This window comes from Labrus mixtus, chromosome 3 (genome assembly GCF_963584025.1).
Source record: "Labrus mixtus chromosome 3, fLabMix1.1, whole genome shotgun sequence".
In the NCBI taxonomy this organism is placed as follows: Eukaryota; Metazoa; Chordata; class Actinopteri; order Labriformes; family Labridae; genus Labrus; species Labrus mixtus.
The window spans coordinates 5,103,240-5,247,418 of record NC_083614.1 but is presented as its reverse complement, the minus strand read 5'-3'; the positions used below and the strand labels follow the sequence as shown (position 1 = coordinate 5,247,418).

At 40.9% G+C, this 144,179-nt stretch overlaps 1 protein-coding gene across 2 annotated transcripts; it reads right to left on the bottom strand.

Moving 5' to 3' along the window:
* Window positions 1–23,554: 23,554 nt before the first annotated feature.
* Window positions 23,555–76,255, bottom strand: lnx1 (ligand of numb-protein X 1). Of its 2 annotated transcripts, XM_061028976.1 has the most exons (11): window positions 75,960–76,255; window positions 67,582–68,090; window positions 44,204–44,451; window positions 40,021–40,176; window positions 36,601–36,809; window positions 34,380–34,814; window positions 32,248–32,382; window positions 28,124–28,301; window positions 26,792–27,038; window positions 26,012–26,170; window positions 23,555–24,600 (listed from the first exon to the last, which is right to left on the bottom strand). In XM_061028976.1, exons 2-11 carry the CDS (start codon window positions 68,031–68,033, stop codon window positions 24,465–24,467), a joined length of 2,355 nt encoding a protein of 784 aa, XP_060884959.1. In that variant the 5' UTR covers window positions 68,034–68,090; window positions 75,960–76,255; the 3' UTR covers window positions 23,555–24,464. The 2 variants fall into 2 exon arrangements, with proteins under 2 accessions (XP_060884959.1, XP_060884967.1); XM_061028984.1 differs by lacking the exons at window positions 67,582–68,090; window positions 75,960–76,255 and adding an exon at window positions 59,898–60,586.
* Between the last annotated feature and the right edge of the window lie 67,924 nt (window positions 76,256–144,179).

The following is a 144,179-nucleotide window of genomic DNA, read 5'->3' as shown; positions in this document are numbered from 1 at the left end:
TTTGTCTAATGTTGATTAAATCCTAGTGACAGAAAGGGGTTAGTGTCCCATCCAAGTGTGTGTGTGTGTGTGTGTGTGTGTGTGTGTGTGTGTGTGTGTGTGTGTGTGTGTGTGTGTGTGTGTATGTGTCACTCATTGGGGGTGGGTTGGGGGTATTTAGGGCTGTGAGGGGCCTATTTTTTGATGAAGGCGTGATGGCCCAGATAAGGAGGTTTAAATGCGTTGATGGACCTGCAGGGAGGTGAAGTCAGATAAGGACAAATAAATGTCCTGTTTTTGAAAATGTTTACCACGTGTAGGCATCATGTAAGGTGCATATGATAAAAGACACATCTATTAGAAAGGCTCACCTGTTTATTTTTTAACTGTCTGGATTTGATGTAGTCATCATAGAATGTGTTTATCATCTCAACAACAGGCAGTCGAGGTGTACCACTGATGTGATTGGAGGAAAACCTGGGCACAGAAGACGGGAGGAGCAGGGATGGATCACTGATGAAGGAGACAAGACTCAGGTAAACGTGTGTTTCTGTGTGGTTGTAACACAGAGGTACTGATACTGAAGCTCATCATTCTCTGTGTTTACATTGCAGAGGGTAAACAGGATGTCGCCCGAGGAGGAGACAATGAACTCATATAATCTCTCCTCTTCATCCAGCATCAGTTCAGGCTATGATTTTATCCTTCCACAACGTAAGTCAACAAACCTTCTTATATACACACGTTAGCCTGAGCATGAGCGAACGTGTTACTCAAAAAGATTTGAGTGACAGCCTGCTAGAAATGTTCAGGAGTGCTTGTGTGAAAATGGCTTGGGTGCAGTGAAACTTCCACTCACGGCAGAGAGAGTGACAGGTGGCTTACAGCTGAAACACAGATAGTTTATACCCATCAGTAAAAAAAAAAAAGCAGAGCCAAGCCTGACCACACAAACAGGTCTTCAAAAGGGGCTTCAGTAAACCTCTATACCTTGAAGAAGAACTCGATTAGATCCTAACACATAAAAAGTGGTGTTATTAATGGATGTGTTTGTGCTGTGGGTGATTTTATGACACAGACATGAATATCTGAAACGATGAGCGTATGTAGGTTATGTTAAATCAATGCAAATTAGAGCGAGTCATCCTGCAGCCAAACGCTCATGAGTAATGCAAGGAAAATCTGCTGCTCTTTGGTGTGAATACAGCTTCAGACCCACTGAAACAATGTTGTCCTCATCAGACCTCCTGTGGGTCACACACACCATGCATCATGCAGCTGCACAAATGACTTATAGTACAATGGGTGTGTGTGTGTGTGTGTGTATGTGTGTGTGTTGATGAAGCTGCAACACGTGTCATAATAAATAATCCTGTCGAGTTCAAGGACATAGGTGAACATGTGAGTGTGTACAGATGTTGTGTGTGTGTGTGTGTGTGTGTGTGTGTGTGTGTGTGTTTGTATGGATATATGTGTGTGTGTCAGATGTGTGTGTGCCATCCAGCTGCTGTCAGTCTTCAGACTTCCTCTTGGTCTTTATAGTAAATCAGATAGAGATCCAGGAAGGATCCCTGACCTGAGCCCACAGCTGGGCACATGCCATATCTTCGTATCTTCAAAGGTTTCAAAAATAGATTCCTCCGGTTTAGGACCCCTTCTTACCCCTTGGTACCCCCCATGTGAGCCCCATACAGCCGGACGAAACCCGTGCCAGAGCCAGCTAATACAACCAAAATATCAAACATCCTGCCGACTGCAGCTTTGAACCATCTTCTCCAGCTTTGAAGTGTATCTGTGGTGTCTCTCGTCCAAGCCCCTCCCCTTTTCTTCTATAAGTTACAGGCCCGGCCTCCTTTTGTGATGCAAATGTGTAACATGATAAAAATAGCCCCCGGTGAAGAAATGCAGGGCCAGCATATTGTGACATGAGAAATGTGCTGAACAGACGGAGCATCGGGAGTATAGAGCAAAGGGAAAGAAGGGGCTTGTTTTTTTTTGTTGTTTCATTTTTTGTTTGCCTTTGATTCAGGTCACATTAGATGCTGTGTGTGTGTGTGTGTTTGAGACATGCAGCTTTGAGAGAGGAACTGTGTCAGTGCAGGTTGTTTTCTTGTGACATCTAATAGTGCAGCACAGTCAAGGTGAGGCTGTCTGCTGCTCTGTGCTGCAGCTAACATGTCCTACAGCCGGGTAGTGGGTCACTAAGTGAGTGTAAGTGAGCGGTCTTCATTTTAGAACCAACACATTTACTAAAGATCTGAGCAGATGTGCAGCCCTCTCTGAACTGACCAAACAATTTTGACCTTTAAATGATGGATGGGATGATTTAGAATGAAAAGAGGATGATCAGCACTTATGTTTCATTTTTAAACATCTTTGAGGTTTTGAAGACAAAAAAATATATTCTGCAGGGCGACCTTGTAGCTCACCTGATGAAGCTGTGTGTTTTATGTGCGGAGGTTGAGTCCTTGCTGCAATGGACCTGGGTTTGATCACAATTCTAAGCCTTTTGCTGCACATCATTCCCTTTCTCTTCCATGCATTTCCCGCCTTCCCGTCTAAATTTCACCGGTTAAATAAAGGCAAGAATGGCTGAAAAAAATCTTTAAAAAACAGCTGCACTAAGGTTCCTGGCTTTGCTGTCGTTTCCTAGAAAACAAAAGTTGCAAGCAGTAATTACTCTCTTTGATCGATTACAAAGAAGGTCTGCTCCCAGTATTGATTTTCTTGAGGTCTATACTCGAAATTGAAGCTCTCTTTTTTTTAGTAGCTGATGCTCTGCTGCTCTCACAGCAGGACAGCGGCGAGTGTCACTTCAGGAGGAATTGTTCACATCTGTCCACGCAGATTGCTACAATCTTAGAGTGCAGGACACAAGAACATTTACCTAGAAGCAAATATTCCAAAAGCTCTACTGTAGTGCATGCAGTGAATGTCGGCCTGTGAAATATCAGCTCCATCTTAAAGCCTGCGGCCTGCAGCTCTGTGAAACATTAGCATGAGACAGAAAGCCACGCAAGCACAATTAGCCCTCAGCCATTAGCTTCTCTCATACGCTGCCAAGCATGAAGCTCCAGCCCTCATCAAACACTCAGCTGAGATCTCCACAGGTACAAACAATTACTCACTCACGCTAACATTGATGGCATCTGTGTGTGTGTGTGTGTGTGTGTGTGTATGGTCAAGCTGCTGTTTACTCAGAATGCATGTGTGTCGGTTTGTGTGGGAACGAGATGCTTAATTACTTTTAGGTACATCTAGTATTCTATACATGCTGATTTGTTTTATGAATGCTCCTTGTGTTCTCTCATGCAAAACCTTAAACTATGTTTTTAAATGATGTTTTGTGTTTGCATGCAGCAACCTCTACGTTCTCTGGTGAAAACAGCTTTTGTCTTTTGGTTTACATCCTTGAAAGAAAAAGCCTGAGGTCGCCTCATAGCACATCACCTCAGGCCTTTCTTTGTAGGTTTTGTGTGTGTATGCGTGTTAGTGTTCTCTCGAGGGGTTGGAATTCAGGTATCAAAGACCGCATAGGAGGGTCAGTCTTTCACAGTGAGCAGGTCAGGAACTCTGGACTCTGTGTAGACCAGAGTATCTTAAAGGGAAGGAAGATGTTCTACATTTCATGTACAAAGAGCCCCGTGCTCCTTTTTCATATCCAAGTATCCAACTTCCAGCAGCTCTTGTTATTCCTCCTCCTCCTGTTTCAAACATTTTTTTGTGTTCTTTATGAAGCTGAAACAGCTCAGAGCCGCTCTCACGTCAGGGGTCTTTATGGTAGAAAGAGGGGGGATGGCATCCAGATGTGAAAGTGTGTTTTTTGCCCTGACTCTTCAAAGGAATCTGTGTGTGTGTGTGTGTGTGTGTGTGTGTGTGTGTGTGTGTGTGTGTGTGTGTGTGTGTGTACTGTGTGTGTGTGCATTTGAATGTGTACCAAGTCTATCTGTGTGATTTAGAACTGATTGTGTTGCTCGGTCACGTAGAATTTGAGCATTATAACAAGAGGGGCCATTAAGTGTGCAGTCAGCCGTTTGACTCCTTCTCTTTATTGATGCAGGAAAATGTGTGTTTCACTTTTTCTGTAGTTCGGTTCCATTTTTTTCTACTAAATCATGAATATTAGGCTACATTGCAGGTTATGGTGATGTTTTTGATTTTGTGGCTGTTCTCATTATTTCTTCTACATATTAATGCGGGCACATTGCATCTTCCCTTTGATATGCAGTCCTGATATTTCATTATTACCTATACTATACTAACAAGGCGCTGGTGGTGCAGTGGTTAGTGTGCGCGCCCCGTGAATGGAGGCTGTACTCCTCAAAGTGGGCGGCCTAGGTTTGAATCCAACCTGTGGCTACTTTCCCGCATGTCATTCTCCACTCTCTCTCTCTCCCTGATTTCCAACTCTATCCACTGTCCTATCCCTCCATTAAAGGCACAAAATAAATCTTAAAAAATAAAATAAAAAAAACTATAGTATACTAACTATGTCAGCTATAACGTTTTCTCTGAGAAAAGAAAAACACAGACTTTTACAACAGTCTCTGTATTTTCTTTGTTGTCAAGCAGCTGTCGTCTTAAAGTACTTGGTTTGGATTGTTTCACTTCTCTAAGGCAAACATTTAAAACTGTTCTTAGAGAAGCTTGTTTTATGTCATTTTGAATATGTGTATATGCCTCATCAGCTAAGTTTTTCTTTGATTATCGTTCCCTCCAACACCACTGTCCTGTGGCATCACTGTCACATACTGAAAAAACACAACCTACTCAGTTTTGAGAGCTTTATGCACTTATGTTTCCTCAAACTTGTTTTAAAATGTATCAACAATCTGAACCTCTCTCCAGATATGTTCAAAAACAGGACGGAAACAGGGTAACAAGAAGCACTGTGAATGGAAACTGTAGCATACAACATGGTAGATCTACGTTTGGTCAATCAGCCTTCTCCATCAAAAGCTGTAAACTCTGGAACACATTACCACCTGAAATAAAATTAATCTCAGACTTAAAATCTTTTACAAAACAGGTGAAATGCTCAAAGCAAACCAGAGCTGTTCCCACTTTTAATTAGTATCTTAAAACTTTATTTTAAACTTGTTTATAGCGTTTGTATTGTTGTACATGTATTTTAATGTTTCCTCATATAGTGTTATGGGGTTTTATGTAACCGAATGTTATACATTTTAATCTGTTTGTTTACACAAAATTAGCAATATACTCTTTATGCAGCACATCAGTTTATGTTAAATTGCATTGTCCCTATTAAAATAAATAAATTCAATTCAAGTTAGCCTGGTATTTCCTGACTAATGAAATTTGGCTGCAACTGAAAAATAGCCAGGGACTGGTCAGATTGTTTTCAGCTGCTATAAGGAGCGTTCTCAGAGGCATTAGTTTAGACGTCACTGATGAGCAGCCAAACGTGACGTACTGTAAGGCTACCTTGCTGCCATAATTTAAAAATCCAATTCCTATCAATTCCACTTCAACATTAAACACAGACATATACCTTGATTTAGGGCATGAGTCCTCTAACACAGTCATGTTTTTTTTTTTCTGGCAGCACTGATTCTCAATACAAACCAAAGCAGTTCTTTGTCTGTGTTGTCGCTGCACTCACATCACTCTCAGTTGGTAATTGTTCAACTTGTTTGCATGTCACTGTCACATCTACTTCATCCACTAATCAAAATCAAGAAGAGGCGGGAGTTCTGATATCAGTTTTGTCAACAACAATGGCAGGGGAGAAACTTATCTGACTTGTTTTTCTAAAAATAACCAGAGCTGCTGCTGCCAGCACACGGTCCATTTACATTGTTTTCATGGGGTTTTTTTTTCTGGGTAATGATTCCTTGATTAAAGGAAAGCACACAGAGCTTAAAACAAAACTTACAGTCACTACAGAGGGAGCGCCTGGTTGGTTTATGAAATGCCAAACTGCACATTACCTGTGCATAACCTGACCTTTGTCAGGGAACAGTTTGTGATTAGCTTGAGCCGAAGCAGGTCAGGGAAATATCTGTGTGAACTGGACAGGGAACAAGACACATCTCCAGAGCAACTAAAGTATGAGCTCACAGATTTTAAAGGTTCCCAGACTGATGTCAAGAGTTCTCCTTTCTTCTTAGCTGAAAATGACCAATGACATTTCTCTAATGATACCATAAATGATGCTGTTTGTTGTTACGGGTTGACCTCATTGTCAGGCTAAAGTTAGAATCAGTGTAAATAAGTGCATTGCATTGTGAATTGATCTTTCAAAATGAAGGAGAAAATAATGGAGGGGAAAACTGCAAAAACAATTGATATTGGAAACAAGGCATACATTGTATTATTGTGTTTTCATAGCACACAAGCTAGAATTTATACAGCAAAAAATTACCTTCTTATCGAGACAGAAGACAGAAATGTATATGGATTCATGCTTCTTTTAGGGAATGTAATCTCAGCTCTTTTATCAGGTTTAAAGTTCATGCTGGCTGTAATCACATCATTACAATCAAAGATTTATTTCATGTTATATTCTGGTCAGTCATGTCCTCCTGTTTTACCTCACACAGGTGTCCTTTCCCGACCCAGACCACCTCCTCTCTGCCAACCCATCACAGACAGGTGGGTCCATACATTTGTCATGGTGTATACGTGCTTGTATGAGACATGTAGGCTGCAGTATTGTTGCAGGAGAAACAGCAGGTGGGACGGAGTTCACTGATCTCTAGTCCTGCAGGTTTGACTGCAGGTGCAGATGCAGGTAAGAGACAAACTCAGCAGAAATGTGGGAAGTATAAAGAAAACATTACTCAGAGGCTTGACTACAGATCATTAATAAAAGGTGCATTAGTGCTGAAAATGTAAAAAAAAGGGAATAATTGCAGTTTGAAGCAGTTTTGTAATTTCTGGGGAGGTCTTGTGTTTTTTTTTTTTTTTTTCATTGACACTAAACTTAAGAACAAAATGTATTCGTTTTCGGACATTCCTGTTTATCATTCTGAGCTGGATCAGTGTAATCTCCGCACACCGAGCTGTTCCTGCAGCTGGACTTTTTGGCCAAATAAGGTAGAAAAGCAGGACAGCAACCTTGTTTGTGCTTATTTATCAGCAGCCAAGACGTTCCTCCACTCCCCCTCTTCCGATCTGTGTCACAAACTGTTTACAGACTCCCACATTTCAGCTCTAATTTACACTGTTTAGATCACAAGTGGGCCACACTGTACCCTAGGCTCGGCTGCATATTTTCTTGCAGGAACCTTAAACGCAGCTCCAGCCCAGATTTGAGCTTGTTTCTCTTGGATGTTGTGTGTATCCAGCCTGTCCCACTCCATCAGTCTGTTTGTCATGTCTCTCCAGCTTCCTGTCCCTTCATATTTTCTCTATTTTCTCCACCCTACTCTCTCCTTTTTCTCTTAATTTGCTGTCTAAGTGTGCCTGAATTCACTCCGTCCTGAAAGAAGGTTTTTTTTTTCTTCTCTCAGTCCATCTGCCAAATCCTCACATCCTTCAGGGACTGACTGTTCCTCTGAACTCTGCCAACCATCTCCAGTGCGCTTTATGAATCATTTCCTTTTTAACTTTCCTCCAACACACACATGTTGTAGAGACTACACACGGTCCCTGCCTCTCTGTTGGTGCTCTGCCTCTCCCTCGGGGATATTAGGAACAGCAGGTATTTCTGGCAGGATGTGGCACCTGGCTGCTTTCTCGTGCTGAGTGGAGGGCCAGGGAACCCATCGGCCTCCAAATGTCCATATTTAGTTTTGAACAAAGGTTGAGTTAATCGCCTAAAGATGTGCTGTCATAGGGAGATTTGTCCTTTTATTCTGAATATTTATAGTTTTTAATCATTCACATTCGTCCATTCAATCTGCATGTAGATATAATGTTTTTGTATTGTGTAAAGAAAAAGTTGAGCACTGTCTTATGCAGGTGAGCGGAGAAAGCAGTCAATGTAAATGTGCTGTTTGATCAAAACCCAACATAATTCTACCAATACATGATTAATAGAAAATATAACAAGTGTGACATTACTATGATATAGAAATATTGATTATTAATCACTCTTTTCTTTGATTAGTTTAACACCACATCGCTGGTTTAATGAAGAGGTCCATATATAAAGATGATTTATTAGAGAGATGGATTTTGGTGATTGTTGTGCCTTTATTGTAGAGATAGGACAGTTGATAGTCAGATTTAAGGGAGAGAGAGAGCAGGGAATGACAACTGGGAAAAGAGCCACAGATCGGATTTGAGCCCAGGCCGCCTGCTCGGGGGACCACAGCATCCGTACATAGGTCATGCGCAGTGTTCATAGAAATGTTGGAAAGCGGATGATAAAAGAAACACAAACTCAAATGAAGCAGCTCGTATTTTAAAGTCAAACATGTTTTTCCAGAACGTAGACTAAAACAGAAGCTAATTCAACAGTCTAATATGACAGCACTATATAAGACAAGAAACTTCATTTAAAATTCATCTCGAGCTGACTTTAATAACTCTGCTCTTTTTTAACATGATTTGACTTTTTTTTGTTTTTCTTGTTTGAAATCTCTTTCTTGCTTTTGCAGGTTTAAAGTCTTTAAACCTTCTAAATTGGTCCAAACTGAGTCTTCTAATGATCTCAATTTGAATGTATTTTTCTGACAGGTAGACCCCAATAACATCCAGATCAATAGAGATGAGTGGATTGTGATGTTGCCAAAAGAAAACATTTCATTTGAATAATCATGCACCTTTAATTTTTCATCTCATATTTATGATTTCTTGCTCTCGGTGTATAGTATTGACCTTTAGAGGATTCTGTGTGTTGCATAGAAGATGAGGTCGGACTCATCTGTGCTAATGTTGATCTCAGACTGAGAGGTGTGAGCGGTGTGCAGAGCAGAGAGCTTTGATGAAGCGTTACACACACACAGTTATTATCCGCCTGTTAGCGTCCTGCCAGCAGCCACATGCTCACTCAGCCGGACTCACTCCTCCATTCACTCCCTCTGCCTCCATTCACAAAGCAGCCTCCGCACCTCTCTCCACGGCTCCGTTACAACACTATCAAAAACTCTAGAGAGAGGAAACTGGCCCGCTTGGTGCTGACGTAGCTGATGGAGCTGCTGACTGTAGATTTATGGATTTGTGTTTGGACTCACACCTGGTGGTGGTGGTGGTGGGGGGGGGGGGGGGGTGCCTTCAGACCAGCTCCACATAAACCTTCAGCACACTCGGAAGTTTTCCATTAACGAGGGTGTAAGGTCCAGAAGAGTCCACGTGGACGGGCTGAAGATCAGATCGTACCATTAACATGTCCTCCATCCACTCCCACTCGTGTTGGCGAGCGCACACACACACACACACACACACACACACACACACACACACACACACACACACTGCATCCTGACAATGAGCCAGGCACTTCAAACAGTCGGTAAAACCCAGCTGTGCATTCAGAGAGGAGCTTTGATCCGTCCACTTGTTGTCTTTGATTCACTGATTCATCTGTAAACCTGTTCGCCCTCTGTTTCCTTTTTGCAATTACAGAATGAATTACCTGAAACATTACCTCAAGGTTTATGTTACTTGGCAGAAGGTATCTGCCAGAAATAGACAACAAGTGATAGAAACTGTTGACTTCAGATGTCACCAACAATAACATTTGTTGAAGACGGTACAGGTTGCATGATTGTTTTTTTTAGAGATTTCTGGTGTCACTATAACACTGCTGCTGTGGCGGCTGCGGCGGCTGTGGCTCAGTTGGTAGACCGTTCTCAAGCGGAATGTCAAGGGTTCGATCCCCAGCTGAGCAACATGTCCGATGTGTCCTTGGGCAAGACACTTAACCCCACATTGCTCCCGCTGCTTCGGTGGCGGTGTATGAATGGATTAGTGTTGTACTTACTCTCTGATGTACGTCACTTTGGTCTGCTAAGTGAATTGTAACATTGTAACAATTGTAACTATAAAGCACGTTCACTTCTTTCCTTTTCAGTGTCCTTTCTAAACGCCTTGATGTCCCGTCAGCCTCACCGAACCAAGGCTCGTCAGGTACGTTTCAATTTCTAAAAGAAATCAAGAATCTAAAACTTTTTACAATCATGACTCCATGAGGGATTGCACATAATATGCCATGTTACATACAGCCAATGACAAAGATCCAAAGTGAGTGTTGCTTTCTTGTATTTTGGCTTTACAGATGAAGCCTTTACTTGTGAAATGTTCAACTGAGATGTACTAATTGATTCAGATAAAGAAATCTCATTTAAAAAACTTTTAGTACCTGCTCTTTATGAACTTTTAGAGCGTGATTCTCCTGAGTTTGAGTATTTAAAGACTGTCCCTCTGATAAGAAACGTTTATTATATTAAAGTGTGATGAATCAGAAATGTACTGTAAAGGTTTGACTGGTGCTGCTCTGAATGAAGTGACTTCTGCATACAGTGATTTTGTGAACTCTTAGTTATTCCTGAAACTTCAGTCAATGAAAAACCACGGCCAGCTCCTTCTGTTTACGCTCCTCTTCAGTCAGCTGTCTGGCACGCTTCTGTTCTTCCTTTTTAGGTGTGACATCCTTAATCCTGAAGAATACGGCCCGCAGCGCTGGAGTGATGGACACCGCCGGGGCCTGGGAGTACTTACTACAGGATACGTGTGAGGAAGACAGAAACAGAGAGTACAGATATGACAGAGACAGAGAGAGAGAGAGAGACAGAGACAGAGAGAGAGACAGAGAGAGGGACAGAGAAAGCTGTTCCTCTGCACACAGCAGGTAAGTCTTCACCTTATTCATGTTCACAGTCACATTACACTTTCTGCACTGTGTGTCATTCTCAAACTTGTACGCATATCATGTGGCTCAAGCAAAGGACACATTGCACAACCTTCCTTCATGTCCCTCTCTCTCTTGTCTCTGTGGTTCCTCTGCAGAGGATTAATGCAAATGTCTGCTGAGCAGCTGTGATCCTCTGGATTAGGAAATATATAGTGCATTGATTCTGGTCCAGATATCCACTCTGTTTTTAGGCTACTTCAATATGTGAGGATTTGAGGCCGGGTCTGTCTCTCTGACACACACACACACACACACACACACACACACACACACACACACACACACACACACACAGAAGCATGATTTGCTGTAGAACGATTGGAAACTTCAGAGGAAAAGAAAAACAGAACAAAGAAGTAGGAGGAGGAGGAAACGGTCTGTTTGCCAGGTGAGACAGGAGATGAGGGCAGAGCGCTGTGCTGGCATCAGTGCAGAGTTATATTTCAGCAGGATTTAACTATATGGTTGTATATAATGATGGCAGGTACTGTATGGAGTCTATACCACCTGCCTCAAGGGGCAGAGAACCAGATGACACGTGGAAGGAAAACATTGTCTTTTGTGTTTTTTCTCTTACTGTACAGTTTATAAAGTGATGTTTATTTTGTGAAATGTTATCGTTGCGTGTTAAAGCCAGTGATAATTCAATGAAAGCTGTGACTGGAATCACACTGTGAGTCTGGGAGTGGTTCCTGTCTCCTCTCTCCTGCTGAAAAAGCTTGAGTATAAACAGCTTTGACTTAAAAAAGCAGAGCTATTGTGAAGAAATGCAGACCATTGCAAAAAAATAATAATAGTATTTTGACGAAAAATCCGGTGACTATTGCAAGGCCAGGAGAAATTGTTGCCAGCATATGCAAAACAACTTTTACTTCCTTGTTCTGGAGCAGTAAGACGGGCCGGGTGCAGTCTGCAGGAGGGGAATATTTTTTGCTGTATTTTCCAGCTTCTTCCAGGAAATAATCGAGTGTTCACCGCTCTGCATTGAGCCTTAGCCCCTCTCCCTGTGGCTCACAGACGATAATAGCCAATCGGATTTCCACTCCAAATTTTTGCATAGTGGCCTACTACCCTACAGTCACGCTCAAACTGCAACACTCACATGCATGTAGGAGCCAAATCCTGCCCTACTTTCCCTCTGCACACTCAGTGTTGACCAGTGGCCAGATGTCTATTTAATTATGATCAACTCTGGCAGCTGCCGACTGTAATACACACACACACACACACACACACACACACATACACACACATCTTTTTTTCCTCCTCTCAGACTCTTCTGCTGACCTGAGGCTCAAACTGAGTGAAACGTGAGTGTGACATTTTGCTGTGACAGAGCTTTCCTCGCTGAAACGTGAACATGTTAGTGTCAGGGATGCTGCGTTCATTGGGCTTGACCGAAACACACAGGATCCAGTTATTAGACTGTGACCACCTTTAAATACGTAAAATACCTGCGTTATTACAGCTGACATTTGTTCTGTTGTTTTTCAGTCTGTGTCTGTAGCTGTAAAAGTTATAATGCTATTGAAAGAAGGGTTGAAACCAGAATTTTAAGTTTTGATATGATTCAAGCTAAATCAATACCTGTTTACCACGGAAACAAAAAAATAAGTCCTAGACACAAATATTAGTTTATAAGTTTATAAGTTAAACAGAGGCTTCACTCTGGCTCACTTCAGCGGTATGAGCCCGAAACAGAAAACATATTTCTTGCGATTTACTTGCAATTACTACAACAGGGACTAAGTTTGCCAGCAATATCATGATGCAGAGTTGTCGTTTCTCAAGAGGAGAAGAAAATGTCTTTTAAAATGTTTGTTGAATGGAGGTTGCATCGATCACTACTGATTCTTTTCAGGTAGTCTGGAAATCTAAGCGCTAATTAGCTTTTTGCGACACAGCGTCAAAAAGATTTGTGGCTAAAGTTGAACTGCTTGATCTGCAATTTATTGTTATATATCTGTTTACAGAGATAAATAACTCATAGTTCCAATGTCGTTGATTGGAGCTGGTATAGGCCTATGTCATCAGGATTACCTTCTGCCGGCTTTTTGCTGTCTATTGCTGTTTTTCATCTATGCACCGAACCTGCTGCTGTGATTGGCCAGTATAACTCAGACTACAAATGTACTACAAACTAAAACCAGAACACTGCATGCTGAAAATCCAGACAAAGGTCAAGTGAGGGAAGTGGGACATGAGGACAGCTGGGACGCTGAGAGCTCGCTGATGAGGATAGAAAACACAGGAATCACATGTGTGTGACAGACGCTGAGAGAATGAATGCACAGGAGATTTGGGTTCACATCATAGATTTATTGTAATGCCACAGTCACATTGTGTCCTCCTGTCCATGCTCTCCAGGCTCCTCTGATGTATTTGCCCTACATTCTGGTCACATGATCAGGCTACACACGATGCGTGTCACATACACACACACACACACACACACACACACACACACACACACACACACACGCTCATACGTACAGGTTATGTGTTTTCTCTTACAGTGATTTATGACCGTGCTAGGAGCTATTTTTAGACCTGAGCTGGAGGGATTCATGGTTAATGTGTGTGAAACAGATGGAGCCTTCCTTCGCGTTGTTTCAGGCCACCCGTCTTCATGTGTGAGGTCACTGTGAGGGTTGCTTTGTGCTTTTTGGGCTGCTGCAGCCACATGTCCTGTGCTGAATCACACACACAGGAAGAGTGTGGCACGCCATCAGCTACTGGTTATCAGCTGTGGTTGTAACCGCATGCCTCAGATTTACCACAACTAATCCATTCCATGAGCTAACACTTCCAGTCTTCACGTTATCCAAGTGAGTGATATACTCTGTGATCGCCTCCAACAGCTTCACCTTTTCATGAGGCAGCTTCTCCAGGGCTGAAAAAATTAACCTGTGCCATAAAGTGCCAAACACTGCAGCTCCTCAAGTGTCCACATGAGGATACATAGGTGAGTCACCATAGAGCTCAATGTCAAAACGGCAGAATGGCAGACAGGTAGAAAAAAAAGAATTTCAGAATTTTCAATTCCACGTTTCAGTTCAGAATTGTTGCCAATGTTTTTGTGCAATTTGGTGTGCAGGGGTTTGCCTGCAATTTTGGAAACAAGAAATGACCCAACATGGGGTGTCTTGGAATTCTAATTTTGTCGCTGTGGTATCCAGGCAGGTATTGATATGGTTTGATTTTGAAGTATCGTATCAAAGTTTAAAATTCTATCATTGTGAAAAAAATTGCAAATTTCTTTATTCTTGACAAATTTGGATGGCTACTATGGACGACATCATGGCTACTATGGATGAACCCAAATCTGAATATGGAAAGGCATAGATAATGAGATGGACATGTTTTTTTTAACATTTGAATATTTGTTATTATCCAGTCATTGACTTTTTTATGTTATGCGCTTCATTGATGCAGCATGCACCACTTGAGTCCCTGCAGCTCCAGTCATCTCCCTCTACCCCTCCCTGCTGTTAAATTCATTCACTGAGGGAACAGGTAGTGTTTCTGCATTTAAGACCAATTAACGAGAAGGTGATCAGTCTCCCTCGCTGTACCCCTCACAAACATGTCATAGTTCATATACTCTGCAGGTGACCGGAGAGAGACAACCATGCTTTAAAGTCTCTCTGAATGCCTTTGTTGCAGGGCAAGTTCAATGTCTGAAACACAAAAATTAAAATGACGTTTTTTAATGCAGCTGCTTGCCGCCGATGTGATTCTGCTCTCTCTTTTTGTTGAATGTATTCTTAAAGACTAAAAGAAAAATATATTTGCATGCATAAAAAGTGACCAGAATGCATTAATACATTTTGTTTTTGGTGCATTGCCAGAATTAATATGACTTCCTTTAATCCAATAATATTTGTAATTTGATATTTAATGATGATTGTTGCAAGAAAGTTAAAATACCAAAAAACACGTCTGGTATTAGCCACACACACTTAGAGATACAGATCAGGATGCACACCTCTAGTGGCTACATGACTTATTTTTACAGACCTTACCAGGTCCGAGGAACTGATTGGACGTTTGTTGCAATTTTACTTCAAGTCTAATCTCTGGACGATAAATATATCTCCCATTTTTCCAGCTGGCACATCTTCAGACTCTGACATTGTCTCTTTCATGTGCTCATATAGTAACTCAAACAAGGAGAAAGGAAATTCACTGTGTCCACTTTCAGTGTTGGTCCAATCAGATTCACATTTTCAAAGAGTCGTGAACCTCGTTTAAATTTCCTGTAGCTGAAAATCTGGCATACGTCAGTTCATGGGATAATAAGTGAGCAGAGAATTCTCGCTGTGATGAAAGAAATTAAAATGATAATTGTGTCCCTGCTTAAACTTTGACTAAAAGCTTTCATTAGAGAGTGCTGTGAGGCTGGTTCAGTGTTAGGAGAGACGACGGCTCACTGTGAGTATGGAACAGAAACCGATAATTGAAAAAAGGCAGCTGTAATACAACGCAGAGGAACCACTGCTAATTCACAACAGCAGAAGCCCGGTAATAACACTTTACAGCTCTGAAACAAATTAGCACCATGCCTTCGATAACAGCCTCATTCCTTTTGCATCAATGCACAACGGAGTGATTTCTCTCCTCATCTGAAAAACAGTCTCAGAGGTTTCATGAGTCCATCCTGTAGTTTTGAAAAAGAATCCTCAGAGCAGCTTTGAAGGCAGCATTGTGTTTTTGGATGAACAGTATATGTCTCAGTTTAGGAAGCATTGTCAGATCCAGACTGCCTCTTTCCTCCCACCGTAGGCAGAGCTGGATAAAGTCAAACCTGGATTTTCCTCGGCTGCTTTGTACCTGATGCAGCTTTTATCCTGGCTGCAGGGTCCGTCTTGGAGCTTTTATTTTTCTTCCACCTACATCTGTTTTTATTCTCCTCCTATACCAAAAAAAAACCCGACTGAGCCCTCAGTGTGGTATACTTTCTGTCTTTGTGTCTCCACATCATGCATGAAACCCATTTCTCTCCAGAGCTAGTCACAGGGTCTGTACCTAATCGATTTGAATGTTTCCTCTACGCTGCCTGGTTTTCTGAACATTTAACCCTACAGTCTGTCTTTTCATATTAAACACACAACCTCACTTATTAGTGTCAGAGCTTTTCACATCAAGCTGCCACACATTCCTCTGCATTTACTTTTATACTTTATACCCGGCATACCCCTTTGTTTGGGTTAAAACTCTCTTCCACAGATACTTCACAGGCGTCTTTTGCAAAGTGCTGTAGGTTCAAGTTCTCTAATCATCAATCAAGCAATCAATCTTTATTGTATAGCGTCAACTCAGTGTTATCTCGAGACACTTTACAAAAAGCAGGTAAAATACCTTACGTATTGCTATGTTACAAAGACTTAATCCCTCATGAACACTTTAGAAAAGCAACTTAATGATTATGTTGGTTGAGACCCATATTGAACCCAGGATGCTCCGCTTTGAGGACTATAGCCCCTGTACATGGGGCCCGACCTGACCACTAAGCCATCTGCACCCCAGAGACCCACATATTCTTGGATTGTACACCCGTTCCCTTCTAATGAGCATCTTTGTTATGTCTGAAACAAACGGATTAGCATTCCTGTCTGCACACAAACATGGTGCCCTCAATAACCTCATCGCAGTAATGCTGCTTCTTTTGGCCAAATGAAATGATTTCACAAGAGAAATAAAACACTGTATGAAATAGTTACAGTAATCACTTACCTGGTTTGTTCTTCTAAAACCTGAACTAGTTACATGTTTACTAGGGATGCAGCGATATCATATCAATACGATAATATAATGATAACAAGTCCACGGTTCAATATTTATCACAAAAAGAAAAGAAAATGATGACTTGGAATTTTTTTTTTATTTCTTAAACAATGATTGGACATTGAAACTGAGAATGAGATGGTTCAAAAGACCCAAAAAGTTAAAAAAAGGTGGAAGCTTATCACCGGTCCCTACTGTTCGTAGGTTACAAAAGTTGTCTTACAACACTTGTGACCATTAAGTCTGTTTTAAAAAAGCTCTGTATGCTTAATATTTGCTTTCATTCAAGACAATTTAACAGAGAAAACATAAAAACAATGTAATGGAGTCGTGTCCTGAAATAAACAGACGCTATAAAAAGTCTGGGTGCATGAGATAAACCACAGGGATATTTTTGTCGTCTGCCAAATGTTATTGTCAAAGTAGATATTGGAAGCCCCGCCCCTTGGTGATTTTGATTGGTTGGTGAGGGAGTAACTACATTGATGAGCGTTCCAGTGTACCAAAAGTTGAACTATTTTCATGTGAGAGCGCAGTGACAAAAAACTAGCGTTCTTACCCCGACTCCCTGTTTCTATTTTCCTCTTTGTTGCGCGCGTAGACGGACGAGGAACGAGGGCGCTCTACAAGGCACTGACACTCGCTTTTCTCACTCAACAGAGCTTGTTAGCTTGTTGATGAGAATCCGTGATTAAAATATTGAGCTTTGACTTGTGTCAACAACACAATCTATCTTCAATACAAAAGCACTAGATATCATATATGTTTGCGAGGGGAAACTGAAATTCACAGTGCAAAGAATTCAATATTTAACAGATGCAGTGTACACAGCCAGCGTGCGATCATGCGCGGTGAGACGAGATATATAAATAACGCTTGTGTGCTGTTAGGACACGGTGAAACACTGAGGGCGTTTTTGGGCCTACAACAGTGAGCACTGAAATGTAAATACAGGCAAATATAGGTGCTGCCAGCGGACTCTGTGCTGTTAGAGTTGTGTTTGATTGGGATTGGAGTCAGCAATGTCACTGACCAATCAGCTCACTACAAAAATCTGACTTTGACATAAATCATCATAAGTGATGAGTTAAAAATAATTTATAATAATTTTTTATAGCTCAGAGGAGTCGTTTTAGGTGTCCACTCTGAAGCCTCTGACAAACAGAGGGACGGTCTCCAGCTCTATAAATAGATCATGACAGATGTATTTTAATTGTCTTCACACTCTCGGTCCATCAGTGCTGCTCAGAATAACATGAAGTGACTTTGTGATTACATTTGGAAAACAAAGCTCACTCGATGCTTTTATTCTTCTCTCCTCTTTTCTTTGGAAACAGAAACAATCTTACATAACTCTGAATGCTTTTATGTGCATCATTTATTCATCATAGTTTATTAATCATCAAAATGAATTATTTATAGCCTGACTTTGAATGTTGTCAATTATTTCTAGACCTTCTTTTTAAAGGCTTTTTCATCTTTTGTTGTTTTGTGTTATTTACATTCAACCCAGAGACTTTATATGAACATGGATGAAGCCTCAGGGACATCACCAATGGTTACTAAAGGGGGGGCGTTTGAAGCCTGTTCTTGGAAGTCCCCATATTTGAAATGCTGACCCTAACAAGTTATTCTGGTCAACATAACTACAGGCTAAGAGCTGGAGCTGAGGCGTTGATTCATCTCCTTTCATATTCAGTTTTACATCTGCGGCTCTGATGATGATGCTTTTAGATTACATTTCCATTTTTTTATAAAAATCCCTCATAGCCCGATATCAGTTATTCAGAATCATAAATGTTAAGATGAGTGGAGCAGGAAAGCTAAAGAGAATCAGGCTCACTTTAACTTGCTGCTCCTGATCATTTCATTAGTCACAGTTTATAAAGCCCTCTGTTCCCTCTCCTCATATATCAGAGTCATTTCATTGTTTGTGATCTTCAGTTTTGACTCTTGCATGTTTTACTGGATTTGTGCTCATTCCTTCATTGGCTTTGTTTTGCTGTTGAACTGACTTTGTGTTAGTGACGACCTTTCTGTCTTGTGTCCTGAATGTGTCTGCCTCTGAGTCTCAGAGTGTGTGGTACCTGAATATATTCTCAAGTACTGCACTGATGACAAATCTGTAAATCACCTGAATGAAGTTCTCAAACAAAAAGTGCTGGGATGGATCATGTAAAAAAAATAAAATGAGGCCCAGGTTCTCAAAGTGATCTGAAAGTGTTCCCATCAGTGTGATCTTGTCTGTAACATTTAAAGAAAAAGTGTCAGTGACAAGTCCTTGTATTTAGTCTTTTCTATATTTGGCTTCTGACACATGTTTAGAGGAGTACAGGTGTTTACTGTGCACTTCCTGTTAGACACATGGCACCATGGGATTTGTCAGAGTAAACAATGAGGTCACATTAGCAGAATCTACATATTAATTGGCTGTAATGTGATGAATGTGAGGGGTGATTCATGCCTGTGGATCTGAACGGTGATTATCAGAGAGTGAAATATGACATGTGAACAGGTGAGGGGAGGGAAAGGGGAGACAGAAAAAAATAAATTAGGTTGTGTTATTACAGGAGATGAAAAATGTTGTTGTTAACTTTGGATACTAAAGACTATATAAAGAGAATCTAACACACACTGTAAGATTAAGGTAGAATATGCCTTAATATGCCTCAACATTTTAGGATTTATTACTGGGCATTGTGTGCCTTTATTGGACAGATAGAACAGTGGATAGAGTCAGAAATCAGGGAGAGAGAGAGAGTGGGGAATGACATGTGGGTAAGGAGCCACAGGTCGGGCCCGAAGCTGGTCTGCCCGCCCGCCCGGAGGTCCACAGCCTCCATACATGGGGCTCAAACCACTGTGCCACCAGCGTCCCCATATGCCTCAAAATATGTTTTTTAAAAACATTGACTTGTAAAATAAACATCCTACAATTTGCCTTGGATGATTTTGGAGGGACGGTTGCATTTTACATTACTGATCAAGTTTACTTTTTCACCGTTCAATAACTCCTTCACAAGATTAATTCAGGTTGCATTTTTTTGCCTGAAAAAAATCCTATTAAAATTCTTTGAGAGGACGGAGACTTATGTTTACAGACATTGGACTTATTAATGAGTATGACCATCCACTGGGCACAGTTGTGTTTCTTTTAGAGACCACTTTTTTCCACCACGCTGGAGCTGAAGTTACAGCATCTCTGCTCCACAAGTCATTACACCTTGAATTGTATCCCTCCACTCACAGCGGCTATTTATTTATTTATGTGGATATTACTCTCATGTTAATTGTGTCAATCACAGACTGTGTTTCATATCCGCAGTGTGGCTGCTGGGTGTTTGAGCAAAACGACTGCAGAGAGGGACTGGACATAATTACACTGCGCTCAGGCTCATGGCATCTTATGAATCGTGTGACTGTGCCGCCCTGACAGGCCCCGACTATACTGATGAATAAAACCATAGACTAAAATATGAAAACAAATCCTGAGGCTGCCGTGTTATAATTTATTTTCTCTCTAACACTGTCTCCTCGGGAACTATTCGTCTGTGTTCCTGGTGTTATATGAGCTGGTTGTTTCTGTGTTGAAGCTAATGGCTCTTAGCGATGAACAAATGTGGGCCCTGGGTCCTAATCCCAGCTGCTAACCGAGGAGCTGTCTCCAAATATTGAATATATTTAGCTTCTTTGTACTTGCAACATCTCTGCCCCTTAAGGCTCTCTCTCTCTCTGTGTTCTGTGGAGCGAGTCAATGGTTGTAATTACTGCAGCCATGTGTGAGCTGTTTGTGGAGCAGCTCAGTATCTGCACTTTTCCTGTGAACTATTTTCTTTTTGAAGCAACAGAAACTGAACTGGGATGTATCTTAAAGGTCAGGTTGATTATTCTAAACCTGCAAATCTGCAAGATGTGCCAAGTTCAGGGGGTGTTAGAGACAGCTGAAGATTTGATGTACCAAACATCCTACAGCATCTGTTTTACCTGTTTTCTGTTGGGCCTTAGTTTTCATGTACCTGGAGATCGAGTTTTTTTTTTGTGTAGTTCTGTTTATTGAGAAGCGGCAAAATGTTCAAGTTTCTTTATAAAACAAGTTCAGGAGCAAGAACCAACAATGTTGTTTTCTCTTGGAAAAGCGAGAAAAAAATCCACATCAATTATGTAACATTATTTAGATGTTCCGGCGACAGGGGAGAGTTACTTCTATTATCCACAAGAAGCAGGAGGAGCAGAGGTGACAAGGTCGAGTTTGTTTTTGCCGAGAAGTTTACCTAACTTATGAACTAAAGCAGGGTTCATCATATTCAGCAACTCACAAAGAAGTGAAAGTTGCTGCTGGGTTTTCAATTCAGAAATGTCTTGTTTTTTCTTTTGCTGCAAATAAACAACTTGTTTCTGCCACTTGTATGCCTCTGAGCGATTACGGTGATGTTTTATAGATGCATGCATCTCCTCAAAGCCTTTAATCTTTGGATGTGGTGTATCATGGAGCAATGAGGTTTATAACAAACCTTTTTCTTGTTATCTGTCCCCAAAGGGTGCGTCTTGAAACAGTTAAAAAGGTAGTGTGAGGTACGCTGCTCCTGCAACTTGAAATATGCTGCAGGAGGATTTGATTGATGACTTTCTGCTCTGTGACTCAGTATATGTTGATCTGTGTAATTGCTCTGAATGAAGTCCGGTGGACTCAGGTGCGATTCAGGAGTGGAGTTGTAGCATTTCTGCACAGACACCCACCACCCACCAATAGGCTGTAGCTCCGGTCAGTGGCTACTGCCATCCAGCCTAATGCTGCATTGTGATTGGAAAGTACAATAAGACCGTGGTAATGGCCTCCCTTACCGCGGGACAGTTTGTCAAAATAGCGATAAAGTAAAATGTAAGCTGTGTCAGGTTAAACTGTAACCATACTTAGCACAGGCATGTGAATGTTAACATGCAACGAGGACCGAAACCCGGTGATGTTAGCAATGCTAACGTTAGCCTTGCTTTGCAAACCTATTTCACATTGTTAACATATTCCACCCACAATGCACTGCATATTGATTCACTTCCCTTGTTTGGTCAGAATGTGTTCTCACCTACGGCAAAACGAACTTTAGTGCACTTGGAGGTGAACTGAGATCCCTGTTTTTAAGCGGAGCATGCAGAGTTCGGTTCTTTGGTCGGCACCAGAGTTCATTTGAGTATTCACTCCACCCAAAACCAAACACACTATCCAACAAAGCACGTTAGAGTTTGGTGTGAATGCACCCTATGTCCTTCTAAAGATGCTACCACTGAAATGAGACACAGAGTGACTCATAATAGTGGGTGATTTCAGAAACAGCTAATGTTATATGCAACCAGCTTTGAAGGTCACCCTCTAATAGACTACATCCTTCAAAGATGGCAGCCACTGAAATGAGTTACAGTGCATCTTAAACTTTTAAACATGGACTCGTTTAAATAGAGGATTTCTTTGCACTTTCCTGTGACACCTTTAGTTAGTTGAATATAAAATTAGCTTTCTTTTGTTCCTAATATTTAATTGTTCAATGTAGTTTTGGCATGTCCACTGTCTGATAGGTAACTTTCCCTCTGTTTGTCGAGGACAGCAGCTTTCTCTGTAAAGCCTTTCTGTCCTCTCAGGGTCAGTCAGTCTGAGTGGAAGGGTTTGAGATGTCCTCGAGCTTTACATCCACTGAGAAATATTTGCAATATTTTTCTCTGATAGTGGCTTTGTACACCAGAGAAACCTTCACCAGGTTACTTTGACAACAGGCGATCTGGAGGTGCTGTCACTTTCTTTTTTGTAGTTTGGTTACCTAATATTAAATGTGGTGACTGTAGATGTGGCCTTGTGCTTTCATTCAGGGAAATGTTATTGAAACTGTACAGTCAAATGTTAGTAATATATATTTTGTTAACTTTGGTCTGTCCTTCAACTCATCAGTGTGCAGCAGCTTCAGTTGGAACTATATTTCTTCGTAGGTGTTTTGTGATTCTCTAATGTGGTATATCGTGTGTGTGTGTGTGTGTGTGTGTGTGTGTGTGTGTGTGTGTGTGTGTGTGTGTGTGTGTGTGTGTGTGTGTGTGTGTGTGTAGAGGTGTTATGAGGTGAGAGATGTTTGAAGAGCTCTGGTCTGGATAGTAGATGTCTTTAGCTCGGAGGATGCTGCAGCATGACTGCTTGGCTTTAATGTAAAGGTCTCTCTGTGCCACTGGTGTTGGACTCTTTGTTACTCAGAGTCCGGGCCTTGAGGGGGGTCTGCAGAGGCTCAGCAGGCAAACAGAAGGCCCTGTGGTCCTGACTTATCTCAGTCCCAGCGGAGGGAAAAGAAAAAGGCAGCAGTATCATTCCTGTGGGAGCCAATGCACACTCTGCCTCCTTCTGTATTAACTTTGAATTAAAAATTCATCCAGTTTCAAGACACACACACAATGCATTTTGGGTATTTTTCAGCAGGATGGAGAGACACAGGGAGGCAGCAAAGCGAGGACACAAGCACCGCAGTTTAGAGAGAAACAGTGAAGGGAAAGAAGACAGGGAGAGGAGGAGGCACGGAGACGAGCAGGCAGCATCATCACACAGGTCTCACACACACACACACACACACACTAATAATGAAAAGGATTAAAAGACGACGACAGAGGTATCATTTCAGTGTGATCTATGTTTTAGCAGCAGCAGCAGGAGCAGGAGCAGGAAGGAGGAGGAGGAGAAGAGAAGCCACAAACACAAAAAGTCCCAAAAAAAAAAAAAAAAAGGACAAGGAGACAGCAAGACGATCTGTGCTGACCGAGGGAGGAAATTAAAGTCTGACTGACTCTGATCCACTTAATGAGCAGCACTGCCCTGTGGCATCTCACTGAAATGTGGCTTTATGAGAGACGCTTAAAATGATTTTGATGTTTTTATTGCATCAGACATGTTTCAGCAGCTTTAATCTGTGTTTTTTAAAAACAGGAGTGTTCTCACACAAGTCTCTTTTTTTCCAATGACTTTATTGATCATTTAACCAAATGTACCATCAGGTATACTACACAGGCCGAAGCGTGACAGACAGAACCAGACCGCCCACACACAAACCAAGTCAGTTTTTTTTTTCTTCTTAAAAGTAAGAAAATGAGTAAGGCCTCCACAATTTCACCTAATTAAATATTCTTTTTTTTTTAACATCTTATGAACACACTGATCTCTTATTTTCTTTTAAATATAATTTTTATTGCCAGTGGTTTGATAATTTAGTCATAGCCTCTGAAATCAGAGAAAAAAAAAAAACCTCAACACAGGACTACTACTTGGCAACGTGTCGTCAGGTTAACAGATGAAGATGACAACCACTGTCAGTACAAACAGGATGGAAGCCTATGTTTGAAGGCCGAACCACAAACAAACAGAAGAAACGTATCACAAGTGCTTGGATCAGAACTTTTTTTTTTTTAGACACCCAACATTTACAATAAAGAAATGTGAGTCCAACTTAATGCATACCATAATATTTAACTACTGGTAATTGGCAACGTGTTGTGTCTCCTCTCGATCCGCCCACCCCCACCTCTGGGTGCTGTGCCAGAGAATGAAGTGTCCTCTAGACATCTGAGTTTTGAAGTGGCTCAGTCCTGGATCCTCCCTGTTTCTGTGTTCATTCTCGGAGGGGCGGGGTTAATTTCTGGTTTAAAAAAAAATCCAGTCTCAAGTTTGTCCCTCTCCAAACTCAGCAAAAAGTCTCGGCTGTCCATCAGAAGGGAGAAATCCAAACATGTACAGCTCTAATCTTAAGCTCCTCCCACACAGCAGGGCTGAGGGGGGGTCAGCCAGTCTGAAGCTCCACCTCCCACATTTGTTGGTCCATGCTGTGAAAAAAAAAAGCAGCGCTGGAGGGTTTCAGAGCTACATCAAGCTGCCCGGCCACGACACGACGGTGAGAGTGATTCTGCCCCGCAGCTCCTTCAGGAGGCGGACCAGCGCTGTGTGGGTCATCCCCCATGTGCTCTTCCCATTCACCTCCAGTAAAATGTCCCCACACCTGCAGAGTGAAATCACAAAATATGCTTAAAACAGGAGAATATTTGACAGCGTTACATTTTGGTATTCAGAGTCCAAAGAAAGGACGTTTGAAACTACCATAAAATTCACAATTTAAGAACTAGTGGTGTTTAAAACACAGTCTGTGAAGCTCTTTCAGTACCATCTGTTTTCACCATGTGGAGTTACGGTTGTTGACCTCTCAACCTAAAGTGATTGATACCATACAGATTTGCTATTACATTTATTTATGAAAAGTAAGAAAGGTGGGTCGAGCCCCCCAATGTGCAGAAACTTTAGACTTTGCTGCAGCAGCTCTGGCCATTTTCTGTATGTCGACCCCGACTCTCCAACGAAAAATCAGGATTGTTATTGGCAAACAGCCAATACAAGGAATTTGTCTTTGTGTTTTGGTACAAAAACGATGAACACAGAAAAAATTGGAAAGCCTGTCTCTCTTCAGCTGGCCTGACCAATCTCTCAATCCAAAATTAACATAAGTGAAGACCGAGAGTGACAAGAAGTGAAGGCTGAAACTAATGGTCACTTAATGCCATCAATAAGTTCCACTGAATATTTTTAGTTATTAGATCAATCATTCAGTTTATGAAATGTCAGAAAGCTGCAAAACATGTTTATCACAATTTTTGCAGTGGAGGACAAAAAAGTGGTTTCTATTTTTTTGTCAAATCATGAATTTTAAAATACTTTTTATAAACAAAATGACAAAATCCACAAACCCTTTCATTTCAGAAACTTTAACCACCGAGTGTTTGTCATAATTACATAAAAAGATGAATTGTCTTTCTTAATTAAATCATTTAAAGATTATGAAAAAAAAAGGCAGCCACTGAAATGGGAAACAGTTACAGTGGATCCCAACCTTTAAACACGCCCCCCTTCATAGTGATTCTGTCACTTAAACATGACATCTTTGGTTAAAGTGACTTAGAGTTAAACGTTTTTTTATCCTCATATCCATTGTCCTTTGCATCTAACAGAAAACTTCCCGTCTGCATTTGCCAAGGACAATATCTTTCATTTCAGGTCCCACTGTAGCTCTTCCTGTCTGCACAGGGTCAGCTCAGCTGTTTAAAAAGGACTGAGATGTCCTCGAGCTTTAATTCCTGTGAGAAATACTCACATTTTTTTAGTCTGATAGTCACTTTGCGCATCATAAAAATACAATCGTTTAAAATCAGCCTTTTCTATACAACACAACATGATCAGCAGATCATTTGATTTCAGAAACTTTAACCAGCAAATGTTTGTCATCACAAACATATCAAATAAGAAATTTTACTCCTGTCCTTGCAGCACTTAAATAAATTATTTTAGGATATTAAAAACGGATCTTTCTGCCTCACATCTCTCTCCTCTGCAGCATTCAGAGATAAACACAGTCTGTATACCTTATCCTGCCGTCGTTGTAGGCCGGCGTCCCCTCCACGATGGAGCGGATAAAGAAGGATTGATTGCAGTTGACCTCCTCTTGACCTCCCACGATGCTGAAGCCCAGGCTGCCCGAGGTGCTCCGCCGCAGGACGATGTCTTTGCAACAGTACAGATGCCTGCATGAGCCAAAAAAAGAGAGAGATTAGAAACGCTAATCTCTCCACTGCAACTCTTAAGTTATATATATACACTGTGCTGTACTGAAAGCAGCCACCGCTCTGGAGACAATGGCCGAGCTAATCTTTTGAACGAAGGGGTGACTTTCCCTCCCAGGAGGTAAAGAAACAAAGAGAGTCTGACTTCCATATCGCTCTCAGAGATAGCCCAGAGTGAGAATTATATTCAAATCCTTTATGTTGGACTGGACTGCATTCCCATGGTGGATCAGGACTCAGTTTAGACTTCTAATCAATTCTACTTTTTTTTTATTTCACTTTAAGCATTCATTGTTTCCTGACTTCATGACAATTCATAAATATAATATATATTTTTTTTATCTGAAGGAAAGTTTCTCACTCTCAGAAGTTCCACTGATACAACAGCAGTGAATATTTAAGCAGAAAAGTAAGTTTGAAAGTATAATGAGCTCTCTCTCTCCAGCTGGCTCTGTCATCATTTCAGTTGGCACCAGCTGGCACGGGTCAAAGGGACCAGTGTGGGGGGCTTAGATTATGATAGGCTCAGAAAAAGTGAAATTGAGGAGGTAGAAAGAAGGTAGAGGAGGCGTGGGGATTCACCTGGGGAGCTGCAGCCATGACACCCACAGCGGGGAGTAGTCGTCGTTGGGCACGGGGCTCTTGGTGCTGTCTGTGGGTGAGGGCGCGAGGCAGGGGGGCAGCGCGCAGTCCTGCAGGCTCTCCTCTGGAGGACGCATCTCCAGGACCTTGAGCACGACAGGAGACGAGGTGTTCTTCAGGTTTGCCACGGCCTCGCCCCGCGTCACCCCCGTCAGGTCCACCCCGTTCACGTTTAGCAAGATGTCACCTGCGGAGGGGGGGAGGAAGGGGACAGCCTCAGCCTCAGAGCAGGGTTTCTTGCCCTCATTAAATCTTTTTTCAAAAGACCTCACAGGGCAGGGACTCATCATCTGCCTGATAAATATTCAAAAACCTCCCTGCTCCAACACAAAGGATGGAAACCAGGAGCCACCTGCGCTTTAAAAAGCCTCCTAATGATGAAAGTGGTGCAAAGAAAAACAGACAGCAACGGTCCAGCCTGCTAGAGAGCAGCTCAAAGGACACATTTGCTCGGCACAGATATGCAAATGAACAGTCAATCACAATGCAGAAAACGTGGTTCATAAGCACACAAACAGAGGCAGCTGCTGCTGCTGTGTCCCACATGAACACAGTCATGTGCACCTTGAACTGTGCACAGGACAGACTCTGTTTATTTCTGTTTTTAAGTCTTTTTTCTGCCGTTTGCTCCAAATAGCTTTCCTCTCATAAACAGATCCTGAAAGAGGGGGGCATTGAGTTTAATAACAGGCCTTAATATGGTAATGTTAAATGATGGATATGCTGGAATCAGCAGTTAGGAAGAAAATGTCTCCCCCCCTTCAGTCAGCTGCATTACAGACTACAGAGGCTGCCGCTATTGCAAGCAGGTTACTTGTGTGCAGCTCTGTGATTTGCTCTATTTCAGAGCCGACTGATTCCATAGAGCAGAATAATTAAGCGCTCCACAATAAGTCCTGAGTTCTGCACCGCTCGTGTTTGTTTGCGGTTTTTGTTTAAGTCTTTTAGAGCCAATTTGTGGAGCGCTGAACCGCGGCGGCACCGCTGAGTTTTTTCTGCTGCTTCAATAAACTTCATAATGAAACATGAATCTTAAGTGTTCATCAATCATCCTCTTCTTTATATACAAAGTATTCATCATCAAAGCTGAAATCCCCCGACAGTCTGCCAGCCTCACAGAACAAATACCCCGTCCTATAAATGAGTAATTATCTGCAACAAAGCACTGAACATGACATTGTGATAAACTACATGAGTAATGTTCAAATAATTAAAAGGATTGAGTGTGCAGGTGAGTAATGGATGGAGACATCAGTCGTAGCTCATTAATACCTTTACGGATGGAGCCCTCCTGTCCCACCACTCCGTCAGAGTCCACGTTTGTGACATAAATTGGGAGGTCCCACCCTCGACTGGACATCCCTCCGGCTACTGTCATACCCAGCGAGTCATACGGCTCCTTAGTCAGAGTTACTGTCTTCTCGTAGCATGCAGGCTTCTGACAGGCGTCCTGAAGGAAACACAGAGAGTTGCTGCGGATAAGTTTCAGAACACGTATGGGAAATCTAAAAGCAACAGAGATGTTTTTGTGTCCCAACATCAAGATTTTAAGATTCTAAAATACATGTCAGGACAATGAAACATTCAAGTTCTTTGTTAAAATGGTAAACTTTAAATATTTTACTCAGTCTGTCTCGACGCATCGACCTCTCAAGCAGAAGAAACAGAGGAATTGGTAAGTCAGTTTGCAGTTTTTAGATTGAATATGAAGGAGTGCAGGAGGACATGCCCACTTCCTACTGCAGAGACTTGTAAGAGGTGCGGGTGAAGATGGTGGTTGTCTTCTTGACAGTTAAACTCAATGAAATGATAATTTCCTCAATTGAAATTGATCTCCTGCTAAAGGTGAGCAGCTCAGCTAGCAGCCCCTTTACCAGACATCCTCTGTCTTCCTAAGAGCATTTGACAGAGACTAAAGATTCCTCTATGTTGTGTTTCTACTGTTTCTCAATTCCTAGTTCAACCTTGTACAAGGTTAAATACAGCAGGAGATTTTTCACAAAAATAAGCTAAGCTAATGTTAGCTGCAGAGGGATGGAAAGGCAGAGATTATTCATGTTAAATTGTATTTTCCTTTTTTTTTTCCCGGTTGATTTAATTTAGAAAGAAGGAAATAGGCTTCATCAAAAACCCCTGTGATAGATGAATGTGTTTGGCTTTGTGAACCTGAAAAGACTTTATTTAGTGTTTGCCCTGCCAGCCCCCCTAGTTTTTTCGGCATTAAATCCAAATGAGCTGATGTGAGAACGCAGCAGGATATAATCAGGAGAATTCATCTCGAGGAGTGGGAAGGATTGGTAACGTTTATTCCCTGTGATCTGTGCACGACCATACACTGTCTACATGTGACCAGTACTATCTCCATGCACGTCATTAAAATGTTCTTCTATGCTCTTTTGTTGATGTTGTGATTCTGTTGAACTGCACATTGCATTTATACATATGAAAATATTCTCATACTAGTGTTGTATAGCGGTGTCTGTTGCTTCAGCTGCAATAAAAGCATGTAAATCACTGTAACTTAATTTAAAGTTAAGCTAATGAAACACTGGTTTCTTCAAGCAGCCACTATTATCAGGGTACTCTAAAAAGTGAAAGCACATTAAAATGACATATGATCAATATAGACATAAAGTTATTGTGATTATATATACAGCCATAGTGGATATAAAAGGTCACATGTAATCACATTGTCTGGTCTTGGCTGTCTCTGATTGCGTATCCACACTTTAATAAACACAATCACTCAGGACCCAACATGATATGAACTTAATTGTTGCACCAAGGGCACCTCATATACGCTACATAATCAAATTAGATTTGGAGGAGTACATTTGCATATTAATAAAGTCTGTTTTCTCAGGGATGTGTGATAGTTGGCTTGATAACAGGAGGATTCACATGAACACCAGCCCTGCTGAGCTGAGGGAGCAACAGTCCACCGACACAGACATAGGTGGTAATTAATAAATGACCTCATTAGCATAAAGTGTGAATTATAATATACGATGGTGATTAGGACAGCGGGCAGCTCAAAGTGCCTCTTCATTGCATGTGCATGTTGGGATATTGAGAGATGATTTATTCATGGACGTCATGATGTGTGATTTGGTCGGCTGAGCGAGTCTGTGTGTGGGATAAAGCGAATCGGATTATATTTATGGCGGGTGTGTTTGTGTGTCAGATGGGGGGGGACAGCGACGCAGAGTAGAGTAGTAATGAATAACACATGGACACATTGAGGTTGATGGGATGTAGCTTTTACTGCGTCGCTAATGTGCTGCATTCACACATTTCTGCTGCGCTCACACGAGCAGATCGCCTGGACGTCATGTGACTGACCCCGGGGGCACAGCACGGACTACAGCTGCATAAACACTGTTTACACACACACTGCCGACCTACACAACACACTGGAGGCTGAGGGAGAAGTGGACTGTATAATAATGCTGTGGGTGCAGTGTGCTGAAATAAACATATATGATATACTGTCATAAAGAGCAAAGGATATCACAGGGGACTATGAGGAATCTGCATCTCATCCAACACCATGAATCTATAAAGTGTCTCTTTGACGTCATGCCAGCTCTCTTTTATAACAATTAACTAGACCAGTATAAACAACATAACACATTTATTTAAATATATTTTATTTTAATAAACAATTATTTTTTATTTGGGTTTTTTTATTTATTCCTTGCTTGTTTAGGATTGGGGGGGAGGTTACCACCACTTCCATAAGGTGGGAAACACAGGGTAACTCAGGATACGATATATATGTATACGATTTACGATACACAATATGATATGATATGATATACGATACGATTTATAATACGCTATATGATACACTATACGATATGTGGCACACAATAACAATTATTATAAACACTATAAAAATAGTGGACATCATGTCTGACTGAATGTTTTTTAAGTAGAAAATCTTTTTGTAGCTGTAGAGACATACTGGTGTTCCCTGTTGTTCAAAAGTAAACGGATTGTAATGAAAACAAACTTCAATCTTTAGCAAACATGAAGACATGCCATTTGTGTAAAATAAAGTCTTGTACTACAGCAGTAGCATAACTTCTCATTGTTTTGCCACACAGCTTTAAATGAATAATAATCACTTTAATTATATAGCACCTTTGAAAACAGATGTTTACAAAGGGCTCTGACTGACAAAGCAAAGGCATAAACTCAGGACAATAACAGCATAAACACCTACAGTCCGGCCAAAGAGAGAGAAGTCCATAAAGATAACACAAACACAAATACAAGAGTGAAGAAAGACACAACGGGCAGGTCTCAAAAGACAGGTCAAGTTATAAAAATGCCTTAAGAAACTTAAAACTCTGTTAGTCCAGCCCAAGGTTCTGATTGGCTTAAAAATAGATTTTGTAATCATACTTAAATAATCTCAAATCATAAAAAAATACATTTGTAACTTAACATAAAGTGAAAATGTTATCAAATGGATCTCTGTTAAGTAGATATGTAGCAGTCTGTTGCCTGAAATATGAGTTTGATTCAGCTTCTTAATAGTAAATGAGGCTATCTGCACTTCTCTTGTTTGATGTCTTCATTACATCATCAGCACATGAGCATTTGGTTCTGAATAAAGCTCTGCCGTAGAGCACACACACCAGCTGGCCCACTTGCAGTATATTTGGAAACTATTTTAGCATTTTTCTATTTATACATATGATTGACATTAGCTATCAATAAACTGCTGCATGGTCTTATTCTCTCCTTAGCCTAGCTTCCCCACACTTGCTTTTCTACAGTGGCCAGTAGGTGCAAAGGCTCCGCAAAAACTGAAACGACGATCATTAAGCGATATGGGCAGAATATAAAGAAACGCTTTGCAGTCAAAAAGGAATATAAAAGCATTAAAAAAATTAGTTTCATGAGGCAATCTTTTCTCTATAGCTTGAACATTCACTAGGCTACTTACAACCTCTCAAAAATCATAAAATAGTTATATCATGAGCCCATCATGGTTTCATACTGTGAGCTGAGTACATCATTACATCCCTACTTTTAAGAACAGGATATGTCTACAGATTCCGTTAAGGAAATGAGAAAATCTTTCAGCAAAGGATGGAGTAGGATAATCTTAATCCTGTGAGGTGAGCGCCTGTTTTCTATGTGGTAAAAAAAAAAAAATCATGGCTGATTTGGATGCAGTGTGTCTCTGAGAGAGAGAAAACTTCCCCTCCAGCTGTACTGCCAGAATGACACGCTCAGCTTTGATGGGGGAATAATACCTCCACGGATCATTTGCACCTGAAAGGGAATATTTATCACGGGGATGGGGAGACAGAGGAATAAAGCTCGTCTGTGTGTCGGTGCTGTTTGTGTCTCATGTGTATGCATCTGTATTTGCTGCTCACCAGGAGTGTTTGCTCTATATCCACAGGGGAGTACGGCGGGGGACCGTCCATGCCCCATGGATCTTCTTGTAGGATGTCCGGGGTGGGCAGGCAGATCTGACGAGACACGATGAAGTGTACACGCTCCTCACTCGCCTGGAAAACATGAAAACATGACGGAAAGTTTAGATACCCGCATCATGTTATTTTTTTTTATAGTTTTATTAAGAAGTTGTAAACACCTGTCATGTTTGTCTGTTATATTCATGACTACAAAAAAGCTAACTGGTTAGCGTAGCTTAGCGGGACAAACTGAAAACAGGAGGAAACAGTTAGCATGGACATGATGAATGGTAACAACATTCAACTAAAGAGCACCTTCAAATAACACAGGCAATGAAAGAAAAGGGACTCAGCTAGTGTGTACACTGCAAGCTACTTTTAGAATATTACATTAGTTGTTATGGAAAAGATGATCATTTAGCATCTTAGCAAGCTAGCACATGCTAACCGCCGGTTTTTAGCACCTGCCTGTCCAACAGAAAGCAGGCCAAATCCTCGTCTGGGGCAGCACAAGTGGTTGCTTTGCAAAACGTGCTGGGATAAATAGTATTGGAGACCAGGCTTTTCTAATCCTAAAACATTGGTTTACTGTTGTGTTCAGTAAACAAACCTTGTGGAGTGCAGGTCTGATTCAAAAGTTTTCTCTATGAAAGACAACGAGTGACCAGAGGAGAGACTCGCGGGCTGTGGGGTCTATACTTCATAACTTTCCCTATAGGCTGTCACTTAGCTAACGTACAGGAAGCTAGCATAATTACAAACTCCACATGCTGAAAACAGATGGTACTGAACGAACTACACAAAATTGAAACTGTTTTTCTTTGCTATACAGATGAAAGTCACTATATTGTATAAATAAATTATGATCTATATCTATTGGGGGGGTGGGCAGGTAGCCTAGTGGTTAGTGTGTGCCCCATGTAAGGATGCTATAGTCCTCCATGCGGGCATCCCGGGTTCAAATCTGACCTGTGGCTCCTTTCCCACATGTCATTCCTCACTCTCTCTCTCTCTCTCTCTGATTTCTGACTCTATCCACTGTCCTGTCTTAAAATAAAGGCATAAAAGCCTGAAAAGTAAAACTTATGATCTATTCCTTTAAAACCGGTCATAAAGTAAGTCTTGCTAAAAATCTGTTCCATTCACATCCTGAAACTTATTTCGACATATTTATTCTCAAAGCATCAAAACGTTACTATTAAGAAGTTCTCTGTTCATTCTACAAGCATCAGAGATGAGATTTCAGTCACCTCCAGAGTTTAGTTTGAAGGCAAAATATATTAATGTTTTTATTTGTACTTTTGAATTCATTAAAAAGTCATTCAGGGAGAAATTCATCAAGCATCTGATCTATTTGAGAAGGCAGGAGACCTCCAGGGTCTGGCTGCAAACCTCAACCTTGATCTATTTTGTAAGTCTACTCTTCCTCTGCTGCAAACTCTCCTCCTAAACTGCCAGTCCTCTCACTCTCATTCACAGATTCATATGCAAAATAGTCCATCAGACACACAGACTGGCTGGCTGCTTCTCCCCCCCCCCCCCCCCCCCGAGAGTTCTGCAGGTCTCTGCTGCACAGAGCTGACTCCTGAATTAGCCAGTCCGGCCCATTATTGCCTTAATTGGACTAATTTAATTTCTACCCTCTGCCAGTTCTTAATCTCTGACAGAGAGTGGCCATGCTGGCTCCACAGAGACCCTCGAGAGCCGCTCAGACAGGAACTCGGGTCCAAGAGACCCTGCACAGTCAGCCGCAAAAAATACTGCAATTAACCACAATTAACCACAAACACACCACCATAGACTGGCATCAACCAGGAACCAGAGGCCCGCCACATGCTGTCCATCAGGGAATCACCACAATTAGATACTATTAACTGCAGCGAGAGCAGACACGACAACACAACACAATTAGCCTGAATCACCACAATTATCTTTAAAACCTCAGGGAGACAATCAGACCAGAACACAGTCGTTTATGGTCTGCATCAACATGTTGACTCATTAGACTCCCAAAGCTCTGAAAGTTCTCCAAACAAATAAACTGTGCTATCTTAGTTTAATATATTGAAGGAAAGATCTCTAAAACTGACCTGGATGAGCAGAGCCGCATGTTCTGGAGCTCCATAACGTAGATCGTGCCCATTGATGGCGAGCACGCGGTCCCCGATACAAAGCTGTCCGTCCCGCGCCGCCAGGCCGCCCTCCAGCAGGTGAAAGATGAAGACGCCGTGCTCGTCCGGCCGCCTCACCAGCTTGATCCCCAGCTGCTCGTCCGGGGCGGTTTTATTCAGGACCACGTGGATGCTGTCGTCCCTCAGGGGGAGGTGGGGCAGGCCGTGGGACAGGTGGCCCCCGGGGACGTCGTGGCCGTGCAAGTGGCCGTGACCGTGCGGGTGGCTGTGCGAGTGTGAGCGGTAGCGGTGGTGCTGTTCTCTGAGCACGGTCAGTCGGAGGAGTTGGCAGGGCTGCTTGAGGGTTGCCACGGCGAAGCAGTGCGGTACATTACTGATGTCGATGCCGTTCACCTGAGAGAGAGCGAGAGGGGAGCAGTTTAAAATCTGTAGAAACAGGGACTGAAATATTAAATGTACATAAATTGAGTCTCATTTAGCAACCACAAAACCTGAATGGAAATAAGTTTCATAACTATAAGAAAAAACCTACTGTTAGTACGTATTTTCATGGATTCATTCATCTTGATCATTTTGTGGATATATCTTTGAATTGTGTAAATCTAAGAGTAATTCTTCTTTTAGGTTTGTGAAGCTGTAATACATATGTGTTAGAGACCTCATAGCAGCAGAGTTATATTTGGATTGAAGTGTCTGTTGTGAGCAGAGAAGGAAATGTGACTCTGAGACTGAAGAAATGTAAATGTCTGATATTTAAGAGTCAAGCTGATGTCTTCTTTCTAGCCTTTTAGAGATGAACCGAAGCAGCCAGGAATTTGTAGGATGTACCTTTTAGCAGAATATAATCAACACTGTGAAGATGAAGACTTTGCCACTTTGCCCATAACTGTCAATGATTGCAAACGATTGTGAGATCTTGGTCAGCATGGGTCAGCGATGGTCTGCACTTTGTTAGCCATGTGTGTTGTGTTTCTGTGTTGTCTGACCATGGCTGAATAAATCTAAGGTGATCCATAGTCTGTTTCACGATTTCATCATTGTCCATTTAATACAGAAACAACCCCCACCTAACACCTACTTTGAAACAGCTTTTTTGCGCATTACAAGACTGTGGCAGTGTGGGTGATGGGCTGATTTGCATCTGCCTGGCTCTGCACACAATGGTGCATGGGACATTTCAGTTCTGAAATGTTACCGAAGTGCAATGGACTTGATGGAGTCATTCCTATCCTACACATCTTTCTTATGAAACAGGTGTAGTTCTGTTAAAGGCTTTATATGTGATTTTTTGATCCAGTAGATGTCGCCCTTGAGCACCAGCATGAAACCAAAACAACTCGCGCTGCATTGTTGTGTTAGCATGCTAATGCTAGCGATCTTTATTATGCTCGTATCTTCACACTGCATGTAAATTTACCTGAAATGAGCGTGATCTAGAAACACAGTTAAGCAGTGAGTACAGTATGTTATTCTTCTTTTCTCTAGTCCCTCAATTAAACAACTTTTATACACGAGGGGAGGAGTCAGCCGGCCGTCCGGGCGATGTAAACAAACTGAAGCTAGGACTCTGAAAACTCTGAAAACATCACAGACAGTGGGACTCGGGTGTTACACCCATTGTAGACAGTCATGACTCACAGAGTTATTTTCAGAGGATATACTTGATTTATATTATATTTAAGTGTGAACAATCACATATAAAGACTTTAAGTTTCTGCTCTTGTGTACATTATTGTTCATAAAAATGGTTTAAATACACATGCTATCTAAAGGTATTTCAGTATTTAGTTTTAAATAGCTTTGGTAATTTTTGGACACTATTAAACATTAGAATAACATTGTATTGTTTTAAAACATGTGGTTTTAAAAAGTATGGAAGTATTAGAACATTTTGACAATCATACTCTCAACAGCCTCATCTGTCAACAGTCAGTCATTTGTGGAGTAATGCCAATCATGGATGAAAAGTTGTGTGACCACAAGTTGACTCATAAGATATGGTGCAATATGATATATAAGAAATATTTGCACATAATAACATCAAATTCTGGGAATCTTTCAGAAACCTAAAAAGAAGTTGGGAGGCTTTCATGGAATTGTGTCTCGTGCTGTTTTACATGGAGACGTCCAGCTTTGATTTCTTCTAACTGATTAGTGAAACCACTCTGCTCTGTGATACCTTCAGGATCATGTCTCCAGGCAGCAGGCGACCGTCCCGAGCGATGATGCCTTCCCTGTAGATATCCTGGATGAGGATGCGAACCAAAGGGGTCTCATTGCCACCGACGATGCTGATGGCGAGCGGGTCTGAGGGATCGCCCCGTGTGATCTTAATACTGGTGAGTTCACCATCGGGGATCAGGTGATGCAGCTGAGGGAGAGTCAGCACTGAGGGAGAAGAAATAAGGTCTGAGTTTAGCTCTTAATTTAGTACAACGAGAAAAATCAAACAAGGTGCCAAATAAAAAAGGAGAGGAAGTGAGAGAGAGAGAGAGAGAGAGAGAGAGAGAGAGGTAGACGTGGTGGAGAGGGCGAGCAGTGAAACCAGCTGTCTCTACTCCCTCAGGTTACTAAAACAAACTTGTACAAGCCAAAAGGGAAAATTCACTTGGCTGATCATCCCACTCAATGTTTGTATCATTAGTCACTTACATCTGTAGCAAGTATGCTTGGGAAAACCCTCGATTTCAAGATTTCCACAAGGTTATTACTCCGGTTGGGATGCAAGAACAGTTTCAATGTTTCAACAAACTTAGCTTTGATGACAAAATGGAAAACAATTTTTTTTTTCTTGTGAGAACTAAAATCATTTTTCGCCATCGTACCCAAGGAAATAAATGGGCATCATAAAAGTATGATTTCTAAAAAATAATAAATGCATTTGATGCACATTGTCGATCGTTTCCACACCTACAAAACAACTTTTTGAAGCTTATTTTCCAACAATAAATATATCCAAATCATAGGACTGTTATGCACACAATAAATCTAATTCAGAGATATGGTCTTATCTGCTGTTTTTTATCTCATTCTATTTGTACAAACTCCCCTCCCTTCATTGCCTGGTTGTGAATTACACTTCACAGCAGAATGACATATCCTGGATTGGACCATTTGGCGGTGGGTGGGGATCTTTTTGTGGCCATTTTGGCCAACAGCCCTGGCCAATAAATGACAGAGAAGATGTATTCCTCCTCCTTATTTTTTTCTTCTTCTTCTTTTCTCTCTTTCTCCCTTTCCCCTCAGCCGGCTGTCTCGGCTCCGTTGGTTCTACTCACGCTGCACTTTCTCCTTTGCAAAGTCAATATTTTGTCGTTATCGCAGCAGATTGCTTCCAGGGTGGAGACCACATTAACACAGGGACCTGCAGCCGTTATGCAACCCTTATTTCTCTCCCATCACACTCTCTTTCAACCTGCCTGTCATTGGTCTCTCTTTTTCATCCTCTCCCTCAATCCATGGGGACTTCACTACTCATTTATTTGTTTCCTTATCTCTATTGTCTTTCTCTGTATCCACTCCTCCCTGCGTTTGTTCTTCATCCTCTCCCTCCATCTTTGTCTCTCCAGTGGCAGCCAATGAATATTTAATCTATTCTGTCAGTCAGTGTCTAATCTAGTCCCTGATCATTCATCATCCTTCATTCTTACGCAATAACAGCATTCCTTCTCTTCTCCCATCACTCTGCAATTCTGCAACAGCAACAACAGGCCGGCTGTAGATTTTTTACATTAAACACCTCTTTCCTTACTTCACAACGTCTTAAAGGTCTAGCACTTCTGCTCTCCCTGGGGGACTTCTCCATCAAGTTGGTGCAAACCCTGATGACCCCCAGCTGCAGAGCCGGCCCTAACCATTTTGGTGCCCCAGGCAAGATTTCAGCGGTTGCCCCTTAAATTGCAGGCAGTTTGACCACTAATATATTATATTCATCCACTTAAAGAAAACTGGCATACAGTTTTATATTTAACATCATTTATTTATTTTAAAATAAAAAATACTTATAAATAAACATGAATAAAATGGTAATAACTCTAATATTTCTTATAAACAAATACAAATAACTAGTGTAACAGAACAAACAATATCAAACAGTGCAGGGAGCAGAAGTGGTCACACACAGACGGCCCAGGGACAGCAGGGGATGGATTTAAATGTTTTGATTGCATCTGGAGAGAGATGAGCATTTGTGAAACGATCGGCATTTTATAATATAGTGTGAACACAAAATATTATTTTCTGTTCAGAGCAGTACAGAAACCTCAGCATAGTTTTTCAGGTGAGCCCAAACGTTTCCATAACAACCAGACCTACAGGATGCACAAATATCTATACAGTGAGGACTATCACAAAATGCATTCATGCTCTTAGACATTAATACTCTAAATGCAAGAGCTTAAAACTATTAATGACAACAGGAGGAGGAAAATAAACATTTTAATCGACTAGGGTGAAAGCTAAACTTAGTACACAAAGATGTCAATAAATATAAAAGTAGGTTTTGTGTCCCAAACCACATTAGAACAAAAGAAAAGGTGTATTACTTACACTGTTTATTTTCTTAACATGAATAATCTTAACCTAATAAAAGTACAGTGGAAATAACTGATGTTAACTGGAGCTAGGAAACACTGACTTTACTGTCATCCATCAATAACAAGCTATCTTCACTACAACAGATAATTGATCTGTGCAGCACGTTACCTCTGTGTCTTTTTCACATTTTTCCCCCTCTTCTTCTGTTTCGTCCCTGGGCTCCGGAGGGCTTTGTTGTTTTTTACATTACGGTCATTTATAAACGTGATATTAATCCGTATGGTCAGTGTCATTCACTTCTAATAAGTCACCTGGCCTCCTCCACAACGAGCAGGTAACGAGCAGCTGTGTTGTGATGAGCCGCCTCAAGCAGGAGGCAAGAAAATAGAGCCTTTTTAAATATGATAGTTGTGTTTTCATGGCTTCTTTTGTATCATTACTAAATGATAGCATGAAAATTATATTAGATAAATAATATTTAATGGTATTTAAACGCATTTTTCCTTCTATTTCTTCTTCTTATCTTCAACTTTTCTGCCGCACTCATTTGGGGTGCCAGTGGCGCCCCCTATGGAGGCTGGCGCCCCTAGCATTTGCCTATACTGCCTATGCCACGGGCCGGCCCTGCCCAGCTGTGTTGGAGGACGACAAGAGGACGGGATAAAGACATGGAGGAGGAGGAGGAGAACTGGAGGTGGAAGAGAGATGAAGGATGTCATCAACCACATCTCCTGTGACCTCTCGTATCCCTGCCTCTCTCTCTCCTCGATCCATCTCCAGTGGTGCACCGGTGGACTTATGCAATCAGCAGCTGAATTATTAAAAGCAACATATGCTTCTGTTACACCGTGTGCTCCCAGTTGTGTCACCCTCCTCACACAGCTGAGGGAACATCACACATGCTCACATTGTTGGTCACACGCACACACTCTGAGCCCTCTCTCTGGACCCTCCTCAGGGGAGCAGGATATGCAAAGGCAAGCAGTGGCATCACGCCACAGAATGCACAAAATATATACCCACTTTAGGAAACAAGACAAGTCATGCATGCTCTGATGCATACCTTCCGGTGGAACACTTGAATTCCTTGCATTGTCCCTCTCCTCAGACGTCTCGTTGCTGACCGCGTTGCCGCTCTTGGTCCGCCGCAGCACGCTGAACGCCCGGTTCAACCTCCTGAAGGATCGGCTCCTCACTGAAGATCTGTCAAAGTTCCTGACTGTAAAGAAGACAAGGGGAAAAGGAGAGGTCCTTTTATAGTATACTTTCACCCTCAACATGCCCAGACATGTCTGAATCTGCCCCTCTCACAGCCAATCAGAGGCCTCTGCCTCCTCATGGCCTCCTCAGTGACTGTTTGAGATCTGTGTTGATGTTTTGATGTGTTGCTATAGGTGCTGGTGAGAAGATGAAACCCCTGTTTGGTCCATCAGATTTATTTTGAATAATACACACGAGTTTCAAGGTTTACCAGATGTCACAACAAAGCAAAAAAAATGCTTCAGTGGAGTATTGAGCAGTGCCAAAGAGCTTTTGTTTTTAGAACTGGGTCCTTTTTGTGTTTGTATAATGCCCAAGGTCATGCATTTGCTACAAAATGAAGGACATTTAGCTGTTTTACCTTATCTCTGTCTGTCACAGCTGGGTATTTTGTTCGAAAATGCCCTTGGTTTTTCTGTGCAGCCCATTTTGACAGGGTGTTAAAAGCTGGACTGTTGCACTGTCATTCAGTTTCCTCATTCTGTATACAAGGTAAGAAGATAGAATGGGGGGCAATATCGCTCCTCCAATATCAGGAAAAGAATGGCAGAATCCACGCCTGGGTAAATTGTTGTGCCAGGCAGGAACAACATCGAGACAAAATGTTGAAGCTTCTGTAAAGTGATATTATAGGATCTCTGTATAAAATGCGCTTTAAATCCCTTGGGTGCAGCTTTGTGCAAAAGCTGAACTTGTTCTCCGTCATTTTAAATCGTGGAAGAACAACAACACGCTCCTTTTAGCTTGGATTGCTCATCTCCACCTTACCTTGGATTCGCTATGCCACTACCACAAATGTGAGTGCAGAATATTTTTTATGGAAGAGGAAACATTTTGGGTCGTGTTTACATGAAAATGCTCCACTGAAAACTGAATCATTTCTTAGTTTTCAAAAAAGTTCAGCGTTCAGATGACATTTTGACAACAACCACCTTCCACACTGATCCACAGATACGACTTTGAACGCTGTAGTATACATGCCAAGTCAGTAGTTTGGGGTATGTGTGAAACAATGTGTGAATGAGCACATATTTTTTCTTCAACAGAGCCGCGAGGTGTGAACATACAAAAATGGAGAACACACAAACGCTTGTTTGGACGCACCATGAGGTTGGGTGGCTAAGAGACCTTAAACTAACAAGAGAGTACTTTTCAAGACTCCCAGGCGACATTTTTCACAAACAGAACTCTGCGTTGTTGTTGTAAAGTAGTCCAGCTGCTCGCTCATGGACTAGAAGCATAATGTGAGTGAAAAGTTTCAGTTTGTCAGAGGAACTGCATTTTGCCACAACAACAGAGATGGCGCTGCTTTTCAAAAGTTTGCACTCTGGAGCCCGTTTAAAAAACTTTGAGTTTTCATGAACCAGAAATGCCATCGTCAAATTAACGAACAGCCATAACACAACAAACTGTTGCCGTTTTTAACTCTTGTCGATGCTGACACGACATTTAGATGTTTTTATTCAAGTAGAAATTTTGAGTGAGGTCGGAGCTGTGGCTCCTTTCTCAGGATGCATCATGGTACAAACATTTAGGGACAGGATCTTACCAACCAGCCTACCAATGTCTACATTTTAGGGAATCTGCAGAGCAACTGAACCAATTTTCCTTTTTTTACCAAGGTAATAGCTGCTGTTTTGAGCACATTGGAATAACTTCATGTAAGGGTTCATGAGCCAACAGCCTTCTGTGGCTTAATAAATGTAACTGTAATTGATTGTGGAAACACTGGACTTCACTTTGACATTAAAAAAGATGAGGCACTTAATGTGGTTTGGTCATGTTATGGCTGCAGTATGGACAGTATGGATCCAGTGTCCTGGATTAGATCCTTGGAAACATTAGTGTAAACATTGTGCTGTTAACAAAACAACCGAGCAAAAGTTTTATGTGGACAGTATTTCTTTTGTTAGAACTTAGAAACACAGAAGGAAAATGTTGAACCATGTTTTTAGTGTTTTTGCTTGACAACTTTGTTCAGTCATTTTCTGCAGCGCTCTGCACTGTATCACAACTCTCTTTATGTCAACACAGTGGGAAGGAAGGAGGAGACTGTTTTTCCTTTTACGCCCGTACATCCTATTTTTGCAAAGTTTATTTGTAGAGTAACTTAAAGTAAGCTCAAATAAAGCTTTTTTTTGTGGGTGGAGGAGCTTTCAACTTTAATTAATAACTCCCGTCCTTGCTGAGTAAAGTTACACGGTTGCATAACGACAGCAGTGATGTAACACACCATGGAGTCTAAAAGAGAGAGACCCTCCCGCGACGGTTTCTGCTACTTTACTTAGAAGAAGACGGACAGGTTTCAGGAGGCTGCAGAGGAGAAGCATCAGCCTTAAAGCCCGGCTGCACGGTGCAGGGCGCAGAGAGGCCTCTGCAGCACACCTCCCTCCCCCCTCCCTCTCTTCCTCCCTCCCTCCCTCTGCGGGCTGGAGGAGATGCAAGGCCTCCTGACAGCCACATTATTCTTTAAAAGCGCCAGCCGCTTCTGGAGCTGACAGCTTGTTCAGCAGTAGTGGTGCTTGTGGTGGTGGTGGTGGGCGCTTAGCCGGCTGGGCCCAAAGTGCTGGTGCAGCGTCATTTGGTGTCCCCACTGCCTGCATGCTCACGCTATGGGGGGGGGGGGGGGGGGTAAAGAGAGGGAGGGGACACTCGTGACTGCTTTCTGGTTACACAGGTGGGAGAAAAGGATGGAGAAGGAGGGGCATACCAGCATGGGCTATATTTAACCTCCCTCTCCTTCCGTTTCTCCTTGACTGTATAATGTCCCCCGCTCGCTCGCTGACTTTCTCTCTCTGTTTTTTTCTGCTGTTTCCACACACAGGGTTTATGGATTTGTGTAAAAACAAGGTAATACAGTTGATTTGCTAAGAGGATTTCTATCAGAGACCATTAGGGATAACAAAGACTGCATTAAAGGTTGAATTAGCTCCTGGTTATATGTTGCTAGTCAGCAGGTGTAACGTATGTTTGGACAGAGATCACTGATCAGAGGTGATCACTGATCAGAGGTGTGGAGTAGTGAAGAAATACTCAGATAGAGTTTTCAGGCATCTGTTTACTGAGAACTTTGAACTTTTACCCCTTCATGTTATCATGTATCTGTTCTTCCTCCACACAAAGACGTTTGTTGCTTTAGCTTTATTTTACTTTTGTTTGCATTTTTGCACACCACCTTCCAAACATAAAGACCAAGTTCAACATTAATGGACCTACGGAAGCCCAAAGCAGGTTTACATCCATTTTATTCTACACCCTTTGCTAATGCAAACAACTACACATGTTAATTAATTTCAGTCGTTCTCTCGATAAAACAACCAAAACGTTATCAAAGGGAAAACAGAGCCAAATAAAATGTATGGATGCGTTTTCCTCTTAGCGCTTTCATAATGAACAACAATAGAAATGACCATTGTTTTGCATATTCATTATCTATATCTATATATATTATATTTGTGCTTATCACACAGGAAGTGAAGAAAGTAAAGCGGCCAACACGGCTGATAACGAGGAGCAGATTCAGAGCAGAGAGACATCCCCCATCCAAGTGATCGACACTTTGGAGTAAAGTAAGTGTTCACTATGTCCAGTATACAGTTTAATAACTTTATCAAATATGCCATGATATTCAGTAAGCTTTGCACAGAAACAGCCAGTAGAGATGACTTTCAGAGGGACAATTTAATACCATGAGGACATCTCTGTGACCCAACTTTACATTTGTGCTTCAGTAAAAGTAAAAACAGAACTTCTAACATACTTTAACTCTCACTAGAGATTTTGTGTACACAAATTTGAACCTGTACTCGAGCAGATTGGTAAAGAATGTGTGTGTGTGTGTGTGTGTGTGTGTGTGTGTGTGTGTGTGTGTGTGTGTGTGTGTGTGTGTGTGTGTGTCTCTCTCTCCTTCTCTGGAGGGGGAGAGAGAGACACCACATGACCACAGGACTGAACACACAACCACAAACAATCCGTTTCACACTCACTCTTTTTGGAGCTGCTGCGGGCAGCCAGGCTGGTCGTGCTGCCCGACTGGCTGTTGTCCTCCATGCTGGGGTCGAAGGCGGGGTTGACCAGGCCGGGCTCGTCCGACAGGAGGGCCACGGCGGCGGATGTGGGGCCATCGTTGGGCAGCGTGGCGATGGTGAGTTCTGACGTGCTGTCGGTGCACTCGCCCTCCTGCGAGCGTCGCTTCCTGTCCGCTGAGAGCCCATAGTGAGACGCTCCTTTACACCTGCACACACAGAGGGCGACATACACTCAGATTTAAATGCTGCAGTTTGTTCTGGAAATGTCGATGAAATGATGACATTGATAATGTGATGAATTTGTAATAAACGACACAATCGAGCAGGAATTATGAGGAGAATAAATGTCAACAAGTTCATGTTGATGCTGAATGAAAAGGTCACATTTTAAAGACTGATGCGAGCAGATTTCAGCCTGAGGCTCTCTGCTCACCGACCTTGATATCCCGCCTCACACAAAGGCTGCTTATCTGACCTTAACACTCACACAGGTCCCACACAGCTGCCGCTGCTGCTACAATAACAACAAAAGCGGTGGCAGAATCTATTTTCCCCGAGCGCTTACTTTGAATTCATGCAGCACCTCTCTCTGAGACAGCACAAGAAATGTCATATTTACTCTCATAATGAAAAAAAGAAAATACAATTTCGGAAGCTTGCACACCTCCTTTGTGTGCGTGTCTTTAATCACATGTAGGGAGGGTTCATGTGTGTGTGAGCAGCCTGACAGATGATTGAACACAAATGTAAGAAAACACTCATTAGAGGGGAGAGGGAGGGGAGCTGACACCACTTTTGAATATAAAACAGAGATGTTCTTTTCCCTAAAAACAAATCTAATTCCTAAGTTCCAGATGTCGTCTTCCTGTCAACAACACCAAACAAAAACAGTGTCTCTCTCATACACACACACACACCCGGGTACACACTCATCCTCATAATATTATTCTGCATGCAATAAAAAGGCTTTCCACTCTGACATTATTAAATTGGGAATGTTTGTGTGTGTGAATTAAAGATATCCCTACAGAGTGGGGCGTCGTATTGTTGGAGAATTTTTCCTCTTTATCTGTGAGCCATGAAGGCTTTTGAGCTGACGTTCCATCAGAGGCAGAATAACACGGCCGTGTCTGTCGGGCTGTCTCTGTGGAGCCATCAGCACAAACATTAACTGGGTTTTAATGAGCTGGATCGAGACCACGCTCCACTTCAGCATCAGCTCAGGAAAACAAAAGGAAGCAGCATCTATTCTCCTCCGCTGTGAGATATGCTGCTATACTGCTGCATCTTACATGGAGGATATTAGGGACAAGAAGGAAGGGTTGAAAGGTAAAAGTGTTCATTTAAAATCATGGGCTCTACATTTAAATATATCTTATTTATTAAGTGGTACAAAATGTTTTGGAAGTGCTCCTGCAGATTGCATCAACCAGCAGCTGTGAAACAGGCTGTCTGCAAAAAAGTATGTCCACTAAACTCTCTCAGATTGTAATTCTAAATGTCTGATAACATACAGGTTCCCTAAAGACGTAGACCTTTAATAAATAATATAGACCAGAACCAGCTGCAACAGCTCTCTCTCTCTAAAGCCTCCAGACTCAATTGACAAAAACAGTAATTTTACCGCCTCAGAGAACTTGAGATATGTTTGTCTTCTGCTGCCACAATCAGGAAGCTTTTGCAGTATTGTGTGACTTTGGTATTTTTAATGTTAAATATGAATCCAAAACAATACTTTTGGGAATAGATTTTGCCAGTGGCAGACCAGCAACTCCAATGTTGTACGAGGTAAAAAGTGTTGATGTGTCGGGGGAGAATGAACCAGCTCTATATGATGGCTCTTTATTATATATATATATTTATATATTTAGTACACAACAGAGAAAAGGGACAATATTTCTCCATACTCCTTTGCCACAGACACACCCAGTGCTCTGTGGTATAACATTGTTGTTTCATACCAAACATCATGTAAATAGTGTTATTCTGGGAATTATATGGTTAGTAAATGACATGCACACATAATCAATCATAGGTCAATAAAATTTTTTAGCTGATTAAAAGAAGCCTAAATGGAACCAAATGAAGAGCTGTTTGAGTCTCTTACTGAGCGGAGCTAAATGATCCAGGTCTCTAAAAGGAGCTGGAGATCCCATCACTAGTAAAATGGCCATTTTGATCTGCTAGTCTGCTAGCTTTGCAACATATAACAGCTTATTCTTTTAGAGAAAATGATCTTTCTCTCCAGAAAAGTCTGTCTCTTGTTGCAGTGTTTCTTAGAGAATTCAAATCTGATTCTGCTCTTGGCAAAGACAGGACAAAGGTAAAGGTACAATGTGAAACATTTTACACTTTTTTTACTCAAATCTATCCGAACATCTAATATATCATTGAATAGGTGAAATGGTGGCCATCACTGTCCAGTTACAATAGAAACCCAGATTACATGCTGTTGAGTGGTTGAGGCCCAGGGAGGCTGCTGCCCCCCCTCAGGGCACCACATCACTAGAAGGAGCATTTTGTCTCAATAAGTGAGCTGTCAGAGTGGGTCAGGCACTCTGTCTACATTTCATAGGGAAAATCATTTCACCCTGAAGTGGGCTCTATATCTCACTTGTATCCACGAGACTCACAGTTAGAAACAACATCACAGAGAAGTGAAGCACCTATTGATCTCACTCTGACATAACGCCAAGAAACAGTACATGTGTCTCTGCATGTGTGCATGTGTGTGTGTGTACCTGTGTGTGGGCAGTGCCATGGTGAGTTATTCCTGTTCATTCAGTTAGCAAATTGAATGCTATCAAGCATGTCTGTGCAGGAACACAGCACTTAACTGAGTGAAGTGGTTGAACAGAGCAATATTTCAATCAGCTGCAGAGGAGGAGAGGGCAGCGCTGCAGTCTTCAGAGGGCAGACGCTCTCCTCGTGTCACTCACCATCAATTAGAAGAATTAAAGCTGGACGCAGCTAAAAAAAAACAACTACTGGTACTTACATAACCGTCTGCAAGGACGGAAGGTGTGATAAAAATAGTAGCTCCCCTGACATGAACCTTTTATTCATGCAGTAAGCCTACAAAGATAAATATGAAGAATGTGCAGCTCAAACAGATCTGTTGCAGTGAGCAAGTTTTCTGATTCATCTGCAGAAAACATAAAGACTTGAAAAAGGGGAAATCTTTATTTTTTCCTTTGCGCCTTTAAGGAGCGTCTCTTTGTACACACTAAGCTGCTTCTCCCTTTATTATTTTAAAACAAAAATAAAACTTCAAACATGAACCTGAAATAAAGCACATTGTAATCATTTCTCTATTATTATTATTTTTGGTATTTTAGAAAGCACTAGACCATTGTCATGACTGTTTTAGAAGAGCAGATCAATGATACAAACGCATTAATTGGCTTTCTTTTTTTTTTTACAGACAAACAAGCTGCCTGCCTTCAGAGATGGAAATGAAGGACAGGGGAGGTGAGCTGAAGGGGGCTTATTGCCTTAACCAATTGGCTAGCTCGGTCTGCATGACTCTTGAATAACCATCCATGAAATTTGATATTGCAGTTTCCAGATGATGAATCTAAATGACTTCAGTGATTCATCTAAAGCTGTTTTCACATATGCACTCCATTTTTTGGGGGGTTAGGGGGGTCCATTAGGCAGGACATGGTGTAACAACAGGGGCAGGGCAGCTGTGACCAAAAAGATTTTGTTTTCTTTTTTCTAAACTTCACCCAGGAGCATGATGGGGTAAATAAACCGAACAGGCATGTGGTTGCAGTCTTGTTAATCGGTGGCCTGCTAGACCCATGTCTTGCAAAATCTCTGAATACCATGTCTTTTTCATGTAAGCGGGGTTTTTATCTTAACAGCCTTTTCAAAGACTTCTTGTATCAGGTATGCATTACAGACGGATATACTCAGAGTCTACCTTCACAGATTCCAACTTTAACTGTGTGTATTTGGTACAAAACTCAGAGCTGCTGTGACCATTTCTCTGTAACATTGTCCTCGTTAACTTTAATCTCTCCCAGCTGGTGTTAATGTCTTCATCTATAAATAGATTTGCTCCTCGACCAAAGTGTTCTGCTGCAGCTCTGACTATAGACCATTAACTGAATAGTCTCTCCCGACATGCACACTGTATAAGACTTGTGGTCCAAGCTGACTAAATGGAACTGAAGTCTTCAAAACTGTTCCTCTGTTCAGCAGTGCGAGTGGAAAAAAAAGTAAAACCACAGTCCGTCAGTGGAGACGGCTGAAACACGGCTGAATACAGGTTCATTCAGTTACATAAATCTCACAGACCACCCAAAAACTTAGAGAGAAATGTCTGTCCAAGTTTTAATGAATACACACTGCAGACAAGTTTGGAGAAAAGAGATCTTAAGGAGTTCATTTCCAGTGCATGAGCTGATATCTGAGAGCTCCGAGACAGAGGATAAAAAAAACAACAAAGAATAAATATATTTAGAGCTGTCGCCGAGAACAGCAGATAGCAGGACTTGGTGTTTTTTGATCAGCCTCAGAAACAGAAGAGTCCGTCACAACACAGAGCGTCTGCACAGACAGCAGCCATTGTTTACTGTGCCACTGGTTTATTAAAGGCTTTGTGTCCCGTTAATTAAAATCTCCTTCCTTCAGGGGATAAGAGTTAGCCGTAAAAAACCCGCAGCTACATCTCAGCTGCTCGGAGTTTAACATGAAGGCCACAGTAAGTGCTTTCTGAGGTTAAAAGCAAAGGAAGCATGACAGAAACCCCCTTGTCTCTCTCTCAGCGGGGTGGTCCTGGAGATTCAGAGCCAAAATGAGCGAGCCAATTAAAGTGTGAGAGAGAGAGGTGCAGAGCATCGAGGGAGGTACGCCTGCAAACATTCACACTTTCCCCTTCTCTTGTTAACAAACATCCCTTTGTGTTTAATGATGGGAGCCTGGGTGCTCATGCAAAACCATCCTTTTTCTAATAATGCATCGTTTTTCAGGGGGATGATGATCACTGAGCTTAGAGGTTTTGCTCGTTATGGCAGCGGCATCGTGTCTCGGTCAGCACAGCCTCAGTTATCACAGCATCTCTCTAAACCCCCGGATCTGTGCAGAGATAAGGAAGCGAGGACGCCGAAAAAACATCCTCCGCACTCATCCTCCCCCTACTCCTTTATCCTTTTTCTTCCTCTACTCCCTTTTTTTTCCCTCCACTTTTCCTAAGCGCTGTAGCAATTACCCATGATGCCCCTGTGACGCGATGCTCGTGCTGAAGCGCCCTGGCTCTGACACAAACAACCCCGTTCTTGTGAGGTGAAATAAACACCAGCTCACAACTCATCAAAGCCTGTGAGATTCGGCAATCCTCTTTAGGGGTGAGTGGATTATCCCTCCTAACCCAAATACTCTCTCTCTCCGCTCCCTGACTGACTGCCACGGCGGACAATCATGTTAGGCCTGACTCCACAGACAGCGCAAATTACCTCCGCCGAGGTGACGAGTCCAGGGTCGGGCAGTCGGAAAGCAGACACTGAGCTGTGAGGATTTCTCACGCCTGTTATCAATGAAATGGTTTTCACTCCAAAAGCAAAAATGTATTCTCAAACTAATCAGCCGAATAGCCTCTGCATGACCCACCAGTTTGACTAACTTTTCTCAGTTTAGCTCCGTTTTCTCTTTTTCCAAATTCCATTATTTTTCTGGAAGTGGCAGCAGGCATTTTTTGTTTCTGATGAGTTCTGACTCCAGCAGCAAACTTTCTGACGAAGAGGAGAGACACTCTAGTTGCACCAGGAGGTAGCCTGCAGGTTTTTTCTCACTGAGAATTGAGTTGAATACAAAAAGTGAGCGTATGTGTGATATATGACGGAGTTGTCTTTGTGTGATGGAAAAATTTGCGGGAAGTGACATCGTTAGTGTGGGGTTTATTCTTGGAGCGCTAATAAATGTGGGGATGCACTTTTGCTTCTTGGAAACAAACTGAAATGTTATCGACTCTGCCGCATGTGAGAGCTAAAAAACAGACACTTTAAATTTGATTTAACCGCCTGCAGACAAATTATAAAAAAAAATATTCACAGCTAACAAGGCTTCCTTCCCTTTTACTACCAAACAAATGTAAGGAATGCAAACAAAACAATATTTAAACAAGAAATGTTGAATTCCTTTTTTTATCTAATGAGGTTTTATGGCTTCATTAAAGGGGATTTCCATATTTAACATGGACTCTTATTCTACTGCATGTTTTTGTGTGAATATAAGTTATGAGGTAGTGAAATGTTTTATTATTTGATACTTGTAAATACCACTTGTTTCAAACAATACAAATTTCAATTTTAATGATTGTTGTACTGAAAAGTATTAAAGCTCAATTTCACAAGAAGGCTTCATTGGAGATAAATTAGTTCATCAAAAAATTCAGGAAAATTCCTAAAAACTGTGTAAACAAAACATTGCCAAAGTATTAGTGGAATTAAGACAGTGTGCAGGAATTTTTCTGCTTGTTTAGTTTATAAAAAAACAAGAAATGACCCATTATTAGGTGCCTATAGGACCTCTATTTTTGTTGCCATGGTATCCAAACAGGTATCGATATGGTTAGATTTTTTGGTTTGATTAGAATCATATTGAAGTTCATTTTTTTTACTAGCATGACAACCCTAGTAGGTTCAATATATTTTAAAAACAGTCGATGCATCACTCTCTTCAAAGCCACCTTCTTGAACATGGGAGATGCTCATTTAAGTGGTAACCTCTGGTGTTGAAAAATGAAGCCAACAAGGAAGTGCAAAAAACTGCAGTTGCTCGAGTCTCCACATGAGGCTGCCTCCGAGAGAGCCTGAATTCACATAAACACTCAGTCAAAAATTATTATTTTTTAAAGCAGAAATCAACATGTTTACAGCCTGGTGTAAAAAACTATTTTGGTCTGGTTAGTTATCGTCTTCATCGGCACACACTGCATGGAGGTTGAATTTTTTTACAACTCTTCTGTTTTGATTTGATGAAGGATACGAGTTATGCATAGTTGATGGACGGGCACGGTGTAACTGTTTGTTAAGGGGCTTAAAACCGGCCTCAGCTCTTAGACTGTAGTTATAGGTTGACTGACCGTCCATTAATATTTACAGTCTATTGTCTACTTCCTCCTGGATCTGTTTGTTTTTAGTGATATTGTTAGTTGCAGAAAGACTGTGTATAATCTTGAATAACCAATATTAAACATGCAAGCAAAAAACAAACCAACAAGTCAAGCTAGCTGAAGCATTTACTTGAACAATGTCAAGACTCTTACACATGTTAGAATAGAGCCCTGGTAAAAAGAATATGAAATTCCCCTGAAGCGTAGAGAACTTGTGCAATAAAAATCTGGCTGTCCAGAACAGCTTTGGCTTCCATACATACAGCATACTGTATACGGCCACAGATGCACATACACAAACAAGCAAAATGGTGGTCATTAATTAAATTTAAGGTTTAAATTGAGCCTTTTTCTTTGATTGGATTAGAGTCAATCAATTACTCCTTTATCTCCCTCATCACATACAGTCCTGAGGCCATATGCCAAACACATAAAGTCTGGGTTTGATTGTGGAGGAATGGACAGAATGATAGATAGATTCATAGACAGAGAGAGAGAGAGAGGAAAGAGCAGCGTAAAGATGGACAGAGTAATCCAGTTAATGATGAACTAGAGGAGTGTTAATCAGAGGACGCGCTGGTGTGTTGATTGGATCCGCCTGCTGCTAGGGGTAATCCCATCTGCTGCAGGGGGGGGGTGAGGCTGCAGCCAGAGGGGGTGAGAGGGGTGAGGTCTCAGCTGAGGGAGGATATTTTGGCTAAGCTTCCTTCTGAACACAAATAAAGCAGGAGGCAAGGTTTCATATGGGTGTGACTCCTTACAGGATATGAAGATGAATGCAAAAAAAAACTAAAAAGTGAATGAGTGCACTCCGGCCCACACCGCACATTAATCCCTGGTTTGAGTTTCGACTTTTTTCCATTGAGCTCCTGTGAAGCAGCCAGTGGCTCGGCAGGTTTGGCGGGCTTCATGCATCTGTGTGTGTTTTAACGAGTGCGAGGTGCCTGCCAGGCGAGTCAGCCGGTTAGCTGCAGCCCAAAACTCTGAGTCATGCATTTTCAGCCAATCAATACACACGATCATCAGTCCAGGGCCTGACCCCATGATCAGGGCTGGAAGGACATTTATGCAGCTTTTTATTGTGTCTGTATCCGGTTTCAGCTGGGAGAGCATCTAAACTGTGTTTGTCCACAGAGGAGAAGTGAGCAGGAATAATGGAATTGATTTATGCTCTGCTCTCCCACTGAGCTGGATCTCAGCGCACTAATACTCCTCACATATGTCCACCTCTACACAGAGCACTCTGCAAGCCATTCAGTGAAATACTATGTGTACCTTTCTCTCACTGGAGCGAGTCTAACTGTAATTCTCTCCACACGGCAGTACGTGATCACAGAGAATCCCCACCAGGCCGATGTCCCATATTGCTCTTGGCACCCTTTAGCCCATATTTCTCTCTCTCTGTGCCACACTAGCCCTTGGCAGAGTGTTGTTTTCTCTACCTCCACTTGCCGGGGTACAACCGTCTGACACACAGCCAGCACTGATCAGACCCTTCCCCAAACCCCAGCGCTCAGCAGGACACCGTTCACGTGAGAGATTAACTCCTACGCTGCTCTCCTCTCCGAATCAAAACCCCTCCTACAGATTAGCTGCTGCAGACAGGACACAGGCGAAAATGTTCCATGTTAAACACGTCAGGCCTCAAAGACCATAAACACATAAGACTGTGAGCCAGCCAGAGGTAAAGGTTTAACAGACCACATTGCACACGGCCTCAGTGATACAGCCGAGGAAGTAGGACACATAGAGAGTGATTCAGCACAGATATGAAAGTGCTCTACACAAAATAAATCATACTTAAACTATCTTGATTGGAGATCACTTAAGATCTAAATGGGATGGCTTTTTAAAACTTTTGGAAATTTTTATTCGATTTGGAATGCAGATGGAAAAAAATCATGAAAAGTTTCTGCAAAGTGTGCAATCTTTTGTAGGAGTATATCAAGCGGCAACCTCTGGGGTTTGAAGAAAAAAGCCAAAGCAGAAGTGTTAGCTTGAGGCTAGCTCCAGGAGCCCCGGAAGTCACACACTACACTTCAAAATGCCTGTTTTACAGTAGAAATTTACATTTTTACACCCTGGTAGAAAAAAACGATATTGGTCTGATTAGTTTCTGTCGTCATGGGCACACACTGTACATTTTTTTAAACGCATCAGTTTTGATTTTAGTGAACAATACGTGTTGTCCATAGTTATGTGCGAGGCTGACCTGATTGACAGGTGGGTACGATGTATTATTTCAGCTACAGCTCTTAGCCTGTCGTTAGGTTGACTGAAAGTTTGGCTGAGACGATGCTGCCAATGAGTCTCCTGAGTCCCCTGTAGTAACAGATGGATGATGTCACTCCTTCTTCGTCCATTAATATTTACAGTATATGGAGTATATCCATACTTCCTCCTGCAAAGCATTATGTGAGCTGCCAGTGGAAAAAAGAATGAAACTGAGGGGTGTGGAAGGGAACTTCCATTATCCTCCAAGGATGAAGAAATTGTAAAAAAAACTAAACTTAACTAAATCGACCTCAATAAGGACACAATTGGCAGCTTGGCTAGAAGCTTTTTCTTACTGAACTCGACTTTGTCTGTTTAAAAGTGAAGGGAAAGACACTGCTTTTGAACTTTAAACTGCATTTTAAAGCACTTTTTATTTGTTTTAATTATTGAGTCCATTTGTTTTACAGAGGAGGAGACCCCCAGCAGAGAAGCTGGCTCTCATTAAAAAACCTCATGAATGATAAAAAACTGAAGGAATCCTGACCTAAAAACAAACTGAACTTTTGTTCTGAGCAGACAGCCCCCCCCCCCCCCGACATCCCGTGTTGGCAGAAGAACATCAGTGAGACGCTGACTTTTAATGTGAAACTGCTTCATTCAGTGTTTTTTTTTTTAACTGATTTTAATTACTTGGTCCATTTATTTTGAAGAGGAGGAGATCTCAGCAGATAATTTGGCTTCCATTTAAAGCATCACGAAAGATGAACACTAAAGGAATCCTAAACTAGAAATAAGATTGGCTGAAGTTTGCAGCTCTGCTCACAAACCCTCCTGATGTCCCGAGAAACAGCTGGAAGGACACTGATTTTAATGTGAAGGTGATTTTATTACTTTTTCATTATGTTTGCCAAATGAAAGAAAACAGTCTTAAGAAGATAAACTAAATAGGTCAGTATAGAGAAGGGCATCTTTATCAGATTTGTTTGCCTTATAACCCACACCAACATTTTATTATGAATGCTTTACTTGATGCTAAACCGTCTCTGCCTGCTGACACTAATACCTGCTCACCTGGCTGCTGTTTCTCCTTCACCAGAGACACATATGACAGAAAGTCTCTGCTGAAGTAAACATGCTGACCTGCTTCTCACTCTGTCATGAATAAATGAACACACACACACATATTGCATCTGCTCTTTTGTGAAAGTGTTTTCACACATGCATCATGCAAACTTCCTTTATACATACTCTGACGTGTGTTTATTTTCATGCATATGTGTTTCATGTGAAGTGTTTTGTGTGATATGAGAGTAATGCATCCCTCTGTTTGTTTGTCAACAACTTTTTAGTGTGTCCTTGCAGCACATGTGTGATTGTTCAGGCAAGCTTTCTCCGCTGTGCACTTTGTCTACCCATGCATATAAAAGCATCCCACAGCTGACTCACTGAATCTGCTCCATACACTCAATCCCCATGCAAAGTAAAAAGAATTAAGCTGATTTAGTGTTATCTCTTTTTGAGTTTGTTGAGGGTAAGAAGCAAGCCTGATTTGTATCTCCCCTCGGCCCTTTGGTGTATTTCTGGCCTGTTAGATACAGTGGGACAGGGGAGAGCTGCCTCGCTATACAGATCACGGATTAATATTTAATCCAAACGAAAGTCTAATTAGTGAAGCGTGCCCCGCACTTGAAGCAAGCAACGTGGCCAACAGAGAGCACAGCGTTTCACTCAAGATAGCCTTGGCTTTGAAAAAAAACAAAACCTGACTTGTATTGTTCAAGTCCAGCGAGTGCATGGCAGTGGAGTGGCTTTTAATCCTGTTAGAAAGCGTCCATGCTGAAGACGTTCCGGAACGCCGCCGCCGCCGAGAGTGTGTTGATCAAACACACTTGCAGATGAGGCCTTGAAAAGGACGGAAGCTAAGCTAATCATAGTGTTTAAGACATCCACGCACAAGGCCCAAGAAATGAACACAGATTAATCATTAATGGTCTACAGCACTGCTCTGTGATTATCAGGGGAGGCCATGTGGGCAGGGGGGAGGGAAGAAGCAAGGTCTAATTTGTGTGTGTGGAGTAAGGAGTGAAGAAATCACAATCGCAACGCTCTCCTGTGTGTGTGTGTGTGCTGTTTTATTGGCTGCTGCTGACAGAGTAAAACAGCAGTAACTGGATTGCATTTCATCACAGAGAAACATTTACTCTCCCTGTGCATTGTTAGCCAATATATTCTGTATACAAGCCTTTGCACGTTTATGAGAAGTAAGACAGATCGCAGATCACTCACTTTCCCCCACACATCACCGTGGTAATCATTTCAATTGAGACAAATCAGGATAGAAAGTATGGAGGGAAGAAGATGAGTGGAGAGAGGAAGCAGGATAAATATGTGGTGGTCACACGGGGGGGGGGGGGGAGCTGGAGGCTGCTCCTGTCATCGGTATGGATAAAGACAAATGGTGTGCCATTGCTCTCCAGCCAGGCAGAAAAACACCACGTCCGCCATGTCTGCTCCTGCTTTCTCTCTCTGTGTCATGTCATAATCAGCAGAAAGCTCACTGTCACAGGAGCAGAAAACACTCAAACACACACTCCGACTGTCTCCACTGACTGACTGTGGAGACGTCTCGCTGTGAGGGAAATATGATCATCTGACTTCAAGCGATACCCCTTAAACTGGGCGTGCTGGTTGTCATCAAGATGGCAGCCATGCCTTTGGTCCAAGTAGCTAAAATTTAGATTAAAAAAATGAAGCAGACGGAGAAGTAACAAAAACTGCAGTTCCTGAAGTGTCCAAAAGTGAGTCACTCCCCCATAGAGCCCCGTGTTAAAAAGTCCAGTGTGGTACTAAAACAGTTTTGGTCTCTGTAGCTATTTTTGTACACAGGTTTACATTTCATATGGAACACTTCATATAACTCATCAGTTTAAATTGTGTTATGGCTAAAAAGTGTTGAAGAAATAGGGGTGTGGCCTCTTTGAGTGACAGGTGAGAGCTGCTAGCTGTCTGCTAGGTGTCATCTCCGGGGCCGTGTTTGTTCTGTTGGAGCCCTTTGGGTATTTTTTTTTTACTAATAATCCATCTTGCTGTGCACTTTATTGTACTCACAGACAAAACAAGTAATATGTGCTCCACGTTTTCCAGCACATGAAAAGAAAGTATTATGTTTGTATATGTTAGCAATAATAAGCAGGTATAGATGTCTATGCTAACCACACGTTGGAGATTTTGGTGCGAGAGCCAGGAGCCCATCTTTTCCACGAAGCTCTCTTAGCCACTTTTTAAGAAAATTTTTTTAAAGATTTATTTTTGGGCTTTTTCTGCCTTCAATGGAGAGATATGACTGTGGATAGAGTGGGAAATCAGGGAGAGAGAGAGTGGGGAATGACATGCGGGAAAGGAGCCACAGGCTGGATTTGAACCTGGGCCGCCCGCTTTGAGGACTACAGCCATGGGGCGTGCGCACTAACCACTGTGCCACCAGCGCCCCTCTTAGCCACTTTTAAGGTTGTTAACGTTTCCGATACTTAAAAAAAATCAAATAGATACTTAATAAACAATAGTATTTCACAGTACCTAAACTTTAAAAAATAAACTATCTATCTAGATAATAGTAAATCATACTTTAACCTAAAGTAGCTAGGAGCAAGAGAGAGAGGGAGCAGCAGTGATGCATCACTATTTACAGGTTGTCTAAAGACGTTTGGTGTCTCATTAAGACACAACAGATACGTCTATACAAATGGACAGAGAGCAGATGAGGAGGTCTCAGTACCCAAAGGTTGGCGATCTATTTGTGCACTTTAGACAGCGCGCAGGACTTTGCTTGCTATTTTTTTGTTTTACCTGATGTTGTATGCCAACTTCTGTTTCTGTTAATTGAACAATTCTATAACTCTACAATTAATTTAGCAGACGCTTCTTAGTCAAAGTGACGTACATCAGAGAGTAAGAGATGACAAGTAGACATGATGGTTAACTCACTCAAGGCAACTGATTAGGATTTGATAATGTTAATGTTTCCAAGGCTAGCCAGTATTCAGAACCTTTAAAAAGACAAGCAACTTGGGGCGCTGGTGGCGCAGTGGTTAGTCCGCGCGCCCCATGTATGGAGGCTGTAGTCCTCCAAGCAGGCGGCCCAGGTTCAAATCCAACCTGTGGTTCCTTTCCCGCTTGTCATTCCCTACACTCTCTCTCTCTCCCTGATTTCTGACTCTATCCACTGTCCTATCTCTACAATAAAAGCCCAAAAATAAATCTTTAAAAAAAAAAGACAAGCAACATACCAGGGGGTGATGTCACAGTATCTATATCCATAATTTATACAGTCTATGGTATGGCCAGATGGAAGGTGGCACAGGAAGTAACCTTATACCCTCCTGTCTCCTCTCCTCTCTCTGAGCTCCTCGTCCACTTTATTCCCATCCTTCTCCTTCTCCTCTTCTGTCTGTATATAGGATTTCATCTCCTCACTCTCTCTTCTTCCATCCAATTTGTCTACTTTGCCCCCTCTTCCCCGCTCTCTGCTCTCGTCTTTGGCATCCGCCGCCGTGCAATATGGGCTGTTGGTGTCTGCAGGAGCCAAAGCCTCGCTCAGTTAGAGAGCATACAATGAAATGAGGGATTTGCGAGGCGCTCCATTGTTCCATGCATTCACGCAGTATAATGAGACATTTCCGGCAGGCTGGAGAGAGAAGCGTATAGCCCAGCTTGGGGATCAGAGAGCTCTGGCTTCACACGGAGAGCTGCTGAATACAGTCGACATTAACGTCCCACACAAAAAGAGTCTGAGGGGCCAATACAGAGCCGAGAACAACATCCAGAGGTAGAGGAGCCAAGAACGACAGAGTGTGACGTACACTGTAGAGAGGGCTGAACAGTCAATTCTTCAACATCCTAACATAAAATTGGTCATTATTTATTGAATCAAGTCATACATTTTAAAGAAAATGCCAAAGATTTGAAGGATTGAGCTTTGAAAATGTTAAGATTTGCTGCTTTTTTCCGTCTTTAATCATTGGAAACTGGATATATTTGAGCTTTTGAGGAAAAAAGCTAATAGAGATTGAACTCTGCAAAATGAGGCAGGAGTTTGCATTACTATTTTCACCATTTTTTAAACGAAAATCAACTAGTCAGAAAATCGGTTAGTAATGACGTTAATCTTATTGACAAACCAGTAAGGAGTTGATTTCCAGGCTGTCAAAATTCAACAATAACACCTGACATGTACTCCATCTGTGCAAATTCAATCTTGATTTTCTCCATTTGAATTCATTGTAATCTGAATATGTTTGAATCATGGAAAGAGTTAGTAATAAGACAATGTTTTTTTTAGCTAATTAAAACCTAAACATGTATTTCTACTTTTTTCAACATCCTTTCCTCAAACAATTAAGTACTAAATAGCATAGTACATAGTCAACAGATCGGGAAGAACAGCTGATTGTTGCGGCCCTGTTGTTGATGCACATGATGAGAAGGTTTGTTTACATGGTGTCAAAAAATCAACAACAACATGCTGTCCATCCGTCTGTTTATGCCGACACAACCACTGATGGAATATTGATGAAACGGTGATGAAACACAAGAAAGAGTTGTGAAAATGTGCACAGACTAAAGTGTGTCTTTACTGTTTTTTTATGTACTGATTGGTTTTATGTGCACATAAAGGATTGTACACTCTGCCATGTGAAAGCAGCCAGCCATGAATTTTTAATGCTGAGGTGAAAGTCCACAACAAACACATTGTAGCTACAACCATCCATATGCTTAGCGGGAACCTTCACACACACACACACACACACACAAACATACGCACGCACGCACGGTGCAAAAAGCCAACAACTGTGAGCAAAAAGCATGCTGACATTTCGCTCAAATCAATATAGACACTTACACATGCTCCTGAAGAGAGAGAGAGAGAGAGAGAGAGAGAGAGAGAGAGAGGTGCCATGCTGCAGTGCTGGAGCATTTAAACTGTCCTGGACAGCACAAAGCTCAACCTGCTGCCTGAGGCCATCGAGCAGGGCATCAGGAAGCAATTATATGATCACTTTAACACAAGAGGGAAACACTCTTAAAGTGATGCTAAAATGTAAACAGTATAAGTTACACATGGATCTGCTGCTCAAACACACAAATCAACGGCTGGTAAAGTGACAGACGTGCACAATGACACTCTGAGATGGACTGATGGTGTGTGTGTGTGTGTGTGTGTGTGTGTGTGTGTGTGTGTGTGTGGGGGGGGGGGGGTGATGATGATGATGATGGGGGGGATGTTGGTGGAAGGATGCTGACTGTTGTTGTACTCACAGCTCAGAGTAGAGGATGTGCAGGTTGCCCAGATTGTCAGTGTAGTTGGCCGGGCTGAGCCAGGGCAGCACCAGCAGCAACAGAGCCTTCATGGTCAACACTCAGCTCTTTTTCTTCTCTCTGTGCTGAAGCTTTCTCCTCTTCTATTCCCCCCTCCTCCTCCTCCTCCTCCTCCAATTCTCCGAGCCTGGCCGTACTGACCCCCCTTCCTCCTTTCTTTCTTCTCCAGAGGCGCTCTCAGAGAGAAATTAATCCTTCACTTCCTACCTCTTTTTTCTTTCTTTCCTCCCTCTCTCTACCTCTGTGCCTGTGAGCCGAGCAGGTTTCTCCACTGCCTCAGGCTGGCTGCCTGGTCATCTCAGCTGCAGAGGCAAACGGGCTGGTTGCCAGAGGTTGAAGACGGAGCGCAGGAGGAGGAGGAGGAGGAGGAGGAAGAAGCAGCAGAAGCAGGTGCAGAGGAGAAGTCCGGTTGTGGAACAGGAGGAAGAGGAGAAAGTGCAAAAAGAAGAGGAAGGAGACCCGTGCAAAGGTGGCACATTTGGAATACAATTTGAGATGTGCAGCCCCTTAATCTGCTCTGGGCACAGTCGAGTTGTAAGAGGATTTGCGCTCGTATGCGTGTGTGCGCTTGTCTGTCTCCGTTGGTTGGTGCGTGTGCGTGTGTGTGTATGTCAGAGCGAACAGCGCAGGCTGTGACTTATACTGCAGCAGAAACCACTGAGGGGGGAGACGGAGCAGACCAAACAAAGACAGGAGGGGGGGAGAGGTACCTGGTGCAGCTCTGATTGGCTGAAGCAGCTTCACACGCGTACATACGTATACTCAGAGATCCACACACACACACATGTACAACCTCTGCATTCACATCCCCCCTCTCCTGCCCATATGTTGGTCCGCGAAGGGGAGGATGGAGAGGAGGGGGGAGGGGGGGGGGGGGGGGGATTTGCCTCCCAACCCTCAACCCCCTCCCTCTCCAGCGATGGACTGCTCCCTGTGCAGCAGATTGGTTTGATCGCTCCAAAGAATCTGCCTACATGTGTGGAAAGCAGAAAAAAAAGAGACAGAGCACCAAAACACACCGGCAAATCAGCTTTTTATCCTGAGTGACAGAGAGAGAGACAATAAGAAGATTTACAATAAATCTTTAAAGAAATCCACTTTTCATTCATGCAGTCAGTCATTCATACAATCATATAATTTAACCCTTTACATTTCTTGGAATCCCACCTCCCCACTTGTTGAAAAAAAAGAAGCTGACAAGCCAACTCCATGGCCCACACTAACTGCCTTAAAAAAAATAATATTGATTTCACTATAATCTGAATTACAAATGTGCCTGACTAATAGCCTGATGGGATACGTGTTTTTTTTTAAACTCAGTTTTATCCACAGACCTTTAAATAAGCTATTCAAAAGGCGTTATCATTATTTCAGCCGATTTGTGCAAAATGTCCGACTGAACCTGTGCCTTAGACTTTATGCTTAAAACAGCTTTAATGGATACATTAACCTCTGAGGTCTTTTTGTCTTTTAAAGCTCCCTGTTGTGAGTGACAGCTATCTATTGTTTGTGAATTAAAAGCATGAATCAGCTCAGCACCTGATTGAAGCTTATTGTCTTAACAGTGTCAGAAGCTTTAATCCTTGACGTGTGTTTGTAATGTTTTCTTCACGTGTCTTCTTCAATTATCTTTTTTTTTTTGTCTTTTGACCTATTGTGCTTTAATCCTGCTGTTTTTCTCCACTCTCCTTTTATTGCCACAGTAAACATGCTGACGTTATGACTTCTCTCTTTTCTGTTGATTGATGTGAGAAGATGTTGTTCTGTGATCATGTTGGATAAGAACTGAGTCTGTACAGACAAGTTTCCAAGGCAGTGGTCTGTTACACAGAAATAGCACACTGAAGGATGCCATAACTCTTGGCCAATCAGAATCAAGTCTCTTTTTTTTACTCAGCTGTGTAATGATAAAGTTTTAGCTCTTCTGTCATCACCATCTGCTCTGATAGGCCGTGCAGTGCTCATGGGAAGCACTTAGGGCTGACAGAGGAGAGGTGTGAGATGATGGACTGCTCTGTGATCATTTGAAGGTGCTGAACATGGAGGACAGGAACATTCAGAGGCACTTTGAGCTGTGCTCGTCTTTCTGTTTGTGCCCCCCTTTTATTTCATTGTACCAAAGACAAAGCTAGAGGGAGAGAGATGGTGATTTAAAATCCTTGAATGCAAAATGTTTATCATTTTAAATGTCAGACATCTTCCTTAAGGCATTCATTATTTGGCTTTTTATTCTAAGTAAAGTCACGTTTAGTTGTAATTTTACTAAGCACCATGCAGCATTCTCCTTTCCCCTCTTGCTTTCCATATTTTTCCTCTCTTACCTTTTTTTTCCACTCTTATCCTATTTCCACAGCGCTGAGCTGTCTACCCTGGAGAAAGACACTTAACTGGTGTAAATACTCTGTCTGAATGAATATTTCATGGGTGGAGGTGGTGTGGTTACAGGCAGGGTTTGGTGTGTGTGTTAATGCATGCATGTGTGCATACTGAGCTCTCCTGTGGTATTTGAACAGTAGGCACAGAAACAAGACCACGGGGCACACAGGAAATGGAAATGTAATTGGATTGTGACAGGATGCCGTTTTGTGAACAGAACCCGGTCTGCCCCACAGGAGTCGTTACAAACTGCAGCACATTAACGAACACTCACAAAAAACACCATCAGAACAAACACACACACACACACACACACACACACACACACACACACACACACACACACACACACACACACACACACACACACACACACACACACACACACACACACACACATCCCATTACTCTAGTTCAGTTCCCACTTGCAACCAATTTCTCAAACTGATGTGAAGTCAAAAAGGTAATTTGATGAAACATGATAAAAGGTTTGGTCCTGAAATTTTGTCTGAAAGAAAACCCAAAATGAAAGACACTAAAAAACCAAGAGACATTCATGGCATATTGAAACAGGAGATCACGTGTGCTTTGGAAATGACCTGTTGGCAAGACAAATGATAAAGATACAACACTAAAACACCTTGCAGGAATAACAGGAAACACTTCCAGTTATTCCTTCAGGCCTCAACTAGCATCTGTGAGGGTTAACGATATCCTGCGATGCTACAGGTGTTTCTTACTCTCTTCTTTGAACCATTTGAGCTAGTGAATCACAGATGAGTGATATCATACATGTTGGTTCTCTACTAGAGATGGAGGAGAGGATAACAGGTAAAAGGAGCCATGTATGAGAGTTAGTTTCCAGGGTTAGCAAAATTGTTATAAATTTGAGGGGAAACAAGGAGACGTGTGCACTGACTGTGCATGTTTGGCAGAGCTGGGAACATGTCTGTTAATATGTTAATAGTTGATTATAGACAATAAAGAACATTTACATTCATTATTAATGTGGGTGATCATTTGAAAACACATAAACATTCAATTAAGTCGGTTTTCATCAATGTCCAAATCCTGCCCTTAACCAGGTCAGAGAGATGCAGACAACCTGAGTGAGAGCATAGCGCCTCCTCTAACTTATTGAATAAGTGAAAAGCTTTATTGTGAAAAGCTGCTTGGACTACATGAAGGTACTTTTGGAGCACCGCTCTAGTGAACCTACGATTTGGTGTTTATGAAAATATGAAAAATTAAATTTGACGGTTGATATCAAGACAAAAAGCAGAGTGTACTGTGTGTTATTAGATAATGGTGGGATATATATTAACCCTATAAAACATTGAGGAGAATAAATTGCTGAGAACATTAAATCCTTGAAAGGTCTCCTTGACCTGGAGAGCATAGAACCATGGGAACGTAGCCTCTCCCAGTGTTCCCACATTATTGGACTCTAGAAAGGCTAAATGAGGATGGAAGAAATCAACGTCTACAGGTGTCTCCAACAAAAGGAAAAGAAAAAAACTAAAAGTCCTACCCATCATTTGCAGCTGATATCGTATGGTTCAGTTTATAATTTGTAAAGCAAAACAGGAGAGCTTTACAATATGTCACTCCGACTGGCTTTGGTTGAAAAGTGACCTCTTCCCAGCCCTCTCTTTCTCAGCGTCTGTAGTTCTCATACGTACACACAAACACTAAGGTAACACACACACACCATCACATTGACTCATACAGAATAAATCTATAGTAACTGACATGAATTTTAATTTATTTTTCAAATATTCACACAAGCTTTGAATAATTCCTCTGTGGGGTTTTACTTGAAAGGATAAGAACAAGAAGATTTTCACTAAAAGGAGAAAGGGAAGGGGAGGAGGGGGGGAAGAAACACCATCATGCTTAAGGCGGATCATCAGTAAAACACACACATGGAACTCTGGGTAAATTAGCTTGAGTAATACAAAAATTATGAGTGTGAGAGAGAGGCTGGTGGAGCAGAGAGAACCTGTTTTATGCATTACAGGCAGCACGTGCAGCTACACGTTACCTGGAGAAAAAGGAGAGAAAATACCTGAGCTGGGGGGGGGGGAGAGATCTTTTTAAATGGATTCTGATGAAGTCCTCCCAGAACAAAGTTATAAAGCCAACAAAATAAACTGCAGAAAATGTTTGTCTTGGTCGCTCCAGTTCTGTCTCGAATGATAATTTCTCCAAGCAAAGGTCTATAAAGGTCATGAGTGATTGGATGAGTATGTAATTAGCTGACCAGATGGCGTGGCGGCCTCAGTTATTACCACTCCTGACCCGCTGCCAGATCCAGTCGTATGACTACAGACTATGAACTCATGGATGACAAAAATACCCTCAGAGAGAGAGATGGTCAAAGAATGATCTCATATACATAAAGAAACACATTTTAAGCATATATCTGGTTACCATTATTTATTCTTTAACCAACAACTGGGAAGCTAAACTACTAAACAACAGAGGCCCTGAGCAGACTCATTTCCATACATTTTACCATTTTTATTTTACTCTGTTTCCTATAATAATAAACACTTTCTGATTGTTTTTGACATCTCGAGGAGTTATTTATAGTGCAATGGTTTTCAGGTAAAAACTCTTTAATGTCTCGAGATCTTGAGAAAAATACATAAATTAACTTATTATCACTGGAATATAAAAATAAGATATTGTATATAACTTTCTGGCTTATTCCCCTGATGTAGCTGAGAACTTTAAAAATATTTCAAATGGAATTCAACCAGCAAGCTCAGACTTGAGTTGTTCAGGTACAACATTGTCTAACTTGTGGCATCAGGCATTTAGTATCGATCAGTAAGAGTAAGTAACCCAAGTCAACGGACTACACAATACAACAACCAATTAACCCCCCCCCCCCCACACCCCACACACACACACACACACACACACACACACACACACACACACACACACACAAAAGCCCAATACGTATTCTCCCCAGAAAGCCTTTGATTAAATAAAGAGAAACATTATTTTTGATTTCCCCTCCAGACTGACATTTACAACAGTTTTTTTAAAATAATGATCATGTCTGTGGAATCTTAAGTTGTTCAGGCTGTTTGTACTGTTGGTACTTCTTCTCACTACAGAAATGCACAATGAGTTTTATGCCATCCCCATGATGGAGAGCCATCCAGCATGTAGGGAAGTCAGCTGATTGAGTGGAAAGACTAATAAAGTCCACTTGGGAAGTCAGGGGTTATGGATGAGGATGGAGTCCCACATGAAACCTACGGCCAACTCTGAGTTATCTTTTTAAACTACAGATAAGTGTGTTTTTTTGTATAAATCTGATCCGACCATTATAAGCTATCACAAATCACAAAACGAGGGACTATTCTGAGAATCAGGTTTTCTTCCTTCCAAAATTCATTGCAAGGAGCAACAATGCTATTTTTAGAGCTCAATATGGCCAAACCAACAAAAAAACAAGACGCTTCATTTTGCTTTGTTTTTCTGCAGTTTCAAAATGTTAAGTCTCATCAGATAGAGGACAACTAGCCAACCTTCATTTTTAAACAAAAACATCTCATCGCAAAAACACATTTTCCTGCTGACTGACAGAAGCCACAATCACTGGACCATAGGAAATGCAGTGAATAGAAATGTAGAAATTGGTTTCTCACTGAAACTTTCTCACATCCCTGCCCGCTCTGTGTGGATTCCTCCCTCCAGACATGGCCTTTCACCTCCACAGATAACACCTTCTAACTACAGGAGAGCAGCTGAGCCCTTCTGGGAGTCCGTCTCAGAGCTCCACACCTCATTATGGCTCTCACACTACACGAGGGAGGAGAGTGGGAATCAACGGAGCAATGGTGGGAGAGATATGGAGCGATGAATGGAGTAGGAAGGTGTAAAAGAGAAGAAAAAAAACAGAGGAAATGGTTGTATGTGCAGGTGGAGGAGGGTGGGAAATAAGATGAGGAGAAGGGGCAGAAAAATTGGATAAAAGTTTTTCAGTTTGTTTTGTGAAACTTGAGGTTTTTTAAAGTGCAAATGAAAAGGAAACACTCCTGCTGCTTGTTGTGATGTCTGGTGAGATGCACTAATTATCCCAGAGGTCTTTGGGCAAGTGTTAATGAGTATTAATGAAAATACACCCAGACTGAGAGAACCAAAAGTACGGTGTTTTAATGATAAACAGAGGAGCTGCTGCGAGTTCAGATGAAAGCCCGTTCAGAAGAAAAACTCTGCGGGGTTAATGACGGCGGGCCGAGGAGGGTGGGAAACTTGAGTGTGTGTTTACTGCAGGTCATTGACGTTTCTTTTTTTAATGTAGCAAGAGTAAATACTCTGGCAGAGATAGAAAATTAAAATAAGGAGCTCACATGTCTACTTCTGTGATAAGACCACTGATTAGAAACAGCAGCTAGAGGGAGGAGCTAACTCCTGAGAATTAAAGAAATGATGGATGTTGATGTTATACATTTATCCAGGCAGAAGACAAAAGTACTTATAAATATAAATAAAGACCTAAATATGAGTCTATTTGATCTACATAATGGTGTCTCATAAGGGTGAGTCATGATGGCCGTTAAGTTTTATTGATTTAATTGGTTGGATGGTCATTGTAAGCATGATTTCATGTGATGGATACAGTATATCATGTCTCCAGAAGTCGAGTCAAGCACTAACTTTATGATAACTTTCCCGCTCCCTCTTCTTGGAATCGGTTGCAAGATACTTTAAATCTTCTGGAGCTGGTTTCCTTGAATGTTTTTAAAGGTCGTCTTAATGATCTGGAGGCAGAAATATCTGACTGTAGATGTTTTAGCTAACTCGTATTGCCCTTTTTGATCGCTTTGTTGCTGATGACTTATGACAGATTCTGATGAATGGTTCTTTTTGTGATTCCTGTATTTATGTGTTTTATGTCTGAAACCCTGTAATTGTGCTGCTGCCTGTCTTGGCCAGGACACTCTTGTATTTTTTTTAGGATTTTTAATCTCAATGAGACCTTTTCCTGGTTAAATAAAGGTTAAAAAAAAAAAGTGCTTATAAATATAAATAAAGACCTAAATATGATCCTATTTGATCTACATAATGGCGTCTCATAAGGGCGAGTCATGTTAAGTTTTATTGATTTAATTGGTTGGATGGTCATTGTAAGCATGATTTCATGTGATGGATACAGTATATATCATGTCTCCAGAAGTCGAGTCAAGCACTAACTTTATGATAACTTTAGAGTTTTCCATCCTACCTGCACTTGATGTGGTCCTCGAGTTCACCTCTTGCCAGTGTTTCAGAGCAGTGTTCAGTGAAGGGACACATCACCGTCAGCTTGTCCAGCAGCTTGTGCACCAGCAGGCTGGGCTTCCTGCAGCTCTGCAGCATGAGGGGGGTGCGGCACACGGGGCAGAAGTCGCTCTCCAGCAGGAAGCTGGTGAGGCACTCTTGGCAGTAGGTGTGTCCGCAGGGCGTGTCCAGCGGTCGGATGAGCGGCTGCAGACAGATGTGACACACCAGGTCGTCGTCCACCTCGTCCTGGTACAGGTACTCGTGGTTCTCCTCCAGCTGGTGACTGTGACCACATGATGCACACAGGTCAGGGGGCGGAGACAATACTCCATAGTCTGAGGGAGAAAGGGGTGGAGCCGATGCTGCGGCCATTGCCATGGCAACTTCAGCTTGCATATCCTCCTGGATACTCATCTGGGGGACACAGGGTGTTTAATCCTGTGAGGTGAGGAAACCATCAGCAGGAGAAATCTGTGAGAAACAAAGAGGGGAAAAAACTTTAAGAAAGAAGCACTCTGATCCAAAATAAAACTACAATCATATTGAACATAAGTCAACCATACAACCAACCATAGAAGTACTGTATTTCTTTAACATGTTTGCTTTGGCTTATATGGCAGAATGAATTACATTACAATCCATTCTTTTATGACTTTTCTACACAACACATATTTACTCTTTTTTCACTCCCGGTTTTCAGAGGAATAATGCATGTAATACTTAACAGTGCAACATGAGAGAGTGCTGTGGGATGGGGCCCCCGTAGGGAGGCTTCCTACTGTCAATGCAAATTTGCAAACATATTTTTGAGACACTAATGTGGTTTAAAACTTGAGATTTCAAGCACGTAATTCTAGATATTTAAAATTGTCTTCAATTTTACTCTTGTTGAATAATTGAAAAAAAATCTCCTCTTTTATCTTTTAACAGTTATTGAACAAACAACTTCAAAACCTGAAAGAGACCTAATCAAATGGGAAAATTTTTATTTTTTTTATTTTTTAATAATCACAGCCCAGAAAAACAAAATAAAGTTGAATATGTTCCTCTTACCCACTCTTACATTTTTGGTCAACAGGATTACAGGAGCATGATGCCCAATGTTCATGAATAAGAAGCTTTAATGTTCATGAAGTTATTTATTTTTTACAAACTTATTTGTTTATTAAATATTTTCAATTTAGAAATGGATAAAAAAGGAGAGCTGTGCTTTTGATGTAGTCACACACATACAGTAGATAGATGGTGAAATATATCATGACACGTGCCGTGTTTGTTATTCAGATTTGCATATAAAAGAAGACTTGACTATAACCCTGGGGAGACTTCCTTTCTATAGCGACAGTGTTGTGTCTTTGGTGTGCAAAAATGATATACATATTTAAAATTATTAAGGCAAATGGAGTTGCAAAAAACTGCAGTTCCTCGAGTGTCCACTTGAGGCTGGCTCCAAAAGCCAAGTAATCCCAATAAGGTCACATGTGAAAAAAAAGTCATGTAGTGGCCTCTTTGATGTCTGAGATTAAACAGCAATATGCAATTGAAGAACATGTTCCGATATAAGGAGACTGGATGCAGTGGTTCAATAATGTCCTGAGTCCCCCCCCTTCAGTAAAGGTTTGTTTTGTTGCAGAGCAGAGATACCAGATTGTGATTTTCTCTCACACACATGAATAGCAGCAGCACATGATGTACAGTGTGTGCGGCTGCAGTCTTACAGTCTTTTCTCAGTTTGTTTGATTTCCTCTGCGGGCACAGAGAAGTGATATCGAGCCACTGAGATTTCTGCTCTGGATGCAGACACATCAATACGACTCATCTCAGCAGCAGCAAGTTTGAGGACAGATAGACACAGATAAGTGTGCAGCTCTCACTCGTGTGCTGCATGACAAACACTGGCCACTCGTTAATCCACTGAGCCTTTCACATGATTCAGACAGTTTTTTTATTTTCCTCTAAACTCTTCACAGGTTTACATTGTGAATGTGCCAGTTTCCACGTCATCTCCAAAGCAGGCGGGCTCCTCGAGCACATGGACACTAGCAGATGGGCTCAGTCAGACACACGTCACCTTGGCAAAAAGCCTTCTTGTTGGCACTTCATCCGCGGTGTTACTGGACCCACTGTGGGCTCCTTGGCTGCTTAACCAGACACTAGATCTGGTATAAAAAAACAACAACAACAACAAAGACTTGTGTGTGGATTTTAAAAATATAAGTAAATGCTATTTCTATTATAATCAGATGCATTCTTGTGTTTTTTTGTGTTTAACAGCAACAACAAGAGTATAACAACAGACTCTGATGTTCATCCAAATAATTCACACAACTTTAACAGGACATAGTACAAATGTGTAGCGACTAATCGCCAAGCTGTCAATACAAAGATGCAGGCCGTTTTCTTTTATTACATAATCAGTATGAAGATGACGCACGTAAAGTTGTAACAGCAATCAAAGCCCAGTGGCTGCATTCCAAATCCTTTTCCTCCATCCTATTAAGTATGCAACAAAAAGATGAAGAACATGAATATTTAAAGAATGCAGAATGCCAAAAGTAGCAGTTTTTTTCTTACTACATAAAGCCTCACCACTCTGTGAGTAAGCCAGCATGCTTTTCTTTTCAGTCTCATCTGACTCACAACCCTCTGCACAGTGTGACGTACATCACATCAACCGAGGCACAACAGACAGAATTTTCTTTTAAGTTTGAACTGAAGAAGAAAATAAGGATATTCAAACACAAATAATTGGAGTGTGCTACATAAATGAAGTAGATATTGAAGTCTCTTCTAGTGAAAACCATCTCTGCTACACAAATGAAGATGCTTCTTTGTTTGTTTTGAGTTCAAAATTGAATAGCTATGAAATAAGAGCGTAGACATATTTAGTTTAGTTTAATCAAAATAAAATTATTATACAGAGAATGACTTGATCTGTTCAAACTATATGTAGAAAATGTAAAGAGGATATTTTAAAAGAAAACATTTGGGGTCTCCCTCACAAAGTTTGAAATGTCTAAATTTGAAATGGTCATAAAGTAGAAGGCACAGACAGAGTTTTAAAGGATGAATGAGCAAGAAGATCAAAGTTAAAGTTGTGTGTTCCAGTTTTCTGCAAACTGCATGCAGAGCCCCTCCTGTGTAAGCTGACATGCAGAAGCTGTATACTGTAGTGAAAAAAGAGAAACGTTTGTGATTAGAAGGAGGAGACAGTCTTTGTTTTCTGTGGGAGGAGAAAGCTAATAGGAGGAGGTTGAAAAGTCTTAACAGAGATGAACTTTCTCACTGAAAGCTTAACGTGGCTGATTCATCACACAGTCTGTTGGGTCTGAGCTCTCGTCTGATCTATGGAGAACAGCTCTTTCATAACTACACAGGAAAGAGAGAGAGAGAGAGGGGGCAAAGGAGCCAGAAGAAAACATTACACAGTTATCCATTTAAGTATTCAGAGTACTTTTTTTGTTGTAACAAGTAATGTAAAACATCAACTTAAATCAAGATAACACACTCACTGGCTAGTTTATTGAAAGTCTTTTGGTAAGTGTGTTTAGGCATATTCTGTTTGGATTTTGTTCATGAAAATAACTCAAATCAACGTGAATCTTTGGCAGCAATGTATCACTTTTTTTCATGTGGGTCCTGGGGGGGGGGGGGGGGGGGGCAGCTTCTCAAGTAATCCGTTACTCAGTTAATTTTTTAGAAAAGTATTCTGTTAATGGAAAAAAAATACTGCATTTTCTGTGTGTCCGACCTTTGTGCACGTAGCTGCGTACCTGCAGACGTTAAACCCACAGGTGTGTCAGTGTGCATATATGTTTAGCTAACTCAACTAGCGAGCTAACAGAGAGGAGAGTGTTTAAAAAAAAAAAATCAGGATAAGATGTGAGTTCAACTGTTGTGTAGTTTTCATTGAACCAGCTGTGCTTCATACTGTATGCCTCTGCCCAGTGCATTGTGACTTTGTTAGCATAATAAAAACGCTGTAAAGGTTATCAAATCAGTTAGTTCTGTTAGAATGCTGCAGAGTTACAGCCGTAAACCTGTGTGAAAGTATTTATATATTATTTTTATAGGATAAGTCCCTTGAGATGTACCATCTCATTTTTAAGGGGGTTCTAACAGAAGACAAATTATAGTAGAGTCAGGTTGACGGGTAGCCTAGTAGTTATGCTGTGCGCCCCATGTGCAGAGGGTAGTCTAGCCGTGATGACCGTGGGTTCGAGTCCATCCTCTGCATTTTCTGTATGTCATCCCCCTCTCTCTCCTCCCAACGTTCCCTGCCTCTCTTCAGCTGTCCTATCCACTAAAAGCAAATAAAAAGGCCCCAAAAATATCTTTAAGAAAAAAAGAAAAGATGGTATCCATTGCCGCTCCCACCCTCTGGAACTCTCTCCCTAAAAACATCAGAGACTCTCCCACACTCACTTCCTTCAAGAAATCCCTAAAAACTCACCTTTTCATCACCGCCTACAACCACTGACTCTCATCCTCTTCCCTCGACACTACTTCTATGTTGTATTGTTCTCTTAGTTTTTGCTTTGTTTTTTGTTGTTTCCTGTCAAAGCGTCTTTGAGTATTTAGAGAAGCGCTATATAAATCTAATTTATTATCATTATTATTATAGAGAGTCAATACATTCAAAGGCAGACGTACTCTATAACCGACATGTGAGACGAGTCACAAAAGGGTTTTAATTTAACACAGAAGGACTCTGATGCATAACTTTTCTTAATGCAGTATGTGTAATGAGGTACTTTCTAAAGTCAGTCACAAGTTCAGGCACTTTGGAAATGAATGTTACCCAACACTGACGAACAGAAAAATCTCCTTTCACTTTTGTTCTCTATTCTGAGCTGAAAAAAAACTTTGTATTCAAAAGACCAAAGATAACTACCGTACCACCGAGGAACCAGAAAATGTTTTATGAAACAAATGTATGAGAAATGTACATCCTGATTGTAAACCATTTGCAATAATCATTGTTTGAATGAAGGCACACAATAACGACACTTCACTGCACACAAATACATGCAAAGACATGCACTTGGACTCTCACACTCATGCATGCCTCTACACACTCGCTCATACAGTGAAGGGAGGACACACCTGCGCCTGAGGAGCATCGACTCTCTGTGGATCGTTTCTGATCCCAGATGTGACTCGAACACAACCGTCACAACCGCCCTGCTCTTTGCTCCTGAGAGGCAGAAACAGAGAGCACACAGGGTGAACTATAGCTACATATAACCAACTTGTACTGCAATGTAATATTCAGATACACTAAAGAAAGGTGACGATTTGAGCTGCATTTCATTCACTTTGTCTCTCCCTTTAAATTACAAAAGCAATACAACAAGCAGTGTTTATTTTGTGAATTCAATACTGCGGTACAAGTGTTTAATTTGTCGAGCTTCGGCTGAAAAGGCCGTGGCTCCTCAAACACTGCGAGCTGGGAGAGTTGTTTGTTTAAGATGGCCCGTATCCTTCTACATCACTCTTTGCACCTTTCATGCAGATAGAGCAGTGTATTCTCTCTCTCTCGGGCCACTCTGCTGTGATCTGCAACGACTTGACTAGTTAATAATGACACAGGACAACGCCAAGTCAGCTCCTTTTTTCTAACGATTTGAGTGTGAAAAACAACCCAGTGACAAGCTCAGTGTGTCTGTGTCAGCACTCTCACCATCCTCGCTGAACTAGCATGACCCTGTGTACACATCCACTCCTCATATTAACTGGTAAATAAAATGATACCTGTTGTGAATCAAACACACCCTCAGATCATATCAGACAAACTATAGAGTGCTTCTTTTGAAGAACTTCTTTAATAGTCATTGTAGATTTGATTGTATGTGCTGAAACAGACTGATATGTCAGTCGTGTAGGCCTACAGAAACTGACTCACCTGGTGATAGCTGTTGCAGCAGGTGTGGTCTCACATACTGCTCTGTGGGTGTGTTTGTATGTGCACAAGTATCCTGGTTTTTTTCTGGTTATGTGTTTTGCCTGTAAACATTGCTTGCCAGTTTGTGAAACCTGGAAAAGCCCCTTATTGTGGGTTTGAGGGTCTGTAGTCTAGCTGGGTGAAAGAAAAAAACTCAATTGGAATATGGGAAAAAAAATTTATAGTGATTGATAATGATTACAATTTTTGGATATATAACTTGATATGAATCAAACAGCCTATCACAGAATATAAAATAGGCTTGCACATGAAGAACACGCTTTACAACATTTCCACTTAGCACTGCAAAACATTGTTTGAGATCCAGGAGAGTCCATTCCTCTGTAAAGGACACAAAAATAGTGGAATGGAAAAATAGAGACTAAATTGAACTCATGTTATCCTCCAAAGGAAGGAAATAATGTACAAAAAAATGGGCTCCTCATGTTGATAATATTGACATTAGCAGCAGCTCAGCTAGCAGCCCACCTTAGGGGACATCCTGTGTTTGTTGAAGAGCATCGAGAGACTCTGATTTTTAACCTCAAAACTGTTTTATTAATTGTTTTAGTGGTTTTAACTACCGGGAAACTTTACTAAAGATGAAGTATGAATCAAAAATCAAGTGAACATGTTTTGTTGAAGAGCTCTTATTTTAACTTCATTTTTTAAGTTTAATTAAATTACATTTTTTCTCAGATTGTACCATAAACTTATTTTATTGTATGTACATAACTTTATATATTGTACAGGATTACTGCCAACAAAGTTTTGTTGTGTTCCTGAATACAATAACAATAAAGTGCCTATTTATCTATCGTCTGTGTCTTTTAAAGGTTTTATTATAGTACATTTGAAAACTAAAGAACAGTCTCGAAAGCGTGTTTTAGGACACTAAAGTGCATGTTACCACACTATTCTGAAGATTGTGTAATGACCAGTCAGGTTTCTAGGCATCCATCATGTAAAGGATCCTCCTTCAGCATTTCATTTTAGATCTGATAATAATCAAAATGGAAAAGAATCCATCATTATGTGTTTCTGTACGGCCCAGCCCTAACCTGAATTACTGCGATAGAAACCAGGATATTGAAGAAGGTAAACACGTTATCCAGGTTTCTGATCAGTCTTACATTGGAAGACAGGACACTTATTATGTTAACACACTGTTCATGTGGAAACAAAGTTCACTCATGTCAAACCAACAAGAGTCCAGCAGAGAGAGAGAGCGAAAGAGAGAGAAAGAGAGAGAGAGACAGAGAGAGAGAGAGAGAGAGAGAGAGAGAGAGAAAGAGAGAGTTCAGAACAAGATGTTATTTGCTTAATAAGCACAAATCAGCATGAAGCAGCCTGCAGAGACCGGCACAACGAGTGTGTGTGAGCGAGATCAATTAACCAACACATACTCTGCTGTGTTCAGACTTGTCCCTGAAACACTGAGGATTCCTGTTTTTTTTTTCACTTTCTGCAGACGTCTGTTACACAACACAACCTCACATCAAAACACAAACTGTGGAATAACCTGAAAACATTGAGCTGTATCTCTTCAGAATATAATAAGTAAATACATGTTCTTTAAAAGAACAAGGATGGATACATACTCAATCAATTCATTACCCAAACCTCTACATGTGCTGTTAAATTATCTTTACTTCATTAAGGTGATGCTGTTCATGTTGCATCAGAATAACAAAAATATAGGCTATCACTTTTTGTTTTATTAATTTATTTTAATGTAGAATCAAGGTCCAAAAGATAATCTGACATTTAATAACACACATAAATAGGAGCACTTTTCAAAGAAGTGGGCATCTCATTCCATCAAAAATGAACATATGGGATGTGAAGCATCCTAATGTAATTCCTGCCCTTTCAATAACCTCCACATAAGGCTGTGTGTGTGTGTGTGTGTGTGTGTGTGTGTGTGTGTGTGTGTGTGTGTGTGTGTGTGTGTGTGTGTGTGTTATTGTATGCTGGTCCCTCTCTGAGCTCGTTGCAGTCTCCACAGTGAGTCTGAGCCAGACCTGACACCTCAGTCTGGGAGAACAGCTGCAGGCAGATGTGAAGCTCTGTGAAGTGTCTCTAATAGGAGGACGGCTGAGTGGACGGGCACAGACTGTACCCGACACCCGCTGAGACACTCGCACGCACAGAGGTAATAATGAAACTACAAATACAACATGAGTTACAGGCTCCTTGTAGCTCGAACACGCATGGAGAGTGAAGGTGGAACAACGCTCACACAGGGATTCAATGCAAATCAAGTCCATGCAAACAACACAGAGCAGCCACAGGCACTGAGACTAAGTTAGACTATTTCAAAGTTCAGTTTAAGACTATTAAGAAACCAAACTTCAAATACATAATTCAACTTCCTGCGGGGAATGTGTACTTACATGACTTCAAGACGACGCTGAGTTTCAACAGTGCAGCTCACCTGGGCAGGTAAAGCCTTGCAGAGGGTGTAACAATAAACCTTTCACAGAGTAGGTGGAGGGAGCACAGGAGGGTTAAATGACTCAGGAAAAAAAGGACTTTGTCCCGTTCACACACTCTGCCGATTGGCTGCCGGTCCTCAGGTGGGGAAATTGTATCCGTCTGCTGGTCTTCAGGGAATTCTTCCACTCAAAGTGAAAAGAAAGAACTGCTCCAGTGTGAGCTTAGGACCTGCTCACCTCCAACAGGCCAAGGTGATCAGGAAGTTGGACAGCAGAAGGGGTGGAGCCAGAGGAAAGGTAAACAAGAACTGCCCAAACCTGCTCTTGGAGCTCGGGAATTTCCTTTTGAAGAGGAGTGGAGTCAGAACACAAGAGATTGGTGTTTAACAGAAGACTGTTTTGGACTCATACATTGGAATGTTTTAGAAAAAAGAGCCAGCTGCTTGATCTCCAAGTTCTGACAGGACCTCAGCTATGAAACAATAACTTTTGTTTACACACAATTTGAAAATTTCCCGACATGAGTAACGCCCTGTAAACTGGACATATTCAAACTCTTCACTGCAATAAACTCCAATCTCAGCCGGTGTATTTTTCTTATAGTCAAAATATCTCATCCCTATTATTATAGGCCACATTAACATGACCAGACAGATGAACATCTTAATTCAAGGTTTAAAAAGCTAAAATAAGGCCTGAATTGCTTGTAATGAGAAAATAGCACATCTGCAGCAAGCAAATTATGCTTGTGAAGTGTCATGAAATGAGATGTACTAACCAGATAAAGACACTTAATTTCAAGTTTATTTAAGTAAAATGATCATGCTTCCATTGGTGGATATTGTTCAGACCATTTTTTGTATTTTGAAATAAAATATTAATCACGACTTGTCAGGCGAATGTGGCATAAAGTAAGTGTAGTGAGATATTTTTGACTAGAAATACACTAAATGCACCTTCTGAGATTTGATTTCTGCAGTGTTTATATACATATATCTGTGTATTTTTCCTAGGTCTGAACTGTAAAGCTGGTTGAAAATAAGTTAAAAACCAAACAGCATCCTATTCTTTTCAGGCTTGTATTGTTTGCTTTGTGATGAATATGGCAACCACCTTTGTAAACTTTTCCTTTTCTCTGTAGCTTTTTCTAGTTTTTTTTAATTTATATATAGGCCTAATTTCATTTCAGGAAAATATTGGAAATAGATGGCTTGTTGTTTATGAAGTGTGTTAACATTAAAGCTTTTTTTTATTTTTTAAGTCTCATAGGCCTATTTCTTTTCATTCAATATCATACTAATGTATCACCTCTGCTTTACTTAGCCTGAGTTAAAGCATTTAAAAAGCTCTTTTGTGCCAAGCTGTGAACTGTGAATGTGATGTGAAGTCAATGAATTAAAACTATATATAGCCTACATACATACAGTAGCCTATATACAGTAGGCCTACAGTATAAAGCCTTCATCCATAAAAGCATGCAGCCAGAAGTGCAGCACAAAGGAACAGATAGGAAACAAGAACAGAAATAGATACATTTAAAAAAAGACTAAAATAGAAAAAAAGAAAGTAATATATGTCTTGTATATAGATATATATAGATATATGATAACATTTTAGATATGAAATCACTCTAAATCGACAGATTATGTTGTAATTATCATAATTTCCTTTAATTATACCCTTAGCTTTCAATAAGCAATAATCAGAGGGGAACTGCCGAGGTCTTCTAGAGGGCCTAAGTTAAAAGTGAAAAATAAACCCTGAATCCCTTTTTTAAAACAAGGCAAAATTGCCAACCTATCACAATTGTTTGTCTTTACTTTTGCTAGGTAGAAAATGTTTTACTTCCAGCTATGATTGGTGGTCCCACTTTAAAATCGCAAAGGGTGACAGTAAAATTGACCAATCGCAGTGGGCGGGCTTTGTTATCACTGATTGACGAATCACGAGCTTGCGTGTTTGTTGTTTAGCTATAGCTAGCTTTCTCCCACGATAGAAGCCGTTAATTCATATTACTGCTACTGAGGAGGACAAAGCAACAAATGAATATCAACACCGTTTTCTGGACTAACTTTGAATGAGAAGTAGGAGTTAACATATGAAGACCTTCACTGGGCTCACCTGGAGCAGAAAACAAAGACTTATGAGAGGGGTTTTGACTCCAGCAGTTAGGCTACAAGTGCCTACCTGAGGTGGACTTCGTTTTAAAGTAGCCTAATGCTGTCATCAAAGAGTAACTTATTTAAAATCTATCAGGCCGCCGTGCCTTCTTATTTTACTCTACTGCTGTTTAGTTCAGGTTTATTTGAGAAAAAACACCACTATGCAGGCTCGACCCTCCCTTAACAGGTGTTACGGTTCAAAGAGCGTCCATGTTAACTGGAGACTTTCAGCTAACGCATCTGTGGTCGTCATAGTTACAGCAGATGTTAGAGAACGAAAGTTTCCTAATGAATGCCTCTTGTTAGTTTTTGTGAAAGATATAAGACTGAATAGTGTTTTAGAACTGAAATAAAAACGCTGAACGAAGTAACACTTACTAACTGAACATTATGCTCTGTAATTCTGCATTATGGCCTTTTTTTCAATACATCTTAACACCTATTGTCCTAATAAATGGCCGCTCTGCCAGTCTTATCAAATTCTCTATGAACGAATAGGCTATGTCCTTTGCTTGTTTGTGGTGGTTGGATCCAAAAATGCCATGGTCTCGGTTGTTTCCTCAGCTGTGTGTTATGATTATTTCATTGGCTTATGAAATGTTGTTGTCTTGTGTGGTAGGTATGAGGGGAGGAGCTGTCACACTTTTGCACCCCAGCCTGCTGTCAGCATATTGTTGAGAAGTGCTCACACAGTTTGTGTGATGATGCGATTGTTTTAAAGGAGGTTTTGTTTAGATGAAATCAGCAGTTTTTTTTCTCTTGGCAAAAGCTCACTTTCTCCATGCTGTTTTCTTTTTGCATTGTGGCTGCGGTTTGCTACAGACTGAGTGCATTTACATGGACTTGAGTATCCCAGATATGAGCCTTATCCCAGTTTTGATCCTATTTGGGACATGCACACAGAGAAACCTGGTTATTCATACCCCTGTATAAATGATAAATAGGCTAGTTTTAATGCTTTCTTTCACAGTTTTACAAATGTTAAAGAAGAGCTGCATTGTAGCCACGTGTTGATTATTAAAAATGTCTACTGTAGACAGGTTGTGTAAACATCAGAACTGTGCTGTGCTCTTTAAACAGGAAGCCCATAATCTGAGTAAATGACAACATGTCTCATGGCTTCCTAAACGCTGCCATGCATGCACTGTAACTATTGTAAACCTGTTTACAATACAAACAGTGTAAAACCTGTTGCTTGTTCAGGAACATCTCTTTTTGTTGTGGTTTGTTTTTTCAGACAATAGCTCCTTGTGTGTTACTCTGACTTTTACAGAAACAGTCGTTATCCTGGTGTTCAGATGTGGTTTTCCTCTAGCCCTGACACTGAGAGCCACAGGTGCTCCAGACTAACAGCCTGCCGACTCTAAGTGACGGTTGTTGTTGATGAGTCAGTGTGTGACGCAGGCTGAGCTGAATCATTAGTTATCCAATATGCCGAGAATATTCTCACAGCACTTACAGTTTCGCCCACTCTGACACTCTTCATTACTTTTCTTGCTTTTTTGTCATCATGTGAAATTGAGTGTGGGCTGAATATATGTAGACTGTGAATGGGAGAGACGTTACTCAAGTACAGTGTGGGAAAATAAGACAAAACAACAAAAGCTGTGGGAGCCATCCTGCATTAAAAATCTGGAAGATGATATCGATGTTAAGTCCATGGCCTGTAATGCAGATGTAAGTGTGAGTAATTGATACTCAATATGAGAACATAAGCACTTGTGAGAGTTAAAGGCTAAAAAAGGAACCATTGAGTAAGTTTCAGGAGGTCATATTATTAATAATAAATCGGTATTTAAAGGGAAATAAAATAAAAGTAGACTGCAAGTAGGTCAAAAGGGGGTCAGGCCTAGGAAGATTAAAACTTCAGGTGAGGTTAAAAGAAAGAAGCTCATGCTCTAAAGCAGTCATCAAAACACAAAAAAATGAAACACAATCTGGTAAAGAACTGGGTGTAGAAAAGTGAATCTAATGGGGAGGAAATGGTAAACTGGTGAGTAGTGTGTGAGCATGTGAGGTGATACTACCTGTAAGAAGAGCAGACAGACTTGTGCGTGGCGGGTTCTGATTTAGGACGTGTTTGGAAAAAAAACAAAAAGTGTAATCAATGAATAATGAATTTGTAAACCACGACAGCACACTGTGTCTGAATTCATCACTCATCACTCATCTCTCTCTAAGTGTGTCAGTCGGACAGAGGATCACTGACATGGCTGTAGCTGCTCTATGAATCACTGCAGTGTGTCATCGCAGAACTTGACACAACATGCGAGTATGCTAACAGTTAGCCTTCATTTGTTACCTTGTCTATCGCCGCGAGGTCAATGTGTCTAATAATAAATGCTGAGGTTAGCCATAGTGGTGTTGAAATAGCGCTCAGAAGATACAATCGTCCCTGATTCAGATGAAAACATATGACACTAATATGAACATGCATTAAAACTCTTCTCAACTAGGTGCCAGATTAGAGTTTATGGAAATACCTTCAATCGTAAAGGTTCAGCTGTTTGTGTTTCCTGAAACTAAGTATTTCTTAGCATGAGTAAAAGTAAATGTGACAATGCTGACATAAATTTCAACTTCACAGAGCGGCTATAGCAAGGCTGTAAACTAGGTTAAATTTCAAAAGGACACTGCAGGATGGCTAAATGTCCATGTTTGGTTGGCATGTTAACAATTGGTTTCCAAATGATGCTACAGAAGGAAGTGCTGTTGTCGAGTTAGTAGGGATGTAACGATTCACTCAACACGATATGATTCTCTCACGATTTATTTTACAAATGAGACTGAAGAAAAATTATGAGATGACTGAAAAAGATTCCTTTAATTTCTTCATTAAAAAACACAAATGCACCTTGTAATCTCTTTGGCTCTTGCACTCTTTTGGGCGAGCGGGGCTGCAAACCTGCTTGTTAGTATGGTTTGGCCTCCGCAGCTGCCATGACAACGCCTGCTTGTTGCAACCGACCGCCTCTGCTCTACAGACGGTCACGATATTATTGCGATTAGTTATTGTGTTGTTGTATTGTGAACAGCTACAAGTATTTGGGCACTGTGCTGGAAAACAAACTGTACTTTGAACGACATGTTGTTCCATCAATGATTGCAGGTAAATAGGTATCTTTGATGTATCTTCTGAGATGATGACCCTCTTTTTTTATAAAAGTTTTAGTGAATCAGTTTTAATGTATTATTGCATGGTATGGTAATCTGACTCTAGCCAACAAAAACAAACCCGGTAGCCTCGTTAGTATAGCAAGATCATGGGAGGAGTCAAGTCCAGCTCATTGACCTCTACAACAGGCAGGTGGTCAGAAAAGGGGCTTCTCTCCAGCAGTGTCCACATCCTCACCCTCTCTATACAGAGTTGAGTACCCTCAGGCTGACGGTAGAGTGTGAAGACTAATATATAGCATCAAGCAGCAAGAAAATAAATAGCAGTCCATTTTAATTTCTTGCTGCAATTTTTGCTGGATGATCTTTGCAGGGCTTTATTTTGTAGTAAATGTTTGTGGATGGTCTATTAGCCTATTGCCTTTGACCTTTGACCAGTCAGGCCTGTAGATGATGTTAATATATCTGTTTCATTGTTTTGTGTTAAAATCCCAGACACTTAAAGACTCAGATGCAGAGAGCTGCACACAGGCAGAAGTAAAATAAAAATAAAAATCTTAGTCTTCACTGACAAATTGAAGGTCAGACACAGGAAGGCAGTCAAAAAAAGCAAACAATCCCAACAGGCAAAAATCCAAAAACCTGGCAGAGTCAAAACTGTAAATACACGTCCAGAAAACGTTGGACCTCAAGGTTCAAGCTTCAATGCTGTCTTTATAATCTCTGTGAGAGGACGATGTGTCTTTGCAGTCAGCAGTAAAACATCCATCCATCAGGCTAACAAAAATGAAAGAGACTGGGAGAAGTAAAAGTCCAATGGACAATAACAAAATAAGTAACACAAGCACACAATGAGTCATTTAAAAAGTCAAGAGCAGGAAGGACAAATTAGTTTTTTTGGTCACTTTGTCCTAACTTTGCCGTTGTATAGAGAGACATTTGATTGTCTCTGTGAATATTATTTTGGCTCCTAGGAGTTGAAGGCTTTTGTCGTATATGTCTTGTCTCTACTGGATGAGTGAGAGCTGAGGAGTAAAGTAGCTCTTTGTGACCTTTCCAGCTGACATATCAGTCCCACTCCCTTTCTGCGTGACCACTTCTCTGTCCTCTTCTTTCGTCTTTTAATAACTCTCGTCTTGACTCTGATGAACAGGATGCAGCAGGATGTGCTTACTCATGAGAAATGTCCATGAAATAGCTCTTTTGCCGAATAGCACGGTGGGTTTTGTGACAGCGATTCAAAGATTTTGAGTTTTTTTGACCTCTTAAGTTCTCTTTGAAGTGCCGGTATGAACCTGTATCCTGTTTGGTTTGTGCTCCTCGTCCTCGGCTCCCTGCTGCTTGAGTTTATCTAAACACTGTGGAGCAGGTGAAACCAAATCCCCCCCCCCCCTCCCTATATCTCCGGGACACTTTCCCTTCTTTCTCTTATTTCTCCTACACACACATAAACTTACGCCTAACACACTCTCCCTGCTCTGTCACTCTCTCTCTCTCTCTCTCTCTCTCTCTCTCTCTCCCCCGGCTTAGCTGTGCTTCACATTCCTCTGACACACTTTCCTCTAAGTCCCCGGCTCTGATCTGAATTCAGATGGCAGATGAGGATGTAAAAGAACCGGCTGATACAAAGACGGGGAATATTTTCCTTTTAACTCACTTTCTGAAACACCCTTCATCACTTTCTAACCATTCTGATGTGACAGTAAAAGGTCGGACGTGTCTTTCTATTCCAGACCACATCTACATGACATGCTAGTAATGCAAATTCTATTCATTGCATTCATAAAAAGGAGGGAAACAGCAGAAGGACGGAAACAACTGAGCCGCCTCCTTGTTCTTGTTAATGTGTTGTTGAAAACAGACTGTGTGTAGGTGCAGGTGTGAGTCTGTGGGGATACATGTGACGGTTGTTTTTAGAGGTAATTTCGGTGGAAATCCAGAAAAAAATGAGCTTTTCTCCTGTTTGATAAAAAGGGAAATAATTTCACTTCAACCAGCCCTAACAAACAATGACTCGAGATCTTTCTGCATCAATACTCAAATTATGAAAAATGTATAGCTACTACATGAATAATGTATTTATCCTCCTTAAGCCAGATGCATCAAATCCAGCTCTGTGGATTTGTTGTGTGTTAAACAAGATTTGGAGCTCTGAGTCATTCTGCATTTACATCAAACGGAAAAAAAGGCTGTAGACAAACTAAAACTGCAGAATGAGCAACAGTGATCAAGGCAACAAAAGGTGAGCCGATATAATAAAAGAATCTCAAGATACAAATTTGTTTCTAAAAGGTAGGATTCTAATTCAATTTGTCACAGTCAGACGACTATTTCCTCTCGGTCCAGCAGCGGTCCCTTCGGTGAGCGCTGAAATAAACAGTCTGCTAACACACTCCTGCTTCTGTCCAAACACATTCAGCTTACCTTCTAGTTTGCAACGACAAAGTTTGTGATTTATTTCATCCGGGAAGTCCCTTAAGATTAGATTAAACAGAAATATTATGGGAAAGCCAGCAAAGACACCACATAATTAGGCAACAGAGGTACTGTACAAAACTTTAAGTCAAAAACAGGCAGGTATAGTTAAAAACAAACAAAGGTAACAAACAGGCACAGAACAACAAACAAAAAATACTAATTCTGTTTTGTGATGCACTGAGATACAGTTGATCACTTCTTTTAACTCTACCATGCAAAAGAAGATTGACAGAGATAAAGGAATCTTATCTGTTTGGTTTTGTTAATAAATTCATACGCTGCCTCCTATAGTTTGCTAACCCACAACCTAATAAGGATAAGGCTGATATACCCTGTTCAAATTGAGGCCGTTTCTAACCCAAGTTTTTTTTTGTTTTTTATTGGTGAAAAACATGAAAACAATAGTGGCAGAGTAACAATTGACAAAATACAAAAAATGACAATAGAAATGTATGGGTTATGTAGTGTGATGGTGTGACGGGGTGGGGGTCCTTGGTTTGAACAGTACTACTAAAAGTAATACTGTTCAAACTGTTCAAAGTCACACTGCCGATTTTGCAGTTGTGACCAATTTCAGCTTGAGCGTGCGCCGTTTGCCGTGCAGCACGAGGGGTAATCAAAGCCTGATCAGCTGCTCCGGACTGGTCTGGTGAATTTCTGGCATGTTTGAGATTTTGGTTGTACTTTCCCTGATTGCACCTGCGTATAATGACACTAGACAGCATTTCAAATTACCATGGCAACTCAACAGGCATGCCTCTTTGATGTGTCTTCCCCCTCCTGTCACAAAATATATGAACCACAGAAATATATGCATGAAAATTTCTGCAGACCTACAGCTGACGGAAAAGAAATGTTATGATTTAGCTCTTTGTTAGCTTTTGTTTGTTGGTGATGCTGAGTGTGAGAGAGCCGACTGTGTGTGTGTGTTGAGAGAGTGAGAGCGTTTTTGACGATGTTTGTGTTTGAGCTATGCATATGAGAAAACTGAAAAAGACAAAGATCTGACTTCAGATTCTGTCTGTGGGGGTTTTCAAATGAAACTTAATTGACAGATGTCATTGCTCATGATTTCACTCGTACAGTGTAAGCTCTCAGATTGTTTTTGACAATCAGATCAAACAGTGTGACCACGGAAATCGTGAGCTTTGGTCATGCGTTGTAAATGATTTACTCATACAGTGTGAGATAATATTCCACTCAACATTTTACAATCAAAGTGTATGCCGGGCCTTTGTCCTGCCTTCTTTGTTGTTGTTTTCACTGGTGTTATATCATGTTTTTGGTCCATACGATGTTTGCAAAGGATTTTACAGCTATTATCTTATCAACAATATCAACAATCATTCTTTAAAATCTGCTTCTAACGAAAGCATGAATTCACAAAAATCCTTTAAGCCATTGTAGAGAGTTGGGAGAGTAATCCTAACCACATTAATCATCCCTTTACGGTTCCCGTATAGAGCAACTAACAGGACAGAAATGTTAACAATCCAATGCTGCAATTTATGGCACTCATATGAAGCATGCTTGTATTGTTTGGCTGCCATGTTCTTTCTTCAGTGAAATGGAACAAAAGGTCCTTCATCCCAGGTTCTTATGCTTCCCCATGACAGGGCTTCAAGCATTGCAATTGTTCCTTATATCGAATGTTTTTTTTCTAAATCTTGTTATCCCTTCATAACCCAGAAAAACCCTTCATGCACTTTTGAAATTCTGTGTCCTTAAAGGCCAGATGTACTCTGTCTTCTAAAATCTCATCAATCCTAAAAAATCAAATCAGCAAAAATAGATTCCCCGAGAGAATATGGATTTGAATTGTAGGTCATGCAGCAGTTAAAGATTCAGGGATTTTTTTCTACAATAAACTCAACAAAAGAAACAGTTTAGGTCAGAGCAGCCGCTGTCATCACTGAAGAGTTTTATTCAAACTGAGATAAAATTACAAAGAAAGACTTAAGCTATGGCCAATGGCTTTAATTTCTGAAATGTTCAACATACATCTGATCTTACATACTTAGTGTGATTCTCTTTTTTTCCAGGGTTCATAGTTTTAGTTATTCCATGCTTTCATGGTAGTCACGAGTTTAAGCAAACTGGGTAAAACATTCCAGATGTTTTCTTCACACTATGCAGTCCAGACTTCTGCAACGGTTCTGACTGTTCAGGTAAAACCTGATTCATTTTTGAATCGTCTTCACTTCAGACTTTCTTTTTCTTTGTGACATGACATTGTTATTTTTAGGTTGAATTGGTCTGGGAGGTTTTATCCTAACTGGGTTGATACAGTAGGTAAAACAAGGGTAATGATTTTAGACTTGTTCCCTGTGTAATTATTCAACAACCTGAACAAAAAAAAAAAAAAAACATTCAGCGTTTTTGCACTGCAGGGAAAAATGACGCAAATACATGCCTGGCTGACAAAAGAAACTGCCCTCGTTGTTGCACTCCCTCTTTGCCATCTATCTGGTGGCTTACCCCCAGAACACTCCTGTTTCTTTTTCATCTAACGTCTTTTATTGTACCTCATCTCTTTTTATTCAGCCTGAAGAAAACCGTATGCCTTTTTACCCTCGCTGTAGTGCTTTTCTCCCCCATGAATACATTTTCTGAGCCAAACATTTTCAATTTCTCCAGGTAATCTTATGCTACGTAATTCAAGGAGGCATCTGACAAACACTCGGCTCCTGTCTCATATTGTTCCCTGTTGCACTTTCACTCACTGCAGTAATAAAATGTGACTCTCCATCACTCTCAGAGCCACACATACAAGTGTACGCACTTCACTTTAACATGTGAACGCACACCAAACGTCAGACAAGCTCATCCATTAGTGTTGGCCTCGACACCGCTGGCCCACTGCCATCTACAAAAACCCCGTCCTACTCTGGCACACGTCACTCTGGAGCATAGACTGCATATGAGCCAGTGTCCACATACAGCAGTTTCTGAGCTTGCGGCGCCCTTTTTCAATACAAAACCAATGTAGTTCAGCGCTCAGTTTGTCAGCTGTTGTTTGTCGATGTGCTCAAATTTGAAAATAGTTCAAGTTTTGGAATAATCAATGTCACTTCTCCCTTACCGACCAATCAAAAGCAAGAAGGGGTGGGACTTCTGATATTAGGTTTGGCAACAACAATGGTGGTGGAGACACTCATACTCGTCTTTTCGAGGGAGCAGTATTTAGGCCTATAGAGCCTCCTGCTGATGCCTGGACATTCAACATTGTTTTCATGGTATTTTTTCTGTTATATTTCCTTTAATTAATGCAAATATTAAGCACACAGAGCTATCTAGAACACACCCGAACGGACATTACAGAGGGACGCTGTTTGTGGACACAGGCCCTAAAACAGGTGGATGACGTCACCTATTGGTTTGTCGACTGCTGTTTTAAATCCTTGAATCTTGCATTATGGGTCACATCACCTTTTAGAAGCATAAGATAACAATTGTACAAGAGGGTGTATAAACATTCTTACTGGCACAGGATCTGTCCACACCCTACACTCTGATCTGATCCCCCACTCTAGTCAATGCTCATGTTTCCACAATTTTCCAAATTAAAAGCAAATCAACCCCTGGTCTCTTCATTCACGCATTGTCTTATAGTTCTCCTGTGATCTTGCAGTGTAGATGTAGCCAACATCACATACTGGATTTCAAGTCTGCAGTTTTGCATTTTGCTAATCTTCTCATGTTTTTTTAAACCCAGAAGTAACCATATTTGGACAAGGGAGAGTAGTGAGGGGTTAGCAAACACAAGTTATCAGCCAACACCAGTGACAATGCCAAACTCTGAACATCACATTTTTTCATGTTGTCTTTGTAGCAACCAAGCAGCAACCTCCGGTGTTGAAAAATGAGGCCAATGCTGAGGTGCAAAATCCTGCAGTTCGTTGGGAGATGATCTTGAGGCTGACTCCAAAGAGCCACAGCAGTCACATACAGACCACAACATACAGAAATAAACATGTACAGCCCAGTACAAAAACGCATCCGTTTTGATTTTATGAATGATAAATGTTTTCCATAGGTTAGCGCGAGGCTGACCTGATTGACAGGTGGGCGGGATGTAATGGTATGTCAGGAGCCTCAAAACCCACCTCAGCTTTAGCTCTGAGCATGTCGGCTGCAAATGAGTGGTGTCACTCACTATGATAGCAACTTGTCAGTCATTATGTAGAGACATCCTAAAGCATTCTTTTTCATATGAAATGTAGAATCATTTTCTCATAGACTTCTGTACAATCAGACTTCTTTATGCACCCAGTGGAGTTGGCCCCTACTAGCAATTCAAAGTGAGCAGGTTTAAGGCATGAGGGTCATTCTAAGAGACCTAGAGGCTCCCCCTGCTTCATATAATATATTGTTGGATCCACACTGTGAGAAATCAGTAAGAGTAAGTTTTGGAACATTTTTTATCAAACTCTTCCCTTCTCCTTTATCACTGCTCGTCTCATTTGCACAAAAAGGAAGTCGTGGTGATAAAGTAGGGCAGTCGATTTTAATTTTCCCAGCTTTGACAAAATAATATGGGCAAATAAGGACATATTCAATAAGCCATTAGTCAAGTGTCAAAAGGGCCTGTGCTCCTGACACATAGATAAAGCTCTAACATGCATGCCTGTGTGCTGCTGCAGACCTGACAGCTGCTCCATAAGCAGTAATCACCAGTGTGAACATCATCATTCAAAGGGTACACGACGGATATGTTATTTGGTACGCTATTTGTCAAATGTCACAGTGACACCGAGCCAGATTGTAACAAAGGAGGAGACATTTATACATGTGGCACAAGAGGGACGGACGCTGGCCTGAATACAGGATGAGAGGTGGGCGAGAGATGGACCAAAAAGGGCAGAGGGAGAGGGAGAGAGGAGGAAAGGGAGTTATGTGTCTGTCTCAGTTGGTGTGAGTCTCCGGGGGAAGTAGAGCGTTGATGTTCCGACAGGTAACAGAGCTAACGCAAGCCAGCAAATGAAGATGAATGAACTTAATCGCTCTCCTGCCAAAACTACACCTTAGCTCTGGCACACAGACACACACACACCTCAAGGCCTCTGACACACACACAAACCATCAATCCAACACAGATTTCACAGCTGTTTATATTTTACATTCATATCAATATCTCTGCCTCTGAGTGCATAAAATGTGGTTTGTGACTGCTCTCAAAAGCCTCGGTGGGTTTTTGTGTGTGTACTGAAGTGTGTGTCGAAGATAAAACTAGAGCAGGGCCACAGATGCCTGACAGCGGGATAGTCTCATTATCCCGGTCCAGTGTTAGAGGCTACCAGCGACCCCTGCTAACCCAGTATGTCACTCAGAAGCTGCCTTTGGTGGCAGCAGATTCTCCTGATTGGCTGGTTAAAAAAGGGAGAAGTCTTACAGTGTGACACAGACATCAAGAAGTGCAACATCAATATTTGTATATGATTTTAATTGATGTTCATACTGTAGGTTGGTTGTGATTTATAATATCTAGCATTCCGTTTATAAACAGTAAATATATGGACTTTGATTGTAGAGGAACATGAACTTCTCTGTCTTCACTCTGTTTCAGAAGATGATTTGTTTCTGAATCTGTTTTGTTGAAACAATGGCTGTCTGTTTCATTCATTATACCAACAAAGTTTTTTAGAAACATTTTTCAATCTGTGTAACACAGTCCAGCAACACTTCATATTTGATTCAAACAACTTTAAGTAAATCATGAATTTCTGTAGTTTGTTGGCTCCATTATTGACTGCAGACCACAGCAGCATTGAATCACATAAGTAAATATTTTCATGTGGTCGTGTCAAAAAATTAACCCATTAACATATACACTCATTTAGAACAGTGATGAAGTGTACTTTACACTTAATATTAAAAGTTTAATTTTTACTTATAACCTTGAAAAGAAATGATGAGAACACTTTGTTAGACTGTCTTGATGTTGGTAGATTCATGAAGCTTCATTTTGACATGAACATTTGGCAAAGTTGAATATTGAACTTGAAATATTTTCCCTTTTACATACTGTGTACTCCTTGTGTTTGTACCCTTACGCCCACCATACATACATTACACTTAAGAATGAGTACTGTGTAGTCATTAAGCAGATGAAGATTTTATCAACATCCTTAAAAAGTACTAAAACAAGTTTGGTAATGTGAAATTTCTACTTAATTAAATAACTGATGAATTTCTACCTTTGTTCTGACTTCCTCTCTCTGTTAACCTCCATGGGTATATTCAGTACACTGTTTCCCAACATCCACTCCGAATGCGTAAATTATGCCTTTTTATTGTAGCAGAGCATGATAGTCTTTGGTACGTTTCTCTGCAATGTCTCTGCTCTGACTGTTCCTATCGAGGGCAAGTTTTCGTCTTTGACACAATCACACTGACTGACACATTTTCTTTGTGGTTGGTCTCGATCGCAGCACCACAATAAGACCAGGTCAACGCCCCAAGGAGGAAATCCTAGGGGAAACACTGCAGTAGAAGCAAATCTACTGGAGCTATTCAGAAACTTTTTTTTTTATCTATTAGTTTTAAAGAGAACAACTTTTCTAATTATAAAACATCTGACATTAATTAAAAGGGCTATTTCTTCATTTTTCCTTCTGTAAAGTTGTCAAACAATTTTTACATCAATCCATGCACAAAACACTGTTAGAAGATGTACTTGATCAGGCACATTTGCCCCGATGAAATCCACTGCAGCCATTACAGCATGGCTAGCGGCTGTGGGCTGAAGCGATCAACTTGAGCAATTCTAAAACATTTTGTAACCTTTAAAGGCTCAAGTACCTAAATAAGAGCTCTGTTTGGAAATAAAAGAATTTGAATAGAAAAGGTTTGGATTTTATCTTGGAGTAACAACGTACCCAATAACTGACTGCATTTTGGGAAACATTCAGCACTAAATAGCCTCCGTCTTGTGGTCTCTTCAGGGAACCGTCAAAGATCAGTCACTCATTTGTTGAATCCCTCCATAACTCTGCACACGTCTGATCCCCTGACAGGCTCTGGATCTCCCAGCAGGACCTCCTGACTTTGAAGAGCTGTGAAATCCCGCTCGGTTTAACTGACAATCGATGGCAGGCGGAGAGCCTCCACACTCTAATTTTCCTTGACATTTACATCAGGATCAGCGTGGAGTCTGCTTCCCCACATCCTCACATCACCCGACGTCTTCTCCCATCAGGGAAACTCGCACCTGAAAAATGTCACTTCATCCCGTCCTATTTCTGTTCTGTTCATCTGTTATAATGTTAGTCACGCTTATGTAAAGGTTGGGTCAGGTTTCAGCGTACAGTAAAAAAATAAAAAAAAGAGTCTGTTAGGGCCTCACTTGGTCTCGCTCCAAGCGAGTCATAGCATTTTGGAGTGATTAAATTGGGCTTATGATGCAACAGTCCAGATGACCAGGACTTACAAGAATGTGAACAGACGGAATCATTCATCATGGCCGTAATCCTCTCATCCTTTTATTAGACAGTCACTATGCTCTGCTGCCATGCAACCCTGTATCCACATGCATGAGCACCTAGAATCTCAGGCAGTGATGATATGAGATCAGGCAGCGATGTACAAAAGCAAAAACCTGCATGAGAGGATTTTCGACAGGGGCGTCTGTTTCTTTTTAGTGTTTCTGAAAGCAAACATCTTTTTGTGGAGGCCTTAATGAGTTAAGCTTCATGAATATTCACAAACCTCTCCCCTCGCTCTATCCTACTGTGAGCACTTAGCGGCATGTCCCAAAAAGCCTCAGATCTTTGCAGGCGCTTACTTCCATAAGGGCTTTAAAATCTTATTAAAACAGTTGAAGTCAAACATCTTTATTTGTTGTGACAAAAATATTCATTTACTCAGAATGAATCATGAAATATCCCTGGGTTTACTCTGCACCAGATCACATTAATCTGAAATATAATTATAAGATCGTTGTTATTGTTCTGTCGGGTTTTCAAGATTGTTAATCACTTCGTTCCATCTGTTGCCATAAAACAAGATGACTAATTTTCATGTCTCTCGACGGGATCCATGCACTTCTTGTTTTCAGTTTTTCTGATAGTCATGCGTGCATGTGCAGACTCTGGTCCCTGGCTCCTGCTGCAGTGTTTCTCGTTTGTATTGATTTTCACCGTGCACCGCCTGTCTCTCTCTGTTGGTATAGTGCTCTCTGATGTGTTTGCTCTCTGTTGTCCTCACTGCTCCAGTCACAGCAGCAGCAATCCACCAGCAGGGACCTCGGCGTTTGATGTGAAGCATCTTGATGGCTCTCATTCAGCCTCAGGTCCGAAGCTTAGCAACCTCACACTGACCCGGACAACCGCCGTGTCAAAGAAATACTGCAAGAGGAATGATAGCACACCTGTTTGACAGCTTCCCTACCTTTATTTCTGTCCCCAAACTTCTCCTTATACTGCCACCACTTCTACTATGAAATGCTATCAGTATGAGACAGGCTAGGAGATTATGTATGTCCTTCTATTACGAGCTTTCTTCGGTAAATGGATATGGCTGACTAATGTAGCAGGCTAAACTCTAGTTAATTATGATAAGGAAAATTATACTATAACCCTATAAGTTATACATATTTCCAATCATGAAAGTTTGGGAGTTTAGGAAAAAATGTTCAGATCATTTAAAGAAATATTATAATTGGAAATTTCTTGAATATGTTCATAATTCATAGATGGCCTGAGACTTGGGGGCGACTCCAATGGCAGCACAAAATAGGGTGATAAGAAAATGAGCCTAGTTTTAACTTATATATATATATATATATATATTCGCTCAGTTAACATTTTCTTAATGAGTTTATGGTCTCCATCTCTAGTTTGAAGTCTTCTTCATTAGATCATGTTGTTCACTCCTTCAGGGCGGGGCTACCTGTGATCGACAATTTGCTACCAAAGCCTCCTGAAAAATCTCTTGTTCGTGATTTGGTTATTTTACTTTTGTTGTTATCTCAGGATGACACTAACACAGCTCTTCTCCGGCTCCACAGACTCCACCAAATGGAAGCTGATGGCTCTGTAAAGCCACGTTGGTGACAGTCATAGTGATGATTTTAATGTAGATATTCCGGCTTCAAAATCACGGTTCACAAACTAATGGTTGATATTACAGTTGCTACATCCACTTTTTGTATACAAAAAGGTCTAAGCGGAAAACACAATGGAGCGCTGGTAGCCTAGTGGTTAGTGCGCGTGCCCCATGTATGGAGGCTATGTTCCTCCAAGTGGGGCAGGGTTTGAATCCTTCTCTGTTTTGACCAGAGAAGTAGGCCGTTTTGGACATCCCTTGGTTTGTTAGGCAAACAGCAAACCAACAGTGTTGCAGTGATGGAAGCGAGCGACCTAAAATGCTTTTCTCTAACAAGCTCCACGACCAGAAATGTGGTAAAACTAAGTTGCTCTTAAAAAAATAACAGTTAAAAAACTGAAGCTTCTTTGTCCGCGATATGGCAACCCATGTGGGCGTCAACTAAAAGGAGGAGGGGGAGACTGCTCTCTTGTTTTGAGTTTTGACCGCAGTACCACTTTTAAAAGCTATGTGTTACAGTTACATATTGCTCCTTTAAGGTTAATTCAGCTGTCATGTAAAAAGCTTGTCCCTCTTTTCTTCCCTCTACAGTACAGGGCTTTTTCACCGACTTCTGCAACAACATGTGATCATCTTTGTGTGTTACATACAGTGTGTGAAGTGTTACACCATCAGAGACACATGCTGTGGATTCAGTTTTCACAACCTGAGGGTGACATAAGATATTTCAATCGACTGAACCACAGCTTGTGAAGAAAAGCTGAGTATCAGGGACAGAGTGAGATAAAGAATAACAGGATCTGAATATCAAGTTATTGTGACGCGGGGGAGCAAGGAGGAGAGGAGTGACAGCTAACGTGGTTAATGAAAGGGAGGCGGACAGCTTGAAGAAAGCAGTGTAAGATGACCGACAGCTTTTACCATCTGAAAACGAACATTCCCCTGGTGGCTGCGGGAGAGACTGATTTATCTTGTTTAAAGGCATAGCACAGGTTTAGAGTGTGAAGTGAGTTTACTACATACAGTAGATGACAGCAAGCACTGTCTCTGTTTTGAAAAACTGTGCCGCACAGACGCTGCATGACGACCATTAGAAACATGTACTTCAACAGCTGTGAAAAGCCATCTTTGAGTGTTCGCTAGTTTTTTGGATATTTCCACTGCTTCATACACTGCCCTTTCTTGTGACTCTATGTGTTGGTTAACTGAACAACACTCCTGTATTCCTTTTTTATATTCATGTTCAGTAATGATGTCATTATATTAAGCTTCATGTGGTTTACAACATATCAACAATGCATGGGGGGAGATCATTTTTTCACATTTCTTTAAAAATCAAACATTAAAAAAAAACAAAAAAACTACAAGAGCTAGATATTTCTGTATTCCAAAGAATGCCAGGTCTTACGTCTTTGGATGGTCCTTTGTGTGCTCCTTGATAACATCAGTACTTTACTTTACAGGGAATCGTCAAACTTTGAACCAATGCACATGCAGCTGGAGGTCAGCGTTTGAACAGTATTTTTAAAAATGGTCTTGAATAAAATACAACAGCTACATCCTTTACTGTATATGTTTTTAAAGGGGTAACACTAATACAGTATTTGGGTCATCGTTAGGCCACATACAGTAAATAACATGTTAACAGCTTGAAGGAACTGAAGCTGATCATTTTCTTTTACAGTTTTAAACAATAAACTAACTCTTGTTGTTCATGCGTTTCTTTTAATGACAGCTGTCCTGTTCTATCTGAAAGGTATCCTTAAATGACTTCAGTTGTGATCTGGCGCTATATATAAAATTTAACTAAATTAAATTTACTTGGGACGCAGTGCTTAGTGTGTGTACATTTTTTATTTTTTTTAATAACTTGACCTGGGCCGCCCCCTAATATAATGGTAGGGGAACCACTGGGACTGTAGGCTCAGTACATGTATAGTAATTATCCAAACGCTTGCAGTCTGCTACAATCTGTACAGAGTTCAATTTCTGGATGACGTCGTGTTTTGTAAGTGAAATTGGATGCAACAACATATTTTGGATTTATGACACTATTTTGGTACTTTCATCAATTTTAATGTTTACTGACTTACATAACCTTTTAGCTCTGGTTGTAGAGATTCATGTAACAGGAAGGATTTGCTGATAAGAAATGACATCACACAAAAACATCAATGCAGTTTTGAGTTTTGAAAGACGGGTTCACAGAGGAGATAAAGGAGGAGGATGATGGTCAGATGAGTGTGAGGAGGAGATGGATGTGTGTAAAATATGACTCCTTCAGCAGCAGGAGAAGGCCAGGAGCGACACTTATGTCACACTTGGAGCCCTGCCTCTCTCTCTCTCTCTCTCTCTATCTCCTCCCTCTCCTTGCTCGCTCGCTACAGCACCAGCTCCTTTCATCCCCCCTTCCTCCCCTTCCTTTCCCTCCCCCGACCTCCCCTGCGGCTGTCCTGTGACGACAGGCAGACGTGGAGGTTAGCATCACTGAGAGGATGGATGGAGGGTGGGGGGCTCAGACATAAATAGAAAATGACCTATCATGAACACATGCTGGTTACTGAACATTAACGCACAGGCAGGAGGACGGTAACGCACACTTTTCTGTATTTAGCAAAGGTTACAAACTGCATTTACATAATCTCTTTTCTGTGTATTTTTGTAGGAGGATTAAAACAAAATGCCAACTACCGATGGCTTTACACAGTATGATGATATCTCTGTGGATTCATGGAACTGCTGTCCTCTCCTCAGATAGCCGCACTCTCTGTTTCTACTCGACATGTAGAAGTGTCATCAGGCATCTCAGGTTGGCCCGGCTCGGCTTTATCTGTAACTTTCCTGAGCTGCTCACAGACAGTTCAAGTTGGTACAGGAAAATAAAGAAGCTATGTAGCCAAAACACGAGCAGAGCAGAGAGCAAGAGAGGGCAGCATGCTCATATAGGCCTATAAGTAGACTTCAGAGATTTCATGCTATGAATGAAAGGATCGGAATTAACCCTATGAGAAGGTTTTTGTTGTGTGCAGGATCGTGCTTTAACCATTTTTTACCAACAAATCATCAAGGAAATATCATTCTTTGTGCATCAGAAATGCTTTGGATCATGGTGTTATGTATATTGATTAAGTAATTACATCATGCTAAGTGAGGGGTTACACAGGGTGAAAGCATGGGCTCTGCTCAGAGCTGACTGAAGAGAGATTATTGTTTCATCCTGTTTCAGTTGAGTCTATTTTAGGTCGTATCTTCTGACCCACATCAGTCAGAAAACTACAGGAGTTTATAATCTTCTGTCCTTGGACCTTTTCCTGCTGTTTGTTCCAAAAGTCAGATCTGAACTGGAAAATATGGCGTTAAAAGTTTGTTGCAGTAAGACCTGAATGAGCTGCTCTGATTGGATGATTTAAGGAGGATGTTGAATGATTTAGACACATCTGGCTGTAGATGTTCTCCCTGATGAGTTTGTGGTTGTGGGCAATCTTGACAAATATTTTTCTGTTCAAATTTGTTATTTTATGTCTTCTAATGTTTTACAATTATGTGTCTTGAAATGTATTTGAGAATGGCTGCTTATTGTTTGTCAGATACTTTGTTAACTGTGCTGCTGCCTGTCATGGCCAGAACACTCTTGAATAATAGATTTTTAGTCTCAATCAATCTAAATGTTTTTTCTTCCTGATTAAATAAAGGTGCGGTAATGATTTATATGATGAATGGGAGAAATCAAACAACTGTTAAAGTTTCATCTGCTCTAAAATAAAAAAAAACTGACATATTGCTAGGTCTAACTAAAATATATTCCCTTTCATTTGTGAGGATTAAAATGAATATGATTCCAATCAAGAAAAATCTTAAACTCTTCATAATAAGCAACAGTACCAATACAGGCACTGTATTTCTATCACAGGTGAAACGATCCGGACATCTAAACTTTGCTCATTAAATGAAGCATATCTAAGTCATATGATGACATGTATTTTGTACATGTTCATGTATTCAGAATAGTTTTAGACATACATGTTTCTGTGTTTGTATTATCTTTTATCTTAGGTTAAATCAATCAAAGGGATATGAACATTTTGAACATACTACAAGAAATGTCACCAAAATGTCAAAGTAGGTGTTGTAGTACTTTGGCAGATGAAACAATTGAAATACTTTTCCGTCTCCCCCGAAAAGTCAGAATCAAAAAGAAAAAAAGGGGAGGAGTTTAAATATCTATCTATAGCTGTTGGTAGCGGTCTCGTGCATAGAGTCTGTGCACTTTGCACAAGTCAAAGGAAGTAAACGTCACCACCCCCTCCCACTCCCTCGAGGTGAAATCTTCTGATTATATCCTGCGCGGGCTGGCAGGAGAAACTCCATGTAAAGGCCGAGTGAAGAATTCAACTGTTTGCGTTCACACATACAGCTCTTCCTGCAGAAATCAGGAGTCTTTCAGGATTTTTCTGCAAACGTGAAAGCACTATTATTTGGGTTTGTTATTTGGATAATTTCTATGAGATGAAAAGGTAGTAAAAATGATCTGCATTGAAGATGATAAAAGAGATAACATCACAATATACAGAAGTAACAATGATGTTTCTAGTGTACCATCTCTGTTCCAGAGTTGTAAGGGTTAAAGTCAGAGGAGGTTGGAAGAGTTAATGACAAAAGGGTCCATGGACTGGTGGTAATCCCATTTATGTGTACCATAATCCTTGGCCTGAGCTGGGCAGACTGTCCTCGATGCTAATAATGAAGCGGATCGACTGTGCATGGAGCCTATTTTTAAACTGAAATTGTTACATAATTAAGAGCCGATCGATAAGTCAATTGAAGGAGAAAGAGCAAGTGTGACACGGCCTACATATAAACATGTTAACAACCCCGGAGGGAGCAGTGTGCATGTACTCTCTTTACATGGCTACAAGCACACACGTGCTCCGTCACAGAAACACACATGCAAAAACCCAACACATAACAAACATTTTGCAGAACTCAACACTTATTAGAAACAAGCAGAAAACAGCCAGTAATGAACTTTAATTTGTGTGTCTAAATATTCATCGGCTGCTGCACAGAGGAGCACTGAATTGGCCCCAAAACAACAAAAGAGACGCAGTGAAGTGGTGAGGTAGAAAATTGTGCACGGATTGAATTCATTTCAGTCTCTTTTGTCATTTTTATTACAAGAAAAGAGCCTCTGTGTTTAGTCATTATGCTAAATAATTTAAATGAAAGCAACCAGCAGCTCCAGTGTGAGCCTTATAGTACTCCGCTCCCCCCATCTGTTAATGCCAGTGTTATTGACGGTATTATTCAATACAAACAGTGACAACAAAGAGGTTATGTAAGAGCAGCTGTGGTGAAAAGGTAACACATCACACGCAGCATGTGCTTAGTTAGGGCAGCACAATCTCATGTCCTGTCATTGATCCGTGCTGCAGCGCTGTAAACAAAGCTTTGTGCATGTTTCTGGTGCAGCTGCTTTTTATGTGTGCAGTAAAAATGGATCTGACTTTCTATGAGCCTAATGATGCAGCCTGAATGTCTCTGCAGTAATATCCATTTAGCTAATACAGGGCATGGCTTTTACTGTTTGCCATCAGAGTAAACGTACAACATATACGCTTGATGCTTTTGAGTGCTCACTGACTGCAGTAGCTTTGCATTTACAAGTCAGTTTTTAGAGTGCTGCTAACGTTACTATCTAATATTAGTCTCATGCAAAACTATTTTTTTGAGCGAGTCAGTTCCGTAGAAAAACGTTCAATGCCGAATCATAAATGATGTGTTGGGGTCGTTTGTTGTAAAGTGACCAGAAACATCTAGCAGTAAATTAATAATTTCAAACATATTTAATAGGATAGTATGTTTTTAGTCTGAGCTCATGTAAAAATGAAAGTTTAATGAAGTGAAAACTGTCAAAAACATTAGTTGGTTAAAGTTGCTTCACTAGATTCTCTGAGCACATTTGACTTTGAACAATTTTTGATGATTGTACCGTCACAGGCAATTTTCCAAAGTCTGAATAACCCCCAATTCACACATAGTCTGTGCGCGCCGCGGTCCGTCAGCGCCATAGTTTTGCTCCGTCGGACGGCTCGCGCCCATTCACACTGGATCCGTTTCTGGGACATCAGCGCACCCATGACACATCACAGGAGAACTACAAGATCCCGCGGGAATAAAGAGAAAAACATGCAAACAACATGTTGCTTTGTCTTTCTGAGGATGACTTTGTTGTTCATTTGGTTCCTGTTTTGATGTAATGTTGATAAAGTGATGAAAAATACGATCGCGAGTCCGTATATTGTCTTTTATTTTGAAATTGACCGGATGCTCTGTGCGTTTACTTGTCTGACTTCCTGTCCGGGCTGTCATATTCTGTCCAGGTTGACGCGTGCCTGCAGCGTACTCCGGCGACAATAGACTCGCTTCGTATTTGAAACGGAGCAGAGCGTAGTGCCGTCGGTGGCACGCTCCGGAGACGGACCGCAGCGCGCGCTGTGTGAACACAATGATTGACTAGAGTGGAAGCTAAGTACAACGTAGTGCGCGGCGCTGACGGACCGCGGCGCGCACGGAGTATGTGTGAATTGGGGGTAAGTCGCTGAGCGATCTGCTGGAGTTAAAGACTGCTACCATTACCACAGTAATTTGGCCAAAGATGGTACTACACTGTCCAATGAGTCATTTTATCATCTTTGTATTCTGATGACATAACAAATGTTTGATATTTTTTGGAGGGAGGTCTTTGTTCTGTGAATAGTAAAGTCCAGTGAGAAATGGTGGTTAGCTCCATTTGAAGATTGAAGCAGGGAGTTTACAAACTCCTCCTCTCAAAATGTTAACATACTAACATCAGAGCCTCAGATAACACACACTACCGCACACACACGGCAATTGTGCCTAAGAGCCACTCCTGTTGTTCGTTTTCTTCTTGTAAATTTCCAAATTTGAAAATAATCTCAGCAGGACTTTGGTCCTTGAGGCTTTCTTGGTCTTTGAAACATCTTAGGCTGTGACCAAAATGCTCTATAGGATGGAAAAGGGTGTCCGCATTGAGTGTTTTAAAAAATACTTTGGAAGTCTTCTAGTGCATGCTAGGACCATATAAATGACATGTTGACGTAGTCTCAGTGACGTTAGCTATTGGTTACTGTCTGAAGGGGAATTTGAAGCCCAATGATGGCGGTGGCCATATTGGAAATACTGTATTACTGACACAAAGTAACTTTCACTCTTAAAAAGAGCTGGAGCTGAGGCGGGGCTTAAGCCTCCTTGCAAATGGCTACAACAGCCTGGTTGGGGTCAGATCAGTCACATGATTATGCACAACTCATATCCTTCATAAAGTCAAAACAGATGAGTCTGTAAACATGTGTATTTCTGCTGTAAAAATGGGCATTTTAAAAAGTGACCTCAGGGGCTTTTGGAACCAGCCTCGAGGAGACCTGAGGAACTTCCACAGTGGCATAATTTCTCAAAGCCAGGGTTGCCTCTTGGCAAGGAAAAACTCTCCGAAAAGAGGTCAATACTTGTATCTCTATCAAACTATTCCTTTTGATCATGCATACAACAAACAGTTGGGACACAAAGAGGAGCCACATTCCTGCAAACGTGCACTGACACACAAACCCAACTCACAAGCTGTGTGTAATGTGTATAGACAAAAGAGCTACAAACTCAACAAGGCACAAAGTGGACTCTAGCACACAGCACAGCCTGATATGAAAATCGCAACACAAAATGCAGCTGCAGTTAAATCTCATTGGATAGCTCTGGGATCAGCTCACAGACTTAATGCTATATGTTTGAAGTTGGCCCCACACATTTAATATCTTAAACCCTATCATATGTTACATGAGCAGCTCGGTGAAATCTTGATAAAAGATGCAACTGAAGATTTCTGATGAATCTCTCTGAAACAGTTCAGGTAATAAAATGGAATTCTTAGAGTTTGAAGGAGTGACATCAGTCAGACGTCCGTCATGCCTTCAGAGTGATGGAGTTGAGATGGAGTTGTAGTTTTTAGTGCTGCTGGAGCCATCAGGATGCAACTTGAGCCAGCAAACAGTATTTAGCTCTAATGAGCCGCTGACTTTGAGGCACATCAATGAGGCGCCTCATTCATAATAAAGAGCTTCAGTCCCGCAGGCAGCAGCTAAATGAAGTGGGACCGAAAGCAGGCAAACAGTTTATCCCGCTCCCTGGGCTCTGAGAGCATCAACTGTGATAATTAACCACACGGCGAAAAAAAACCAGAGAGGTCTGATTATCCTGCAGACAACATGTGAACATCTGACGCAGTCAAGTGAGGTTAGGAGAGCGTGTCCATGCAGCAGTAAGAGTCAAACCAGGATAGAAAAAGTTTGACTAAACAACATAAAGCAAAGAAAACTCTCTCAACCATGCCTTTTCTCTGACTGATTACATCTGAACATGAAGCTGAGAATTCAACCCTCAAGACTCCAGAAATAATAATTTAACAGGAGACTTATGGGAGACAAAGTCAGGATTAATCAGACACAGAGCAATTAAAATAATATCTTACACAACAGACAGCTTCTCTACAATGCCCTGTGGATCCCGAAATATATTCAGCGCCATGTCACACACTCTCTCCAAATCCCCCCGAGAAATGATCAATGGATCAGCTCTGCATTTCTAATACCCAGGACAAAGCACACAGGGGGATTAGCAATGTTTATCGTCATTATGCTAACAGTCCCCATGCAAATTAAATGAATTCCAGGAACTCGCTGCCTCCCAGACTTTCAATAAAGACATACGCTTCTAAAGAGGCCATCACAAGCGCGTCAGAAGCAGCCATGATGGATGACACACGAATGGGTCAGCACTGACGCTGATCGATCGGCCTCTGAGCCCGACGGCGTGAGCCACGGCCGATGTGACAGAGAGGAGGGGAAGAGTCAGAGAGGTGCAGGACAGAGCATTTATCACACGACAGTCAGTCAGAGGAAAATCTTAAAGCTGCAAATCTTCCTCTTTCCTTTATACCAGTTCTTGTTTTTTGTGTTGGGCTGGTTACATAATGACGGTGCAAATATCGCCTCTTACAAGTCGGTTTTCTTGCAGGAGACAAATCTGAACAAATGCATACTAAGAGAAAAGTGTCCAGAACAACTCTAACAATTAACCTCATCTTAAAGACTTCACTTACCTTTGTTGCATGCTGGTCCGCTGAGGAGACTTTTCAACGGCGTCCTGGCTCGCTGGAAAAGATTGCATAGTTTCAGGGCTGCGTGCTTCTGAATAAACTAACACCTAATGTTCCTTTGTTAAAGACACAAAGTAGCAGAAACAGGCACATGCTGCTTCTATGAAACTGAGTGAAACACTTCAGGGGCCTTGACCTCTTTAACAGTTTAGAGGGAATGTAAATATATTTAACATTTGTTTGTATGGAATCAATTCTCAGTTTCTAGAGGCTCTTTTTAAAAGGATGGGCCCTTCTATTAGTCCTCAAAAGTTGCAATCCTTAACCCATGATTTTGAAGCTTTTACCCTTATCTTTACCTAAATAAGCAAGTTAGGTTTATATTTTGAAAACGGCCTATTTTTATTTTTACTTGTTTCATCAACACTAATTGGACATCTAGTTTTAAAAGTGAGCAAAAAATAATTTCACACACTTTCACAGCTGCAACCCCTTAATGGTTGGCAGAAAGTTACTTTCTAAATAGCAGTTTCCTCATAATTAAAGCCACAGTATTTAATGTTATTTTATAAAATAATTAAGTCAAAATAACAAATCTTGATAATTATAAATAATATTAACAACATTAAAGGTCCCATATTATGCTTTTTCTGGTTTTATATTCTCTTTAGTGTGTTTTCCAAGTGTCCTGTGCATGTTTAGGCACATCTATGTGCAAAAATTCAAAGTCTGTGGAAACACGGCTTCTCCTACATCCTCCTGTTAGCTGTAGCATTAGCTGCATGTAACGCTCGGTTCTAGCACCCCTCGATAAAAATGTGTCAATCCGACGTCATTGTCAGTGTGAGATCACTGATCTAAGTCCATTGGCTCGTTGTGGCAAGCCCTGCAGCTCATGTTGAAATTTCCGAGAAGAGTGCTGAGCAACTGACCAATAACGACAGAGCGGATCAGCAGACCAATCAGAGCAGACTTGGCCCACGTGGGGTCTAACAGTGTGGGCTCAGCAGAGTGTAGCTGACGGACTCAGAGCGGAGAGGGAGCAAGGAGGAGCAGTACATGAAAACAGACACTTTTTTATAACTTTAACTATTGTGAACGTACAAAAGTAGGTACATAGATTAAATATACGAACCCCAAAAAGGGCAGAATATGGACTCTTTAACAATAATACACTAAAATGTTCCTTTGACCACATGTGTGTCTCATCAGTTTGTGAGCGCTCTCCTTCGTTTAGTTTTTTTTAAAACTTCTGAATCAATCAACCAATCAGGGTTAGCTTGCATGTAACTAGCCAATCAGTGACTCTGTGAGGGGAATGTTTAGATTGTTTGGAAAGTCAAGTTTTAAACTATCAATATCTGGCTTCTTTGTGGTTTTATACACTGACATTTTATGTTGCTCACTGTTACTTTAAGTGTTAAACCCAGCTGCTATTACCCCATGTGACCATAGATTGTTTGTTTGTTTTTTTACCTGTGAGGGGAAAACACTTTTAATGCTCTGAATTAGTGGTGTAGTCACGACCACACTTACCGAGACTAATACATACCCGAGACCAGACCGGGACAAGACCAAGACATTTAGGGATCAAGACCGAGTCAAGATCAAGACCAGGGCAGGGTGAGACCAAGACTATAAATATAAATGATATAAAAGGCATGTATTGTGGCCGTAACCGGGGGATGAAAATCTAATTAAGAATGAATTAAAGTTATTCATTCTTTTAAAAAGGGGCGTTTTTTCCTTCTAGTCATACTCACTGCTACTTCCAGTGTTAAACCCAACACTTTTGATGTCGAAGTTATGCGTCATAGTTGACCACCCTATTCTCTTTTTGTTTTTCAGGAAACTAAGTACGCACATTACTTATACAGCGTTGAACATCTTAAAAAAAAAGGTTAGACGCCTCATACAGTACTTTACTCTGAAGACTTGTATAACTGTACATCTTCCAACCTTTCAGAAGCACTCAAAACTTTCCTTTCTTCACTTCACTTTTCTTTTCATTTTCACCCACCTGAGCAATTTACAGAGGTGACTAAGAACCCTTAAACCCACTTCCTGCCATGACTCACTAATCGTTCACATTGTTTTGTTCATGGAAGTAAGATTAAATTGCTCCTTTAACAGCTCTGGAAATGGCGACCCTGCTGTGGTTACTGTTATTTTTCTCCAAAGACTCCTGCAATTACATATTCAGTACATTCTGAAGTTTCTGAAAACGTCTCTGTGAGTAATTCTCAGTTACTCAGACTTAGACTCAGTGTTAAAACCAGATAAAGCCCTGGTTGTAGCCCACTGTGTCATTTTGCTGTGTTAAGAGCACACATAATCTGTAAGAGCGCCTCCTGTCTGTGCATATAGAAATGTAATGTGGAGCTTTAATAAGCTTAAATCCATATAACTTCAGTAGTGTTTTAAATCACACTGTTTGGTTGGACAAGCTGCAAACAGCAGGAGTTTACTGTGAGTGAAATTATAAGAGGCTTTAAGTTTGGTATTGAGATTTATTCTGCGGCATCCGATGTTCCAATCTGCAAGAGAATAATTTAACTCCATCACTACACTTATTTACAGAATTACTTCTCCAATCAATGCAATTCCCCTTTAAACTGCAATCAAATTAGCCTTAACACGTTTTGAATGAGATAATGCAATGGAAAAGGGTGTCTAAATTAGTGACTGCCAGATTATTCAGAGAAAATGGTCACTTAAACCAGAATGGAAAGGATCCTCAGAGGAGTTGAACAGAGAAAGCAGAAGCAGTCGATATAAATAGATTCAGAGTCTGTGTATGAGTTTGGATTTTCTCTGCAGGGCCGTTTTTATCCATGAGGGGGCCCGGGGCAAAGATGAAGGACATGGGCCCCAATTCAAACTCACCACATGTGACTCATAGGTCAAATAAATGGAAAAGTAATGAAACTAATGCAGTGACCTGCAACAAGCAACTAGTGAGCTGGTGGTTGGCCTTTAATTGTTTTCTTTATTTATTGTATTTACAAAAAGGTGTCAATATAGTTTTATTTTTCTAGTATCATACGCAAGATGAAAATTCTTTAAATAATCTTCATTTTGTTTTACACCCTAAAAACTATACAACAATGTGCGAGTTGAACTTTGTAATATATGCATTTATTTGGCATTTGAAATTCTTTTAAGCATCTGAAGTTATTTACATTTTATTTGTATTTTTTTAGAGTTTAGAACCCCCCCCCCCCCATTCTCTATCCATACTTGCATGTATGTACTGCATCTAACCCACAGTTTCATATTTTAAACTAATCTGTGTCATATCACATACTAACATGTATGTTCTAAGAGAGCGCCTTCCACTTCCTATGCTTGACTGCTTCAACAATTCTTCTTCTTATAATTACCATGACATTTAAGCACAAAGGGCCTCTCCCTGCTTTAGCGTAATAAATAAAAGTTAAACGTATTACTGTAATAACTCTGTGGATGGATGAGATTGCCTCTGTGTTTTTCCTTCCCTCCCTCTCTTTATGTCCTCCACACAAACACTCAGCATTTGCTTCACTTGATTAACCCTGAGAGGAGGACATTGTGTCTTCACAGGGGGGGGGGGGGGGATAAAACAAATATAGACTTGCACAAAGTGAACGCACAATTACAGTCAGGTCTCTGCGGCCACTTAGGCCTGAAATAGCATGAACCATGTAGCAGTGGGAGATTTATGGAGCCTGGACTCTTCACCTTCCTCCGGGCTGGGAGCACAGAACAGTCCCAGTCGAGGGGCTCTTCACTGGGATGATGCTCGATATGGCCGGAGGGAACATTACGCTTCAACAGGAAATACTGTCATCAGTGGTTAATAAGGCTGAAGGCAGTTTTATCTTCAATCCTATCTGGAAACACTTCAACGTTCATCTGGTGACAATAAAACCTTTTGGAGAGACTACAAACTTTCAGTACTTTCAGTGTAGCCAGTGATAACGAACTTTAGGCCACATGCTGCCTCTTTGTTTACGGTTTGATTTCCAACTCGGTTCTCGTTTCTCAAGTTGCAGTCCAATTGATAATCGACATCTAAAAGTGGACTGTTAGCTGTAATGCATGCAGATATAAAGTTAAAGGTATACATTTATGTCATGACTGCGCTTGGTTCCAGGATTGCACTTTGATTGGTTGGACTATAAACAGGAACTAGAACAATTGAAATACATAATCTAGTCCTGTGCCTACAGAATCTGCATATTTATGCAGAAACTAGGTTGGGAACCAATGCTCTAATCCTTAGATTGGTAGTTAAATCTCCTGATACTATAGTCCACATGTTGGGAATCCCTTTGCCAAAAAAAAAAGAGTCCTCATCATTGAAATGTGCTTGAGTAAGACAGTAGCCTCTGCTACTATATGTGCAGTTGATATTTAGCAGCTTTGAAAGTGGTCCAAAGAGTCAAAATATGAACCATTTCAGTTCTGTTAAGTGTCATTCTCTCTAGCTCATTTAAAGTGTTGCAATACAGCCTGAAGTCTGGAAGATGAATGGAAAGGTCAAACAAGCACAGGACGTTTAGGGACCAGGGTTTGAAAATGTGAAACGTTGACTTCTTTAAAGAGCTTACCTTCATTTAATGAAACACTGGAGTTATGTTATTCAGCCTGAAGGTCATACAGGGAGCGTTAATTACTCAAGCCTCATAACTAATGTTTATTTGTACCTTTTTACAAAAAACCTAAACATCAACAAACTGCAACATTTTCACATTGTTTGACACATGGAAGATTGTTGCACATCAATGCTATTTTGGTTTTAAATCTTGGCCACAATGTTTTAGCATTAGTTTGACCAGACGCTGCTGTTTTTTTTTCTTACTTTAAAACATACCAATCTTAAAAAGTGTATTTGTCAAATATCTAGTAAAAAACCCCCCCTCATTACACACTAAGCTATATTCAACTGCCAAGTCCAGTAAGTTATCTCATTTCAAGATAATACAGTCACAAAATAAGGCCTGAATTTGTCATTATTAGAAATGAATGCCAATGCATCAAACAAATTTAACCTACAGTAAGCGTCTTAAAATGAGATGTACAAACTAATTCAGAAATAGACTTCTCATTTCAACACACTCAAGTCACTGTTGCATCCTGCATTGGCAGCAACCTTTTTCTCGTAACAAGTAATCCAGGCCTTATTTTAGTCTGTAATGTTTGATAATAAGATTTTTTTGGGGGGCTTTTTCAGTGAATGTGGCTTACTATGAGTGTTATGAGATATTTGTCACAAGATACACTTGCTAAGATTTGAGTTTTTGCAGTGTAACTTGACATCAAACCCTGCAAGCCTCAAACTGATGCCAGATTAGTACCTAGATCTTCATATTCTGAAGCCGAGGGCAGTTGACCAAGCTGCCGTATTTGCATGAAGAAAACGAGATATTATCTGAGCAGCTTCTCACAGGAAAATTGGGTCCCTGAAGCTTAAAAATCAAAGAGTGTGCTACTTTCATATCTTTTTTAAAATAAAGTTTGCACTGCCCCTCCAACTCTTTGGTATGCATAATTCCTCCTCTGTTTACTCATCTAACTTTTATCTCAGGGAGTCGTATGAATCAGCGCCGGCTTGTGTCCCTGAGCGGGTGTGTTTTTATCTTCCTGTTGTTCTTACTTTTCCTAAATTCTCTTCCTCTCCCCGGAGGTCTTTAATCTCTCTCATCAATGTTCTCGCTCACTTTCTTCCTCCCAGTCACAGCCGTCCCCCTTTACACTGACAGGGCTGGTATTAGAAGGTATTTCTGGGCCGTCTCCCCCCCCCCCCTCGCTTGTCAAATGTCATCCTCTCATGTTGTCACGTGGCATTTGGAGCGAGTCCTTCGGGGCTGGGCTGTTTGAAGTATTGATTGAAGTGCCCTCGTCCCCGGAGAGGCATTACGTAACACAGATGCAAAAATCCACAAAGTCACTTACGAGGGAGGGACGGAGGGAACATAGATAGAGAACAAGGAAAAAGCTGGGAGGAAAGGAGAAACTGTAAGGGAGGGAAAATACGACGGACGAAAGAGATTAAGGGGGGGGGGGGGGGGGGGGGGGGGGGAGAGCGAGAAGTGTCAAACTGGAGAGGAGAAAAGGAATTATCTGACTCTGAGGGGTCATCCGTCAGGAAAAAAGAAGAAATCTGAACAACTGCAAACGAGTGTCATAGATCAAACAGCAGAAAATAGGACAGTGAAGGAAGGTGTCTTTACTCCATCATTATTGTTGTCATGTTTTTTCCTGGGATCAACAGAAAGACAGCACATTTCCTCACACAGAGAGAGATGAGAAAACAGAAAGTGGGCTATAAGGTTCTCAGAAGGATTGAAAGCTTTTTATTTACAACAATCCAACAGACTACAAAAAGAAACAATCAATAATTTGACAGATGAGAGTTTATTGTTTCAAACACTGTTCAGTGCTGAATCCAGACTCCTGCAAAGTTACGAGCTGATCAGAAAACAGCTGTTTTATGACTGCAACGTATTGTTTAGATCTAGCCTCAGGACCCATCAACAACTCACTCATGAAGAATGGAGACCCCAAATTTCTGATATTTTTCAATCAATCAGATTTATTAAATGAAAAAAAAAATGTTCAGTTTGGAACTCAGACGTTATATTAAGGTTTAACCCTGGTTACCAGTCACTATTGATTATTGATGAAATGTTCTGCTCATCCTTGAATGACCTTCAGTGTTAGTTTGATGTTTTCAGTTCTAATGTAAGTGTTGTTATCATTCTTGCATGTGGTCGCTATAGAATGGATTGTGGTTACAGTATGGTCAATAAATGATGGCTTGGGTTTAGTTTGGAAACCACTTAATCATTTAATTATAGTGGAGGGACAATGTGGTGAGGTTTATAGGAAGCATACTTTATTGCAGGACTCTGAAAGTCTGTGGCATAATGTATAGCTAACACAGCTGTGTTATAAGTTCACATATGTACTCCTCTGTCTGATCAGCTGTTTGGGTCTGCAGGCTTTGAAAGAGACAACACACACATTCAAAGTTAAAAAGTTGGCTTTTTTACAAACGGATATGATACGCTAGATCGAGACTCAACAGGTCTGAAAGAGAGAAGGGGAAAACCTTTATGGAAACTGCAGGACAGGAGAGATCTTGTGGAAAAGTAAAGCGCTGTGAATTTAGCATACATTTACCCCAACGTTGTTTATTAGCTCAGTTTTTCTTAAAAATAGCAATATTACAAAAATACTACTTGAAAAAAACCTTCTTAATTAGTGTACTCAAAAGATGAACAATGTTATTAAAGTAAATAAAGTTAATATAACGTCTTCTAAGAATTTTCTCAAATGTGAAGTTGAGAGGAACGTGCACCTTACTCACAACACACATCAACATTTATCTGTGAATTACAGTTTGAAAAATTAAGACCGCATGAGAGTATAATACATATTTTAAAATATAAAATATCCATGATAAATGTCTTGAATATGTTATTAAACTCAACGAGGATTTGCAAAGCAGTCGAAAAACATCTGATTCTTTTACATGAATATGCACAATCAGTGTTTCTTTTAGACGTGTGTGTGATTTTATTTATAAAAAACACTTATGACACGGTGAAATAATCCAGGATGTAGGTACCTCAACTGAAGATGTTGATGTCAAACCCCCAATGCCATTTGAACATGCACACACAGAGACACACACACACACACACACGCACGCACGCACGCACGCACACACACACACACACACACACACACACAGGAAGGATGGTCCTTGTTACACAAGGTCTTGGTTTGACACGCAGGACTCCCCTCCATGATGTACGACTTCTCTTCAAAGGTGTCAGAGATGAACGCCACTCTGAGGACAGACTCAATATGTGACCTTTGACCTCAGGCAGACCCCTGAACTCCTGATCATTCTCCTGGAGCCTCAGGATGGGCAGACGTGTGTGTGTGTGTGTGTGTGTGTGAATTTGTGAGAGTTCATACAAAAATGAGCCAAGGACTGTGTCTGTGCCTGAAATAATGAATACATTTCTCAATGAATTAGATATTTCATTGCAGTGACGATTTTATCCAAAAACAAGCAAAAGCTGACCATAAAGTGTAAACTGTTGTGAATTGTTGTTCACTTTCTCCTTGTAAAGAATACTCAGGAATCATCAGCCAATGAACAAAAATGTGTCTAATGATAGGAAAATTTAGGTTTTGTCTTTTCCACTATTTGTTTTTGATGCTTAGGAAACAGTTGTCTTTTTTCTATATCAGTTTATGACCATGCATTTTTGGTTTCTTCAAAAGTCAAACAACTGAACCTACACAGACAGCTCAGAGTGTTATTCTCAGTGTCCTATGACTAAAAGAACCATTTTTTTATACTGAAAACCACAAGTTCAGATAAAACACAATGTTTGTTTCACACATAATTAAAAGAAAAAAATCTGTGCTAGACCAGCAACTGGTCAAACTATAAACTGCTATTTCAAATTTCCCAGTAAATTAAAAGTCCAAGCTCCACTGGGTGTTTCTGTTCTCACGCTCAAAAAGGGGCAGAACATTCTTTTTTTTGGCTCAACCTGCACAGAACAAAAACAAAGTGACACCTGTGCACCGGCTGTAACTGCTGTGCTGTCCACACAGACAGTCTATGCTACATATGGTAGTGGGACACTGAAGCTTCGTATCCACCAGAGAAACGAGTGAAGTCGGCAGCGTGCAGGCGTTTCAGGTCCACAAACAATGACCAGAAAGTGATTGAACACGACAGAGCCCCGTCAGCACAACCTGATAGAAACATTAAAACATTATCAAACATTAAAATGCAGATCAGACCACCATCCAGCAAAACACACCAGTGAAGGTTAGACATCATGACTAAGTGATATCACGTTACTTAATGAAACATAGAGTTGTTCAGGATTAAATATAAACATATCACTTAAATCTTACAGCGTAACAGGGAGAATTTGGCTTAAGTGTAACGTTATCAAACAGCAGTAACGTTCAAGGTTCAAGGTTTCTTTATTTGTCTCACTCGGGAGGAATTTGTCTCGGATACGGGGAAAAAGCTGCATAGACAAAACATGGAATAATTACATAAATAATTAAGTTATTACAAATGTGCAAAACATGAGCTTATCCCTGCTGCTCAGGTACCCGAACATCCACTTAGGTATCCACACATACACACACACACACACACACACACACACACACACACACACACACATTGCCCATCGTCTATGTGAGATAAGCTAGCCCTCTAAAGGACTTAAGTGACATTTTACATTTCTTCCTCCCGCCTGTGTGGAGTAAATGCTTGGCATACAGCATTTATGGAGAATCAGTGTTTTATCAAAAAGGTTAGCTCTCATTGGATCATCTATGCTACATGGATGGTCTTTATATAGGGCAGAAGCTCAATGCATGTTTGCTATGGTATGAAAGGTTCTCTGTTTTTTTTTAACTTGGACTGAACTCATCAGAAGTGTCAATAGGGACACATAATGAGAGAATGTGAAAGTAAATGATCACATTTTCTGCTTCTTATTCGCTCTGCAAACTGTTCTCTGCTCTCCCTCTACAACTGTACACTTTCACTTCTATTCCAACAAAACATTTTTATTCTTTTGTTTCCTTCTCGGCACAACATTTCACTTCTGGCTGCACTCGATTCTTTGATTTTTTTCTGGTGAACTGAAGCTTGAAGAAAAGAAACATCCTCGTCTGATGTCTGTCTGCTCTTTTTCCCCACGCTTTTATCTGAACAATGAGTCGTTGGCCTGCTGTCTCTCCTCCAAACACAGAACAGACCGTTCTCATAATTAACTCCAGTGACTCCCTCTCCTGCTCAGGACCCCTCCTCCGCCAGCCAGCTTGCACACCAGGACCGGGATGTTTTGGATCGTACGAGTCGGAATGATCCCTGGGAGGCATTTGTTAGATGAAATAAGAACAGCATGCCCCTTATCTGCAGCACAGCTGAGATCACTGTAGGTAAATATCATTTTAGAGCTTCTGTATGATGTCCGTGTGACAGGAGGGCATCAATGAAAGTTTGTTAAAAGCCTTGGCAGTGAAACTCCTTCATCTTCTTCTTCCCTGTTTGAGTCTGTGGCTTACTCTCTGGAGGGAGAACAAAAGGACTTCTTCCATTTATAGAGCTTTCAGAGCAGCCTAATGTCTAATTTTACTCCATAGCTGCTTTCCAGAAGTCCTTTTTGACGTCTTTCCAGAAGTCCTTTTTGACGTCTTTCCAGAAGTCCTTTTTGACGTCTTTCCAGAAGTCCTTTAGACTCTAACAGCTTGTCCTAACAGCATTAGATATATCCCGTCGTATCGCACAGCATCAGACGCTTGTTGTCGACATGGCATCCATTAATTAATTACTTTTGCTTCTACTTCTGTCAGTTTCCCCTTTTTAAACAGTTTGACATTTAGTACATTTATTCTGAAGGTGGAGAATGGGAAGTGTGGTGCTTTGTATGGACGAACCTTCGACAGCGGTAAGCTGAATAAAGTTTTGTCTCTGTATTAAAGCAACTTAAATCACAACCTTTCAGTCAAAGATATAGAAATTGTTCATGCACTGCCATCTTAACCTTACAAAATGAGTAAACAAGCTCTGCTGAGTCAGAAAAGCGAAGGAAATTCATTACTTTTTCCTGTTAGACACTCCCAGCGCCTTGTTCCTCGCTCCCTTGTCCCATGCTCCTCGTTTCTGTCTATAGCAGCGACAGAATGGACAAAGGAAACGGGGCGTTGGGGTAAAACTTTGTGTCGCACTGCTTCTTGAAGCATCCCATGCTGGCAGCTGTTAGGAGGACACAACAGGAGGAAACAATAGAATCAAGCTGATCTTGTCTCTGACACTTGCTCGCGTCGCATGCTGTTAGGAGGCGTTATAAGGCAAGAAGCCCAATCTTAAAACTCTATGGACTTGAATCAACTATTTTATTATGAGAAATTAAAGCAGGAGTGTTGCAAAAGTCATGTGTAAAATGACAGCCAATGGAGAGGTCTGCCTCAGTTGTAAACGATCATTTGTGAGTATTTTCAGGATTTACAGCTGAAAAAACTCACTGCCATTAATAAATAAGTTTGACATTTTGAAATTGGTCTACATATTTGCAGAAACGCATTTGTGGATCTTTTTACACATTTGTGGATCTGTGTACGCATATTCAAATAGTTTTGCCACAATAATTGCTCCATACCATAGACTGTATAAAACATGGTTGTAGTGAATAGTAAAAGCACCTGAGCTTGTATTGAACACATCTAACAACACAAAGCAGATCACACTTACCCATTCACATCCATTCACATACTGATGGCAGAGGCTGCTGTGTAAAGTGTCCAGTAACTAATCCATTCATACACATTAAGATGCCGCTGAAGCAGCAGCGGGAGCAAAAGCGGGATCCTTTAAGGTGTGGATCATTTCTGGCCTTATGATAGCTATACTGATAATTAATTTTACAAGTGCATCTTTTATAAATGCCACAAATACCTCCAACATTTTATTGATGAATGGCGGTATTAATCCTGCTTCACATCAAAGACTTCTGTACCTGTCTGCGGCTCTATAATCAAAGACCTGCTATGTGTATGACTGCACCATCTTCCAGATAATGTCATTTATAAAGTGGTCTGCCTAATAATGTAATGATCACCGGTTATTACACAGGTCTGAGAGTTTCTCTTTGAACTCCTCATCATCTCTGTATCTACGTGCCTTAAAGCCACCTCCTGCTGATCTCACAGAGAGAACGTGTTAGCGGCTCCATCCTTCATGGAACACTTACATAACGTCTCCACCTCCCATATGTAAACGCACATCATCTACGCGCCTCTTGACGGAGAGAGGGGGAGAGGAGGAGAGAAAGGGGTGGCGGGACATTTTCATTGAGTGTCAGGACTCACTTTGAAGATTAAGAGGAGAGATATGATCATGGGGAGACTGGAGCTACCGCAGTGCGACTCTGCAGGAGGAACTCAAGGCCATTGGCTGAATAATGAGCACACACAGTGACCAACACAAGGCTGCTTGTTCATAGCTGAATATTGATGTGTTTTGTCTCACTTCAATCAGAAGGTATCTCTAAAAGCAAACAAAAGCAGCATGCATGTCTTTGCTTGTTGCTAAGCGATACCCACCTGGCACCTGCAGAGCGCTATTCAAGATCAGTTTTTCTACATCTACATCGACCCTTAAACAAAAGCAGCTTGTTAAAGCATAGGCTGTTTAAATAATGAATCTATTGCCTCTGACATTACCTGTTAGGTTTGTTGCCCGTTTTTTAAGCTTTGAGTGTCGGCATAGTAACCATCGCCGCAGGTTAGATTTATGGCGATTAGAGTGACCATATTTGAAGAAGGTGTCTGTTCCTGTGGCTAATTGTAATAAAACTAATGAGCTAGTTAAAGATGGTATACCCACTAAATAAGATTAAATGTGTGGTAGAACCCAACAATCGTTGTTGAGTTTTTAGGCTTAAAACAAAGAGAGTATCATGTATTGGACACTTCAGAATACAGCACCCAGATGTTATATGCTGTTAGTGAATTGAGAGTATAACTGTTTCTATCAATAGTGCTATCATTTCAATAAGATATACTTGAAACTCATCCAGTGAAAAAGCTAAAATACAGACTATGTGAACTGTCTGTTAGTAAAGCACATAAAAATTGTCCAAAGTCTCCAACAGCACAAACACAGCCCAGAGGTTGAGTTTAGACTGAATTAGCTGAGGTGACATCTAGCAGACAGCTACCCGCTACCAGCTGTCACTCAAAGAGGCCACGCCCCGTATTCTACATCTCTTTAAGCCTTGATATGATTTAAACAGGTGAGTTATTGAAATTACAGTCCCATACAGCTGTCTTAACAGATAAATACACTCCATTAGCTATGGAGTCACACACTTGTTGGCTGTAAACATGTTTGTTTCTGCTGTGAGGTTGGACATTTTAACATTGGGCTCTACAGGGATTAACTTTCTTTTGGAGACAGCCTCAAGTGGAGATTCGAAGAACTGCAGGTTTCGGCACATCTGCCTATCGGCTTTATTTTTCAGCCCCAGCTTGTTTTTAATCATAAATGCATGAAGAACCGAGGCGTAACCACAAACACACACCATTGTGAGGTCATCTGGCAGACTCTGTGCGGGGAGCTGACTCGTCTGACCTCACAGCTCACCGGTCACCATCCATCACTGCCCATCATGCCCAAGGTGAGTGTTTGTGATCAGGCGGCCTGCAGAGACACTGAGACAGCCTGCCTGAGCGCCTCAGCAGTGAGGTCAGGGGGTCTGAGGGTCGAGCCTGTTCCCACAGTAGCAGAGAGGTCTTGTCTCTGTTCACTGTCACCTCAACAACACACACAGAGTTTGACCCCCCCCCCCCTCCGTGACTCATTGAGGAGGAGTAATCCTCGTTTCAATAAAAGTAAGTGGTAAAAGAGTCATGCAAACACACTTTAAATCCAATAGAGAATGTCTGTGGTGCATGAAATCAGCTGAAAGTGTGAGGATTATTTTTAGCAGGCGGGTGACACTGTGTCAGTCTGACACTATTCAATCTAATAAGTCACTGTAATGACTGAATGGCTAATTAGTCCCCTAATTGACTGTTTTAAATACAGAGTTTTACTGAGCTCTGCAGTTTCTGACTGCAGACCAAAGAAGATTATGTCACTTTATTAAATCTTTAAAAACCGGCACACTCCTCCTGGTCTAGGTCTAACCCTTGTTCAGCACCTGGGACTTGTGAAGTGAGTATAATCAAGTTTGACATGTGTTTGCAGAGAACTGGGACCCCAGTAAATGTTTGAAAACTCCAGAGTAGAAAAAGGCTGCAGTCACCGTCTCCTGGGAGAGTGAGGATGGGTTCAGCTCTACAAAGTGTCAGTGCAAGTGTTGAAGGAAACCAACAGAGGGTAAAGGGCGTTATGGGATGGGACCAGCTGGAGAGATCTTTAAATCTATCCACCCCTTCACCTCCTCTTCTTCCTGTCTTCATTGTCACAACTTTTCTTTAGACCTGAACTTTGGAAACAGGAATTCTTGCATTCTATCTAACGAACATGAAAATATTGAAATTAAATGGATCTTCATGAACACTATTAAAAATTAAAGGTGACATTTATTATTATTGGCGTAATTTAAAACCCTCACTTCAGCCTGAAACGGTTATTTTCAGCTACTGCAACATTCTTCTGATTGGCCAGCTCTCTGGAAGCCTTGTGGGAAGCGGAACGCTGCAGGGCTGCCAGGGAAGGGCTGCTCTCCAGTGCTGGGAGAAGAGAGCCTGAGGTAGAGGCTTTAAGCCATCCCGTGAAATGTTTGGTTTCATATTGAGGATCTATTGCCTGATTTGCAGGACAAGCTGTTTAGTGGCCTCTGCAGACTTATGTATGTTGATACATTTACCTTATGATTGGAAACTTTGCAGACATTTTGTATGGGCAGCCATCCAGCATTGTGACACTATATGTGAGTTTTAAAATGGGGATCAGCTTTAAAGGTCAACTTGAATCGATATCTAGAAGTGCAACAACAGGTTGTAGGTCCAACTCCATTGGACTGACTGATGACCAACATACCTATAAGTAAACCTTTTTCTACATATTTTTGATTATTTGAATATCATCTGAGGACCATAAAAAGATACCCACCTCTGCTATATTGTCATCAGATCATCAGTTGAAGGGCTCTCAGATTGTAGAGGCTTAAAGTCAGCTTTGTTAGGCTTCCCCAAACATACAGTGACTGAGAAAACTATAGAACATGGATTATATCCAGATATATAATGATCAATGTCAGAGCTCATTGAGTAGACAATACAGTCTGCATCCGTCTGCAAATGAAACGCAAATACACATGCGACACATTGAATCCAGTTAAGATAAGTGTTAGCCTGAATGGCTAACTGGTTGCTTATGAGGCATTTTCTTCCTCCCTCCTGGTTATTGGTGGTGGTTTAGGCGATTGAAGTTCAGTATTTGTACGAGCCAAGACTGAAAAGTTCTGTTCATAAGAAACATGTTCTATTTTAGTTCGTATTAAAACTTTACACCATGTGAACGAGATGGACTACTTCAGAGAAACTTTTGCATTTGATATTCTTTGACTGAAATATTGTCTGCAACGGGACAATCACTTGAAAAGTCATTTGTGTAAAACTTGATGTAGAAAGACGTGCTGAAGAGAGATAACACTGACTCACAGAAGCTATTTGAGCGTCTCTTCAGCCCTCCAAAACCCCTCGCTTTGCAAAGGACATGCCAACATCATTTAGTCTGAAAAATGAACTTTTCACTCTCTCCAAGACAGTCACAACAATAGAAGTCAATTTTTCAGGAAAATGTGATCCTGCCTTGAATTCTTTGCTTGTCTTCATGAATAAGACTCTACAAATCTTCACTGTGTTCAAGCAAAGTAACCATGAAATCCTATTTTGTATTATCAGGCAGTATTGTGCCAGAATTTCTTTGTTTGCCAAAGTTGGGTTTTAATAATATTTGGAACATATTCTTGGGACAGAGAATATCTGTTACTCAGGTTTTTGTATGTTTATACCCAGCAGCAAGAAGGTCTGTGGCAATAATTTAATAAAAGCAATAATAGAAATCAGTGAAGAAGAAAGAATGGGTAAACAAGACAATGGCAGAAAGAACATTGGATACAGGGCCGCCTCAGGCTCAAGTTGGACACTATTTCAATGTGGACAGCTCATCAGGGAGCGAGTTTCAGGGCAAAACCTCGAGTCAGGAAGTTCATGGCTAACAATACGCTCCCTGTCTCATAAAGGGAACGTTTCTTTTGTCTCGTTTTTTCCTTTAAGTGATATTTTACACTTCTGTCCTGATCTCCGTGCTCTTGCCCTTCGCCTTCTTCTTCCACACAAACTGACTGCTCACAAACTCCAGGTGCAACCGAGGGGAGAGAATCTATCATCCCCATCAGTTCAGAGAACTCCTGGAGTGTTATTACTTTGAGCCAAGCCATTAAGCTTTTACCCCGAGGCGATCGATGGCAGATGCTGGAGGGGTTGTTTATCTTTTGTCTTATCAGAGCAGCAAGAAGAGGAGGGGGGCGGGAGGGGGGATGTAGAGGTGAGGTGGTACAAGAGGAGAGGAGGCAGACTGACAGACGGAGAGGAGGAAAGGAGGAGGGGGGGGGGGGGCACCTTGTTCCAGTAAGAAGCAACAACTTTTACTTATAATTCAGCACACAAGTCTGTACGCCGCCTTTTTGATTTCGCCAGACTTCATATGAGCTTGACGCTTTTGATGTGAGAGATCAGTGATAAGACAAGGTTATGTGAAAGGCTTGCAGCCTTCAGGGGAATGACTCGGTATGATAATGAGATCAACTGAGACCAGCTTCATATCATTTAGCATGCCAATCGAGCGAGCTGGACATATTATGCAACACTCTGCCTGTATGTGTTTTTGCAAAGACCTTTCCATCATCAATCCTCAACTCACAGGTTGCATGCTAATGATGCACTCATATGAAGCTTGTACATAGCCAGTGATCAAAACGGCATAGGAAACATGACTTCACCCATTGTGTTTGTTGACAGCCACCATCTTTTTAGATCCAGAAGTGAAAAGATTTAGACACGAGGGTGGAGGTGGAGGGGAACAAAAGGGTTGGCAAAATTGGCATCAAACATTTCTCTTTTTCACCGTTCCCTTTTCGCTCTTCGCTTCCCTGACAGACCTGCTGAATTATAGTGGTAGCAGGACAAATGGTGACTAGGAAGGCAACTTTTGTTTGACCCAAGACGGCAAAGTCTCTGATACTCAGCCTGTTTTCTGACTTTCAACAGCACCATGTTGTTAAGAGTGACTGCTTTTGTGACATAGTTAAGACATTTGATTTTATGCTTCTAATGCATATGCTGTTGGAGACAGCCTCTAGTGGACATTGGAGGAACTACAGTTGCTGAAACATCTACATGGCTCTTTATTCCTCTCTTTGCTGAAGATTGCTGCTTGATTTTTAGTTAAATATCGGATCTGTCACAATCTCTTCCTGCTGTTTCTGGCTCTGAGTCATATCAGCTGGCTCAGGGTGAGTGACTGCAAGAAGGAGACTTTGGGAAAGGTGGGAGGCGAACACACACACACACACACACACACACACACACACACACACACACAGACACACACACACACACAAAAAGAGGAGGAGAAACTGATTTCCAAAGTCTCAGATGTGTGATGAAAGCCCCTAACGAGGAAGATGGACGGAGCGTGAAGCAGAACGATGAAAAGCGGCTGTCTGGAGAGGATGTTTCCCTCCCTCTATCTCTGTCTGTGTCCTGTCTCTGTCTTGTAAACACACTCAGATAGACACATACATACACAAACCTTCTTTACCCCTCTTTTCTTTAAAATAATATACTAACTTCAAAGCTCAGTTTCTAAAATGTTTAAAATGTTCCTCTTAAATAAAGTAAAAATGCAAGGCATGCTGGAATTACAGAAACTCTTCATGTTTCATAGATGTGTTTTTTCATCACACCTTCCCTTCAAAATCAATTTATTCATCTGGCTCTATCCCTTAAGTCCAGGCCCTCAATTAAAGCTGTTTATTCATCCTCTCTTTCTCTCAGAAGCTCCGTGCTCAGCCTCTTCTCTCTGCGTCCCTCGCCTCATTTAAATCAGCACTAACTTCATTATCATTACAGAGGTTGATTCTGCATTCAGGTGTGAGAAAAAAATTACTTTCAAATCAGATCATTCCTAACAAGAAGCTGTGTTTTCCTCTGTGTCTGCTGAGGATGTTGTTGATCTTTCAAAGCAAATCCTCATTGTACAGATTGATACTGATGCAAACTTCATTATTATTTTGAATCACATCTGTTGGAGTAAAACAGTGCACACTCACATTTGGCTTATCAGAGTATAGCTGGATTTTGTGTTTGCAGTTTTGAGAAAGTACATTTCTTTGCAGTGAAGGTGTGAATCAGGTTGTGTGTACCTGGGCTAAACTGTGCTGGTGTGTTCCCGCTCAAAGGGTCCATTGATAGGCCTGAAGCCTGGGTATTTCCTGCTGAGCGGCTGCTGACAGCGCTAACTGCGCTCTGGGGAGCTCCCTGTCAACAGCTTCCACTCTCCATAAACCAGCAGCTTCAATGGCTCTCTGAGGGGTCAGTGTGAGGGGGAGCTGGGACCAATGTCCTTCCATTTCAAAATAAGTCAGGTGTCCCAGACTCTCCAAGTTCACAATTTTATACAAAAAATAAAATAACCTTTTCACTCAGGATTAGTCTGACCTGGGACATTATGTGATCTAGAAATTGCACCTTAAAATATCTAGTTATGCTGCGTATTCATTTGGAAGAAGAAGCTCTTATAATTTTATGGAAGATTCACTGTGCCACATGGATCTCATAATGTTGGATACGACGTGCATGTACACTCTGTGATGAGGTATACTGCGAGGCAAAACACGATGTGTCATTAGCACCATCATCAGTGTGCGTCAATCTGATCGAGCTGAGGTTGCCATAGCAGTCAGCAAAAAGCGAGCTCTCGGCATAGTGGAGTTTATGTTTTTAGACAATAAGAAATAAATGTGGCCTCACTTGGAATGCCAGCGTTGCACAGAGAGCTTGAGGTAAGTCATGTGATTGTTAGCATACTCTTTAGACGGCTCTGGCACCTGTGTGGTATAAGCGAAAGTCATTTCATGCTGCATTTCTATTGGTTGGTAGATGACGTAGATGTAGAGGCATTCACATTGTGAGATGATCCTCCAATATTTCAGACACTTGTCGGATATTGTCACAGGCTATCTTGGATCGCAAGACCGTCATTTCATTTCGGTTTGGGAGCAACACTCACAGATAATGCAATGATTGATCAAATTTAGTCTGGGACAGCCCAAAATTGTACTGTCCGTACCAGGCAAAATAGACACTGCGATGCAATCCCAAAAGACTTTGAGGAGACAAACATTTTTAAAATTTAACTGCATGTTATGCAGTTCAACACAAAGGTGTTTGTGAATGAGACACTTTTGCATTGAAGCTGATTTGCATAGAAAATGGGGTAAATAATAGATATTTGTGTGACTTTGTGCACCCATCACACTTCAGGCCACCCCTGCAGAAGTCCGTGGGCCAACCCAATCAAAAAAATGACTGGACACGCCCCTGATACCTGCACAGATACATCTGCTATGGTTCTATACACAGCAGAGTATCTGATGACTGCAAAGGGTCGACAGTGTGTCCTGAATTCAGACAAAGTAACTGTTTCCTCTGACATGGGACGGGATCATTATGACGTTTTCCATCTTGAAACTAATGAACAGTTTTATTTTTTTTCCTTGGTAACTCTGCAGACTCGGTGATGCCACACCTGCCCCCTGTGGTGCCTCTGTTAGATCAGCTGACTGCTCTGTGATCAGCCACCTGCCTGCACAGCTGCAGCCCATTAGATCATTAGCTCTCTGGGACGTATGGAGGGCAGTCAGTGTTGTAGTTCACCTGACTGTTCTGTCAGCCTGACAATTTAACGATACATTCCATGTTTACCACACCTGCATGTTATTCTACGAGTCTGGTTATTGGATTTAAAAACCACATGTTGTACTAAAAACACAAAGGATCACGTGTTACTGAGGCCCTCTTCTTTAGTCAAATAAAATTCCATTATTGGAGAAAAAAAGTCTTAAGAACAACTTTGACTAACAACTATTTTCTACGATGAATTGACAAAATGTGTGCCAACTCTCAGTGTGATTGCTAGAGAAACTTCTATGATTTGTCTGAAATAACAGACCACTTTCTGGTGATTGTAATTTTCTTAATGTACAAAACATATATTTATTAACCAGCACCCTGCAGTTAGTGAAATGCACCTTCTTAATGAAGCAAAACATGAAGGTGGAACTCCATGTATTTAAGGTCGCATAGTGCAGAATACACTTTACTATGTTTTTTCCCTCTGAGTCTTCTTTCTCACCAGGAAAGCCCAAGCCACTCAAGCCCTTCCAGAGAGGGGGCGTGGTCAGACACAGCCCATTTACATATTTAAAGGTACAGACACAGAAACAGCCTGTTCTGAGGACGGCTGAAATAGAGGGGTTTATAGGCATGATCAAATACAGGATCAGAGTGGATTTAGAACAAGAAACTTCACACACATGTCTTGTGGACCTCTGAGATGTATTGAAACTGGTAGAAAAGGAGAATAATATGTGACCTTTAAAAGTTGATAATCAAAGTAATATCCATGTTAGCAGTAATCAGAGTGGGCCCACATGTTTATTTTCAGTTATCAGTAAAATGGATATATTAAATCTGTTTGATAAGTTATATTTAATAAGTGTTAATAGAAACGTGATAATTAACATCCCTAATTTTTACAACTATGGATATCTAGTTTCTTAAGTATGTTCGCTTTCTTTTTTACATTGTACTCTATTAAATTACATATTTTCCAAGATACATTTTTAACCATTTTAGTGTATTTAAAATTAAAGCAGTTAGATGCTTCTCATCCCCTCGCTGATTTCATCATAATTACATCATCATGCTTTGAGCTCGGCTGACATTCAAGGAAAATATTCCCTGTGGCATTTGGATTTCATTGTAAGAAGTGATGTCAGGATGGTTGGACATCAGCAGTGTTTATCAGCAGAGGTGATAAAATAAAGGGCATTGTTTGGGCTTCAATATGTCATATATAATCTGTCAGTGCTGACCTCTGCTTTCACACATGACACAGTGGTCTCGTGGGGAAAGACTGAGTTTTCTATCAGAAAGCCTTGAAGGCTGTGGGGACACAACTCATGTCACGGTCACTTGATGTGTTTAAATGCTGACTGGCATGAAAAGGCTTTCACATTGCAGCATGAAATATACTCCCATTACATTTATGTGAGGTTTAAAACTGACACAAAAAGAAAAGAAATGTCCACAATTCTATACATATTATATTTAGGCGACTGTTTTAAAAACCGCGGTCAGAATGGGTTGGCCATTATCGAAGCCCTGAGCAGACATGCATCCATGAATTTTTCATATTTTCATGTTTACTCCATTTTTTTCTGATTATTTTCTCAAGAACTAAACTTTTTTTTCTTGTCTCCCCAGAGTTGGAGAAGCACAAAACAAAACATAGAAATAGTCTTAACTCACCTCATTAGTGTGGGCAGAGGCAGCATAGCAGGACGTGGTCTGGCATATCACAGTTACCAGACTTTGTTTTTGTTTTTCTAGATCACCAGAAAATGATTTCCTTACCACGAGAGAACCACCTTATCTTTATGAGACAAATGTATCAGTCACAAAGGGAAAACCAGCTTTTTTTACCCTGAGATAACACGAAAAATAAGTCAAAATCTGAAGAAAACATCTGTAAATAATGCCTCATTATCATGGGGAAAGAGATAAATAATGCATGGGTGATTGTCTTCTTAGGGCTTCCATTAGTGATGTGTAGTTCGTGAACGATTCGTTCAAAACGAACGAATCATCTGGGTGAACGAACTGAACTGAATCACTTACTGAAAAGAGTCGTTCATTTCCCAACTTCAGTTGCGCTCTCCTCTCTCCCGTCTCGTGTCTCTCTCTCTAGACCGTAAGAGTCACTCAAAGCCCGCCCTCCCTCCTCTCCTAAGTCTGGACAGTGTGTGGGTGTGTGTGTGTGTGTGTGTGTGTGTGTGTGTGTGTGTGTGTGTGTGTGTGTGACTGAGGCTGGTGACTCGCAGTCTCGCTCGTGTTTCGTTCACTGAACGTACTGAGAGGAAGAGAGTGACTCGGAGGCGGAGCTCTCGTTCAGTTCGTTCAGTGAACGAACTGAACGAGAGCTCCGACATGAATCACTGAATGAACTGAGAGGAAGAGCGGATCTCTCGTTCAGTGAACGAACTGAACGTGTACTGAACGTACTGAACAGAACGGTCAATACAATAAATGTGATTGTTTTAGCAGCTTTCAGTTTGCAAACTGTCCAACTAAATTCAGTACGATCGCGAGCAGAACTAAACGTTCGGCCGTGTTTCAGCTTATTAAATTCTGATTCACAGACAGAGCTGCGGAGAAGTACTGAACGATTCAGTGAACGAATCTTTTGAACGAATCACTTTACTGAACTGATTCTACTGATTCAGTACACTGAAAAGAACTGCTTTTCCCATCACTAGCTTCCATAGGCATCGATTTAATATTTAACAAAACGTACTCCCTCTAGGACTACATAATACAGGCCTGTAGTCCGTCTGTGACCACGTCAAAGATGGTGGCCACATGTCTGCCACCGTCCGTGTTGCTCTTTCAGGAGCAGCTGTGTCCTGTGCCAGCTGAAAGACTCTGCCAGATAACCCCGAGTTCACCCTGCGTGACCACTGACACACTCCCGCCGGCTGTCCAACCGTCACTCCGCATGACCCGTCTCACTTCTCACCAGTTGGATCCAGGCGTACGCATACCAAAACGCGTAAACACTGCAAACACACACACAGATGTCTGCTCAGAGGCCCGCACGTGTATAAACTCGTCACACACACACACACATTCACACACTTTCTCTCCCACTTCTGATTCATGCAGAGCGACACTCTTTGATCACGCTGATGTTTACCGAGTGTTATTTTCACCGTATTAAAATGGCACAGAGGAGGTCAGATGCGAATGCTTCCAGACTTAATCATTAGGAATGTGCAGGTGAATTCATTGAAGTGATTAGAGTTAATGTGGGGTTGTGCTCTGCATCACTCGGCCGTCCGATAATGGGAGACCTGCATTCAGAGCGTCTCATCGCTAAAAGGATCAAGATCGCCTCTGATCCGTCACAGAACGCCGACAGGTTTCTGCCTGCTCGTTTACTCATTATGCTGGGAGGTGTAGGATATACAGTATGTGACTGTGTGTGTGTGTGTGTGGGCCCGGGATTTCAGTTATTAATAATTAAGTGTGCACACAGCAGCCGACTCATTAAAGCACCAACATGCACATGTCTGAACATGTTTCAGGCTGTTATATAAACTTTTGAAAGTATAGAACTGTTATTTTAATACATGTTGATACTGATGGTGCTTACATGTCATGTTATGGTTACATACCTGATATGATGATATTCATGTTTATACCTCATGTAAGCTACATTCGGTATATGAGGGGTGACATATAAAGTGATAATGATTATAAATTCAATTAACAGCAATAATATGTTCATTAACATACAACAGCATACTGTATATGTTTTAAGTAATGCTCTACTCTTCAGACTCTTCATCCCCTCTTTAGCTTAACATTTTAAAAAGTTGTGGTTAATTAGAGAGAATATACTAAACTAATCTCTGTTTACAGATTCCACATTAACATGTCAAACCTCTACACAGTAGACCAGACTTTATTAAGAAAAGTGTTCTGGTTTCTGTTTGAAGTACGTTTGTAGTCCGAGTAATATTGACCAATCATGTGTCAGCAAGCTTTGGCGCATGCAGTGAAAAAGTCTGTATGGAGAGAAAAAGCAGGCAGAACACATCCACTGGGATTACAGCAGTAGTGGGTGCTGTGAGTATGCATTGAATGGGGCTGGCTATTATCAAGAACCTCAACAATTTAATTTGATTTTTGATTCTTTGGTCATGGTTTTTTTACTCCGCCCTAGCAGTGAAACAACACGCACAAGTAAATGTTGGCTGGGAGTCATGCCTGACGCCATTTTCACAAACAGAACTCAGGAATCCCCCATTATTGTTGTAGTCCACCCACCTGCCTATGGCTTCTGACTGGAAGGACACAAGGACGTTTAAAGGAACAGCCGAAACGCAACTAAAGGTGGCTGTTTTTTTGGATGAAAGGATGAAAATGTTTCTTCCCTTTTAAAGAAACACTGGAATTCGTCTGGTGCACTTTGACCCCAAAGAAGGTCTCTGAGTGCAGCTGTACTGTCCTAAAATAATTGGTACATTTTGAAGCTTTATGTTGGGGTCATGTAAATAAACTTTTTACTGTCTGATACTCAAATGTATAAAAACACAACTCACACATGTACATCCTGCACACACACACACACACACACACACACACACACACACACACACATACACACACACACACACACACACACAGATACAGTGTGTGCACACAAACAGCACACTCGTCCTGCCTGTAGTGATGTTGAGCTTTAGATAAGAATGTCAGTAATCTCAGCTCTTCTTATCCTGCTGCCACAATAACATGACCCTAATCCTGTACTGCAGAAAATACATTCTTCAAAACCTACATTTGTGCTGTACAGTCAATCTGAACTCCATCGGCTTCTCCGATCACATCGTGTGTGTGTCGTGTTCTTTTCCTCTTTGTGTGTGTAGAAGATGTAGTCAGTGATGTAGTCCTCCTCTGCCTCTGGGCGTAGCTATAGGCTCAACAGACTGATCTGATATGACATCATCCTATCAGCTTGTTCCTGCCACCTTTACTCATCCATACTACAAGAAATAAAATGTGTCGAGTTCTGAACATTTCTGACATCAGAAAGCAGAGTGAAGGTTTACTCATGTAGACGTTTGTGAAGCTGAAAAGATTCCTGCGATCAGCTCCACAGAGTTTATCTCCTCGTTATTTAAAAAAAAAGATCTGCTGTTTGATCAGTTACTGATTCTGCTTAAAAAGACTCTGGAGACTTAGCTTCACATAACAAAATGCTTAAATGATATCCAAGTCTCATTAAGCATCCGCTGATATCTGAGTGCATTAATCTTCATCTTTATGGGACAACCTACATTTAAGACAAATGTTCATTTAGCTGTTTAGACCAATTGTACAGACAGTGTACTGTAGATGTTTTAATTGATATTTGACTGATTAATAAACTCAGCAACAACATGTTGGTGAACAGAATCAGAATCAGAGGAAGAAACACGAGCCGTCTGAAAATGATTCATTTCTTGAAAATATCTTCGGCGTGAACGCAAACTGTATGGGTGGCGCCATGGGGAGGGGCTTAGGGGTGCTGAAGCTTCCCCTGGGATAGCCGCAGCACCCCATAGAAATGTATTTTGTCTAACTATATTTTTGGATCTAATTTCTTTACATGCGAGTCCTATTCCAGTTTTACGAAAGACATAAAAAAAAGTACATTTTAGAATCAAAATAAATGGCCAAATCAGGTGACTAAATCCAGCCAATGACGCAGCAAGCATTCAACTGTGAGAGTGTATTGCAACAGATCGTTTTGTATTCCTTAAAAGACTTGATCAAAAACTGCTAATGAGCATGATCATGAACCTTAGTCTCATGCAGGTGCTGATAAAAGATTTGAAAAGGCCATGAGTCATTGCTGATGATATGAGTAGTCATCCCTGTGTGGGTCTATGGAGAGTTTTAATAAAACCTGAGAACAGCAGTGGACACCGAGCCGGACAATGTTGGTAACCAAAGCCGTGTTTGTCTGATCTTAGTATCTGAGGATGAAGTGAGAATAAAATGAAATTGAACTCTTGCTGAGTGTGCATGTAAGCCAGCTTGAAGACATTTTGACATGTAGGAATCAGCTTTCAAGCTTGGATTGAGATTTCAATCCATTTTTGCTGCTTTCTATTGTTTTCATAAAACCCTATACAGTAACTAGAAATCCAGTGTTGAATGGGGGTTGTGTACTCAGTTTTGCCTCCTCTCCACTTGTTCTCCTCTCTTCTTCTTCTTCCCTCTCTCCTCTCAGATGTGTGCTTCAAAGTGCGTCATAGATCCCGCTGTGTATTTGCAGCCTTCCTCCAGGCGACCCCCCCTCCTGAGCATCACTTTCATTTTACCACAGCGTTTCTAATGGCCTGTCATCTCTGCCACACATGTCCTTTAAGTACCCGGTATCACACATGCAAAGAAACCTGCAGAGGAAGGGGAGTACATTAGGACAGAAAGTCATTCCTGCAGTAGTAGTGAACATGTAATAAGAACTTTTATTTATATAGCACCTTTTAAAAACACAGGTTTACAAAGTGCTTTGACAAACAGCAAAAACAAGAACAAAGCAAACTAAACCAAACACAGAAGAACATAAACAACAGCAAGAACATAACAAATGTAAAATACTAAAAATAATTAAATACAATTCAACAGAAAATAATCCATATTGCAACATACCCAACAGACATATATAACCCGACCATCACAAGAACCATCATAAGAACCATCATAAGAACCCAGGCAACACAAGAACCCATGCAAAAGAAGGGGGAGGGGCCGTGTGACAGAGAAAAAATGCACACAACAATAAAATGTGCTCACATCTGCAGCTGTACCTATCCAGGCTTTAAAGCAGCCTGTGCTTTCTGCTTGTTGTGCTGGGCGGAGCGCCCCAGGGCACAGCTGAATTAATTAATTACACATGCACCGCTATAGATCGTCCGTCTCACCCCACTGATTGCCTTCAAACGCCACATGACAAACCTAATTGGAATTGTTAACCTTAAAGTTGCTCTCGTAAATGAAATTGACAATCTGTCAGGATCGATTATGTGGCTAATAGACTGGATTGTGTAATTTCCTTTCTACCTTAAAGCACACCGTTCCCATCTCACACAACCCCTGTGAGCTCGCCGTGAAAAGGCGATCCCTTTAATGATTAATAATTTGGACTTTTTTCAACTTTAGCCGAGCAGTAGTGCTGAGGCAGCAGAGTGCTGAGGTTTTCATCTTGAACACACGTCAGATGTTCATTCCTCTGCTGTCCTGTGGATGTCTGAATATAGCAGCAGGGATCTGGAGAGGCTGCGTTACGTAATGAAGTCCAGAGAGTAATCACTTCCATTTAATAATTAATGCTCGAATGTTACACAACATGCAGAATCGCTCATGTAAGAACTTCATCTTTATTTCACTCTGTCTTACACACGTGTGGAGGCAGATACATTTTACTGGCCCACTGAAGAAATAAAATAAAAATATCAGAAAGATCGGCTCATTCAGGACCGCTCTGCTACTAACCAAGAGAAAGAGCATCAGTCCAATCTGAGCTGCTCTGAACTGGGTTTCTCTAACATTAAGAACTGATCGAAGTTCCTATTTAAAGGAAGAATATGTGTTATTTTTCACACTTAAATATAATAGAAATCAAGTATATCCTCTGAAAATAACTCTGTGAGTCATGACTGTCTACAATGGGTGTAACACCCGAGTCCCACTGTCTGTGATGTTTTCTGAGCGTATCTACAGCGTGTTTACACGGATGGGACGGCCGGCTGACTCCTCCCCTCGTGTATAAAAGTTGTTTAATTGAGGGACTAGAGAAAAGAAGAATAACATACTGTACTCACTGCTTAACTGTGTTTCTAGATCACGCTCATTTCAGGTAAATTTACATGCAGTGTGAAGATACGAGCAGAATAAAGATCGCTAGCATTAGCATGCTAACACAACAATGCAGCGCGAGTTGTTTTGGTTTCATGCTGGTGCTCAAGGGCGACATCTGCTGGATCAAAAAGTTGCATATTCTTCCTTTAAAGCCTGTAATGGATCAAAATCAGGCAACATCATCATGTCAGAGTCAAGAGCAACTAAACCAAGAAACAGTCATGACCAAGACCAGAACGTAAAAAGATCGAGACTTTGAGGGACTGAGTCAAAGTTTGAATCATTCACTTTATTTGTAAAACGTCCACACGAGAAATGTAGCTTAAAGTTCATTCAGTAATTTGTATGATAATGAAGGAATAACTGTAATTAATCAATTATAATAAAGTTAAAATCCAATGCACTGCAAGACCAAATTAACCAGACGTGTGGAAGTCCAACACTTCATGACACACTAAATAGTAAGATGACGAGTGTGTAAACCATGTGCAGGGGGCTCCACATTCATTTGAAAATACTTCACATGATTTCACATAAATCATCCACAGAAAACATCTGAAGATTTGTCTTCATGGGGCGTCAAGCCCATGTACAGAGGCCAGTGCTGCAGTAACTACAGACAGCTTCATTAGTAGTTTAACTTTTTTTTTTTGCTTTGTGGTAGCGTCACAGTTGTCTGAGTCAAATAGCTTCAAAGAGCTTTGCACTTTTATTGATCAAGTTGTGCCGTAACGTGCAAAAGAGCAAGATTTTGAGTAAAAGCTTGGCGGAGCGTTCTGTCACGGTTTGAAATAAAAACTAAAGGATGACTTGAAACCATGATTCTCAAAGTGGGAGTCACCAGGGGTCACTACTGGGCTCTCTTTATGTTCTCTTTCTTTTACTTCATCATCTTTAGTTTGTTAAGCACTTTGAGTCTAGTATGAAATTGCTTTACAAAAAATACATTTTGATCTTATTAATTATCAGACATATTTTCATGCTGAAAAAGAAACAGCTCAGAGTACAGAGACGAACGTGTTGCTTCCAGGCGTAGATGCAGCTTAAGAGCTGAGTTAATAGTCCTATGTTCTGCAGCGTATCTCACATCCTTGCCTCTGCAACATATGAATAATGTAAAACAAAATGTATGCTACAACACAGTTCAATATGCAGATCAATGTAAGCATAACTCAAAGGGCAAATAGATTCAAGGGAGTGAGTAAATCTGAAGCAAACTGCTCTCTGTTTCTCTCTTATTGACTCTGTGTGCAAACCTCTCTTTAACTGTGCCTCTGCAGCTCAGACCAGGAGGGAGAGAGAGAGACTTCCAGGGTCTAAAAGGTGTTTAAAAATGAAAAACCTGAAAAGAGCCCCTCGGGGTGCTGAAGACAGCTACAGTCCTCGTCAGAGCTGAAGAAAAAGTGTTCGGACATCATGAGGTGACGTGAAGCACAATAATCCAGAAAGACTAGAGGAATAAGAAGTGAAGTGAAGGAGGAGTCTAAGGAGCACGTTTTTATAAAGTATTCATCCAGTTTCCAACCTTTGCCCTGCTTGTGCTAAAGCTCTGAACTTATAACTGCTCAAATATAAAAAAAAACTGGGTCATGTTCAGCTGGTGTAAAAGAGCCAAAACTCAAATATTTCAGAGTTACTCATAGAAACTGAACTTAATGACTAACTTTTGGTTGGAAAAGTACAAAAAAAAAAAAATAATCCTGATCTTTTACTGAGAGAGATAAAATGGTATTTTATGGGGTTGTCATGAAACGTGGATTCATTTGTCTAAAGATTCTTAAAAAAAATTCTTAGCAGTCTAAGGGCCTGAAGCTATCCCTGCAGTTTCATAAGACTGATGGTATCCTTATGAACAAAATGTATTATTGACAAAGCGTATGACTGAGCGTCATCTTTTTAGACGTCAGTCATTGAAAGTTATTTTTACAGGGCTTCAGTCTACATTTCTCCCTCCTCTCATAATATATTCACATTATAATCAGATTTGTAGATTTGGGTTTATTGTCATTTAAAAGACACAACATTTATGATGGTGGTAACCCAAGCTCTAAGTTTACAGTTGTCTGGCTGCAGAAGTCCTTTAAATAAAAAGCCATGATCGTGAAGTTTGTAAGGTGACATGTTTTTGGAGAGACGACTTCCTGCCGGAAGTTTAATTTTCTCCCTGAGGTTGTCGGGTGAGTCTCAATAAGCAAAATGATGTGAAATACTTGAGTCAAAAGACGAAATAATGACACGAGAGACAAATTCTTACACAAGCCTATTTACTGCCACGCTGTGACAGATTATCTGTCACAGGCAATTTTCCAGGCTGTGGAATTATATTTTTCATAATGCATAAAATTTTTTCTTCTTTGGGTGGGAAAATTAGTTTTGTTTTTTTTATCTCCAGAGCTGCTCACTGCTTACACTCACTGTCAGGAATAATAGAGCTAGCACAGAGCTGTTTGAGATTCTTTCATGGAAAGTGCAAAAACAAGTATCATCCTTTATAGTTACCACTTCTAGGTTGTTGGAATGAAATCCATGAAAATGTAAAAGTCTTACTTGCTCAGATCTCTGACTTCTAAACTGACACAAAGTATTTTTCATATTTGTTGAATGGTGTTGGCTTTAAACATTTTATTGCTCATGAAAAAGTAAAATTAACTTCACTGAATATACTCAACAGAAAGATGAGCTTTCCCTTTCAGTTGTTTATCAGCGTAGCTTTTTGTAGCCTTTTAAAGACTTCTAATCTCAACACCCACTTCTTACAGATTTGATTGAAAACATCACACTGTGGATTAACAGCCAGACCGTCCAGGTTTTCTATGTTTTTTACTGTAAACCACAAAGTTAACATCTCCTTAAAGATAATTTACACTAATCCCTCCCAGTCATACCATATGACCCAATCAAAGTGGCTGTATCTGTATCCAAAGAGATCTGGCCCACCACCTTTTCTTATAATGCCTTAATCAGGATGTTTTTCAGGGGCATTAACCTGTGTGTAACAGGTGTGTATCCCCCGGCCAATAACAACAACACACCATGCAGGTGGGAAACAGTTCATGCATCCAAGAGTACGCTGTCTTTTCAGTGATTTGAATTTGTTTCACATTACCAGACTATTTCATCAATGCGTAGTGGTCTGTTACAACTCATCTACTTTGATGATAATTAGGCTACGAGTTAGGACACATTTGCATAAATAGGGGCGTGGCTCTTTTGACTGACAAGCGGATGAAAGCTGTTTACCAGGAGGCTGACCTCAGCTCCACCTCTTTGCCTGTTTCTAGATTGACCAGAAGTTAGTTTGAGGTAGCTTTTCCAACATGGTGACCGCCATCATGCTTCATAAACTAATGTGTGACTTCACTATGATTACATCTTTTTTTTTTTTACAGTCTCTGGACAGTTCTGACTGCTCCACACTGTGGAAAATCTGTTTAAAGACAAATCTTGAAAAGCAAACAGAACAGGAACTTGCAGATTTCTCATGTCGTCGTAGCTTTGGATCCAATTCCTTTCTTTTTGTCTAAAGACTTCGTTGTCAATTGAATTGGGCATGTAAAGGTCACAGTGTAGTGTTGCTGGCAAAAATGTCAGAAAGCAAAATGAGTGCAGCGTAAAAACTAACATAAATGTGTAGTCACTTTTAGCTGTGCCTCAAACTGTGACGACCCTCAGAGCACTGTTTTTAAAGATTGAGTGTTCATGTTGTGTGTGTGTGTGTGTGTGTGTGTGTGTGTGTGTGTGTGTGTGTGTGTGTGTGTGTGTGTGTGTGTGTGTGTGTGTGTGTGTGTGTGTGTGTGCGCAGCGGGCCGAGGTGAGCCTGCAGAGTCTCTGTCGTGTGTGGAGAGAGAGCGCACTCAGCCGTGGCCTGAAAAACAGACTCTGAGGTTGTGATGTGAGGAAAGTATTGTATTGTTACAGCGACTCAGCGACCCCTGAGGCTCACATCTCTCTCGTTCCTTACATCTCTCCAAGAGCACACAGACGAGGAGTGCAGCAGAGATTGAACGGGAAAAAAAAAAAAAAAAGATCTCAGCCTGGGGTTTAATTGTGCTGCAGGCTTTCTGATGAATAACACTGCTGATAACCGGCGGATTAATGATTTGTCCATCCCTCTGCTATTGGAAACACATCAGAGGGAACATTGATATTAATGAGCAGCCTCTCCAGTTAGCTCCTAATGCATATCACATGGACCATACTGCTGCACGCTTCCTGCACTAATGGCTCACACGGCTCTTTTATCTCCACTGTGGCCCTGATCCAGATGATGTAACCGCTCAATTGAAATATCATCACAGGAGAAATCCAAGCATCAAAAAACACAGGGAGCCCCATCCCCAAAACAAACCTTAAATATTCATTCAACTATGCCACTTATGTAAGACTCGGCACCAGTGGGGACGGAGGCAGACACGTGTGCACGAGGAGAGGAGGAGACGCTCGATTTACAAGTTTTGTTATATATTTTTTTTCTTCTGCTTTGAAAAGTCTGAAAACAGAAAGCAGAGTGACAGACTGCTCCCCTTCTTCCTGCCATCTCACTATTCAAGTCAATTCAAATGTATTAATTGTATGGCACTTTGGAAATAACTTGAGCTGACTAAAGTGCTTCACAAAGAAAGAACGCTCATACTACTAGTCAAAAATAATCAATCAGGGGTAATGTTATGTGCTATTGAAGTATTTTCAAAACATAAGATCATGGGCTTTGAGTCGTGATTTGACAAGTGTGCCATTTGTTCCAAAATAAAAGTATCTAATAACTAGCTGACATTAAGGTTTCCCCTAGGTTTACAGCGTTGGGGGGGTGGGGACACGACGACACAAACACTTGAAGGAATCTTGGTGTTCATGTGTTACTTTTAATGACAGCTGTCCTTTTCTATCAGAAAGGTATCCTTAAATGACTTCTTTCCCTGATTTCCCTGGCCGCCCCCCTAATATAATGGTAGGGGAAACACTGAAAATGCATTTTAAGGCATCATTATGTAGGAATTCAGTTGGGTGTGCTTTGGTGCCCACTAAAGATCTCTAACCCTGTTAGAGATCTTCTCTGTTGCTACGGCCGCTACTTCCGCGTTGTTTATTTACGTCACGTCTTACCTCAGGAAATCCCCCCCCCCCCCGACAGGGATAGTTTCCAGCTGTGAGGAGCATATGTGAACGGCTTGGTAGGCAGAATCTCCGAAGAAGTCCTCCTGTAATTATCTAGATATTATCCGGAGTGCATATGTGAAAACAGCTTCTGATCATAAATCACACAAAGTGCTGCTACGCGTCCCCCTCTTAGACAATGTGGATTTGTTGATAAACAGAGGGTGCAGAAGTTCACAACGACGCTATCAGAAGCTAAAGAACCATGTTTACTGACAAGGTCCAGTGATATTACTGGATTTGAGCAAATATGACTCTGCTAGTGTCGACAGCCCGTTGTTTGCAAAGTGTTTGCATGACTACATTGATAAATTGAAGAGGGTCCTAACATGCTAGTTGGAATAAGCTTGAATGGTTTCAAACTTACATAAGCATACTTAAAGATCAACGAGGAAAGAGACAACTGATGGATTGATTTATTTGTCTGTAAACCTGAGACATAACTTGGATTAGATGACTTTCTGCATTTGATAAAGTTGCTGAACATGAGACTACAATGACACTGGTAATTAGCCAAATGTTACATCTCAATCTTTTATAAATACTATCTGCAGAGATGTACACTCGGCCTATCTCTCTTTTTCTCTTCTTAGCTTCATCCATCACTTTGCTCTTTTTCTCTGCCTCAGCCATTTTATGAAACAATACAGGGACAGGGACAGGCTAACTGGCTTTTGATAACTGACAGCTGGTGTGTGCCCTTCCTGTATCCAGTATCTTCCTGCTGCCAAAGTTACATACAGCAGTAAACAGGCGATCAGGCCACGCTGTACAGGGGGAGAGATCCCATTCTCCCTGTTGAAAGTTATTATGCTAATAAATTGACTGTTGAAACTCTCTTTTAAAAATGAAAAAGTTAAATATTGTTCTTTTTAAACATACAGAGAGCCAGTGTAAGGGGGCAGGTGACTGGGATATATGCACATTACTTGTTGAAAATCTGGCAGCAGTATTGTGCACATACTACAGACATGAGAGCGAGGACTGACTTCCAGCGTACAGGGAAGCTGTGACACCAGTCTAGTCTAGGCCTGATAAGAACATTTTATGTTTAGCTGAAACTTGCAGTGGAAAAATGACGAGTCTCATCCACAAAGGTAATGTGCTGATGGGACTGAAATGTATGGTTTTATGCATTATGGTCTTTTTTTTAGTTGTTTGGTTTCAGGAAGTTTAAAGACAACAAGCCTTTGATATCATGAGGACTGAAGCATTTAAGCTGGGGAAATTGCTGGTTGTCATCTGCAAAGAATGGAAGGAGGTGAACATCCTAATATGGGCAACCATGTACCATTAGAAGAAAAGCGGGAATAAGAACAGAGCCTTGAGGAACCCCACAAGAAATGAAAGCTGTTATAAAGATGTAATCCCCACAAAAAATGAAAAACATTTATTTTCCAGGCATCATTTTTCAGACTAGGTGAGTTGTAATCAATCAAAGTATCAAAGTATTGCCTGTTTTGGCTGTTCAAGGGAACTAGTTACTGATTAGCTTTCTAAGTTGTATCAGCATTTCAGCATGGGCCAAGCATTTCACAGTGCAGAGATATGGACAGCAAATGAGACAGTATTTATTGGAAAGGTGAGTTTGAGTCCATATCACAGGAAACAGTTAATCTTTCTCAGTCAGGGAAGGTTACCCAGAATCTGCAGATGTCTCAAATATTTACACAAGGTGTGCACAGACATTCAATCTCTCTTTGCTCCTCACTTCCTCTCGTCCCCCCGCCGTGAAATAGTTTACGTCCTTCCTCTGAGGTGAAACACTAGGGAGACACTCTAAACACTTTTATTAGATGTATCAGGGGAACCTAAATATTTGTGTTAGACGAAGAGAGAGAGGCTTAGGTATCGCTGAGGAAGACTCCTGCAGAGGGCATGCAAATGAAAATCACTATACCAACATGTGGCCTGTTACTCTGTCTGTATCTTGTGCTATTTTAAACACCTGCAAAAATAATACCTTTAAGGACGGCTTTGTTCGTTGCACATTCATGGTTCCCGACGGTGACTCCATGACTTCCTTTCATCAAGAAGTACAAATCTGTGTTTTTGTAAATTTCTGAACAACTTGTCCTTGTCAAATTTGAAGACATGAACCTGAATTGAAATGTAACACTGATTTCAGAAGCTAACGCCCAGGTAAAGGGAGTTCTGTTTTTTTACCTTTTTAATGTTCCCCTGGTACCTAACATCTGTTAACAACTGTTGAACCTGCTGAAAGATTGAAAATGGTGTCTTACTGCATGTTGCTCTTCATGTCGTTTAATTTATCACTGTGAGATTTGAAATCTCTCTGAGAATTGAGCTCGCATTGAGATTTAAGAATCTCTATGTTGTTCAACAAGGAAAACATTTTGAATTTGCCTCTGTTACGATATCAAAACTTTAATAAGAGAAAAAGGTTGCAGAGAAAGAAATGATCGAGTCTGAAAATGTGTTTTCATAAAGAATACCTACATGGCAACTTTTAGCGTCATTGTATCAAACCATGCTATTTCTATGCAGTCAGAGGGGTTTGCAGGGAGGTTGCCAGGACTACTTGTTTTGAATAAGTTAAAATAGATTTGCTGTGGTCGTTGTCCTTTAGACAGCTTGCTTACCAGTTGGCTATTCTTTCTTAAACTTGACAATTCACCATGTGAATGTGTGAGTCCATGCTCGGCTGTCCATGCTGGGGGTTTCCCCCACACAACAGGAGATCAGATCATAAATATTGAACTTGTTAAATGTTTACGATTTATGATCAGCTTACTGTATACACTTCACACCACAAGTACATCTAACAAGATCATTTTTAGAACCATTAAAGAAAATGGACGTTGCTTAGGGGGGCGTCTGAAGGGGGGAATCAGGCCCATAAACAGGCCTGGTCATCTTAGTAGTGTTTTAACTGAAAACATGTCAGAGAAGGTGTGTCCTGCCTTCCTTCAGTGTGTTAAATACCTCTGCAGTAACCTTGTTTAATCAGACACTGATTATCATGCTCCCTCCTACACAGAGCCGAGCAGAGGAAATCAGGATTGTAAAGATAGCAGCAGCCTGCGTTTACCAGTTGAGCTGTAGTAATGGATACACTGCCATCTGCACCTCGGGGATAATTAGATTTGCCCTGACATGGTAAATTACCCGGCTACAGCCTGTCCATTTTATTTTGCTAATTCAATCCAGTGTCACTTAACACTCAGAGCCCCGCTCCGCAGGGACCCAGAGGCACAGAGAGGAGGCTTCACTCCTCTGTAGGTGACTCACAGAGAGGGGAGATGGGCGGGGCAGGGATCTGGACCGGGGTGACATGAGGTGAACATTTCACTTTCTACAAACACTTTTAAGTGTACGACCATGAAAGAAATTGAATTCAACTCAACTTTTTTTGTTAAGCAAAGGTTGATAAAAACATGCAGCCTGAATCCATCAGATTGACCGGATCACAGATTGACAACAATGCATAAGAAACCATGACAACATGGAAACAATAACATAAATAGACAAATACAAATCAGCTATAACACAAATAAACACCATATATACGATGCTTTAAGAAAAACAATAATAAAAACCTGGACCTATGATGTTTTCACTCAAGCAAACAACCAACTTTTTCACCCCGACTTTTTCTACATCTTCTCCTCGCAGCCTAGTAAAACGCAGCAGGAAATATTTAAGAAAACTCACCGCGAACCAGCTGTGCATGTGTGAAAAACTCTTAAGGCTATAAAGTTACCCACAAATTAAAAGCCATATCTATATATATATATATATATATATATACATAAAGAAAGGTTTTTAATTTCCTTTTAAAAACACTATATCAGGTCCTTTGTGGTGTCAAAGACCGTCAAACTGGACGGGATACAGACCAACTCACTAGTTTGCATGATCACCAGAGTAGTATTCATTTAATTTACGTATTAATTTTGAATATTTAAAAAATAACAAAATATGGTCAAGCAAAACCAATCAGTAGACTTTCTGAGGAGGGTTTTTTAAACTATAGTCCGTGTTTAAAAAGGGTGTAAGATGAACCCTTGAGAGAATGAATGAAATGAAGTTATTCATAGAGTAGTCTGAGATGTTGATCTCTAGCCAAACTCGGATTAAAACTGTAGAAAATCAAAGTTTATCTATGTATTGATTATATCATCATTTTTTAAATAGCTTTATCCCTAGATACTGGTCACTAACAGAGTATTTCAGTTCAAAATACATTCAAATTAGAGTTTACAAAATGGTAAAGGGACTTGAGCTTGTACACAACAGCCATTTTCTAGTCTTCAGACTGTTCAAAGTGCTTTTTACACTGCAGCTCACACCTTACCATTCACACTCTGCTGTTTTGTATCACTTTTTAATTGTTTGCTAATTAACTTAAAACTGAGTTAGCATAGATCATAGCTCAGCAGAAGAAGCTCTAGTTTCACCTCCACTGAGAAAACTTACCAGATAAATTAATGTAAGCCAATTATTTTTGTCGCAAAATTAAAACAATTGAGTTTTCGATTGTCTTCATTTTAAACCGGTTTTAAAATTTGATGCAACAAAAAATGAAAGTTCATGCATGATTTAATGAGGTTCCAAACTGAATCCCCGTTGGTGCAGAGCAGCTTTACAGATCCACGGCCTCTGGCTGCGTTCTCTGCGGTATTTTTGAGACATTTGATGAAAGGACGATGTATATCTACATGTATATATACACACCATCAGACCTCTATAATTTATCACTCTCACAGATATCCTCAGGGAAGATAACTCTCCATGTGGATGATTAAAGTAAAGATGTTTTCTCGCTGCTGCTGACCTTGTTTTTCCCAACACTCATTATACTTTATGATCAAGCTGTGTCATTTTTAGACACTCTGCATAAATGTGTGCACAAACATTTTTTATCTTAGAAACAAACTCACATGTTGAGTTGTCTTCTGCAGTTTATATAGCTGAGCAGAGTCTCTGACTTAGCAGCTCAAACTAAACATTTCTTTTTTCGATCATGTGTCCTGTCTCTTTCCCTTTTCTCAACATAGTTTTGTGTCCTGTCTTTTATTGTTGATGTTTTCCAACCCCCCCTCCCCCGCCCCTCTGAGCTTTCCTGTAGACTAATATTTGTCTTTCCACCTCCTCCCTCGCTCCGAACATCTGGACTGGAGCTTTGCAGGAACACAAACTTCCTTGGCGAGCCTTTGTATCTTTTTGATCACTGCATACATTAATGTCCACAGTTTACTGTGATCGTAAACATTCTCCTGTTCAGCCACCAACACACGGACGCTCAGCCGACTGATGATTTCTGTCAACAACAATATTTACCACAGGGAGATGGAGCTCTCTGACGTGGATTTATGATGGAAATCTCATTCATTGGAACAGAGCTAAACATCTGACCAGCAACCAGAGCAACATACAACGAAGCAGCTTCAGCAGGGTCAGGTTTCCTACGTGTTGAACTTCAATGGCAGAGGTTGCAAGTATTGGTACAAGTTTGTTACCAGCTATTTTTTGTTTACCAGATCATCTCCCTCCCTTTACAGAGGATGTTTGATGCATCATTTGACTCTTTGCAGGCACAAAACCGAGCTATCACAGTTAATAAGGTTATTTTCTATTTGGCTACTTTTAAAGACATAAAATAAATATTTAGGCAACATGCAAGAGTGTTGCTGCAGATATTAATAAGAATTGTCTAAATGATTCAACTTGTTTGACCACTCTATGCACTCTTAGTTTTTCAGTGTATTTGTGATGTGTTAACTGCAGGTTATAGAGCTCTTAAATTCTAAAGGCAGACTATGCAACATTCTGAATATTAATAAAAAAAGGTACCTTATGGAGTAAAGAATTCATAAAAAGAGAGTGAAGTCAAACTCCCTCTTGGTTTGTTGTTCTGAACTCAGTGTTCACACCGATGGTACGGCGCGTCCTTCAGATTGTTTATGTTTCACTCAGAGGCTGATGAAGTAGGTGTGTCTGAAGAGAGAAAATCTGCACTGAAAGTATTGAGCATAGTCGGCATTTAAAATAAAATAATATTTTTTATTTAAGGTCTCAGATTGTCTCATGCTGGATGCATAAAATCACATTAATGTTTGGCAGAACCAAAGTCAAATGGATTACATTTTTAGTTTTGATCTGAGATAAATAACCACACGGCAATCAGTTTGATAACAATCGTTAGCTGCAAAACAATTAGTGTTAAAGGAACTTCATAGAAAATCAAAACCAAGCACTCCATCTAAATAGGTCAATGAGTTCAATTTATGAAAACATAAAAATGAAGATTGGAATCTGTCTGCCAAGATCTGCCCAGAAAGAATCAAGGAAGGATAATTTCAGTAGTGAACGGTTTGATTGCATGCAGTTGTTGATTATCAGGTAAATCAATAAATCCTCTGAATATCTCTGCGGGGTTCCTGACTTTGAAAGGTTTTCTTTGTATAAAAAGCTTTATCCTGGGTTTTGAGATTATTTTCTGCAGGAGGTTGATGCAGTACGACCCTCGAGAATAATCAGATGGAAGGAAAATTAATTTCACACCTGAGCCTTTATTTTGCAGCATCTTTTTTTCCTGCTGCTTCTGTGGCTGAGGTGAGTGATAAGAGAGATGAAAAGCAGAAATGTGAACGTGCTCCTACTGTCAATCAGCATCCTGTCAGCTCACATGTACCTCTCTGAAGGTCTGCACTGCTGTGTGCGTGTCCACATGTCACAGAGTCAAACAGCCTGAAGTTTGGTCCAATTTTCTGCGTGTGATGGAAGTCATTACAGCCCGGCTTCTCGCTCTGATTGAAGTCTTTTAGACACAAAGGGTCGATATGACTCAGTCTGAGGCGGGTCAGAGGAAGGCAGCGCCGTAATCAGGTGGGATTCAGGAGAGAAGATGTGTTCAATCAGGAACAGTCCTGCTACACTCTGCAGGTCACACACAGGAGGATTATGAGCAGCTCCATGTGTGAACGCTGCCGTCAATCATAGGCTCACATACAGTCATACACTGCACTGGACTGCTGGCAGGAATGCATGGATGAATATAAGTATGCATGCACACAGATAGATAGAGACTGTAATGTGTAATGTGGGAGATTAGTCTAACCAACACATCTTTACTTACCCAAATATATAGTTTTAGTTTTAGTTTTTTATTTTATTATTGTGTCATACATCCATAAGCCCAGCCTGCATGGGCTTACATGACACCATAAATTAAAAACGTTCCCGGATCAGAGTGCACTAGGTAAGCTATATTCATTCTCAAGAAACAAAAAGAGAAAGCAAAAGCAAGTCAAACTAATGAAACAGAATATCCTGTCTTCTTTTCCAAGCATTTGAAACAAAATTAGCAAATTTAAACACATCAAACTTAAACAGCCATTCCAGTTTCTGCACATCTGTCTGCCCCAATATTTCAGATTTTACTTCATGAAACAATAATTCTCTTAAAGCATCAGATTTGTACAATGCAAAAGAAAATGTTACTCCGTTTCAACTTCATCCAACTCACACATCTCACAAAGTTTGTTTTCTACTGGAATATTTTTTGAATTGACCGACTTCAATGGCCAGAGGGAGAATACCAGATCTTAATCTTTGGCTTCTAGATAAACGACACGTTACATATAACTCTTCTATTTTTGATCTGGTCATATGTCCTTAGGTCTGGCTTGGACAGAACATTTTCAAAACATTTTTCTTCATACTTGATCAGATTGCAGTTACTGTAATGACCCTGCAAGATCCCCAGTCTTTGCAACATCTTTGCCTATGGCTATCGTCTTTAGAAGTGAGAGGATGTCAGACGAGAAAGGGTGTCAGACGTTAGCCTTTTAAAACTCTTTTTGAAGTTTTTTTTAACACCCTCTATTGTTTGGAAGGAATTAGGTATTTGGGCTGAGAGTTGTAGGATGTCACACGGTAAGTAACAACAATAAGTGGCCCGTAATCAGGATAACATCACGGTACAGACTGTGAGATTATTGATATCAAAAAAGACAATCATATAAAGTAACATAACGATATCTGATTAACTGGAGGATAAGAAATACCCCTAAAAAGTGAAAGTGCAGGATTAATGTACTTATTCACTGCAATCTGAGCTGTCATTTCCACCTCTTATCACTTCTTCTTCTCTGTCTTCTTTTATCCTGCTGTCAACTTCTTCCTTAGCGTATCAACTTCCATTCATGTTACTGTCATAAGTGCCACCGTGAGGAGTCATCATCAAATCAATATTTACCCTCAGTGATTGGATAATTGTGTGACAGGAGTCAGACTTATTGAAAAAAAAAAAAACGATATATTGATGATGTCCCACCACTTTTAGGTATGACCCCTTAAACAGCTTTTATCAGTAGTTTCAAGGAGCATCAGATAACACTATGTCTAATAATAACTGAGGAGTTCTCTTGTTACAAACAGCCTCAGATATAAGTTAATTTAGTCAAATAAAAAACTTACTTAGTCTGTTGAGAAAAATGACAAAGAGTGTGTTCTTAAATGCAATAAAATTCACAACGTTCCTTTTGCTTTTGTTTAACCTCTGTGTGTTTTCTGCAAAGCTACTTTGTATCAGCTGTGCTGTGATGATTTGACTTGGACTGATTCACAGTTTCACAGCTCGTATAACAAATTCTGTAACTAAAGCTCAATGAAGTCAGATTTAAAGGCAGCAGAGAAACTGTATTATTAAGTGGGAGAAGCTGGATCATTTTTCAAGAGTAGACCGGTTTAAAATGTATTTTTACAGGCAGAGAGAGAGACAAACTGTGCCATTATGATGCTGCAGGAAATAGCTGAGTGTCTCTGTAGATGGCAGTGTAGCATACATTTCCTGCAGCTCTGTGTGTGTGTGTGTGTGTGTGTGTGTTTGAGAGAGAGTGTCCCTACATATTCAAGCCCCCGATAACCAAGATAAATCCTTTTAATGGAAAAATTCCTGGTATTCCTGAAATAGCAGCACTCTATCTCCTCATATTTAGCTGACTTTTACATAAATGTTCAAACGCAGAAAGCTCATTCAGATAAATGACTCAACATGATTTGATTTCTGTTCCTGCAAACTGAAATTGCTCTATTAAGTTAAGAGCTTCGGTATAAATATTGTAGAAATGCAGTAACATTTGTGTGTGTATTTGTATGTGTGTGTATGTTTTACAAAAGGATTGATGGAAAGTGCAGATTCCTCCTCTTCCGTTACACAGGGCTGGCAGGAAAACAAGCCAGCTCTTTGAGAAAGAATAAACCGAGTCCTGCATTCATTTGCATTCATGTTTCCAGTAAATTTATTCCTCTGTATTTCACGGGACAGAGACATCTCTGTGAAGGAAGAGTGGCCACAAGCAGAGAGAAGAGAGCAGGAAACCCAGAAGAATGGAGCAGATCAGGATTAGAATTGGCAAACGGAAACAGTAAATTTAGAAGTTATGTTATTGATAAGAGAAAGGAGGTGGGACCTGAGGAATGCCTCTGCCAGGAAAGGGCTTTGACACATATCGTAGAGGAGGAAAGAGAGGAATGACTTTATGTTGAAAGAAGGAGACGGATGTGACCCAGTGGTTAGTCATGTCCCCTGTGGGGTCCTCGGGGGGCCGGCAGAGTCTCTCGCTGACTTTCTCCTGCTCGCTCCGTCTCTCAGTCAGGCCTCTTGCACTCTTGTCCTCTGCTCTCCTTCAACATCTGGAGTCTGTTTAGGATCATCAACACCAGAGCCCCCGCCATGACACCTCTCCTAAAAATGCCTCGGATCAGGACTTTTTCGCA

Coding starts and splice junctions, on each gene's coding strand:
- lnx1 (XM_061028976.1), bottom strand. CDS start 68,033: ATGAGTATCCAGGAGGATATGCAAGCTGAAGTTGCCATGGCAATGGCC. Junction 28,302..32,247: donor ATATAGAGCAAACACTCCTG/GTGAGCAGCAAA, acceptor TGTTTCCTTCAG/GACGCCTGTCAGAAGCCTGC. Junction 27,039..28,123: donor GGAGGGCTCCATCCGTAAAG/GTATTAATGAGC, acceptor CCCCCTCCGCAG/GTGACATCTTGCTAAACGTG.